The 128,677-nt window shown below is 46.0% G+C and overlaps 2 protein-coding genes across 7 annotated transcripts in view; one reads left to right on the top strand and one right to left on the bottom strand.

Moving 5' to 3' along the window:
- The first annotated feature begins 14,121 nt into the window (after positions 1 to 14,121).
- sv2 (synaptic vesicle glycoprotein 2) lies at positions 14,122 to 98,068 on the top strand. 5 transcript variants are annotated; one of them, XM_078200185.1, is made up of 14 exons: positions 14,122 to 14,215; positions 26,676 to 26,756; positions 31,478 to 31,639; positions 33,970 to 34,132; positions 40,037 to 40,158; positions 50,495 to 50,658; positions 72,866 to 72,946; positions 73,098 to 73,136; positions 76,885 to 76,974; positions 79,681 to 79,769; positions 82,641 to 82,780; positions 88,654 to 88,749; positions 92,190 to 92,349; positions 97,484 to 98,068. In XM_078200185.1, the coding sequence occupies exons 1-14, from the start codon at positions 14,167 to 14,169 to the stop codon at positions 97,665 to 97,667; spliced, it is 1,620 nt and encodes a 539-aa protein (XP_078056311.1). In that variant the 5' UTR covers positions 14,122 to 14,166; the 3' UTR covers positions 97,668 to 98,068. The 5 variants fall into 5 exon arrangements, with proteins under 5 accessions (XP_078056311.1, XP_078056314.1, XP_078056313.1 ...); XM_078200184.1 differs by lacking the exon at positions 14,122 to 14,215 and adding an exon at positions 14,994 to 15,075; XM_078200188.1 differs by lacking the exon at positions 73,098 to 73,136.
- An 8,806-nt stretch (positions 98,069 to 106,874) lies between these two features.
- Positions 106,875 to 128,677, bottom strand: part of cpeb1b (cytoplasmic polyadenylation element binding protein 1b) — an 81,807-nt gene continuing 60,004 nt past the window's right edge. The window contains exons 5-12 of one of the 2 annotated variants that reach the window (XM_078200190.1): positions 124,240 to 124,486; positions 122,592 to 122,705; positions 120,254 to 120,343; positions 119,438 to 119,574; positions 118,732 to 118,930; positions 112,621 to 112,715; positions 112,465 to 112,545; positions 106,875 to 108,525 (exon numbers count right to left, since the gene is read on the bottom strand). In XM_078200190.1, coding sequence (XP_078056316.1) covers positions 108,415 to 108,525; positions 112,465 to 112,545; positions 112,621 to 112,715; positions 118,732 to 118,930; positions 119,438 to 119,574; positions 120,254 to 120,343; positions 122,592 to 122,705; positions 124,240 to 124,486 — 1,074 coding nt within the window. In that variant the 3' untranslated portion in view covers positions 106,875 to 108,414. Of the gene's footprint in view, positions 108,526 to 112,464; positions 112,546 to 112,620; positions 112,716 to 118,731; positions 118,931 to 119,437; positions 119,575 to 120,238; positions 120,344 to 122,591; positions 122,706 to 124,239; positions 124,487 to 128,677 lie in introns of both variants that reach the window. The other variant, XM_078200189.1, reaches the window with a different exon arrangement.

Here is a 128,677-nt window from a genome sequence, read left to right as displayed (position 1 = left end):
TCTGGGGACCCGGGTTCGAATCCCGCCACGGCAGATGGTGGAATTTGAATTCAATAAAAAATATCTGGAATTAAGAATCTACTGATGACCATGAAACCATTGTCGATTGTCGGGAAAACCCATCTGGTTCACTAATGTCCTTTAGGGAAGGGAATCTGCCGTCCTTACCCGGTCTGGCCTACACGTGACTCCAGAGCCACAGCAATGTGGTTGACTCTCAACTGCCTCTGCAATGGCCTAGCGAGCCACTCAGTTCAAGGGCAACTAGGGATGGGCAATAAATGCTGCCCAGCCAGTGTCCCACAGGTGAATAAAAAAAAGAATAATAAAAAAAGTGATGTTGGTTAACCAGACTAGCTTTTCTTCGCATCACGGTTCCTTCCGGCCAACAGGGCAGAAATGGTTTAATGCTTCATCTGAAAGATGTCTCTCTAACAGTGCAGCACACCCTCAGCGCTCTGCCAGAACCTCAGCCTCGTGTTAGTGCTGAAGTCTCTGAAGTTGGGTCTCTACTTATTGGAGTTTAGAAGAACGAGAGATGATCCTATTGAAACATACCAGGGCGGAATTCTCCCGGTTTCACTCTGAGCGCTCCCGCTGGCAGGATAAGGGGAGGGTTCCGTGCTGGTGACGGGAGCGTCTGTCAGATGGGATTCAGCCACCTGATGGACGCCAATTAATGCATCCTGCCATTCACTCCGACAAGCCTGGCTGTTCAGAGGTTGGGGGAACCCTTTTATTCACATTTGCAGACAGGTCCCCTCCATCAAAAATTGAAATTATACTCTCCTTCCCCCCACCCCCCCCATTCTGACTAGGTAGTACCACCAACCCCTTCGCAAAGAGGGGTATTCTCCTCCCCCCCACCACTTAAATAATGGGTCACCCCCCCTCCCCCCCCCACCTCCCACACCATACAGGCCTGGGGGTGACCCCCAACCAACCCCCCTCTCCCCTCCCTCAGACTCCCAATAAATCATAGAATCATAGAAACCCTACAGTGCAGAAGGAGGCCATTCGGCCCATCGAGTCTGCACCAACCACAATCCCACCCAGGCCCTACCCCCATATCCCTCCATATTTACCCGCTAATCCCTCTAACCTACACATCCCAGGACACTAAGGGGCAATTTTAGCATGGCCAATCAACCTAACCTGCACATCTTTGGACTGTGGGAGGAAACCGGAGCACCCGGAGGAAACCCACGCAGACACGAGGAGAATGTGCAAACTCCACACAGACAGTGACCCAAGCCGGGAATCGAACCCAGGTCCCTGGAGCTGTGAAGCAGCAGTGCTAACCACTGTGCTACCGTGCCGCCCCTCCCTCCCTCAGATCCCTACTCAGGACTCCCTTCAGCCTATGCACCTTGGCAGGGCCAATGGTGCACTGCCCCCTGGCATTGACACCCTGGCCTGGCACCTTGGGCCCCAAATGTTTTTACACTGCTGTGAAGTTACTGTGAAAATCTTCCAGTCACCACACTCCGGCGCCTGTTCGGGTACACAGAGGGAGAATTTAGCACGGCCAATGCACCTAACCAGCACATCTTTCGGGCTGTGGGAGGAAATCGGAGCACCAGGAGAAAACCCACGCAGACACGGGGAGAACGTGCAGACAGTGACCCAGGCGGGGAATTGAACCCAGGTCACTGGCGCTGTGAGGCAGTAGTGCTAACCACTGTGCCACGGTGCCACCCAGTGAGGTCAAGGAGGTAGGCCCAGTGGCCATTTGCCCCTCTGCTGCTGCCCAGGCCGCGGATGAAGTGTCCCATAAGGGTCCTGGGGGTTGGGTGGGCTCAGGCTTGGGGCAAGGGGTTGATCTCGGCACTGTCCCCTGGGATGGAGGGGGTCCCATAGCTGGACTGCCCTTTCTAGCCCTGGCAGACCTGAAGATCACCCTGGGCATGGTGATTTCAGGCAGCTCTGTGATCAACATCTTCATTCCTGCCTGTCAGCTGTGAAAATTTGAAATGGCCTGGCCACTTTAATCTCCATGTCCCCTGGTCACCCGCAGGCTTTTAAATCATTGCAGCACTCCATTCTGATACAGGAATTTCCCTTTCTCGCTGTCAGAAGCTGCAGGTGTGAGCAGACACCTTTGAAGTCCTCTGACAGAGAGATGTCAATTTCACTGGGGGATGTTTCCTTCAGCACAGCTGTTCACTCAACCCCAATCTATTCACACAGCTTTTATTTGAAGTCTCTGAGCCTTCCTAGAAAGCTCAAATGCTTTGAAACCATTTCTATTTCAATTTCACAGTGCAGTGCTTTGAAATAGGCTTTGATTGACAGCTTAGTGGTTTTCTACTCAGCCTCCAGTCAGCTGTGTTTATTTACCTTTCCCTTCAAGCTTGAATGCCTCTCAATTGTTCCTAACCACACTGTTTACAAGGTGTTAAGCCTGATGTGACAGCTGTCATTTCTTCAAAGTAAATAAGAGGTCTGCAAAAGAGGAAGTGAAAAGAAAAAGGCAGAGAGGTGTCTGAAATCACCATGCCAGGGGTGATCTTCAGGTCTGCCAGGGCTAGAAGGGACAGTTCAACCATGGGACCGCCAAGCCAAAGGACAGTGCCAAGATCAACCCCTCGCCCCAGTCCAAGCCCATCCCAACTCCCAGGACCCTTAGGTGACCCTGTCTCTGCAGCCTGACCTCAACAGAGGGGCAAATCACCTCTGGACCGAGCTCCTTGACCCCTGTGCCCCCAGGGTCCCGCACACCAGGTCCACATTGGTCATTACCAGCATCAAAGTCCACCCGATGCAGTTCCCGATGGGGAGGAGGATGAATGGCGGGAGGGCATTGGATCATTGAATTCAAGCCCACTTATAAGATTTAAAATAGGGGCTTTGAATAATAATCGGGTTGGCACCTGCTCGAGGTGGGGATCTGATTGGGGCAGGCGGGGTGGGTGAATCCTGGTTGCTTCCAAGGACGTGGGAATCCTGGTTTTTGGCCGATGACCAATTCAGTGGGGCTTCGGGATTCCTGCCAGTGGCGAAGGGGGCTGGTGAATCCCCCCATAATATTCTGAGAGGGGTGGCAGAATGGTTAGCACCACTGCCCCACAACGCCAGGGACCCGGGTTCGATTCCTGGCTTGGGTCACTGTCTGTGTAGAGTTTGCACTTTCTCCCCGTGTCTGCGTGGGTTTCCTCCGGGTGCTCCGGTTTCCTCCCACAGTCCAATGATGTACGGGTTAGGGTGGATTGGCAGTGCTAAATTGCCCCTTAGTGTCAGGGGGATTGGCTAGGGTAAATGTATGGGGTTATGGGGATAGGGCCTGGGTGGGATTGTGGTCGGTGCAGACTCGATGGGCCCAATGGCCTCCTTCTGCACTGTAGGGATTCTATGATCCTATGAGAGGGTTTGGGAGGGTAGCTGCTGAGTTTCTCCTCATGGGGGGAATCTAGAACTGAGAGGCACTGTTTAGAAATAAGGAATCTCCCACCTCCAACGACGGTGTAGAGAAATTCCTTCTCACGGAGGGTTGTTAGTCTTTGGAATTCTCTTCCCAGACAGCAGTGGAGACTGAGGCCAGGAGCTTCCATTCCCATTCCTGTCGGCTGGGTTCAGCGACGGGAGTGGAAAATATTGTGAGAAGTCCAAAGTCGTGTTTTATGTCGACGTAAACACAAGACGGGTCTGTCCCCTCCCCCGCCAGTGACGGACTGCATTTCCCAAAGTTCAACATTGGCAACATCATTATAATAAATTAACATATCATTATCAGGTCCCCATGCTGGAATGAACCCCCCACCCCCATCCAAAAATCCATCCACAGCAGCATGAGGACAGCCCGGTATGAATCACAACTGGTCTCTGAAGGTGTCCTCCCGGTGGAGGGGTGGTGGGGCAGGGGTGGTGGTGGGGGGGGGGGGGGGGGGGGGGGGTGGTTAGGTGAGTGCATCATTTGGGGGGAAAGGGTCATGCCGGGTACTGCTCTGGCACGGCCCGGACACTCCTGACAGTGCCCAAATAGTGCCCAGATATTGCTGGGGACAGTGCCCTTGTAATGCCCAGATAGTGCTAGAGGGCAGTGTCCTGGTAGCACTGGAGCAAGATGCCCGGGAGGTTGCTGAGGGATTCCAGGGTTAACTGGTTTGGTCACTATGCACTTGGACACCCTTTAAAAATGGCACCCAAATCCTCACACCTCTAAATTGCTGGTGGGGTGGGTAAATCAGATGTCCCCATCCCCCTGCCAGTTGTATGTTGTGGGACCTGATCTTTGAGGCTTTTTTCAAATTCCTGCAGTATATGATGAAGAAAGCCACCAATCACCACTGCTTTCCCTGCCCGCCATCGCGCTTTACATAAGAACTAGGAGCAGGAGTAGGCCATCTGGCCCCTCGAGCCTGCTCCGCTATTCACTAAGATCATGGCTGATATTTTCATGGACTCAGCTCCACTTACCCGCCTGCTCACCATAACCCTTAATTCCTTTACTGTTCAAAAATTCATCTATCCTTGCCTGAAAAACATTCAATGAGGTAGCCTCAACTGCTTCACTGGGCAGAGAATCCCACAGGTTCACAACCCTTTGTGTGAAAAGCTCCTCCTCAACTCAGACCTAAATCTGCTCCCCCTTATTTTGAGGTCATGCCGCCTAGTTCTAGTTTCATCCGTGGAAACAACTTCCCTGCTCTATCTTACCTATTCCCTTCATAATCTTATATGTTTCTGTAAGATCTCCCCTCATTCTTCTGAATTCCAATGAGTATAGCCCCAGTCTACTCAGTCTCTCCTCATAAGCCAACCCTCTCAACTCCGGAATCAACCTAGTGAATCTCCTCTGCACCCCCTCTAGTGCCAGTATATCCTTTCTCAAGTAAGGAGACCAAAACTGTACACAGTACTCCAGGTGTGGCCTCACCAGCACCTTATACAGCTGCAACATAACCTCGCTGTTTTTAAACTCCATCCCTCTAGCAACGAAGGACAAAATTCCATTTGCCGCCTTAATTACCTGCTGCACCTGCAAACCAACTCCTTGTGATTCTTGCACAAGGACATCCAGGTCCCTCTGCACAGCAGCATGCTGTAATTTTTTACCATTTAAATAATCGTCCATTTTGCTGTTATTCCTACCAAAATGGCTGACCTCACATTTACCAACATTGTACTCCATCTGCCAGACCCTCGCCCACTCACTTAGACTATCTATATCCCTTTGCAGACTTTCAGCATCCTCTGCACACTTTGCTCTGCCACTCACCTTAGTGTCATCTGCGAATTTTGACACACTACACTTGGTCCCCAACTCCAAATCATCTATGTAAATCGTAAACAATTGCGCTCCCAACACTGATCCCTGAGGCATACTGAGTCACTGATCGCCAGCTAGGAAAACACCCATTTACCCCCACTCTTTGCTTTCTGTTAGTTAACCAATCCTCTATCCATGCTAATACATTACCCGTAACACCTTTATCTTATGCTTTGCCAATTTCCGGGAACATCTCGCCAGGGTCGAGTATATTCTCGGCTGAGTTTGATTCCTGAGTGATGAGAACTGAAGGGGGTGGGTGCAGGCAAGAAAATGGAGTGGAGGCCACAATAAAATCAGCCACGATCCTATTGAGTGGTGGAGCAGGCTCGAGGGGCTGAATGGCCTTCACTCCTATTTCTTATGACCTAATGAGTGGAGATTGAGGGTAAAACTTGCAAAACAGGTAAGAAATTGGTTGAAGAATGAGAGCCAGAAGTTAGTTGTTTGGAAAATGGCGGGAGATGAAGGAAGGTGATGTCACCGAACTTGGTCCGGAGCTCAGAGGCTCTCCTCAAGAGCTGTTCAACTCTTACTTTCCATTGTGCCACTGTCCACCAACCAACTGGACGTCTGTCGGCATGGGTTTTGATTTCCTACAAGAGGGTGCATGTGATTGGACTAATTATTCAGAGACAATCGCGAAGAAAGCTAAGGGGACGGGAGGAGGGGCGTGGTGGGAGGAGGGGGGGGGTGGTTCATGTACCTGTTACTCGAAGGTAGCCAGGATTCGACAAATGAGTTAGATAAAATTTGGGCGGCACGGTGGCACAGCGGTTAGCACTGCTGCCTCACAGTGCCAGGGACCCGGGTTTGATTCCTGGTTTGGGTCACTGCCTGTGTGGAGTTTGCACATTCTCTGCGTGGGTTTCCTCCGGGTGCTCCTGTTTCCTCCCGCAGTCCAAAGATGTGTGGGTTAGGTGCATTGGCCATGCTAAATTGCCCCTTAATGTCAGGGGGATTAGCTAGGATATGGGGGTGGGGTTATGGGGATGAGGCCTGGGTGGGATTGTGGTCTGTGCAGACTCGATGGACCAAATGGCCTCCTTCTGCATTGTATGATTCTATGGTTCTCTGAAAATATGTCAATGGGCCAGACAGTGACAGACTGGATAAATAATGCACTGTTATAAATAGCTGGTAAATGATTCATAGCAATATTTTAGGTCATTTTTAGTTCCGGGAAGATTAAACTTTAACCGTAGGAATTGAGATAAATGCAACCAAGGCAGCTTGAAGACGAGCGCACTTAAAAAGGTTGGGGCAACGTTGAGTTAAGGGGTTAACAGCCAGAGAGATAGGATCATAAAACAGTCCATGAGCTTACTTAGTGGAGAATTGGAGACATCTTGTCTAGTCTGTTGCAAAGAAATGCAACTCAGAGAGTTGTTTTGTTTTGAGGGTTAGCGCTATAATTAATTTAAGAGCATTCAGTTATCCCTGGAAGGCTATGTTGTCATGGAGATGGGTGAAGCTTTAGAAAGTTCTAGGGCAGGCTCGTCCAATCTTTTCATGTAGGGGAGTCCATATTCCAGCTCTTTTCTCCCTCAAGCGGCCGATGAGCAAATTTAGGAAAGATAAGGTTTAGCACAACATTAAACATAAATTTTAACAAAACTGAAACCTAACAATTGAACCAGCATCCACCGCAGTTTGAGGAGGAGAGTTCCAAACCTCCACCACTCCCTGCGTGGAGAAATATTTTCTAACATCTCTCCTGAACGGTTTGGCCCTAACTGTCAGATTATGGCCCCTGGTTCGAGAGCCTTCAACTAGTGGTTCATCCTTATCCACCCTGTCCTTCCCTGTAAATACTTTGTAGACTGCTATCAGAGTAGAAGGCTGAGGGGTGATCTTATAGAGGTCTATTAAATAATGAGGGGCACAGATCAGCTAGATAGTCAATATCTTTTCCTAAAGGTAGGGGAGTCTAAAACTAGAGGGCACAGGTTTAAGGTGAGAGGGGGGAGATACAAAAGTGTCCGGAGGGGCAATTTTTTCACACAGAGGGTGGTGAGTGTCTGGAATGAGCTGTCAGAGGTAGTAGTAGAGGTGGGTACAATTTTGACTTTTAAAAAGCATTTAGACAGTTACATGGGTAAGATGGGTATAGAGGGATGTGGGCCAAACGCGGGCAATTGGGATTAGCTTAGGGGTTTAAAAAAAAGGGCGGCATGGACAAGTTGGGCCGAAGGGCCTGTTTCCATGCTGTAAACCTCTATGACTCTATCAGATCAACCTTCTCAATTCGAGAACTGTGTGCGCAGTCTGCACATTCTCCCCGTGTCTGCATGGATTTCCTCCGGGTGCTCCGGCTTCCTCCCACACTCCAAAGATGTGCGGGTTAGATGGACTGGCCATGCTAAATTGGCCCTCATTGTCCAAAGATGGGTAGGTTAGGTGGATTGGCCATGCTAAATTGGCCCTTAGTGTCCAATGATGTGTAGGTTAGATGTATTAGCTATGTTAAATGTGTGGGGTTACAGGGGTAGGGTGGGGAAAAGGGCCTGGGTAGATACTCTGTCAGAGAGTTGGTGCAGACTCGATGGGCTGAATGGCCTCCTGCACTGCAGGGATTTTATGAGAGAATAAAGGCCTAATGTGTCTAACCTTTCCTTGTAACTTAATCTCTGGAATCCAGGTATCATTCTTGTAAACCGGAGGTTGCACCGCCGCTCTCTATCTCTCAGAGTTACAACCCTCCTCCAGCTCTGCGCTCCTCCAACTCTGGCATTTTGTCCTTCCCCACTTCCTTTGCCCCAGCCGTTTAGCCTTAAGGGCTGGAATTCCCTCTGCAAATCGCTTTGCTTCCCCACTCCCTGCAAAATGCTGCTTCAAACCAACCTCTTTACCCAAGCAAAAAACAAAACCAAATAATGTAGATGCTGGAAATCTGAAATTAAAACAGAAAATCATTAACTCTGTTTCTATCTCCACCGATGCTGCCAGATCCCTGCTGAGATTTTCCTGCATTTTCTGCTTTTATTTTTTTTAACAAAGTGTTTGGATACCTGCCCTGAAGTCTGTTCGCTTGGCTTAATGTCAATTGTTGCCCTGGGATGCTTCATTCAGTCAAAGGTGGAATATAAACGCAAGTTATTGTCTGATTTCCAATGATGGAAATACCCCCTCTCAAGAACGCTGTGTACAGACTCCACCTGACAGCAAGAGTCTAGACGCAGCACACAGCTGGCAGTAGAACACAGAGCAAATCGTCATCTGTCAGCGCTGGAGTTAAGATTGAGCCTTTAGATTAGATCAAATATCTGTTTCTTTGGTATCTTCTGTACTTTTTGCACAGTTCCTGGTCTGTTCAAATATTTCACGGTTTAGAATATCATTATAGTAACCAGGGAGCTCAGAGGGTTTAAAAATCAACAGAGCATTGACCCGAGTCGAAAAGAGCATTGGATTCAATTTTCCTCCTTTGTCCTTTATGACCTGTTTCAGGATCTGAGCGAGATTGGCATTTATTGCCTGGTTCTCACAGGGTCTTTGATAGTGGGTTTCCCGAGTGAACAGTGAATATTTTTCCCCAACTGTGTGATTTGCTGGGCCACTCCAGAGTGTATTAAGAGTCAATCATAACAAAAGAAAGATTTGCAATTATATTGCATCTCATGATCGCAGCCTAAGAAGTATTTGTTGGTGTCACTGTTATAACAAAATGCAGCAACCAAGTACCGTACAGGAAGATCCCACAAGTTAATAATCCGTCTTCTGTGATGTTGGTTGAAGGATTAATGCTGGTCAAGATGCCAAGGGGAATGGATGCCTCTGTGGTATGATTCAATGCTCTGTGAAGCTTTATTTAAGATGTGGAGATGCCGGTGTTGGACTGGGGTAAGCACAGTAAGAAGTCTAACAACACCAGGTTAAAGTCCAACAGGTTTATTTGGTAGCAAAAGCCACTAGCTTTCGGCTGTTCCTTCGTCAGGTGGTTTGTCAAAGCGCTTTAACAACAAGCTTTGACAAAGGGTCATCTGGACTTGAAACGTCAGCTCTTTTCTCTCCCAGACCTGCTGAGATTTTCCAGCATTTTCTCTTTTGGTTTCAGATTCCAGCATCCGCAGTGATTTACTTTTATATGGGAAGTCATATCACTTCTTAGAATAGAACAGAATCCCTCCAGTGCAGAAGGAGGCCATTTGGCCCATTTAGTCTGCACCAACTCTATTACAGAGCATCTTACCCAGGCCCTATCCTCGTAACCGCACATATTTACCCTAACCCACACATCTTGGGATACTAAGGGGCAATTTAGCATGGTCAATCGTCCTAACCTGCCCATCTATGGGCTGTGGGAGGAATGCAGTAAGAGTTTTGACAACACCAGATTAAAGTCCATCTATGGACTGTGGGAGGAAACCAGAACACCTGGACGAAACCCATGCAGACACGGGGAGAACGCGCAGACACCACACAGACAGTCATCCAAGGCTGGAATCGAATCCGGGTCCCTTGTGTTGTGAGACAGCAGTGCTAATCACTGTGTCACCGTGCCATGCCCTAACTTTTACCCTGCCCTAACCACATATCACTGCAGCAACATCAGAAATGAGGCGCACCGCACCAAGAGCACATTGTTAGCCACACTCGCTGCCTATCTGGCAGCTCCACAAAGTGATGATATTGCAGAATAAAGGACAACCTTGTGCTGCTGCCTCACGCTCATGAGACTGAAACTGGCCAAAATGTTTATGTTAACAACATGAGTTTGTTTAACAGCTTTAGTATCATCAATTGTTACAAGACACTTCACAGGAGCACGATACGACAAGTAATAGGCCTACACTGGCTCCTAGAATCATAGAATCCCTACAGTGCAGAAGGAGGCCATTCAGCCCATTGAGTCTGCACCGACCACAATCCCACCCAGGCCCCATTCCCACAACACCATGTACCCTCGCTAGTCCCCATGACACTAGGGTCAATTTAGCATGGCCAATCCACTGAACCTGCACATCTTTGGAGTGTGGGAGGAGACTGGAGCACCCGGAGGAAACTCACGCAGACACGGGGGACAACACAGACAGTGACCCAAGCTGGGAATCGAACCCGGGTCCCTGGCGCTGTGAGGCAGCAGTGCTAACTACTGTGCCACTTGGTTAAGCAATGCCTCTATTTTAACATTCTCAAACCTTTTCTCATGGGCTTGCCCCTCCATATCTTTGAAATCTTCTCCAGCCTAACAACCCTCTGAGATATCTATTGTCCATTAATTCTGGCCTTCCGTGCATTGCAAATCTTAAACGCTCTGCCATTGCTTTCCGTACCTTCAGCTGCCTAGGCCCCATGCTCTGGATGTCTCTCTCTGCTCCTTCAAGACAATGCCATAAAAACTACCTCTTTGACCAAGACTTTGGTCTCTTGACCTAATGGCTGGAATTTTACTGTCCTGCCTGCCACAGGAATCGGAGCGGGCGAGGGGCGGACCATGGAAAAGTCTGCGTAATGACTTCAATCAGGCCATTGAGGTTGGCCTATTGGAGTATGAACTCCCTGATTAAGGATCCATCTACAGGTTCAGGCAGCGGGCAATCGAGGGGGTCGTCCAACCCGACCGTCTGCCCCTCTGCTGTGGCTACATTCGGGCGGGTGTCCCTGGAAAGGGAGCATGTGGTGTCCGAGGGCACAGCTGATGACTTCCATGCCCGCTGGGCACTGCAGGGACTGGGGTATATCATTGAGCCTTTAATCACATTTTAATTTGATGTTTTAAGTTTCCTTTCCGCTTTGTCTTTTGTTTTGAGCGGTTCCCCCCCTTTTAGGGAGCTGCCCTTTTTGAGTTGTCCCTAAGTTAAGTTGATTTTGTTTATTTGGTTTGAACACAAAAAGATGTCCCTGATTAAGGATCCAATTGATGAGCCAATCAGGGAGTCTTTGGCTTGGAACATAGAACATAGAACAGTACAGCACAATACAGGCCCTTCGGCCCACGATGTTGTGCCGAGCTTTGTCCGAAACCAAGATCAAGCTATCCCACTCCCTATCATTCTGGTGTGCTCCATGTGCTGATCCAATAACCGCTTGAAAGTTCCTGAAGTGTCCGACTCCACTATCACAGCAGGCAGTCCATTCCACACCCCAGCCACACTCTGAGGGTAAAGAACCTACCTCGGACATCCCTCCTATATCTCCCACCATGAACCTTATAGTTATGCCCCCTAGTAACAGCTACATTCACCTGAGGAAATAGTCTCTGAATGTCCACTCTATCTATCCCCTTCATTATCTTATAAACCTCTATTAAGTCGCCTCTCATCCTCCTCCGCTCTAAAGAGAAAAGCCCTAGCTCCCTCAACCTTTCCTCATAAGACCTACCCTCCCAACCAGGCAGCATCCCGGTAAATCTCCTCTGCACTCTTTCCAGTGCTTCCACATCCTTCTTATAGTGAGGTGACCAGAACTGCACACAATATTCCAAATGTGGTCTCACCAAGGTCAATGTGGTCTCACCAAGGTCAAATGCCTTGTACTGAACCGGGAGTGTCGGTTCCTCTGACACCCCGGGAGGTAGACTGCTGACGGCTAGCACTCTGTGTACTGCTGTTAGAATTGTAAATAAAGGGATATTGGTGAAGGGACTTCTGCCTCCGCAGACCTATTACAATCAGTTGACCTTGGACGGGATTTTATGGTTTTGGGATGAGCGAGGCCATAAAATCCTGCCCTATACCTCCTTAGGTGGCTCAGTGCCTCATGTTTGTTTGATAATGCTCCTGTGAAATGTCATGTGGTGCTGCATGATATTAAAAGGTGCTAGACAAATTCAAGTTGTTGTTGCTGATGTAAAATATTCCTGTGAAGTTGCACAGGGATTGTCCTTAATTCTGTAATCTTAGAGAGGCTTCAGGATGGGCAGCAAATGTGGAAAACAACTTTTTCCTGATGTGATGGGTTTCATTTTGATGTTGTGGGCGGTGCCAATTAGTTAGGGCAAAGGAGAAGTAACTTTACTTTCCATCTAACTGTGCTAAGACTCCATTTAAAAGTTTGATCTCCTGGCTTCAATAAGGCTTCACAGATCATAGCAATATATTGCACAGAAGGAGGCCATTTGGCCCATTGTGCCTATGTTGCCTCTTTAATAGCTCACCAATGATCTCACTGTTGCTGTTCTTTCACCACAGGCTTGCTTTGTTTTTTGGTTAAATATGAGAACCTGATGAATCTTAAATACAAATTTCTGGCAGTCACATCAAATTGACGATTTCATAAGCAAGTGAAACCTGATTTATGAAATAATTCCTCAGTTAATATAGTGTTGCCTTGGTGCATTTCTGATGTTGCCATGCCCCTGTGGCGGTTTGAATATCTGGTATTTCTGCTTTCGAACTGTTTCTCTGCTCCCATACATTTACCTGGCAATACTCTACTATTGCTTTGTTGTCTCTCCTGTACCCTCTTTTGAACCAGGTATTGGCCTATTACCCATGCACTGCCCCATTTTCCTGCATATTATCCTGTCCCCAAGATAGTATACATAGATATACTCATTGGAATTCAGGAGGATGAGGGAGGATCTTGTTGAAACTTACAGGACACTGCAAGGCCTGGATAGAGTGGACGTTCCACTAGTAGGAAAAACTAGAACAGAGGGCACAATCTCAGGCTAAAGGGATGATCCTTTAAAACAGAGATGAGGAGGAATTTCTTCAGCCAGAGAGTGGTGAATCTGTGGAACTCTTTGCCGCAGAAGGCTGTGGAGGCCAGGTCATTGAGTGTCTTTAAGACAGAGATAGATAGGTTCTTGATTAATAAGGGGATCAGGGGTTATGGGGAAAAGGCAGGAGAATGGGGATGAGGAAAATATCAGCCATGATTGAATGGCGGAGCAGACTCAATGGGCCGAGTGGCCTAATTCTGCTCCTATGTCTTATGGTCTTACAGTGCCCTGCACCTGGGGTGTATCTATCACTGGGCGTATTACTCTCTCCTGAGGGGCGGGGGGTATTGACCTCTCTGGGGATATTACCCTCTGTAAGAAGTCTCACAACAGCTGGTTAAAGTCCAACAGGTTTATTTGGTAGTACAAGCCACAAGCTTTCGGAGCGCTGCCCCTTCATCAGGTGAGTGGGATTTCAGTTCACAAACAGGGCATATAAAGACACAAACTCAATTCATAAAATAATGGTTGGAATGCGAGTCTTTGCAGATAATCAAGTCTTAAAGGTACAGACAATGTGAGTGGAGAGAGGGTTAAGCACAGGTTAAAGAGATGTGTATTGTCTCCAGACAGGACAGTTAGTGGGATTTTGCAAGGCCAGGCAAGTCGTGGGGGTTACAGATAGTGTGACGTGAACCCAAGATCCTGGTTGAGGCCGTCCTCATGCGTGCGGAACTTGGCTATCAGTTTCTGCTCAGCGACTCTGCGCTGTCGTGTGGCGTGAAGGCCGCCTTGGAGAAACGCTTACCCAAAGATCAGAGGCCGAATGCCCGTGACCGCTGAAGTGCTCCCCCACAGGAAGAAAACAGTCTTGCCTGGTGATTGTCGAGCGGTGTTCATTCATCCGTTGTCGTAGCGTCTGCATGGTTTCCCCAATGTACCATGCCTCGGGACATCCTTTCCTGCAGCGTATCAGGTAGACAACGTTGACCGAGTCACAAGAGTATGATATTACCCTGTCTCAGGGGGTATTGCCCTCTCTAGGGGGGGGTATATCCCTTTTTGGGGTAGTGCCCACTCCAGGGTACTGACCCCTCCCAGGGGGTATTGTCCTCTCTAGGGGGTATTAACCTGGTTGCTCTTTTCCTGTTTCCATGGCACCGAGTGACCTCCAACCCCTGACACCTGGGTCAATGACGTCAGACGCAGGGCCGGCCAGCCAATGGGAGCGGGGCTGCCGGCCCCGCCCACCCGATGACGCAGGTGCCGGGCTCGAGCTGCTGGGACGATGTCGCTGAGGGACCGCGAGCCGCTGTTGAGGGCGGAGGAGGCGGAGGGTGAGGGTGAGGCGGAGGGTGAGGAAGGCGGAGGGTGAGGGTGAGGCGGAGGGTGAGGGTGAGGGTGAGGGTAAGGCGGAGGGTGAGGGTAAGGCGGAGAGTGAGGCGGGCGTGAAGCACGGACACGGAACATATATTCTCCCCCCTCATTACCCCCCATTGCCCCCCTGGCTCTCCCCTCCCCCCCCATTGCCCCCCTGGCTCTCCCCTCCCCCCCCCCCAATTGCCCCCCTGACTCTCCCCTCTCCCCTATTGCCCCCCTGGCTCTTCCCCTCCCCCCATTTCCCCCCTGGCTCTTCCTCTCCCCCCCCAATTGCCCCCCTGGCTCTTCCCCTCTCCCCTATTGCCCCTCGGGCTCTTCCCCTCTCCCTCCCCCCCCATTGCCCCCTGGCTCTGCCCCCACTCCCCCATTACCCTCTCATTCCCTCCACTCACTCTGCAGACATCTACATCTACTTTCCCAAGTATTTTTGGTTGAATGAACGAACCCTTATCAAATGGTGACACTCTGCAAAACCCTGAAATTGTATTGCTGATAATATGAAACTGCTTCACCTATAGTGAAGGGGCGGCACGGTAACACCATGGTTAGCACTGCTGCCTCACAGCACCAGGGACCCGGGTTCAATTCCCGGCTTGGGTCAATGTCTGTGTGGAATTTGCACATTCTCCCCGTGTCTGTGTGGGTTTTCTCCGGGTGCTCTGGTTTTCCAAAGATGTGTGGGTTAGGTTGATTGGCCATGCTAAATTGACCCTAATATCTGGGGGATTAATAGGGTAAATACGTGGGGTTATGGGAATAAGGCCTGGGTGGAATTGTGGTCGGTGCCAACTCGATGGGCTGAATGGCCTCCTACAGTGTAAGGATTCTATAGTGTTGTAAAAATGCTTGTAAGAAAACAGGGTGTTTATTTTATGTATGTCAGTGAGATGGTTCTGCTTCTTGCTGCAGAGTTATGTTTATTCTTGGTGTGGTGCTTGATATAAGTGCTGTGTAAATATTTTTAAAGTAATTCTCTGGAACTGACCTGGCACTCTCCTCCAGACTTGTTAATAGTGAGTCTGCCTGTCAATCTTTGCGTTGCTCTCCATGCTCCTCCATGGTGAGACAGTCACCCCACACTGTCAATCGTTTTGGTAAAGCAATTAAATTAAATCATATGGAATCATAGAATAATTATCGCACAAAGGAGGCCATTTGGCCTGTCATGTTCTTGCTGGCCCTCTGCAAAAAAAGTAGCTCGGCGACCCCCACTCCCTCTTCCCCCACCTTTATTCATAGCCCTATAATCTATTTATATTTAGATGCTTACGCAATTAAGTTTTGAAAGCCACAATTGAATCTGCCTCCACCACATTCCCAGGCAGTGCATCCCAGGTCCCAACCATTCACTGTTTAAAAAAGTTTTTTCCTCTTATCACCTTTGCCGTTCATCTTAATGCAGCATCTTCTGCTTCCTGAAACTTCCACCAAAGGTCTGTCTAGACACCTCCTAATTTCCAATCTCTCTGATTAGGGAACTTAAGGTGAAGGAACCCTTAGAGAGCAGTGACCACAATATGATAGAATTTACCCTGCAGCTTGAGAGGGAGAAGCTGGAGTTAGATGTAACAGTATTACAATTAAATAAAGGTAACTACAAAGACATGAGGGAGGAGCTGGCCAGAGTTGTTTGGAAAGGGAGCCTAGCAGGGAAGACAGTGGAACAGCAATGGCAGGAGTTTTTGAGAGTTATTCGGGAGGCACAATAGAAATTCATCCCAAGGAGGAGGAAACATGCTAAGGGGAGGACGAGGCACCATGGCTGACGAGGGAAGTCAAGGACAGCATAAAAGAAAAAGCACACAAGGTGGCAAGGATTAGTGGGAAGCCAGAGGATTGGGAAGCCTTTAAAAGCGAGCAGAGGACAACTAAAAAAGCAGTAAGGGGAGAGGAGATGAAATATGAGTGTAAGCTAGCTAGTATAAAAGAAGATGGGAAGAGTTTTTTTCAACATATAAAAGTAAGAGAGGCAAAAATAGCTAATGGACCACTGGAAAATGAGGCTGGAGAAGTAATAATAGGAAACAAGGAAATGGCAGAGGAACTGAATAGTTACTTTGCATCAGTCTTCATGATGGAAGACACCAGTGGGATGCCAGAGCTCCAGGAGAGTCAGGGGGCATAGGGGATGTAGTGGCCATCACTAAGGAGAAGGTTCTGGGGAAACTGAAAGATCTGAAGTTGGATAAATTACCTGGACCGGATGGACTACATCCCAGGGTTCTAAAAGAGATAGCTGAGGAAATTGTGGAGGCATTGGTGGTGATCTTTCAGGAATCACTGGAGGACTGGAAAGTTGCGAATGTAACACTGCTGTTTAAGAAGGGAGGGAGGCAGCAGACAGGAAATTATAAGTCAGTTAGCCTGACTTTGGTCATTGGCAAGATTTTAGAATCCATTATTAAAGATGAGATCGCAGAGTACTTGGAAGTGCATGATAAAGTAGGACTGAGTCAGCACGGCTTTGTCAAGGGGAGGTCATGTCTGACAAATCTGTTAGAGTTCTTTGAGGAGAGAGCAAGCAAGTTAGATAAAGGGGAGTCAGTGGACATGATTTATTTAGATTTCCAGAAGGCCTTTGACAAGGTGCTGCATAGGAGATTGTTAAATAAGTTAAGAGCCCATGGTGTTAAGGGTAAGATCCTGGCATGGATAGAGGATTGGTTGACTGGCAGAAGGCAGAGAGTAGGGATAAAGGGGTCTTTTTCAGGATGGCGGCTGGTGACTAGTGGTGTGCCTCAGGGGTCAGTGCTGGGGCCACAACTTTTCACAATATACATTAATGATTTGGAGGAAGGAACTGAAGGCACTGTTGCAAAGTTTGCAGATGATACAAAGATATGTAGAGGGATAGGTAGCATTGAGGAAGCAGGGGGGCTGCAGAAGGACTTGGACAGCTTAAGAGAGTGGGCAAAGAAGTGGCAGATGGAATACAATGTGGAAAAGTGTGAGGTTATCCACTTTGGAAGGAGGAATGGAGGCATAGACTTTCTTCTAAATGGGAAAATGCTTAGGAAATTAGAAACACAAAGGGACTTGGAAGTCCTTGTTCAAGATTCTCTTAAGGTTAACGTGCAGATTCAGTCGGCAGTTAGGAAGGCAAATGCAATGTTAGCATTCATGTCGAGAGGGTTAGAATGCAAGAGCAGGGATGTACTTCTGAGGCTGTATAAAGCTCTGGTCAGACCCCATTTGGAGTATTGTGAGCAGTTTTAGGCCCCATAATCTAAGGAAGGATGTGCTGGCCTTGGAAAGGGTCCAGAGGAGGTTCACAAGAAAGGGGCAGCACGGTAGCACAGTGGTTAGCACTGCTGCTTCACAGCTCCAGGGACCTGTGTTCGATTCCCGGCTTGGGTCACTGTCTGTGTGGAGTTTGCACATTCTCCTCGTGTCTGCGCAGGTTTCCTCCGGGTGCTCCGGTTTCCTCCCACAGTCCAAAGATGTGCGGGTTAGGTTGATTGGCCATGGTAAAATTGGCCCTTAGTGTCCTGGGATGCGTAGATTAGAGGGATTAGTGGGTAAAATATGTAGGGATATGGGGGTAGGGCCTGGGTGGGATTGTGGTCGGTGCAGACTCGATGGGCCGAATGGCCTCTTTCTGTACTGTAGGGTTTCTATGATTCTATGAATGATCCCTGGAATGAAGAGCTTGTCGTATGAGGAACGGTTGAGGACTCTGAGTCTGTACTCGTTGGAGTTTAGAAAGATGTGCAGGGATCTTATTGAAACTTACAGGATACTGCGAGGCCTGGATAGAGTGAACGTGGAGAAGATGTTTCCACTAGTAGGAAAAACTAGAACCAGAGGGCACAACCTCAGGCTAAATGGCGGAGCAGACTCGATGGGCCGAGTGGCCTAATTCTGCTCCTGTGTCTTATGGTCTTATGAAATCTCCTTTTTGATGAGAACAACCCAGCGCCCCTAATCTGTTCACATGACTGAAGTCCTTAGCCTTGCCCCGAACTCAAAAACCTTCAGATCCTTCCTGATGTGTGGTGCCCAGAATTGGACACATTTTTCTAAAGCTTGTTCGTAACTTTGTATGACACCTTTTTAAAATTCCATGTAAGTTTTAAAAATCATTTCTCAACCTGCCTTGCCCCCTTCCGTGATTTGTACACAAAGGCCCGCTGGGTCTCTCTGTGCCCACACCCTTTTGGAATTTTACCCTTTTGTTTTATATTACCTTTCCCCGTTCTTTTTACTGAAGTGTTCAACTTCACATTTCAGTGTTAAATTCCATCTACTCACACTTCTGTGTTGAATTGTATCTACGATGTGTTTTGTACATTCATCGAGTCTGTCTACGTGCTCTTAAAGTCCATCATGATCTTGTTCCTAATACTTCCGAGTTTTGTATCATCTGCAAATGTTGAAATTCTGCCCTCCAGTAGCTCATTGATATAGATCGAGAAAAGCCTCGCCCGGGAACCTAGCTGAGTCCAGTCAGTCAGGAACGCAGCCACTTTGTTTCCTCTCACTCAGCCAGCATTATTCCCAGGAGAACATAAGAAATAGGCACGGGAGTAGACCACAAGGCCCATTGAGCCTGCTCCTCCATTCGATACGACCATGGCTGACCTTGGGCTTCAACACGGGGTGACATAACTGAGGGATATGAAACTTTGAGGGATCGGGAGAGAGTGGACAGGAGGAACAGAGTTCAAAAACCAGGGGTCATAAATTCAAACTAAGTGGCAGGGGGATTAGAGGGGACGTAAGGTAAGAACTTCTTATGCTGAGGCTATCTGGAATTCACTGCCTTTGATTTGATTTGGTTTGATTTATTATTGTCACACATGTATTAGTAAGTAGTGAAAAGTGTTGTTTCTTGTGTGCTATACAAAGCATACCGTTCATAGAGAAGGAAAGGAGAGAGTGCAGAATGTAGTGTTACAGTCATAGCTAGGGTGTAGAGAAAGATCAATTTAATATGAGGTAGGTCCATTCAAAAGTCTGGTGGCAGCAGGGAAGAAGCTGTTCTTGAGTTGGTTGGTATGTGACCTCAGACTTTTGTATCTTTTTCCCGATGAAAGAGAGTGTATCCGGGGTGCGTGGGGTCCTTAATTGTGCTGTCTGCTTTTCCAGGCAGCGGGAAGTGTAGACAGAGTCAATGGATGGGAGGCTGGTTTACGTGATGGATTTGTTCATGACCCTTTGTAGTTTCTTGCTGTCTTGGACAGAGCAGGAGCCATACCAAGCTGTGATATAGCCAGAAAGAATGCTTTCTATGGTGCATCCATAAAAGTCAGTGAGAGTCGTAGCTGACATGCCAAATTTCCTTAGTCTTCTGAGAAAGTAGAGGTATTGGTGGGGCTTTCTTAACTATAGTATCGGCATGGAGGGGGGGGAACCAGTACAGGTTGTTGGTGATCTGGACACCTAGAAACTTGAAGCTCTTGATCATTTCTACTTTGTCCCCATTGATGTAGACGGGCATGTCCTCCGCTATGTTCCTGAAGTCGATGACTATCTCCTTTGTTTTGTTGACATTGAGGGAGAGATTATTGTCACCGCACCAGTTCACCAGATTCTCTATCTCTTTCCTGTACTCTGTCTCGTCTTTGAGATCCGACCCACTGCGGTGGTGTGATCAGCAAACTTGGAAATTGAGCTGGAGGGGAATTTGGCCACACAGTCTTAGGTATATAAGGAGTATAGTAAAGGGCTGAGGACACAGTCTTGTGGGGCACCGGTGTTGAGGATGATCATGGAAGAGGTGTTGTTGCCTATCCTTACTGGTTGCGGTCTGTGGGTTATCAGGATCCAGTCGCAGAGGGAGGAGCCGAGATGAGTTTCGTAGGAATGATGGTGTTGAAGGCTGAGCTGTCATCGATAAATACGAATCTGACATAGGTGTCTTTGTTATCTAGGTGTTCCAGGGTTGAGTGCAGGGCCAAGGAGATGGCATCTGTTGTGGACCTGTTGTGGCAATAGGCAAACTGTAGGGGATCCAGGTAGTCCGGGAGGCTGGAATTGATTCGTGCCATGATGAACTTTCGAAGCACTTCATAATGATGGATGACAGAGCCACTGGATGATGGTCATTAAGGCACGCTGCTTGGCTTTTCTTTGGTACCAGGATGTCTCCTTGAAGCAGATAGGGACCTCAGATTGGTGTAAAGAGAGGTTGAAGATGTCTGCGAATACCCTCGCCAGCTGGTCCGCGCAGGATCTCAGTATTCGTCCGGGTATCCTATCCGGGCCAGTCACTTTGAGGGTTGACCTTCGAGAAGGCTGCTCTGATATCTGTAATGGTGATCTCGGATACAGGTTCATCCAAGGCTTCTGGGGTGGGGGGTGTGCTCTCCCTGACTTCTTGCTCAAAACGGGCATAGAATGCATTGAGCTCATCAGGGAGGGGTGCGTTGGTGCTTTTTACCTGCCTTCATCTTGTCATTATGTCTTGGGGGGCTTCTTTGGCACAGTCTTCTGCACACTTACTCATGAAGAGTTACTGTAGTGGCCTACTCATTCAGGCTGGTCGCAGAGTTTTTAAATACCGACCAGTCTACTGACTCTAAGCAATCCGTTAGGAGATCATCCAATTCCTCAGACCAACATTGCACCACTTTCTTAGACGGATTCAACGATTTGACGGCCTGAGTTGGTGGTGGAGGCAGAGACCCTAAACTAATTTGAAAAGTACCTGGATCTCCACCTTAAGTGCTATTAGGCATGTGCAGGAAGGTGGGATTAGGAAGGGCACTTGGGTGTCTTTGGGTCAGCATGGGCAAGATGGACTGAATGGTTACCTTCTATGCTGTATAATTTCTATGGTTCTAACTCCACTTTCCCACCCACTCCCCCAATTTCCTGAGAGCGCAAAACTCTCTATTCCAGTCTTAAATATATTCAATAATATGGGGTAGGGAATTCCAAAGATTCACAACCCTTGGAGTGAAGTAATCTCTCCGCACCTCAGTCCTAAGTGATTAACTCCTTAACCTGAGACCGTGCCCCAAAGTTTTAGATTCCTCAACCAGCTGAATCAGCTCTCAGCGTCCTTCCCATTCTGATTAAGCCTCTGAAATTTTGTATGTTCAATGAGATCGTGTCTCATTGTTCCAAACTCCAGAGAATATAGGCCCAATTTACTCAGCCTCACCCCATCAGGACAAACCCCTCATCCTAGGGACCAATATAGCCAGCCTTCACTGCAAGTATATCCTTTCTTCAATTCTCAATTTCCACACGACTATCCCTTCTATCCCATCATCTTCATCTTCGCTGACAAACTTGCTATGTGGCTCTTTGTGAAATGCCTTATGGAGGTCCGTATGCACCATCAGCATTATCTTCATCAACCATTTCTTTTACCATTGGAGTGCAGGAGTAAAAAAGTCTTGCGAGAATTTTAGAGCTTTGGTGAGACCCTACCTGAATACTGTGTGCAGGAAGGGTATGCTTGCAGCGGAGTCAGCTCAAAAAAGGTTCACTAGGTTGGTCCCTGGGATGAGAAGACTATCATAAAATGAGAGGCTGAGTAAATTGGGTCTGTATTCTCTGGAGTTTCAAATAATGAGAAGTGATGTAGTTGAAAGCTACCGGATTCTTAAAGTTTTTAAAATTTAAACTTTATTTATTAGTGTCACAAGTAGGCTTACATTAACACTGCAATGAAGTTGCTGTGAAAATCCCCTAGTCGCCACACTCCGGCGCCTGTTCAGGTACACTGAGGGAGAATTTAACATGGCCAGTGCACCTAACCAGCACGCCTTTTGGACTGTGGGAGGAAACTGGAGCACCTGGAAGAAACCCACGCAGACACGGGGAGAATGTGCAGACTCCGCATAGACAGTGACCCAAGCCGGGAATTGAACCCGAGTCCCTGACATTGAGGCAGCAGTGCTAACCACTCTGCCACCCCGCCGCCCCTCTGAAAAGGCTTGACAGGGTGGTCACTGATCGGTTGTTCCCCCCCGGCTGGGGAATCTAGAACATGGGGATAGGATTAAGATGAGGACAAATTTCTTCACTCAGGGTTGTGAATCTTTGGAATTCTCTACCCCAGCGGCTGTGGATGCTCCATTGTTGAATAAATTTATCTCTGAGATAGATCTTTGGTCTCTGTGGGAATCAAACGATTTGGAGATTGGGTTAGGAGAGTAACTAACTACCTGACTCCCCAAAGCCTGACCATCTCTTGGGCGGCACGATAGCACAGTGGTTAGCACTGCTGCTTCACAGCTCCAGGGTCCTGGGTTCGATTCCCGGCTCGGGTCACTGTCTGTGTGGAGTTTGCACATTCTCCTCGTGTCTGCGTGGGTTTGCTCCGGTTTCCTCCCACAGTCCAAAGATGTGCGGGTTAAGTTGATTGGCCAGGTTAAAAATTGCCCCTTAGAGTCCTGGGATGTGTAAGTTAGAGGGATTAGCGGGTAAATATGTGGGGGTAGGGCCTGGGTGGGATTGTGGTCGGTGCAGACTCGATGGGCCGAATGGCCTCCTTCTGCACTGTAGGGTTTCTATGATTCTATGATTTCTATCTCCTGCAAGGCACAAGTCGGGACTGTGATGGAATACTCCCCACTTGCCTGGATGAGTGTAGCTCTAACAACACTTAAGAAGTTCAACACCATCCAGGACAAAGCAGTCCACTTGATTGCTACCCCTTCCACAAATGTGCAATCCCTCCACCACTGATGAACAGTGGCAGCCATGTGGACCATCTACAAGATGCACTGCAGGAACTCGCCAACGTTCCTTAGGCAGCACCTTCCAAACCCATGACCGCTACTATCCAGGAGGACAAGGGCAGCTGATACATGGGAACACCGCCATGTGGAGATTCCCCTCCAAGTCACTCAGCATGCTGTCTTGGCAATATATCACTGTTCCTTCACTGTCGCTGGGTCATAATTCTGGAACTCGCTCTCCAACAACACTGTGGGTATACCTTCACCTCAGGGACTGCAGCAATTCAAGAAGGCATTGTCACCACCACCTTCTTGAGGGCAACTAGTGATGGGAAATAAATGCTGGCGTAGTCAGCGTCGCCCATAAATGAATTAAAAAGGAGAGGTTGAAGCTGAAGATAAGCCAATGGGGCAGCACGGTAGCACAGTGATTAGCACTGCTGCCTCACAGCACCAGGGACCCGGGTTTGATTCCCGGCTTGGGTCACTATCTGTGTGGGGTTTGCATGTTCTCCCCATGTCTGCGTGGGTTTCCTCCGGGTGCTCCGGTTTCCTCCCACAGTCCAAAGATGTATGGGTTAGGTGGATTAGCCATGCTAAATTGCCCCTTAGTGTCAGGGGGAATAGTGGGGTAAATGCGTGGGGTTGTGGGGATGAGGTTTGGGTGGGATTGTGGTCAATGCAGATTCAACGGGCCGAATTGCCGCCTCCTGCACTGTAGGATTCTATGATTCTGTGATCAATGGTTCACGAAGCTGGCTCGGAGAACTATGGGCCTACTATTCATTTACATTGACTCAGGAGGGCAGGTGATACTGCGATTTAATGTGTCACCCCAAGTACGGCACCACTGACAGTGCAGCAAACCCTCAGTACTGTACTGGAGGTTTTGTGACAAAGTCTCTGGAGTGAGGCTTAATCCTCTAACCTTGTGGCTTGGGTGTCAGCGTTATTCAGGCCCCATCTGAACTATAAAACGAAAATTCCAGCAAGGTTAAAAGTAGCATCTCAGTCGGGTGCTCAGTGTGACCACAGGCAGAGAGCCCTGTTAACAAAACTTGCTTAAAAAACAGAACCGTTCGGTGTTGTCAGAAAATGTCACATGAGCATCTTTTATACTGCTTTAGTCAGGCTTCTTGAAAATGCAGGGTTGTGGTTTCAAATCATTTCATGTGAATCAGGTTTCGATATGATTTCTCTTTCTGTTCTGATGATCCTCAAATGTGCTGTGGATCCGTAACAAATTCTGTGCCCTCTTCAGCTCGGATCTGTCATGATGCTCACCTGTGTATGATATAGCCCTCCTTCGCCGCCACCCTAACAGTGGATTTTTGAAAGAAAGTACTAAACTTGCTGCAAGAGTCATATGGGTTTTGTCACTGATATTAGCAAGTCGCAGATATCACGGTCTCCAGCATGTCCCCCAGCACTTCCGTCAATGTGTTTTTCAAGTGTGGCTGCAGCTAGGACAAGGGGGCAGCCGATTTGTGTGCAGTCAGCTTCCACTGAGCTATAAATGAGTAGTCTAAAGGTGGCACAGTGATTAGCACTGCTGCCTCACAGCACCAGGGACCTGGGGTCCGATTCCTGGCTTGGGTCACTGTCTGTGCGGAGTCTGCACGTTCTCCCTGTGTCTGTGTGGGTTTCCTCCGGGTGCTCCGGTTTCCTCCCACAGTCTGAAAGACGTACTGGTTAGGGTGCATTGGCCGTGCTAAATTCTCTCTCAGTGAACCTGAACAGGCGCCAGAGTGTGGCGACTAGGGGGATTGTCACAGTAACTTCATTGCAGTGTAAGTCTACTTGTGGCACTAGTAAATAAACTGCAAACTTTGAAAACTTTTAACTAATATATATGCAGATCGGTGATGCTGTCCATGGGACGGTGAAACAAACCTTAGGAGCTAAATGGCTGCCTCCTGTTGCGATTTTTCTGCATCATTTTTCTATTTGCCTCCTCTCTGTGACATAGTTCGAAAGCTCAACGTTAGTTTTCTCATGTATGCTGATGAGACCCAGCTGTACCTCAGCATCACTCCACCTCTCTCAACTGTTGTTAAATTATCAGACTGCTCCTCCAACATCCAGCCAAAACTTACTCCAATTAAAGAAAAAAGAGCAGCACAGCACAGGAACAGTCCCTTTAGCACACCAAGCCTGCACCGACCCTTCTACGCATCCCTCTATTCCTTGCCTATTCATGTATCTGTCAGGATGCCTCTTAAACGTTGCTGTTCTACCTGCTTCTACCGCCTCCTCTGGTAGCGCATTCCAGGCACTTACCACCCTCTGTATAAAATAAAACCTGCCCCTCACATCTCCTTTGAACTTTCCCTCTTTTACCTTAAACCTATGCCCGCATGTGATTGACATTTCTACCCTGGGGAAAAGACTCGTGACTATCTATTCTATCCGTCCCTCTGATAATTTTATAAACTTCTATCAGGTCGCCCCTCAGCCTCCGACGTTCAAGTGAAAATAAACCTTTTTTGTCCAACCTCTCCTCATAGCTAATACCCTCCAAACCAGGCAACATCCTGGCAAATCTTTCCTGTACCCTCTCCAAAGCCTCCACATCCTTCTGGTAGCGTGGCGACCAGAACTGTACGCAATATTCCAAATGTGGCCGAACTAATGTTCTGTACAGCTGCAACACGGCCTGCCAATTGCCCCGAAATCTTGGGGAGACTGCTGTTGTCCCCACTCCCAATCCTATTCCCTGACTATTGACTCCATCCCTCTCCCCGGCAGCCGTCCTGAGGGTTAGGCCAGTCTGTTTGCAACCTGTGGCTTGCTGCAATACGGAGAGGAAACCCACTCTTACTGGGGCGTTAATGTCACATTTCAATTTGTTTTTCCGTTCACTTTCTCAGACACACTGTTCTTACCTCGCTGTCTGACCTGCTGCTTTGGACGTTTCTTTCTGGCAGTCGCGTTGTTGCTGCGTCTCGCTCTGTCTCACTCCCTCTGCTTTGCCTCTCCACCCTGCAGCATGTCACAGACACCGATGGGGCTCAAGACCATTTCTGCCTCTGTACCGAGGCCCAGCAACTCGTTTTAATTTGTTTGCATGCTTGTTTCCAAAGTTAAAGAACGTTATTATTCGCGGTTGAAGAATATACTGTTCTCTGCGTCCCATTCTCTGAAGGCTTGTTGCCAGTTTATTGAGTGGAATGGCTTCCTACTTTGTGATTTGGCCCCTCTCCAGATTGGAAAGAGATCAGGACGGGCATATAATCTCGGTTGCAATGGTGTTGCTGTCCCCAAGTATAACACAATGTATTTGTACGTGTAAAGACACCTTGAATTTGTTATTTAAATACATCTTGTCATCCTGACACCAGTTTAGAGGTAGAGTGCCTTATAAGTGCTTTGGAGCACTGATCTAATTCAATTCTTCTTTTACACCCTATTTGCACAACTGGCGCCTCTGTGTTTATCTCTTAACAGAATCTCTGACTTTTAAAAAAAAAGAACTTTATTTTGCTTGTGTTATTTTGAAAGTCGCCAATTTTGCTTTTTCTCCCGCAAATTGGATTTTCATGTCAGTTGGAAGTTGTGTTGTGGCGATATCAGCCCTCCCTCACAATCCCTCCCTCACAATCTCTCCCTCACCATCTGTGTTGCTTGAGGGCCTTCCCTGTTGCGTTGTGGGTGGAACAGTTTGGTATACTTAAACTGCACTCTCGTGCCAGCTTCCAGTCAGTTCCTCAGTTGATCTTCCCCTTTTTGGTGCTGCTTTACACTGATCTGCTCAGTAACGCAATGACTACTTCTCTTGCAGGCGAGTTTTTTGAGCGGAAGAAAGCCAGACGGGATAGTCGCCAAGCCGCGTTGACCTTTGAAGAAGCTGTGGAAGAAACTGGTATTGTTTTCTGCAACCCTTTTATGCTTTTGTGTCGGTTGGAAAATCATCGTTGGCTCTATTGTAATAATTGTCGCGCTCTCGCTGCGGGTCCAGACCTTCATTTCCGTTTACTGGCCTGAGATGAAGTTCTTGTTCTGTAGGGCAATCATGTGTTGGTGCACCAGCTGAGCTCAGTGGGCAGCACTCTGGCCACTGACTCAGAAGGCTCTGGGTTCAGTCCAAAGGCCTTTTAAGTTTAAGCTTATTTATTAGTGTCACAAGTAGGCTTACATTAACGCTGCAATGAAGGTTTTCAAAGCTTGCAGAGGGACTTGGACCAGCTAGAAAAATGGGCTGAAAAATGGCAGATGGAGTTCAATGCAGACAAGTGTGTGGTATTGCACTTTGGAAGGACAAACCAAGGTAGAACATACAAGGTAAATGGTAGGACACTGAAGAGTGCAGTAGAACAGAGGGATCTGGGAATACAGATACATAATTCCCTAAAAGTGGCGTCACAGGTAGATAGGGTCGTAAAGATCGCTTTTGGTACATTGGCCTTTATAAATCAAAGTATTGAGTATAGGAGTTGGAATGTTATGGTGAGGTTGTATAAGACATTGGTGAGGCTGAATTTAGAGTATTGTGTGCAGTTTTGGTCACCTAATTACAGGAAGGATATTAATAAGGTTGAAAGAGTGCAGAGAAGGTTTACAAGGATGTTGCCAGGACTTGAGAAACTGAGTTACAGAGGAAGGTTGAATAGGTTAGGACTTTATTCCCTGGAGCGTAGAAGAATGAGGGGAGATTTGATAGAGGTGTATAAAATTATGATGGGAAGGTTGTTTGTTTTTCTTCTGTTACACCCCCTTTTTTGTTTTATCTCCCAAAAACTAAAAAGGACATGGCTGGTATGAGTGGGAGGCCAGTATACTGCATTCGATGTGGGAGTTCCTGGAGACAACTTGCCTCCCGGAAGTCCATATCTGTGCCAGATGTGTGGAACTGCAACTCCTGAAGGATTGTGTAAGGGAGCTGGAGCTGAGGCGCGATGAGCTCAGTTTAGTTAGGGAAAATGAGAGATTAATAGATGAAAGTTATAGTCAGGTAGTGACACCAGGGTCTCGGAAGGAAGACACGTGGGTCACAATTAGGAGGGGTAATAGTCAGAAGGGTGATGTGCCAGAAAGTACCCCAGTGGCAGTCTCCCATAAAAGAAAGGGATGGGCAACAGATGGGAGAAGGGAAGGGAGTGAGCAGTCTGTGGAGGGATCCCCTGTGGTTGTCCCCCTCCAAAATAGGTATCTTGTTTTGGATTCTGTGGAGGGGGATGACCCTCCAGGGGTAAGCCACGAGGACCAGATCGCCTCCACGGAGACAGGCTCAGGGGTCCGGAAGGGAAAGAAGGGGTTTAGGAGAGCGATAGTTGTGGGGGACGCAATGGTTAGAGGCACGGACAGGCGGTTCTGTGGGAGTGAACGAGAATCCAGGATGGTAGTCTGCCTCCCTGGTGCCGGGGTACTGGATGTCTCTGAGAGGGTAGGAAGCATATTTAAAAAGGAAGGTAGTCAAACGGATGTGATTATACACATTGGTGAAAATGATGTAGGTAGGAAGAGCAGGGGGGTCATACGAGAGAAATTCAGGGAGTTGGGTGCTAGGCTAAAAAGTAAGGCCTCCAGGGTAGCAATCTCTGGACTGCTCCCGGTATCTAGTGCAAGTGAGGCTCGGAACAGGGAGATTCTACAGTTGAAGGCATGGCTAAAGGACTGGTGCAAGAGGGAGGGTTTTATGGTATGCTTGCCTTTATAGGACGGGGTATAGAGTATAAAAGCTGGAGTCTGATAATGCAGCTGTATAGAACGCTGGTTAGGCCACATTTGGAGTACTGCGTCCAGTCCTGGTCGCCGCACTACCAGAAGGCCGTGGAGGCATTAGAGAGAGTGCAGAGAAGGTTTACCAGGATGTTGCCTGGTATGGAGGGTCTTAGCTATGAGGAAAGATTGGGTAAACTGGGGTTGTTCTCCCTGGAAAGACGGAGAATGAGGGGAGATCTAATAGAGGTGTACAAGATTATGAAGGGGATAGATAGGGTGAACGGTGGGAAGCTTTTTCCCAGATCAGAAGTGACGTTCACGAGGGGTCACGGGCTCAAGGTGAGAGGGGCGAAGTATAACTCAGATATTAGAGGGATGTTTTTTACACAGAGGGTGGTGGGGGCCTGGAATGCGCTGCCAAGTAGGGTGGTGGAGGCAGGCACGCTGACATCGTTTAAGACTTACCTGGATAGTCACGTGAGCAGCCTGGGAATGGAGGGATACAAACGATTGGTCTAGTTGGACCAAGGAGCGGAGTTTTTTGAGGAAGTGACAAAAACGGTTGATGAAGGAAGGGCCGTGGATGTCGTCTATATGGATTTCAGTAAGGCATTTGACAAAGTCCCACATGGCAGGTTGGTTAAGAAGGTTAAGGCTCATGGGATACAAGGAGAAGTGGCTAGATGGGTGGAGAACTGGCTTGGCCATAGGAGACAGAGGGTAGTGGTCGAAGGGTCGAGTGGCACAGGCTTGGAGGGCCGAAGGGCCTGTTTCCTGTGCTGTACTGTTCTTTGTTCTTTGTATAGATAGAGTGAATGCAAGCAGGCTTTTTCCACTGAGGCTAGGGGAGAAAATAACTAGAGGACATGGGTTAAGGGTGAGGGGGGAAAAGTTTAAAGGGAATATTGGGGGGGGGCTTCACACAGAGAGTGGTGGGAGTGTGGAATGAGCTGCCAGATGAGGTGGTGAATGCGGGCTCACTTTTAGCATTTAAGAAAAACTTGGACAGGTACATGGATGAGAGGGGTGTGGAGGGATATGGTCCAGGTGCAGGTCAGTGGGACTAGGCACAAAAATGGTTCGGCACAGGCAAGAAGGGCCAAAAGGCCTGTTTCCGTGCTGTAATGTTCTATGGTTCTAAGTTACTGTGAAAATGCCCTAGTCACCCCACTCCGGCTCCTTTCGAGTACCCTAAGGGAGAATTTATCACGGCCAATGCAACTAACCAGCACGTCTTTTGGGCTGTGGGAGGAAACCGGAGTACCCAGAGGAAACCCATGCAGACACGGGGAGAACGTGATACTACACACAGACAGTGACCCAAGGCCAGGAATTGAACCCAGGTCCCTGGCATTGTGAGGCAGCAGTGCTAACCACTGTGCTACCGTGCCGCTCTGTGGGCACAAAATCTAGATTGTCCCCTCATGGTGCAGTGCTGGTGGAGTGCTGCGCTGTTGGAAGTGCAGTTTTTTTGCCGGGATGTTAAACTGAGGCCGTTTCTGCACTCTTGGGTGCAGATATAAGATCCCATGACTATTCGGAAGAAGATCAGGGCAGTTCTGGTGTCCTGGCCTATGTTTATGCCTGAAGCAAAGTAAGGAATGCTTGAAGGAATCGACAGGGTAGATATAGGTCAGATGTTTCCTTTAGTTGGCGAGTCTAGAACGAGGGGGCACAATTTCAAAATAGGACCAAGATGAGATTTTTTACTGAGAGAGTTGTGAATCTCCCCAGGGGGTTGTGGAAGCGCAGTCATTGAGTATGTTTAAAGCAGAAATTGACAGGTTTCTAAATACCATTGACATAAAAGGATATGGGGACACTATGTAGGGGGGAAAAGATATTGAAGTAGATAATCAGCCATGATCATATTGAATGGTGGAGCAAGCTCGATGGGCTGACTGGCCTACTCTTGTTCCTACGTAATGCTCCTGTGAAAATCCTAAGGGGGCGGCATGGTAGCACAGTGGTTAGCACTGCTGCCACACAGCGTCAGGGACCCGGGTTTGATTCCCAGCTTGGGTCACTGTCTGTGCGGAGTCTTCACGTTCTCCCCCGTGTCAGTGTGGGTTTCCTCCAGGTGCTCCGGTTTCCTCCCACGCTCCAAAGATGTGCGGTTTAGGTGGATTGGCCACGCTGAATTTCCCCTTAGTGTCAGGGGGGGGCTAGCTAGGGTAAATGCATTGAGTTATGGGGATAGGGACTGGATGTGATTGTGGTCGGTGCAGACTCGATGGGCCAAATGGCCGCCTCCTGCACTATATTCCGAAGGAAAAGGAGATTTACCAGGATGCTGCCTGGTTTGGATGGTAGGTCTTATGAGGAAAGGTTGAGGGAACTTGGGCTTTTCTCTTTGGAGCGGAGGAGGTTGAGAGGAGACTTGATAGAGATTTATAAGATGATGAGGGGGATAGATAGAGTGAACGTTCAAAGACTATTTTCTCGGGTGAACGGAGTGGTAACTAGGGGGCATAACTATAGGGTTCATGGTGGGAGATATATGAAGGATGTCCGAGGTAGGTTTTTTACTCAGGTTGGGGTGTGGAATGGACTGCCTGCAGGGATAGTGGAGTCAGAAACTTTAGGAACATTTAAGCAGCTATTGGATAGGCACATGGAGCACTTCGGGATGATAGGGAGGAAATAGCTTGATCTGGGTTTCAGACAAAGCTCGGCACAACATCGTGGGCCGAAGGGCCTATTCTGTGCTGTACTGTTCTATGTTCTAAAACCTTTGGCCATAAAGACAAAAATTGATAACATTGAAGAGTGTTCAGGTACAACTGAGGATCCCACCAGTTTTACTGTAGCGATTTGAATTCTGAGGGCTTGAATAATCATTGTTGTGTTTTTTGTTTTCTCTGTCAGTTTTACTTTATTGTTGTTGGAAAGCCTAACTTTATTTTCTGTGAACTTTTTCAGGTTTTGGCACTTTCCACGCAGCACTGTTGATTATTTGCGGCTGGGCGAATGCCAGCGATGCAGTTGAAATTCTGTGCGTGTCATTCCTGCTTCCCACTGCCCGCTGCGATCTTCACCTTAGCACAGCAGATATGGGTTGGCTGACAGCAAGCATCTTCCTAGGTAGGCCTTTTCACAAACTCTTGACGACTATTCCTGGTACCTGATGTGGAGATGCCAGCGTTGGACTGGGGTAAACACAGTAAGAAGTCTCACAACATCAGGTTAAAGTCCAACCGGTTTATTTGGTAGCACAAGCTACTAGCTTGTGCACTAAGCACTAGCCACCAGCAACTGAGGCAGCCCACTTGGGTCTCAATGCCAGGCAGCTGCAGGCACGGTGGCACAGTGGTTAGCACTGTTGCCTCACAGTGCCAGCGACCTAGATTCGATTCCCAGCTTGGGTCACTGTGCGGAGTCTGCACGTTCTCCCCGTGTCTGTGTGGGTTTCCTCTGGGTGCCCCAGTTTCCTCCCACAGAGCGAAAGACGTGCTGGTTAGGGTGCATTGGCCACGCTAAATTCTCCCTCGGTGTACCTGAACAGGCACCGGAGTGTGGCGACTAGGGGAATTTCACAGTAACTTCATTGCAGTGTTAATGTCAGCCGACTTGTGACACTAATAAATGACCTTAAACTCAGAGGTGACCAAGACAAGCCTGAAAATGAGGAGACTAATGTGGAAGTTTTTCTCTCTGCCGTTTCCACATGTCATGTCTCCTTCATCTGGTCGATAGTGGGGTTTGAAGAGTGGGTGTTTCTTCCGTCCAGGTGATGTGATAGCCTGGTTTGCACAAGCTTCTCTGCAGCAAACCCGATGTTGATTTGTGGATGGTTGATGAGCTTTGATGATGGCACAGGGCTCAGTGGTGAGATGCTGGATGGGTGATACAGAACCTGTTGTGATCAGGCCCCGCCAAATGAAATCAAGAATTAAAATTTAGTGGAATCGAGTCAATTTTGAGTTGCGACTAGATTAAGTAACCCGTAACACTGCCAGATTTCTGTTCTTTCATGGAATGTGAGTGCTGGCAAGTCTAGCATCTGTTGCCCCATCCCTAATTACTCTTGAGAAGGTGGTGGTGAGCTACCTTCTTGAGTCATTGCAGTCTAAGTGGTGTAGGTTACACCCACGGTGTTTTTAGATAGGATGTTCCAGGAATTTGACCCAGCGACAGTGAAAAGTTTAAAAAAGTTTATTTATTAGTGTCACAAGTAGGCTTACATTAACACTGCAATGAAGTTACTGTGAAAATCCCCTAGTCGCCACACGCCGGCACCTGTTCGGGTACACTGAGGGAGAATTTAGCAAGGCCAATGCACCTAACTAGCATGTTTTTCAGACTGTGGTAGGAAGCCGGAGCTCCCGGAGGAAACCCATGCAGACATGGGGAAAACGTGCAGACTCTGCATAGTCACCCCAAGTTGGGAATTGAACCCGGGTCCCTGAGGCTGTGAGGCAGCAGTGCTCACCACTCTGCCACCAAATGATTCATCTAATCCACCCTATCTACAATATTTGCTTCCTTCAATGCTAAAAAAAATAGTTTAATAAATGAGTAATTTGATTCAGTCAAATCATGAATGTGTCATCAGCATAGGTTAACAATTGAATGTATGACATTTATTTAATGGGTTTCAAATGTCGCTGTAATGCACTCTGGGGTCCTGAGCGCATAATTCAAGACACGTACTTGTAGGTTTTATTTTACCTGTTCTTTCCCAGGGTGGAGTGTCATTGGTTAGACCAGCATTTGTTACCCATCCTGAATTGCCCTTGAGAGGGTGGTGTTGAGCTGCCTTCTTGAACCGCTGCAGTCAGTGTGGTGTAGGTACATCCACAGAGCTGTTAGAGAAAGAGTTCCAGGATTTTGACCCAGCGATAAGTGAAGGAACAGTGATATATTTCCAAGTCAGAATGGTGGGTGGCTTGGAGGGGGAACCTCCAGCTGCTGGAGTTCCCGTGCATCTGCTGCCTTTGTCCTTCGAGATGGAAGAGGTCGCTGGTTTGGAAGATGCTGGTCGAAGGAGCCTTGGTGAGTTGCTGCAGCGCATCTTGTAGATGGTATGCGCTGCTGCCACTGTGCACTGGTGGTGGAGGGAGTGAATGTTTGAGATGGTGAGTACTGAGGGAAAGCTGCACTGTTGGAGATGCTTTATTTCATATGAAAAGTTAAACCTAATGAGTGTCAAAGGCCCTGTGGCATTTGGAGGTGGGTGTGGTTATGAGTGGCTGCCTTAAGTTCAAAATTCCTCCTCAGCCTGAGGGGAAAAAACAGATGTCATTCGTCTCTTTGCTGTTTGAATCTAAACTGTCTGCGGCTTTGAACTTTAGAACATTGACTGGATGGCTTTAGGATGACTGGTATGGATGCAGTTCATTTTTTCCAGTGGGTAAGTCTGAGTTACGTATGTGCACCCTTGGATTGACAATGTTTCTCCTTGATTTGTGCAGGTATGATGATTGGGGGATACATGTGGGGCGTTCTCGCAGACTTGAAAGGCCGTCAGCGAATTCTTGTACTTTCGTTGATGGTGAATGGTATCTTTGGAGCTGTGTCCAGTATGGCGTCCGAATTTTGGCAATTCCTACTCTTGCGATTCGGGAGTGGAATCGGGTGAGTATTGAGCCGTGCTGCTAATGCTCCTCCCTTCACCTCCCTTAGTTCCCTGCACTGTTTGTGGCTAAATGGCCAAAGCACAGAACATGGCCTACTGTGATGGGACTTTACTGTATTGTCCCACATCTTTGCTTCTCCTCCTGGTCCCGAACACATTCAGCTGAGTTTGAGAAAGTGGGTGGGATCATTAGAAAGGTTGGGGGGGTGGGGGGTACTAATCTTCTTCCATGTCCCTTCCTTATGTTCTGCCTCCCAAGAGGGGTTCATCTTAGTTGCGGGTTGCTGTTCAGTTTTCTCTGCCTGCTCTGTGCAAGAGCAGAAATTGAGTGGGATGGTGTGGGTTGGAGTGGAGTGGGGAGGCTTTGGCTGTTGGAGCTGGAACTGTGCATTTGAGCTACAAGTGAGAACACTGCTCCCAAGTTGGCGTACAGCTCAACGTAAAGATTGTGCTGGATTTGATCGTAACTCTCAAAAGAGAAACCAATGAATACCTGAAAACGAAATATTTGCAAAGCTATGGGGAAAGATTAGGGGAGTGGGATTAATTGGAAAGCTTTTTCAAAGAGTCAGCATCATAAAGATGGGATGAATGACTTTCTTCTGTGCGGAATCATTCTGTGACTCATTATTCTTGGGTTTTAGGGCATTGTGTAAATCTATTCCCATCGGATGATGTAGAGCCATAGAATCCCTACACTGCAGAAAGAGGTAATTTGGCCCATCAAGTCTGCAGTGACTCTGTCCCACCTGGCCCTCATCTCCCTATCCCTGTAACTCCAAGCATTCACCATGGCTAATCCACCTAACCTACACATCTTTGGACACTTATAGGCAATTTAGCATGGCCCATTCACCTAACTTGCGCATCTTTGGACTGTGCGAGGAAACCAGAGCACCTGGAGGAAACCCACGCAGACACGGGGAGAAAGTGCAAACTCCACAGTCAAGTCAACAAGGCCGGAATTGAACCTGGGTCCCTGGCACTGTGAGGCAACAGTGCTAACCACTGTGCCACCATGCTGTCACCATATGTTTGTGATCATTCTGACCCACCTCATCTCTAGCTAACTCTCTTCCTTTTCCTTTGTTCTGCAGTTTGAGATGAATTTTTTCATAGGCAGGCTCAAATTTGGAGCCTGACTGAGACTTCCATAGAACCATAGAAAATTACAGCTCAGAAACAGGCCTTTTGGCCCTTCTTGTCTGTGCCGAACCATTTTTTGCCTAGTCCCACTGACCTGCACTTGGACCATATCCCTCCACATCCCTCTCATCCATGAACCCGTCCAAGTTTTTTTTAAATGTTAAAAGTGACCCCGCATTTACCATTTTATCCGGCAGCTCATTCCACACTCCCACAACTCTCTGCGTGAAGAAGCCCCCCCTAATATTCCCTTTAAACTTTTCTCCTTTCACCCTTTACCCATGTCCTCTGGTTTTTTTCTCCCCTAGCCTCAGCGGAAAAAGCCTGCTTGCATTCCCTCTATTTATACCCATCAAAATCTTATACACCTCTATCAAATCTCCCCTCAATCTTCTACGCTCCAGGGAATAAAGTCCCAACCTATTCAATCTCTCTCTATAATTCAGCTTCTCAAGTCCCGGCAACATCCTTGTGAACCTTCTCTGCACTCTTTCAACCTTATTTACATCCTTCCTGTAACTAGGTGACCAAAACTGTACACAATACTCCAAATTCGGCCTCACCAATGCCTTATATAACCTTACCATAACATTCCAACTTTTATACTCGATACTCCGATTTATAAAGGCCAATGTACCAAAGGCACTCTTTACGACCCTATCCACCTGTGACGTCACTTTTAGGGAATTCTGTACATGTATTCCCAGATCCCTCTGTTCAACTGCACTCTTCAGAGTCCTACCATTTACCCTGTACGTTCTACTTTGGTTTGTCTTTCCAATGTGCAATATCTCGCACTTGTCTGCGTTAAATTCCATTTGCCATTTTTCAGCCCATTTTTCTAGTTGGTCCAAATCCCTCTGCAAGCTTTGAAAACCTTCCTCACTGTCCACTACACCTCCAATCTTTGTATCATCAGCAAACTTGCTGATCCAATTTACCACATTATCATCCAGATCATTGATATAGATGACAAACAACAATGGACCCAACACCGATCCCTGCGGCACACCACTAGTCACAGGCTTCCACTCAGAGAAGCAATCCTCCACAACCACTCTCTGGCTTCTTCCATTGAGCCAGTGTCTAATCCAATTTACTACCTCCCCATGTGTACCTAGCGACTGAACGTTCCTAGCTAACCTCCCATGAGGGACCTAGTCAAAGGCCTTGCTGAAATCCAGGTAGACAACGTCCACCGCCTTCCCTTCATCCACTTTCCTGGTAACCTCCTCGAAAAATTCGAATAGATTGGTCAAACATGACCTACCACGCACAAAGCCATGTTGACTCTCCCTAGTAAGTCCCTGTCTGTCCAAATATTTGTAGATCCTATCCCTTATCACACCTTCCAATAACTTGCCCACCATCGACGTCAAACTTACTGGCCTATAATTTCCCGGATTTGTTTTGGAACCTTTTTTAAACAACGGAACAACATGAGTCACTCTCCAATCATCTGGCACCTCCCCCGTGAATACTGACATTTTAAATATGTCTGCCAGGGCCCCTGCAAGTTCAACACTAGCTTCCCTCAAGGTCCGTGGGAATACCCTGTCTGGTCCTGGGGATTTATCCACTCCGATTTGCCTCAAGACAGCGAGCACCTCCTCCCCTTTAATCTGTAAAGGTTTCATGACCTCCCTACCTGTTTGCCCTATTTCCGTAGACTCCATGCCCATTTCCTCAGTAAATACGGATGCAAAAAAACCATTTAGTATCTCCCCCATCTCTTTTGGTTCCATACACAGTCTACCACTCTGGTCTTCAAGAGGACCAATTTTATCCCTCACTATCCTTTTGCTCCTAACATACCTATAGAAGCTCTTTGGATTTTCCTTCACTCTGTCTGCCAAAGCAACCTCATGTCTTCTTTTAGCCCTCCCGATTTCCCTCTTAAGTCGCTTCTTGCACTTTTTATACTCCTCGAGCATCTGATGTGTTCCTTGCTGCCTGTACATTTCATACAACTCTCTCTCCCTCTTAATCAGTGTTACAATCTCCCTCGAGAACCAAGGTTCCTTATTCCGATTTACTTTGCCTTTAATCCTGACAGGAACATACAAACTCTGCACTCTCAAAATTTCTCCTTTGAAGGCCTCCCACTTTCCATTTACATCCTTACCAGAGAACGACCTGTGCCAATCCACACTTCCCAGATCCTTTCTCATATCATCAGATTTGACCTTTTTCCAGTTCAGGACTTCAACCCGAGGACCAGATCTATCCTTATCCACGATCAGGTTGAAACTAATGGTATTATGATCACTGGATCCAAAGTGTTCCCTCACACTCACATCCATCACCTGCCCTAACTCATTTCCCAATAGGAGATCCAATATCGCATCCTCTCTAGTTGGCACCTCTATATACTGATGTAGAAAATCTCCTGAACACATTTTACAAACTCTACCCCGTCTAAACCTTTAACAGTATGCGAGTCCCAATCTATATGTGGAAAATTAAAATCCCCTACTATCACAACTTTGTGTTTCTTGCAGTTGTCAGCTATCTCTCCGCTGATTTGCTCCTCCAATTCTCGCTGACTATTGGGTGGTCTATAATACAACCCCATTAATGTGGTCATACCTTTCTTGTTTCTCAGCTCCACCCATAGAGCCTCTGTAGACAAGCTCCCTAATCTATCCTGCCTGAGTACCGCTGTAGCATTTTCCCTGACCAACAATGCCACCCCCCCACCTTTTATCCCTTCCATGGTGCTCTATATCTGTCTACAGTCTCAGAAGGTGAAACCTCAGATGTTTTGGGGTTAGAGCATGGAGGATAGCTTAATTTGATTTATTATTGTCACATGTATTAGAATCATAGAATACTACAGTGCAGAAAGAGGCCATTCGGCCCATCGAGTCTGCACCAACCACAATCCCACCCAGGCCCGATCCACATATCCACCCACTAACCCCTCTAACCTATGCATCCTGGGACACTAAGGGGCAATTTAGAATGGCCAATCAACCTAACCCGCACATCTTTGGACTGTGGGAGGAAACCCACGCAGACATGGGGAGAATGTGCAAACTCCACACAGACAGTGACTCGAGCTGGGATTCGAACCCAGGTCCCTGGAGCTGTGAAGCAGCAGTGCTAATCACTGTGCTACCATGCCGCCCCACTCATGAATCGCAAGAGTAGGAATTGCCAAAATTAGTACACAGTGAAAAGTATTGTTTCCTGCGAGCTATATAATCCTGGGATCAGCTCGACATGCTATACAGAGAGCTACGAGCTAGACAAAGCATACCGTTCATAGAGAAGAAAAGGAGTGCAGAATGTAATGTTACAGTCATAGCTAGGGCGTAGAGTAAGATCAACTTAATACGAGATAGGTCCGTTCAAACGTCTGTTGGCAGCAGGGAAGAAACTGTTCTTGAGTCGTGTCCTCAGACTTTTGTATCTTTGTCCCGATGGAAGAAGGTGGAAGAGAGAATGTCCGGGGTGCGTGGGGTCTTTGATTATGCTGGCTGCTTTTCCAAGACAGCTGGAAGTGTAGACAGAGTCTATGGGTGGGAGGCTGGTTTTCGTGATGGACTGAACTTGGATCACGACCCTTTTGGTCGGCAGGCTAGAGGCATGCTGCATGCTTAGAAACATAAAAACATGAGGACAAACCAGGCTATCCAAGTCACACTCAACCCCTCTGAAATATACATGATACCTTAGTTATCCAAGGACTACCTTTCAAAGGTGAAGCATTGTAACATTGTGCAACCAGTTAACTTGACAGAACAAACAGAATACGTTTTTAAACAATTAACTTTAGCATTTGCGTTCTCTCTCTGATCTCTTCTAGTCATGCAGACTCTCCCTTCTACCTATTACAATAAAAATACAAAGGGCTAAACTACATTCCTGTATCAAACCATCATTGCAAGGTTGGCTGGTCTCCATTCAGACAGAGACTAGAGACAGAATCAATCACCCTTTCCCACAAACTATTTAACAATCAAGATCTGTACCAGTGGTGTGTAACGTTCACTCTTCTTCAAATGATAATTATCAGAGTTTTTAACTGATTGCAAGGTCTCGTCCAGTGCTTTGCAAACTTTTTTCCCTCCATGTGACCTTAGTGTGTGTTTGGGGGAGTGCCCTAGGGAGCCTATTAGGACAGAAATCCTTTGTATGCATGTCGAGCTGATCCCAGAATTGTTCCATCTTGAGTCACCACTCCACAATCACCATTGCTCCCACGGAGGAGAGGGTGCTTGTGAGCCCAATTGTTCATCCAGCCTGGGAACACCTATTGTTGACAGACACTCGAGGCGAAGTTCTGTGCCTCTGTCAGGTTCTTTCAACCCACATTTAATGCACATTCAGATCTGTATAGCACTCGATTCATGCCAAGTGCTCTACAGACAATGAAGTACCTTTGAAGCATCGTGGTTTGTTGTAATGCAGGTAACGCATCTGCTGTTTTGTGTACAGCAAGATCCCACAAAAAGCAATGGGCTAAAAGACCAGGTGATGTGTTGTTACTGATGTTGGCTGAGGGTTAGATACTGTCCAGGACACTGAGGTGAACTACTCTGCCCTTCTTCGAAATAATGGCCCGTGATATTTTGCATCCATATGCGAGTCCCTTGTGGAAAAGTCAGCATCTCTTGGATCTAAAATGTTCTTGTATATGGATAGATATAGGAGAGGGAGTTGAGGTGGATGTGTTTGATCTTTGATGGTTGGTCTCAGCATGCTGTCCAGTGATGGGTCCTGTGCTAATCTAACTCTGCTTGTTTCCTCAGTGTCGGCGGTTCCATACCAGTCATATTTTCCTATTTTTCGGAATTTCAACCCCGGAACAAAAGAGGCCGCATGGTCAGTGCTTTGGCCACTTTCTGGATGGCAGGCAACATTTTAGCAGCAGGTGGGTGAAGTTGTGTGTGTGTGTGTGAGAATATGGAGGCTTACACTGCCACTGCCTTACCCTGTGCCCCATCCCGTGTCTGCTGGTTTACCTGGTGCTGATAGTGTTGCTCCCTTGACCCTATTTGATGAAAGAGCTGTTTACTGCCAATTCTGTGCCCCAGTCTGGGTAAAGGATTCCAACTTTGTTATTCATTCATGGAACATGGGTGTCGCTTGTTGGCCAGCATTTATTGCCCATCCCCAGTTGCCCTTGAAACTGAGTGGCTTGCTAGGCCATTTCAGAGGGCAGTTGGGAGTGAGTCTGGAGTCACACGTAGGCCAGACCGGGTAAGGACGGCAGATTTCCTTCCCTAAAGGACATCAGTGAACCAGATGGGTTTTTCTGACAATCGACAATGGTTTCATGGTCATCAGTAGATTCTTAATTCCAGATATTTTTGCTTTATGCTTCGGGTCACTGTCTGTGTGGAGTTTGCACGTTCTCCCCGTGCTTGTGTGGGTTTCCTCTGGGTGCTCTGGTTTCCTCCCACAGGTGCAGGTTAGGCGGATTGGCCATGCTAAATTGCACCTTAGTGACCCAAGTTGTGTAGCCATGATGTGGAGATGCTGGCGTTGGACTGAGGTGGGCACAGTAAAAAGTCTCATAACACCAGACTAAAGTCCAACAGGTTTATTTGGAATCACAAGCTTTCGGAGCACTGCTCACCTGATGAAGGAGCAGCGCTCTGAAAGCTCATGATTCCAAATAAACCTATTGGACTTTAACCCGGTGTTACAAGTATATATGTTAGGGGGTTAGCCATGGTAAATGTGTGGGGTTACAGGGATAGAGTGGAAGTGTGGGCCTGGGTAAGGTGCTCTGTCAGAGGGTCGGTGAAGACTCAATGGACCAAATAGCTGCCTTCTGCACTGTAGGGATTCTATTCTATGAACATCAGTGAATGCATCTCTTTCTGAGATGCCTCCAACCTCAACTTGAAGGTGCAGCATCTGTGATTTTTGCCAGTTCTCTAATGTTTTGTATCCGCAGCAAGAACTGCTATGACGACAATATAATTAGTACGAACCATTGCCTCGACACGTGAAACACCCTTTGGTGCTGTGTGGTAGAGCCTGCCATTTTGCCTACTCTCTCTAATGCCATTTTGCTAACACATTGAAGAGTTTCTTCATCTGCTTGCATCAAGATTAAATTTTGATTCGGCAAAGGTATCCTACATCGTAACAGCAGCATCTTTCATTTGTAATGTGGCAAAACCTCCCACAGACCTGCACTGGGGATCAAATGCAATTCCCTCCCAACACCACTCTGCAGTCACGTAAATCTTTCCTTGCCAATTGAAAAGGTCATTGCTGCTGCTGCTGCTTGTGGGGTTGGAGAAGTAGTTTACCGATATCTGGATATCCGCTCGATATCTGTGAGGATGTGATGGTGGCTAACACACGGGTTAGGTTTCCACAGGGCAGTGGTAACTAAACAGGAGGAGTCACGTTGATACAGTTTGCAAAATGTCCGAGAGTTTGTGCAAGAGGTATAGCTAGTTTGGAACCAAGGGGTAGCACAGTGGTTAGCACTGCTGCCTCACAGCGCCAGGGACCTGGGTTCAATTCCTGATTTGGGTCACTGTGCGGAGTCTGCACATTCTCCCCATGTCTGCATGGGTGGAAACCCAGCTCAGGTTTAACCCCACAGTCTGAAAGACGTGCTGGTTAGGTGCGTTGGCCGTGCTAAATTCTCCCTCAGTGTACCCGAACAGGTGCCAGAGTGTGGCGACGAGGGGATTTTCACAGTAACCTTCATTGCAGTGTTAATGTAAGCCTACTTGTGGCACTAATGAATAAACTTTAAAGTGCTTAGGATCCAGCTATTGAGTGATACTTGGGATGATTTAAAGTCGTGTCCACCATCCATACCAACACCAGGTGCAGTGAGAATGAAGCATGTGTGATGTGCCTGTGCCACATGAAGATTGCGTGACCATCTCAGCACCAATAGGCTCACAACACAGTTACAGAATCATGCACCACAGAAGGAGACCCACCGTACCTCTGCTAGCTCTTTGAAAGAACCATCCAATTAGTCTAATTAACTCCAGCTCTTTATCAGGACCCTATTAATTTTTCCTTTTCGATTGTGTTCTATACTAGTTGGAAAGTTACAGTTGCACCTGCTTCTTTTCAGACACTGGATCCCAGATCATTTTAATTTGTTGAGTTTAAAAAAAAGAAATTCTCATTTCTTCTCCCAAGCTTACATTAATACTGCAATGAAGTTATTGTGAAAATCCCCTAGTCACCACACTGTGACGCCTGTTTGGGTACACTGAGGGAGAATTTAGCATGGCCAATGCACCCTAACCAGCACGTCTTCAGACATTGTCCACCTGGGTGTGTGACTAGGCTCATTCTCAGTTGTTCTCTGGTATTCCACACTGAAACTCCAGCCTGGATTGGCTACTAGACCACAGACCCTAAGGAATACCCTAAGTTAAGACAAATGAGGGGGGGATCTCATAGAAACTTTTCAAATTCTAACAGGACTAGACAGGGTAGATGCAGGGAGGATGTTCCTGATGATGGGTGTGTCCAGAACCAGGGGTCACAGTCTGAGGATTTGGGGTAGTCCATTTAGGACAGAGATGAGACATTTCTTCACCCAAAGAGTGGTGAGCCTGTGGAATTCATTACCACAGGAAGTAATTGATGCCAAAACATTGAATGTATTCAAGAGGCGGCTGGATATAGCACTTGGGATGAATGGGATGAAAGGTTATGGGGAGAAAGCAGGATTAGGCTATTGAGTTGGATGATCAGCCATGATCGTGAAGAATGGCAGAGCAGGCTCAAAGGGCCGAATGGCCTCCTCCTGCTCCTATCTTCTATGTTTCTATGTTTAATTTCCTCCGAGTAAGTGGATAGACATATAATTTGCTGGTGCTTCCTGTCAATGTTAATTTTAAACAAATGTTACTTTATTGCTGGTGCCTGACCTTGTCTAATTTGGATTAATCTTCTCTGTTGATCTAACTTTCCTGTTCCCCTGCTTACCTTGTGCTTTCACAGAGGCTACCTCTATTACCGATGCTGCTGTTTTTCTTCAGCTAAGGCTGGCATTCCCTTCATCCCGTGTTGACACTGAGTCGCCTTGTTTTTCCACTGTCCTTACCCTCCTTTTGAAGGTATGGCTTTCCTTTACCACCTTTATTATATATCTGCACCAGATAGACTCGATTTCAGCTCTCGGTCTTTATCTTTCCGAGTTCTTGTATCACTTTCTACTGCTCCTTGGTTCTGGTCAATTACTTTAATCATAGAATCATAGAATCCTGCAGTGCAGAAGGAGGCTATTCAGCCCATCGAGTCTGCGCCGACCACAATCCCACCCAGTCCCTATCCCCATAACCCAATGCATTTACCCTAGCTAGTCTGGTGTCCATGTGCATAGATCCCTGAAAGTTGGCACCCAGGTTGATAGGGTTGTCACAAAGGCGTACAGTGTGTTAGCTTTTATTGGTAGAGGGATTGAGTTTCGGAGCCATGATGTCATGTTGCAGCTGTACAAAAATCTATTGCGGCCACACTTGGAGTATTGCGTACAGTTCTGGTCGCCGCATTATAGGAAGGATGTGGAAGCATTGGAAGGGGGGAAAAGGAGATTTACCAGTATGTTGCCTGGTATGGTGGGAAGGTCTTATGAGGAAAGGCTGAGGGACTTGAGGCTGTTTTCGTTAGAGAGAAGAAGGTTAAGAGGTGACTTAATAGAGGCATGCAAGATGATCAGAGGATTAGATAGGGTGGATAGTGAGAGCCTTTTTCCTCGGATGGTGATAGCTAGCACGAGGGAACATAGCTTTAAATTGAGGGGTGATAGATATAGGACAGATATCAGAGGCAGGTTCTTTACTCAGAGAGTAGTAAGGGCGTGGAATGTCCTGCCTGCAGCAGTAGTGAACTCGCCAACATTAAGGGCATTTAAAGGGTCATTGGATAAACATATGGATGATATTGGAATAGTGTAGGTTAGATGGGTTTTAGATTGGTTTCACAGGTCGGCGCAACCCTGAGGGCCGAAGGGCCTGTACTGCGCTGTAATGTTCTATAGTCCCTAATTAGACCTTTTATGGTCTGTTTTTAATAGTCTGTAGCTACAACTAATTGTTAGAATTCAAACGTTCTCCCAGGGACTTTATTCTCACTTTATTTACGAGGCCCATTTCCACAGGCCAGCATCTATTGAGGCATTGTGTGCAAAGTGATTGAGATCGCACTCCTGTTCATTGTCCGTTCTTGTAGTATACCCAGAATGGGATGACCACTTCATGTGGCTGACTTTTCTGAGAGATGAGAGAATGTCAGGCCGACAGGTCTAGGATCCCAGGCAAAAATGCACCATCTAATTTATTACGCAAAGTAAAGTTATGCAGAGTAAAAATAAATTGAACTAAAGAACAATACAGTGGTTTCACTAATTCATGAAATGTAAATCCTGAGCACAGAATAGCAATGTATTAAAAACATTTTTTAAGCCCTTTAATTTAGTTCACTAGTTTGATGTGGATCACACCTTGGCCTCCAAGTGATTGCGATCCATCTTTGTAGAGATGTGGGAATAAGGTCGAAACAAATGAACTGAGGAAAGATTGCTCCAGTTATACCTGGTCCAAGCAATTTTCAATCCAAACTGACAGTAGGAACATTCCTTGAAGTAAACCCCAAATCCTTTCTAAATAGGGTGATCTCTCTCAACCTTTCCGCATAGGTCAGACTTTCATCTGTTTCTGTAGCTAATTATTCCTGCAACAGGGTTGCTAGTCTGTCATTAGGGGCTTAGAGCTCGAGGGGTATTACACCACACCAAGTATAGCCACATTTCTCTTTGTCTCTCTCTCTCTCTCTCTTGCTGGAAAGTGCATGCACGTGTGCTCATGCACACACACATGCACGCACACGCATGAACACGCACACAAACACACACAGGCAAATTAGCATGGTTAATCCACCTAACCTGCACATCTTTGGACTGTGGGAAGAAACCGGAGCACCCGCAGGAAACCCGTACAGACACTTGCAAACTTCACACAGACAGTGACCCGAGGCTGGAATCGAACCCGGGTCCCTGGAGCTGTGAGGCAGCAGTGCTGACCACTGTGCCACCCACACAGGGTGGTGGACATTAATTATTTCTCTGACCTGAGAAGTTAAGAAGTGGGAAGCAGTACATGTTTCTGTCTTCAGGGATTTGTTTACTAGTTTAGACCTGATGCAGAGCCCCCTGCTGTCTCGCTCTGCAGTCTATGGAAGTTGCCCCCAATTAGCTCGTGTGCCCACATTGTATACTTTATCTGTAACCTTTCTGCAGAAAGATCATAGATAGCCTTGGTTTAAAAATTAAAATCTGTATATCACCCAACCAAAACCTCTTACTGGAAGATATAATACTGAAACACTTTATCTTGACATTGGCGATAACTTGTGTTTCCTGTAACTACTATGGTCACTGCTGATTGAAGTTTTCTCCTCATTCATTTAAGCTCTGCACCTACTGTATCTAATTCAAGGATAAAATGATGACTACCTAAGTCTCTTACTCTTGATGCTTTCTGAGAACTTAGACCTGTTGATTTCCTTGATTTCCTCGTCTTTTAAACCCAATTGTTAATTACAAATTCAAATAGTAAATACATAGGAAAGAGGAACAGGTGTAGACCATATGCTGTAATGTCCCAACTATGGGACGGCACTGTGGTTAGCACTGTTGCCAGGGACCCGGGTTCGATTCCTGGCTTGGGTCCACTGTCTGTGTGGAGTTTGCACTTTCTCCCTGTGTCTGCGTGGGTTTCCTCCGGGTGCACCGGTTTCCTCCCACAGTCTGAAAGACATGCTGGTTAGATGCATCGACCTGTTCGGGTGCCGGAGTGTGGCGACTAGGGGAATTTCACAGTAACTTCACTGCAGTGTTAATGTAAGCCTTACTTGTGACTAATAAATAAACTTTACTGTGTTAGGGGTTGTGGGTTTTAAACAAAAGAAAAAAGACGTGGCTTGCACGTGTAGGTTCAAACTAACAACAATAAATCTATTCTAGGAGTTGTGGCCTGTGAGGCAGCAGTGCCAATCACTGTGCCACCATGCCCCCCCTCATCCCGTGCCCCTTGTTCTCAGTTCCCCAGCAACAATCACTCTGTGTCCTCCACTAACAAGCCCATTCAGAATGGAATCACTCTCAGAGAGTAGGTGCAGACTCAATGGGCTGAACGGCCTCTTCTGCACTGTAGTGGTTCTATGATTTCCTTTAATTCACTCCTTTGAACTTGATTATTGCCGCTTTGTAATATAGAAGGAGCATTTAGAAATTCTTGTTGAAGATTGTTCCTCTTCTTTGCATTTTTGGTTAAGTTTGTAACTTTTAAAAGGTATATTCTTTATAAATCTTACCTAGAGCAGAAAAAAGTGCAAAAATCCATTCTGCTCATCCACCGTCTTTAAGGTTTCCCCATTATCATTTTCCATCGAATCAGATGGGAATATGATTTAGTTTGAATTGTCTACTTTCATTACAGGAATACATGGCATGTTGCATTTTTCAATTTCTTGGCTTTGCTTTGTAGAAGTCTGCATGGATCTGTGAATTCTACTCTGAGCAGCCTGTCTCCCTTTGTGCCGTGATATAATTATCTTTTACCAAGGTTGCTTCAAGGTGGGTGTGAAGAAGTGCTTTCAAATCTCTTCCCTGGGCTCACCAACACTCATGGTAGCACAGCCCATGTGGAGAGCAGTTTAAATTAGATTGTCAGTCAGTCACCAAGTCTGGAGAGGCTTGAGATAAAACTCACAAATCCTTCGAAGTCGCTCTTGAACAAACCTGGTGGGGACTAACTGCATGGTGGAGATGCGTTCACTTTCAAAAAATACACAGTGGGGAAACCAAACTAAATTTGAATGGGGGAGGAACTTTACTGTGGAAGTTTAGTGATAGTAATAGAAGTGCTAGGCCAAACTATATTCCTCGTCAACCTTTTGATGAGAATTCGGAATGAGTCCAGTGACTCTGAACGAACAGTTCACCAAGTGATACCCCGTAGCCTGTACATTAGAATCATAGAATCCCTGCAGCGCAGAAGGAATCCATTTGGCCCATCGAGCCTGCACCAACAGCACCCCAGATCCTGTATTCCCGTAACCCCATGTATTTACCCCCACTAATCCCCTGACACTAAAGGGCAATTTTAGCATGGTCAATCCACCCAACCTGCACACCTTTGGACTGTGGGAGGAAACCCATGCAGACCCGGGGAGAATGTGCAAACTCCACGCAGACAGTCCCGCGGCCGGAATTGAACCCGGGTCCCTGGCGCTGAGAGGCAGTAGTGCTAACCGCTGTGCCACCCCTTTCAGATAACTTTTCTTTCTTTTCAGATAATCATTCTGTTCCCTCTTGAATGCCTCGGTTGGCCCTGCCTCCACCACACTTGCAGTGCATTGCAGAACTTAATCATTCACTTTCCGCATGTCTCCATTGCTTCTTTTGCCAATTATCTGCAATTTGTGCCCCCTGGTGGTTCTTGAACCTTTTACCAATGGGAACAATTTCTGCCTCTACTCTGTCCAGGCCCCTCATGATTTTGAACACCTCTATCCAATCTCCTCTCAACCTTCTCTCCTCCAAGAAAAATAGACCCAACTTCTCTAATCTGTCCACGTAACTGAAGTTCCTTATCCCTGGGGATATTCGCATGAATCTTTTTTACGCACTCTCTTTCATGTCCTTCCTAAAGTGCGGTGCCTAAAACTGGGTACAATACTCCAGCTGAGACCAAACCACTCTTTTATACAAGTTTAACACAACTTATTTGCTTTTGCAATCTATGTCCTTATTAAAAAAAAAAAAGAAGTCTCACAACACCAGGTTAAAGTCCAACAGGTTTATTTGGTAGCAAATACCATCCTTATTAAAAAAAAACAGGATGCCAAATGCTTTATTAACAGTGTCCTCAACCTATCCTACATCTTCAGTGATTTATGCGCATATACACCCAGGACCCTCTGCCCCTGCATCCACTTCAGAGTTGTACCCTTCGTTTTATATTATCTTTCCATGTTCTTCTCACAAAAGTGAATCATAGAATCTCTACAATGCAGAACGAGGCCATTTGGCCCATCGAGCCCTGCACCGACGGCAATCCAACCAGGCCTTAAAACTGTAACTCCACGTATTTACCCTGCTAGTCCTCCTGACATCAATAGTCAATTTAGCCAATCCTCCTAAGCCACACATCTTTGGAGTGTGGGAGGAAACTAGAACACCCGGAGGAAACCCACGCAGACACGGGGAGGATGTGCCAACTCCACACAGACAGTGACCCAAGGCCAGAATTGAACCTGGGCCCCTGGTGCTGGGGCAGCAGTGCTAACCACTGTGTCACCGTGCCGCCCATTTCACACTTCTCTGCAATAAATTTCATCCATTCCACCAACCTGCCTGTCCTTTTGAAGTTCTGCAGTCTAGTCACCCCTAATTCCGCCTGCCACCCCTCCTAAGGGGTTGCACCAATATTAGTGACAGCACCTGAAAGTCCTAAACTGATGAACAGTGTTACGCAGGCACAGGGTGATTTCTCAATATATGTGGTAGAGGTATGCTGCTTAGACATTGCCTCCAGTTTTTCCACAGTGAACAAGTACCCACTGATTAATTCAAAATGGCTCATTACTCTGATGGTGCCTACAACTTGTATAAATGTTGTGTCTTCAATGTTGTGAAGCATCCCAAGGCACTTCACACGAGCGTTATCGAGCAATATTTGACACTGAGTCACATAAGGAGATACTGGAGGCAGCTAGCAGCTTGATCAAAGAAGTACGGTTTTAACCTATATCTTAAAGGAGGAGAGAGTGATAAAGAGACAGAGAGGAACTTGTAGAGCTCGGGGCCCAGGTGGCTGAAGGCGCGACCACCAACGATGCACAGATGTGAATTGTGCATGCACCAGTGGGCAGAACTGGAGGAATACAGAAATCTGAGTTGTAGAGCCAGGGAAGATTAGAAAGATGGGGAGGTTTTTAAAGTTTTAAAAATTGTTAAAGTTTATTTATTGGTGTCGCAAGTAGGCTTACATTAACACTGCAATGGAATTACTATGAAAATCCCCTAGTTGCCACACTCCGGCGCCTGTTCGGATACACTGAGGGAGAATTTAGCATGGCCAATGCACCTCATAGAATTATAGAATCCTACAGTGCAGAAGGAGGCCATTCGGCCCATCAGGTGTGCACTGGCCACAATCCCACCCTGGCCCTATCCCTCTCACCCCATGCATTTACCCTAGCTAGTCCCCCTGACACTAAGGGGCAATTTAACATGGCCAATCCACCCAACTAGCACATCTTTCGGACTGTGGGTTTCCTCCGGGTGCTCCGGTTTCCTCCCACGCAGACACAGGGAGAATGCAGACTCCGCACAGACAGTGACCCAAGCCGGGAATTGAACCCGGGTCACTGGCTCTGAGAGGCAGCAGTGCTAACCACTGCTGCCGGGGTGGAGCTGTGGAGAGCTTTGACAATGATAACTTTAAATTTGGCACGGCTCCATGTGAAAGAAGGAGATGGTTCACCAGGTTTAACTTGTTAAGTGTTGAATTTTGTATGTTGACATAGGATCACAATGTGAAGTATTGTTGATCATTTAACATAAGTTATCATTTAAAACTGAACCACAATATTAAGGGGAGGGAGAAGGGAAGTTATTCCAAACAGGGGAGAGTTGGTAGAAAGCAGAGTTCCATAAATCTGAACAGATTAATTCTGTTTTATAGAAGAGCAAATTGCTTTCCTTCTGATTTCAATGGAAAATTTCATTTATAATCTAAAAAATTCAAAATACAATTCGCTTTTGTTGGGAATGATTTTAGCTCCCCTCTGTGGAAACTGCACTTAAGTGGAACCTAATAGTACGTCTCAAATTGGGTGGCACAGTGACGCAGTAGTTAGCAGTGCTGCCTTACAGCACCAGGGGACTCGGGTTCAATTCCGACCTCGGGTAACTGTGTGGAGTCTGCACGTTCTCCCCGTGTCTGCGTGCGTTTCCTCCGGGTGCCCCGGTTTCCTCCCACAGTCCAAAGATGTGCAGGTTAGGTTTATTGGCCATGCTAAATTGACCCTAGTGTCAGGGAATTGGCAGGGTAAAGGGTTGCAAAGATGGAGCCTGGTTGGGATTGTTGTTGTTGTGGGTCTGATGGGCCGAATGGCCTCAATCTGTGCTGTAGGATTCTATTCTATGATTCTGCCTTCCAGCCCTGCCTAACCGTGACTTACCTTTGTTCTATCTTTGTTCTCAGGCCTAGCTTGGCTGGTTATCCCCAGCACATCACTGAATTTCCAACTGGGTTCTATGCACTTTCAGAGCTGGAGGCTCTTTGTGATGCTCTGCTCAGTACCCAGCCTGTCCTCTGCACTCATCTATGCTTTGGGAATGCCCGAGAGCCCCAAGTATCTGATGGAGGTAAGAATGTGTCACCTTCAAACCGTGTGTAACCAAAATGGGGTGGTGTTTTTTCACTTTATGTATCTGTGCGTGTTTAAAACTCTTAAGTGTAAGATTCCCATATATTTTCCTTTCAGCGTGGCTTTTGATCACCTTTTTATGTCCAAGTGTTAACATTAAAGCTTGTATAAGGTTTTATAGAGTCAGAGGTTTACAGCATGGAAACAGGCCCTTCGGCCCAACTTGTCCATGCTGCCCTTTTTTTAAACCCCGAAGCTAATCCCAATTGCCTGCATTTGGCCCATATCCCTCTACCCATCTTAGCCATGTAACTGTCTAAATACTTTTTAAAAGACAAAATTGTACCCACCTCTACTACTACCTCTGGCAGCTTGTTCCAGACACTCACCACCCTCTGTGTGAAAAAATTGCCCCTCTGGACACTTTTGTATCTCTCCCCTCTCACCTTAAACCTATGCCCTCTAGTTTTAGACTCTCCTACCTTTGGGAAAAGATATTGACTATGTAGCTGATCTGTGCCCCTCATTATTTTATAGACCTCCATAAGGTCACCCCTCAGCCTCCTACGCTCCAGAGAAAGAAGTCCAGTCTATCCAGCCTGTTCCTATAACTCAAACCATCAAGTCCCGGTAGCATCCTAGTAAATCTTTTCTGCACTCTTTCTACTTTAATAATATCCTTTCTATAATAGGGTGACCAGAACTGTACACAGTATTCCAAGTGTGGCCTTACCAATGTCTTGTACAACTTCAACAAGACGTCCCAACTCCTGTATTCTTACAGGAGTTGGGATGGAAATGAAAATCCTTTGTCAGCTGTAATGCTCTGGTCACAGGCTCTGGTCAGTAGGTGATGCTGTGGAGAGTTTCTGTATTCTATCTCCCCACTCTTGTATAAAACAAAGGTAGCTCATTGACTCACCATGGCAACGCCAGAGCATTTGGGCCTAATTTTCAATAGTTAAGATAAGCCTGTGTTAAAAATAGCTGTTGACTGTTCGGTCCAATTCATTCTTCCGACCGATTGTCTGGACGTGGGTGATACTGAGATGGTCTATTGCCCACCCTTGGATGCAGTGAGAAGGTGGGGGCTTTTCCATACAATCCCTACAGTGCAGAAGGAGGCCATTCAGCCTATTGAGTCTGCACCGACTTTTCGACAGAGCATCTTACCAGGCCCACTCCCTGCCCTATCCCCGTAAGCTCGCACATTTGCCATGGCCAATCCACCTAACCTACACACCTTTGTGACACTGAGGGACAATTTAGCTTGGCCAATCCACCCTTCTGCACATCTTTGGACTGTGGGAGGAAACCGGAGCACCCGGAGGAAACCCACGCAGACACGGGGCGAACGTGCAAACTTCACACGGACAGTCACCCGAGGCCAGAATTGAACCCGGGTCCCTGGCGCTGTGAGGCAGCAGTGCTAACCACTGTGCCACCGTTTTCCTTCAGTTGCTGTGGTGAAGCTGGCCCCATGCTGATGTTGGATCATGCACTCACTCACTGATGAACCTCATTAAATATTAGGAAGACTGAAGTCCAAGTTAATGCAACAGGGAATTCATTGCTTTCTTTTGTTATGAACAGAATAAATTTATTCTGTGTGTCTGAGTTTAATATGCATTCATGCTGCACAGAAGGCGGCCATTCGTCCCATTGGACCTGTGCTGTGTCTTTGAAAGACTTATCCAGTTACCCTCACACCCTGCCCCTTTTTCCCATAGATTTGTGAATTTCCTCTTATCAATTATACATTTAATTCTCTTGAAAGTTACAATTAGATTAGCTTCCATCAATGTTTCAGACACTCCATACAGATTTTGACAAATTGGGTAAAGAGAAAATCTCATCTCCCTTCTGAATTCTTTTGCCCATTATCTGATTGTGTTCTCTGATTGCCAGTATCCTGTCAGTGGAAACAGTTCCGCCCTGTCTACTCCTCAAAATCTCTCGTGATTTTGAACGCCCCTAAATAATTGCTCCTTACCTGAAAAGAAGCAGCATTCTGACCTCTAAACCTCTCCACGACTGAAGTCCTTTATCCCTGGTGTTGTTAGAGTGGATCTACTTTGCGCGCTCTTCCAAGACCTTGACAACCTTTGTAAAGTGTGGAATGCGGAATTAGACACAAGCCTCGTGTTGAGGGCTAATCAGTAATTCACCTTCTGGCACGGTGGCACAGTGGTTAGCATTGCTGCCTCACAGCATCAGGGACCTGGGTTCAATTCCGGTCTTGGTCACTGCCTGTATGGAGTCTGCACCTTCTCCCCGTGTCTGCGTGGGTTTCCTCCGGGTGCTCCGGTATCCTCCCACAGTCCAAAGATGTGTGGGTTAGGTTGATTGGCCAAGCTGAGTTGACCCTAGTGTCAGGGGATTAGCAGGGTAAATATGAGAGGTTGCGGGCATTGGGCCTGGGAGGGCTTGTGGTCGGTGCAGACTCGATGGGCCTCCTTCTGTACTGTAGGCATTCTATGATTCTTTTGTACTTTCTCTCTGCAAAGCCAAGGATTCCTGGATTTTTTTGTTTAAACTACCATATCAATTTCTCCTGCCAGTTTCAAAGATTTGTAGGTGAACCCCCCAGAACTCTGTTCCCACACCCATTGTAAAATTGTCCTATTTATACATAGTGCAGTAATGAATTTCCACCAAAGAATGAAGGGGCACAGGGCAGCCTATCTGTTAATCTCCACTGCCTTGTCTCTTAATGTTCAGTGCCTGTGGAGAAGGACTTTATCTGCTTGCACTTGCTGCCCATAATAGGCAATCTGTGAACCAATCTGTAGCTCTTTCTTTCTGTTTGTCTCCCTTTACTCATTGCCATTATTCTGTTGTATTCAGCGTCTTGATTTGCAGTTGGTTTTTGTTTTCAGTTTATTACTCCTGCCAAGAAGGCCTCTGAGAATCGATTACTTTTCTTCTGTTTTTGTACAAGATACAGTACTACAGATTTTGGCACCTGCCTCCCAATTCCCGACTCCTCTCTCCCTAACTGCCAAAGACCCTGCTTTATAGTAGGTTGCCATATCGGTTGTCCTCGAGTAGTTCCTTGCGTGATGATATTGTGTCTTTAAGAAATGCATTCATATCATGGTTCTTCATAGAATGATAGAACCCTACAGTGTAGAAGGAGGCTATTTGGCCCATCAAGTCTGCATTGACCACAATCCCACCCAGGCCCTATCCCCATACATTTACCATAGCTTAATCACCCTGACACGAAGGGGCAATTGAGCCTGGCCAATCCACCTAACCTGCGCATCTTGGGACTGTGGAGGGAAACCGGAGCACCCGGAGGAAACCTACGCACACACGGGGAGAACGTGCAGACTCCACACAGACAGTGACCCAAGCTGGGAATTGAACCGGGTCCCTGGTGCTGTGAGACAGCAGTGTCGTCCCATACTCCTCTTGTGAGGGGTATGTTTAAAATTCAGCTCTGTTTACATGGTGCTGATTTGTCTGCAAACCAGGCAACACATGCTGAGAAGTTTAAGTTTATTTATTAGTGTCATAAATAGGCTTGCATTAACACTGCAATGAAGTTCATAGAATCCATACAGTATAGAAGGAGGCCATTTGGCCCATCAAGTCTGTACCGACCACAATCCCACCCAGATCCTATTCCCACAACCCCACACATTTACCTGCTAATCCCCCTGACACTAGGGTCAATTGTTTTGTTTTAGCATGGCCAATCAGTCTAACTACACGTCTTTTGGGCTGTGGGAGGAAACCAGAGCACTCAGAGGAAACCCATGCAGACATGGGGAGAACATGCAGACTCCGCACAGACAATGACCCAAGCCGGGAAGTGAACCCAGGTCCCTGGTGCTGTGAGGCAGCAGTGCTAACCACTGAACCACAGGTTAATGATTGATTTTAGCTAGGGGTGTGTCTGTTTTAATCTGAGCTGAGTTTATTTGCTGTTTCCCGCTGGGATTTCGGTGTAGGGTTTTGATTGGGTTCATTGACAGTCATGTGCTTTAAGGGACGAGCTAAGCTTGCACGGAAAAGCAGGTACTTACTGCCAGGTCCTGAAAGAAACAAGAGGTCGCGCGCTTGAGAGATTCCCAGTCTTAACAATGTTATTGGAGAAAGTTCTAGATTTTAAAATTTATTCACAGGACCTGGGCATTGCTGCATGATTGGTATTTATTGTTCATCTGTACTTGCCCCTAAGATACAACCAGAGTGTGTTGCTAGGCAATGAAGAGTCCACCATTTTGTTTAGGCTCTGGAATCAAGTATAGGCCCGATTGGGAAGGATAGAAAATTCCCTGCCCTGAAGGACATTGGTGAACCAGATGAAATTTTACAACAATCCAGTAGTTTATGGCCAATGTTATTTGAATTTCAGGTTTATTTAACTTAATTGAATTTGAATTTCCCAGCAGTCATGATGGGATTCAAATTCAGGTGTCTGAATTACTAGTCCAGTATCATTGCCACTATCATGTCCTAATTTCCTGCTATCATCCCTGCACATTTAAGCTTGAATTTTAAGATTAAACTCCCTGTTTTCGAATCCCCCATTAGGGAAACTCATTAGGAAACTCAAATTGACTTCTTTAATCATCTTAAAACACCTCATCCCTATCCCTAATCTTCAAAGTAAAACATGGGGTAGCGAAGAATGTTAGTATTTAAAAAAAGTTCTGTGCACGTTCTCTCAGAGACCATAGAAATCTCTTCTATACAGGAACGTAGAATGTAAAACTCATTTGAAGGAAGTGTGATGGGTACTAAACACGGGGAAAGTGAATCAGAAGCTGAATCATGTGGGCACTCCAAGAATCTGGAGTAAAAGTGAATTGATTTCAGATTGTTCCAAAGTGGAACAATGTATGGTGTGAAAAGTAGGAATTTTGGGGGGTGGGTAGGAGTGAGAGGAAAAAGAGCAAAACCTGGAATCCATGAGTATAGTAACTCCAGCAAGTAATAATCATGTTCTCATTTCCTACTATTTTCCTGTGGTCAAGGTGAAGGGGGTTGGCACCGAAAAACTGGCACCAAAGACTTTCAGTTAAAATAGAACACAGTAGTATGTACAGGAAAGCGACCGTGCCTCTATCCCAACAACACAAGTGCACCCCGGCACCAGTGTGGCGTTTTACCCATCCTGTGGCCTCCCAATGAAGCAGTTGCTGAATTAAGGGCCGTTCTGTGATGTACACCTATCCTTACTAGGAGCTCAAACAGAGGTTTGGCAAATTCATCTTGTTGTAAATGTAGGTCCTTTATAATCATTGAATGGTGAAGATTTTCTCCCTCTCTCTTCCCTGGCCTGCATTCTCTCGCTCACGCTATATGCGGAAAACCAACATTCATATACAAGCTACCAGCCTGCTCCTCATGCACTGTTCTCTGTGAATACAACTGCCAACCCCCGCTGGCCTAGTTCTGCCCTTGCTAATTTTAACCCTTGATCCGCCATAATATATTCCGTTGTCCACGTATATGCAATCTAGTCTTTCCATTGTTGGATAAAACTTGATCTAATCGCATCTGTGTCTACCACGTGTATACAATCCCAACTCTCCGAACCTATCTGGGTAAGTAAGGTGTTAAGCCAGCAATTGACATTGGGTTCCCCATGCTGCAGCTTTTATAAAAGGTCAGTCTCCTCATAACGGGACCAAACGTGACACCTTATCCTCATCAAAGGCTCACAATGGGTTTATGACAGACCCGTGCCATAAGACATGGGAGCAGAATTAGGCCACTTGGCCCATCGGGTCTGCTCCGCCATTCAATCATGGCTGATACTTTTCTCATCCCCAGTCTCCTGCCTTTTCCCCATAACCCCTGATCCCCTTATTAATCGAGAACCTATCTATCTCTGTCTTAAAGACACCCAATGACCTGGCCCCTACAACCTTCTGCGGCAAAGAGTTCCACAGGTTCACCACTCTCTGGCTGAAGAAATTCCTCCTCATCTCTGTTTTAAAGGATCGTCCCTTTAGCCTGAGGTTGTGCCCTCTGGTTCTAGTTTTTCCTACTAGTGGAAACATCCTCTCCATGTCCACTCTGCCCAGGCCTCGCAGTATCCTGTAAGTTTTAATTAGATCCCCCCATATCCTTCTAAACTCCAACAAGTACAGACCCAGAGTCCTCAACCGTTCCTCATACGACAAACTCTTCATTCCAGGGATCATTCTTGTGAACCTCCTCTGGACCCTTTCCAAGGCCAGCACATCCTTCCTTAGATACGGGGCCCAAAACTGCTCACAATACTCCAAATGGGGTCTGACCAGACCCTTATACAGCCTCAGAAGTACATCCCTTCTCTTGTATTCTAGCCCTTTCGACATGAATGCTAACATTACATTTGCCTTCCTAACTGCTGACTGAACCTGCACATTAACCTTGAGAATCTAGAACAATGACTCCCAAGTCCCTTTGTGTTTCTGATTTCCCAAGCATTTTTCCATTTAGAAAATAGCCTATGCCTCCATTCCTCCTTCCAAACCTCATACTTTTCCACATGTATTCTATCTGCCACTTCTTTGCCCACTCTCCTAACCTGTCCAAGTCCTTCTGCAGCCCCCTGCTTCCTCAATACTACCTGTCCCTTGACATATCTTTGTATCATCTGCAAACTTAGCAACAGTGCCTTCAGTTCCTTCCTCCAAATCATTGATGTATATTGTGAAAAGTTGTGGTCCCAGCACTGATCCCTGAGGCACACCACTAGTCGCTGGCTGCCATCCTGAAAAGGACCCCCTTCTCCCTACTCTCTGCCTTCTGCCAGTCAGCCAGTCCTTTATCCATGCCAGCATCTTACCTAAACACCATGGGCTCTTAACTTATTTAACAATCTCCTATGCAGCACCTTGTCAAAAACCTTCTGGAAATCTAAATAAGTCACGTCCACTGGTTCTCCTTTATCTAACTTCCTTGTTACCTCCTCAAAGAACTCTTAACAGATTTGTCAGATGTGACCTCCCCTTGACAAAGCCGTGCTGACTCAGTCCTACTTTATCATGCACTTCAAACACTACGTTGTTTGGCAGTAAATCTTTCCTAAGTAGGTTGTAAAAGGTGGGGCCTTGCCATGACTCCTATTGCACATGTTCCAGGGAACTCAAAGGCCATCACCACTCCCAAATTTTGGAAGAAATTACAGTGGAACCCCGATTTTACGCGCCCTGATTTAGTGCGAAATCGGATATGACACGATCGCGCGACGGACCCTTTTTTTTGCTATTTCCGGTTTAGTGATTTAACGCGACCCCGATAACATTTGCGATAACGTTTTATGGACCCCAACCATCGCGTCAAAACGGGGCTGCATTGTACCATTGGCTTATTTTCAAGAACCAATCGAATGGGGAAAGTATTGAAGTTAACATGGCCGCCATGTCAATCCATGACCCACTTTGCATCAGCAAGTAGCAAGGGGCTGTGGATGAGCGGGCTGTCCAGCCCAACCCCCAGGAAGAATGCCCTCTGAGTGACTGACTACCCCCAACCACCTCAGGAGGAATGCTCTTTGAATGACAAACTTCCCCCAACCCCCCCAGGAGGAATGCCCTTTGAATGAGTAACTGCCCCCAACCACCCCAGGAGGACTGCCCCCTGAATGAGTAACTGCCCCCAACCACCCCAGGAGGACTGCCTTCTGAATGAGGAGCCGCACCAAGAGTTAACTTGGTTTTGAAGTGCTTACCACACTAAATGAAATTAGACCACTGCCAAGGGTCAGGAGGATAGCAAAGATATCTTGTGAAAAATATACTCTTAAGTGTTTTCACTTCCTGTCGAGACTGAAATGCTGAATGGTTAAATGGGCAAGGATTTGCAAATTGCCCACTGTTTTTTAAAAAAGTAATTGATGGAAATCCTGATTTCAAGCACAAATTTCTTGGCCAGGACCCGTTTGCTCATTCACTTCCCTACTGCGGGAATTTGCATTGGTGCAAATTGATATTCCTTGCGTTTTATGTATTCCGTCCAGCTAGAGAGGTGACGGCTGCTGATATTTCTGGGCGTGTAGTCTGTGAGTGGGATGGCAGCGGCGTGGCAGTCAGCAGGACTTTTTCAAGGTGCCTTCGCTGTCTAGTCTGTATGTAAATCTAGCAGCAATTCATCTTCAACGCTCAGCTATTTAAACCAGTCAGCAGATGGTGCTGATCCAGAGCTCCAGCCTCTGCCTCTTTGGCACAACTAAGCAGCAATAAATAGCAACTGATACTCCATGCATTTTATGTTATAATGGGCCAATAGGACCGCCATTATTGGGGCACGGCTAGAGGAAAATCAGGAAACACTTATTCTTAAGAGTCACAGAGGTTTACAGCGTCTACCTTATCTATGCCCCTCATTATTTCATAGATCTCTATAAGATCACCCCTAAGTCTCCTACACTCCAGGGAAAAAGAATTCCCGGTCTATCCAGCCTCTCCTTATAACTCAAACCATCAAGTAGCATCCTAGTAAATCTTTTCTGCACTCTTTCTAGTTTAATAATATCCTTTCTATAATGTGACCAGAACTGGTACACAATATTCCAAATGTGGCCTTGCCAATGTCTTGTACAACTTCAACAAGATGTCCCAACTCCTGTATTCATTGCTCTGACCAATGAAACCAAGCATGCCGAATGGCTTCTTCACCACTCTGTCTACCTGTGACTGCACTTTCAAGGGGCTATGAACCTGTACCCCTAGATCTCTTTTTTTATTTAACTCTCCCAACACATTACCATTAACTGAGTAAGTCCTGCCCTGGTTCGATCTACCAAGATGCATCACCTCGCATTTATCTAAATTAAACTCCATCTGCCATTCATCGGCCCACTGGCCCAACTGATCAAGATCCCATTGCCCTAGCTAACCTTCTTAACACTCAAAAGTTTATAAATCTCCCTAAAAGGCTGTTGGGCAACAATTGGATCAAATTGGTAAATGGATTTGAGGAGCAAGGTCGGCTGTGACACATTGGGATGGCAGCAGCACAAGCTTTGAGGGGCTGAATGGCCCTGGGCAGTTCTTGTTCCCCCAGCTCTCTCACCAGTGAGCCAGATTAAGGTGCGAGAATGTTCACCAAGCGATTGCGCGGGCGATATACCAGAGAGCCCCAGGCAACCTCTGGCCACCAAAACCGCTAATAAGCAAGAGCGAGTTCTGTGGAACGGCAAAATTGGGTAGCGGCGCGCAGCTTGCCTGACCTTTGTCCCAGATTGGATTTTAAATCTTGCATTGAATGATTTAAAGAGCAGCAGGAGGTTTTTTCACTTCATTCATAGGAGGTGAGCATTGCTGGCCAGCTAGCATTTGTTGCCCATCCCTTATTACCCTTGCGGAGGTGGTAGTGAGCCACCGCCTTGAACCGCTGCAGCCCATCTAGGGTAGGTACATCCACAGTGCTGTTACTGAGGGAGTTCCAGGATTTTGGCCAAGCTACAGTGGAGGAACTCGTGCTCTTCCCTATTCCCCAATTGGCCAATGTTTAAAAGCAGAGTGTATTTTGATTTCTCTCCTAAATGCTCAAGCTCCAATTATAATGTTTGCTTCCCTGTTCTTATTCCCGTCCCACACCCCCCATGCAAAACAGTTTCCCGGCATTTACTCATTAGTTTCATAGAACCCCTACAGTGCAGGAGGAGGCCATTCGGCCCATCAGATCTGCACTGATCCTCCGAAAGAGCACTGTAGGCCCACTCCCCCGCGCTATGATGATGATGATCTATCCCTGTAACCCTCCACATTTACCATGGCCAATCCACCTAACCTACAAATCTTTGGACGCCAAGAAGCAATTTAGCTTGGCCAATCAGACTAACCTGCACATCTTTGGACTGAGAGGGGAAACCGGAGCACCTGGAGGAAACCCATGCAGACACGGGGAGAATGTGCACACTCCACACTGACAGTGACTCAAGCCGGGAATCGAATCCAGGCCCCTGGCATGGTGGCACAACCAACATCACTAATAACAGGGCATCTGGTCATCGCCTCTTTGCTGCTTGTAGGAACATGCTGTGTGAAAATTGGCTATTGCATTTCCTACCTTAAAACAGTAACGACTCTCAAAAATAATTCATCGGCTGTTCATCAAAGACAAGTGGAGGTAGTGCATTTTGGTTGGGAGAATAGGGAGGTCATGTATTACTTGGAAAGTGCAAGTTTTGGCAGGGTAGAGCAACAGAAGCACCTCTGAGTACAAACACATCAATCACTGCAAGTTGCACAGCAGGTTAGCAAAGGCCTAAGGAGATCTAACCAAGCACTGGACTTTATTTCTAGAGGGATAAAATTGGGAAGTTACGCTAAGGCTTTATCAGATCCTAGTTTCGAGCACATGAGTACATCGTGCAGTTCCAATTTGCAAAAAGGGAATGAAAAGACAGAGGATAGAGGACACAGGAAGAATGTTTCCCCTTATGGGGAGGAGACTGTCAATATAAGATAGTCACCAAGGAATCCAATAGGGAATTCAGAAGAAATTTCTTTACCCAGAGTGGTGAACATGTGGAACTCGCTACCACATGGAGTGGCTGATGTCAATGGTTTATTCAAGGGGAAACTAGACAAGCATATGAGGGAGAAGGGAATGGAGAGTTCCGATGGTAAATTCAGACGGGAAAAGATTGGAGGAGGCTTGGATGGAGGCTGAATACCAACATAGACTGGTTGGACCAAATGCTGGTTTTCATACCCGTATATGCTATATAAAGCGCTTGGGGACATCCTGAAGTTTTGATATAAATAAGTTCTTTCCTTTTCTTTTTTGCTCATTAATGTACAACGTTAGTGAGAGGACAGTAGGGCAGGCGATCCCACTCCTTTTCTCCCCAATGAGAGGCGACCCTGCTGTTCGACTGGCCTCCAGGTGACTCAGTCAGGGTTCAGGTTGAGGTGCACAGAGCAGCAGCAATCACCATGAATTACCTCACCGTTCCTACCACTGATTGTTCAGGGCACTTTGCAGAGTCGACTCTGAGGGGGAAATTAAGTGGAGGTGACGAGTTTCTCTTTGTGTGCCAATCTTCTGGGACTCGGCTAAAGAGGTGCTGTCTTTAACTGTGTTTTGTCTGTTATAAAAGAAAAGAGGTCTTGCATTTATTTATACAGCCCTTTTAATGACCTCGACCACCCCGAAGTGTTTTACAGCCAGTGAAGACCACTTTTTGAAGAATGGTTGCTGCTGTATTGCAGGAAACACAGCAGCTCGTTAAGAATAGCATGTTCTCACAAATAGCAATGTAATATGAAAAGACAGACCGACATTGAGAGAGCATTTTTCCCAATCAAAATGTCTCCAAGTGCGTTACAGCCAATTAAGTATTTTTGACATGTACCATAGAAAATGTGGCAGCCAGCTCACTCTCAGCAAACTGCCACAAGCAGCAACGTAATGGTCTGTGTGTTGTGATGTTGATTGAGAAATTAATATTGGCCCGGTGGTTCCTGATAATGCCACTTCCCGTTCTTTAAAGTAGACATTTCTTTATGTGCACCTGAGGGGGAAGCTGGAAGCCAGGCTGATCTCAAGAGAGTACAGCACTCCTGTCTTCCTGCACTGCAGTGCCAGCCAACATTTTGCTTTCATCTGATGGGCAGTTCCCGTGGCCGATGGTGTTCAGTGCGGTTGTCCAATGTCTTCAGCACTCTTCCCCCAAATGTGCAATTTTTAAAAACTTCCCAAAGCTCGTGGCTCAAGTTGCTCACGTTACGTAATTTTAGTCTTGCTTTTTTTTTTGGAGTGCTGCTCTCCAGATTTGTGTAACTATAAGAGCATAATTTACCATCTCTGGTAGATCAAAAACCAGGCTTACGCATGAGAGGATCAATGTTTAACATTTGTAAGCTAAAAATATACATTTGAGTGATTGGAATAAATATCATTTAGCTGGCTGCTTTTGCCATGAAATCGGCACTTTTCACATGGAGTGCCATGAGTCATTCCTGACTCATGAATATTTGACAACCCCATGCTAACTTGCCAAATCCTCCCATTGTTCCTTCAAAGTCAACCATTTTCATAAGTCAGTTGTTCTGGTTAACACCTTCGTTCCCTGTCTTCTCCCTCTGAAATCGTCCATTGTTCGCTACGGAATATGGAAGGGATGAGAATTACAACAACTTTCTTTCCAATAAGTACCTTTAGCCCAATAAAATATTCCAGAACACTTACAGGTGTGTTCTCAGGCAGCAGCGTGGCACAATGGTTAGCGCTTCGGGGTTCGATTCCGGCTTGGGTCACGGTCTGTGCGAAGTCTGCACATTCTCCCTGTGTCTACGTGTGTTTTCTCCGGGTGCTCCGGTTTCCCCTCTTAGTCCAAAGATGTGTAGGGGGATTGGTGAAGTTACGGGGATAGGGCAAGGGGGTGTGCCCGAGTAAGATGCTCTTTCTGAGAGTTGGTGCAGGCTCAGTGGGCCAAATGGCCACCTTCTGCACTGTAGGGAGTCTATGGTTCTATGATATGAGGGTAGGCAGTGAAGTGATGTTAAGCCCACTATCTAATTGGCCATGGTCTTATTGAACAGCAGAGCAGACTTGAGGGTCTGAATGGCCTACTCCTGCTTCTAATTTCTGAAAGTATTCATCTCGATAACAAAGCATAGTTGTATTGTCACTGGACTAGTAATCCAGAGACTCGGGTTCAAATCTCACCATGGCAGATGGCGAAATTTGAATTCACTAAAAATCTGGATTTAAAACAAATGATGACCATGACAATCATTGTTAATAATAAAAACCAATCCATTAGGGAAGGAAATCTGCCATCCTTAAATGGCTTGGCCTACGTAGACTCCAGATCCACAGCAATGTGGTTGACTCTTAATTGCACTATAATGGCCCAACAAACCGCTCAGTTCAAGGGCAATTAGGGATGGGCAATAAATGCTGGCCCAGCCAGCGACACCCACGTCACATCAATAAATAAATAGTCACTTGCGCAATGGCTCCTTCTTTGGAATAGCATTTCTTCTGAAGTTTAAGTTTATTTATTAGTGAAACAAGTAGGCTTACATTAACACTGCAATCATAGAATCCCTACAGTGCAGAAGGAGGCTATTCGGCCCATCGAGTCTGCACCAACCACAATGCCACCCAGGCCCTGTTCCCATAACCCCGCACATTTACCCTGCTAATCCTCCTGACACATAGGGTCAATTTAGCACGGCCAACCAGCACATCTTTGGACTGTGGGAGGAAACCGGAGGAAATCCACACAGACATGAGGAGAATGTGCAAATTCCACATACACAGCCACCTGAGGCCGGAAACGAACCCGGGTCCCTGGCGCTGTGAGGCAGCAGCGCTAACCACTGTGTCACCGTGCCGCCCGTCAGCAGAGGTCCTCACTTAGCAGTTAGAACTTCAATGCTTGGAGTGCATGCAAGATGATGCACACTACCTAAACATTTAAAACAACTCCATCTTCCCATTTTTCAAACCCACTTTGACAGCACACTGGAGCTGTAGTCCATGCAGGATTAAATAATTGTGTGCAGCCATCTTGCTAGCTAGAGTGCAGCCAGAACCAGAGTCAGACTTTAAACCATACCTTTAGCATTGGTGCAACGTTAAAGTTGCAGTATAACCAGACACTTAGTAATATTTTCATGTAAAAAATGTATTTTTACACACTAGCAGATCCTCGGTGACGTTGCCCATGGCAGTTGAATTATAGGCTGTTTTCTAGTGGAGCTGTTATCAACAGTGTTTGATTTGGAAAATGTTACAGGAAGTAAGTGTGACATTTTTGGAGGTGCATCGCATATGCAAGAATTTGAATATATTACTCAATGAGCAAGAGCAGGGCCAACAAAATGGGAGTAGGACAAGGACATCTTTAAATAATAGGATGGGGCTGGAAAGTATTTTTTAATTGACAGAGGTATTTTAAAATTAAATGATATGAACAATATTGGTATTTCAGAACATAGATGATCGCAGGTTGGGAAGAAAGACGTAAACAAACTGGCCGGTATAGAACAGGAAGTAGGAGCTTATAAACACCTGGAATCAAATCTGGAGCTATTTTGCCTAAATTACAAAGAGATATCGGGCAGAATAGAAATGGAAGGGGAGTGGGAGCTGTGGGGTGGGGAATCAGAAAGCAGGTCAGAGCAGACGGTAGGTCCAGAGGTAGTTTAATTCTAATACATCCAGTGTAGAAAGAGGAATGAGGCCGAACTGCCTAAATGGCTGGGAGGAGGGAGTGGGGCCTAAACAAACCATGAGAAGCGGTCAAGAATGAAGCCACTGTGAAAATTCCCTAGTCACCACACTCCGGCGCCTGTTCGGGTTACACTGAGGGAGAATTTAGCACGGCCAGTGCACCCTAACCAGCATGTCTTTCGGAGCGTGGAGGGAAGCCGGAGCACCCGGAGGAAACCCAGGGCCTGTTCCTGTGCTTTTTATGATCCTGTGTAATTTTCCTTGTTCTTTCCTTGTTATTTCTTTACATTACAAAATAATGCTCAGCTCACTGAGATCAGTACTTTCTGTCAGAAAATAAGTGTCTCAGTGGAATGAGATTTGAACCCACAACCTTGGAGGATTGCGTGTGTGGTTCCTATATTCAAGAAAGGGAATAGCATAGCCCAGGAAATTACCGACCGGTTGAGTCTAACCTCAGTGGTTGGTAAGTTGATGGAGAAGATCCTGAGGGACAGGATTTATGAACATTTAGAGAAGTTTAGTATGCTCAAAAGTAGTCAGCATGGCTTTGTCAAAGGCAAATCGTGCCTTACGAGCCTGGTGGAGTTCTTTGAAAATGTGACTAAACACATTGACGAAGGAAAAGTGGTAGATGTGGTTTACATGGACTTCAGCAAGGCGTTCGATAAGGCCCCCCATGCAAGACTTCTCGAGAAAGTGAGAGGGCATGGGATCCAAGGGGCTGTTGCCTTGTGGACTCAGAACTGGCTTGCCTGCAGAAGGCAGAGAGTGGTTGTAGATGGGTCTTTTTCTGAATGGAGGTCGGTCACCAGTGGAGTGACCCAGGGTTCTGTTCTGGGACCCTTGCTACTTGTCATTTTCATAAATGACCTGGATGAGGAAGTGGAGGGATGCGTTGGTAAGTTTGCCAACGACACGAAGGTTGGTGGTGTTGTGGATAGGTTGGAGGGATGTCAGAAGCTGCAGCGTGACATAGATAGGATGCAAGACTGGGCGGGGAAGTGGCAGATGGACTTCAACCCGGATAAATGTGTAGTGGTCCATTTTGGCAGGTCAAATGGGATGAAGGAGTATAATATCAAGGGAAAGACTCTTAGCAGTGTAGAGGATCAGAAGGACCTTGCGGTCCGGGTCCATAGGACTCTGAAATCGGCCTTGCAGGTAGAGGAAGGAGGTGGTTAAGAAGGCGTATGGTGTGCTGGCCTTCATCAATCGAGGGATTGAGTTTAGGAGTTGAGAGATAATGATGCAGCTTTATAAGACCCTTGTCAGACCCCACTTGGAGTACTGTGCTCAGTTCTGGTCGCCTCATTACAGGAGGGATGTGGAAATGATTGAAAGGGTGCAGAGAAGATTTACAAGGATGTTGCCTGGATTGGTTGGCATGCCTTATGAGGATAGGTTGAGGGAGTTCGGTCTTTTCTCCTTGGAAAGACGAAGGATGAGAGGTGACCTGATAGAGGTGTACAAGATGTTGAGAGGTATAGATCGGGTGGATTCTCGGAGGCTTTTTCCCAGGGCTGAAATGGCTGCTACGAGAGGACACAGGTTTAAGGTGCTGGGGTATAGGTACAGAGGAGATGTCGGGCAAGTTTTTCACTCAGAGGGTGGTGGGTGAGTGGAATCGGCTGCCGTCAGTGGTGGTGTAGGCAAACTCGATAGGATCTTTTAAGAGACTTCTGGATGAGTACATGGGACTTAATAGGATTGAGGGTTATAGGTAAGCCTAGGTAGGTAGGGACATGACCGGCACAACTTGTGGGCCGAAGAGCCTGTTTGTGCTGTATTTTTTCTATGTTCTAACCTTTTGACTCCGAGGTGAGAGTGTACTGCCGTCTGAGCCACGACTGGGGCTATTCCACCCCCCCCCCCCCCCCCCCCCCCCCACCCCCCCCCCCAATCCAGCAATCAGTGTTTCTGGAATAATTCCAGCGTTTTTGATGTTGTCCCTAATGAATGGAGCATTCTCGATGGGCCAAATGGCCTTGTGTTCTGTAACCATCTATGATTTTTTGAAATCAAACGCCTGACCTCTGGTGAACTGAAAGCAGTTGGGTTGAAGCCAAAAGCATGAATCAGGAACAGTCTAGAAATCTCCGAGACAGTTCGGATCAATTCACTTCCTGTACCATTTTCTGAGCAGCCAACACTGCATGAGTCACAGCAGCGCTGGACTAGATTGGTTTGCTCCACGCTCATGTTCTATTGATGAGTTTCACTGCACATCCACTGGCTCTCGGTAAAGCCCCCTCAAATTGCCAATGGTTATTGATGGTTTCCGTTTCTTCTGCAGCTGTGTGCAGGATGTCATTTCCATACTTGCTTTTCACGTCATTCCTATCTTATTGATCCAGCTCTTTTTGACTTTTGGAGGGAGACCTCTGTGTGTCAGCGTGAACCTCCCAGCCACGTCCATCAGCTGCACTTGTTCAGGGAATGGCTCTCGCAGAGGCTTTGCTTTCAGCAGGCAGGCAATGCCCGAGTTGTATCATATCACAGTGGTTAGCACTGCTGCCTCACAGCGCCAGGGACCTGGGTTCGATTCCTGGCTTGGGTGACTGTGCGGAGTTTGCACATTCTCCCCGTGTCTGCATCAGTTTCCTCCGGGTGCTCCGGTTTCCTCCCACACTCCAAAGATGTGCGGGTTCGGTGGATTGGCCATGCTAAATTGCCCCTTAGTGTCAGGGGGACTAGCAGGGTAAATGTGTGGGATTGTGGGAATAGGGCCTGGGTGGGATTGTGGTCGTCACAGACTCAATGGCCGAATGGCCTCCTGCACTGTAGGGATACTATGACTTGGCCAAACTCCAGTGAAGGCAGCCAGTGATTGTATCTTTACCGTCTCTGGCTCTTTGTCAGCTGGTAGTACAGGGGACTGGTGCTGTCTGCAATGCGGAACGTGCGAGTCATTGGAGAGGGTTGGCTAAATGGTGCAAATGTATCGCAATGGGGAGAGATTTTGCACTACCCCTGCCCCGGGCTCCTGTCACTGGGTCACTGAGCTAAACTAGATGGTTCACGTTCTTGGTGTTATGGTTGACCCCGAAATAAACTACTCACCACATCACTGACCACTAATTTCTACCTCTGAAACATTGCCTGACTTTGCCCCTGTACCAGTTTATCTGCTGCTGTGACCCTCATTCTTGCCTTTGTGATCTCTGGACTAGACTATTTCAACACACTGTTTTTGACTGGTTTCCCCTATTCTACTCTCTGTAAATGTAAGGCTATCCAAGGCACTGCTGGCTGTGTCCTTACTTGCACGAAGTTCCACTCACTCATCATTCCTGTGCTTGACGACCTACACCGTTTCCTGGGTTAAGCTGTCAGTTGGTAGGATTCTTGGCACAGTGGTTAGCAGTGTTGCCTCAGCGCCAGTGACAGTGCCGGGTTTCATTCCAGCCTTGAGTGACCGCCTGTGTGGAGTTTGCACGTTTTCCCGGCGTCTGCGTGGGGTTTCCTCCCATAGCCCAAAGATGTGCGGGTGAGCTGGATGAGCGATGGTAAATATGTGGGGTTACGGGAATCGGGCAGGAGGAGAGGGCCCGGGTAAGATGCTCTGACAGAGAGCCTCCCCAGTTTCAATCGCCACATCATAGAATCCCTACAGTGCAGAAGGAGGGCATTCGGCCCATTGAGTCTGCACCGACCACAATCCCACCCAGGCCCGTTCCCCATAACCCCATGTATTTACCCTGCCAATCCCCCTGACACCAGGATCAATTTTGCATGGCCAATCAATGCATCTCGCACATCATTAGAGTTGTGGAAGGAAACTGGAGCCCCCGGAGGAAACCCATGCAGACATGAGGAGAATGTGCAGCCTCCACACAGACTGACTCGAGGCCAGAATCGAACCCGGGTCTCTGGCGCTGAGATGCAGCAGTGCTAACCACTGTGCCACCGTGCCACATTGGTGGGTGTACCTTCAGCTGCCTCAACCCGAAGGTCTCCCCCTCCTCCCCCCCCCCCCCTCCTCCCCCCCCCCCCCCCCCCCCCCCCCTCATTTTTGTTTTATAATGCTCCTGTCTAGTGCCTTGCTCCATGTTATTACATTAAAGACACTGTATAATTGTGTTACTGGAGTGTGTGTTGCCTCTGGTGTCACTCGTGTTTATTGGCCGTAGCTCAGTTCCCTGGAGAAGGTGCTGGAGAACCACTGCAATCGCTGTGATGCAGGGACTGCCGCAGTGCTGTCATGTAGGGAGATCTTGGCCTTTTGACCCAGCAGTGATGATGGAGCTGTGACTTTGTCAGTCAGACAGTGTGCAGCTTGGGGGAGGAACTTACAGGTGGCACTGATACTCTCATAAACGTAGTGCCTTTGTCCTTTTAGATGGTAGTGGTTGTAGGTTTGGATATTGATGTTGGAGAAGCCTTGGTGAATTGCTGCTGTGTATCTGATGCACATTGCTACCTCTGTGCACTGGTGATGGAGGGCTTAAAGTGGAGGGGGCCAAGTGGGGCTGCTTTGCCCTGGATTGTTGTTGGAGCTGCACTCATCCAGACAAGTTAGGAAATAATCCATACACTCCTGATTTGTGCCTTATCGATAGCAGATAGGCTTTGGGGAGTCACAAGGTGAGTCACTCGCTGCAGAATATCCGTTTGAGGCGAGCTTTTGACGATCTAAGGCCTGTATGGAGGGAGTCTGGGAATTCATTGGAAATGCATGGATTGGTGATAGGGCCTCTGCCAAATGAGTTTTGCCACAGGTGATGGTGGAGTTACCATGTTCTCCAACGTACCTGCAGAACTTCTCAGCTGTGTGTACGTGAAATGTTGAAAATTCTAGAAACACTCGGGTCTCGTAGCATACGGGGAGAGAGAAGCTGTTAAGGTTTCTGGTCGATGCTCTTTCAACAGCAAACACATGATCAAGCACAAGAGTAGAAACAAAGGCACCATCCGTGGAACTGTCGCCCCCTTCACACTCGCTGCCATTTGATAAAAGCTGCCATGATGTTCTCCAATGACATCTCATCCTGACACAGCATCATTATGCGAGTTATGCCAGAGATTAGGATCCTTCCAGGCGGCACGGTGGTTAGCACTGCTTCCTCACGTTACATGAGAACATTACATGTGCAGTGGACAGTGGGGAACCTGTGGATGTGGTGTATCTGGATTTCCAGAAGGCATTTGACAAGGTGCTGCACCAAAGACTGCTACATAAGATAAAGGTGCACGGTGTTACGGGTAATGTATTAGCATGGATAGAGGATTGGTTAACTCACAGACAGCAAAGAGCGGGGATAAATGGGTGTTTTTCTGGTTGGCGATCAGTGACTAGCGGTGTGCCTCAGGGATCAGTGTTGGGACCACAATTGGTTAAGATTTACTTGAATGATTTGGAGTTGGGGACCAAGTGCAGTGTGTCAAAATTTGCAGATAACACTAAGATGAGTGGCAGAGCAAAGTGCGCAGAAAGTCTGAAAAGGGTTATAGATAGTCTAAGTGAGTGGGTGAGGGTCTGGCAGATGGAGTACAATGTTGGTAAATGTGAGGTCATCCATTTTGGTAGGAATAACAGCAAAATGGACTATTATTTAGGAGGTAAAAAATTGCAGCATGCTGCTGTGCAGAGGGACCTGGGTGTCCTTGTGCAAGAATCTCAAGGAGTCGGTTTGCAGGTGCAGCAGGTAATTAAGGCAGCAAATGGAATTTTGTCCTTCATTGCGAGAGGGATGGAGTTCAGAACAGCGAGGTTACGTTGGAGCTGTATAAGGTGCTGGTGAGGCCACACCTGGGGTACTGTGTACAGTTTTGGTCTCCTTACTTGAGAAAGGATATACTGGCACTAGAGGGGGTGCAGAGGAGATTCACTAGGTTGATTCTGGAGCTGAGAGGGTTGGCTTATGAGGAGAAACTGAGTAGACTGGGGATATACTAATTGGAATTCAGAAGAATGAGGGGAGATCTTATAGAAACATATACAATTATGAAGGGAATAGGTAAGATAGAAGCAGGGAAGTTGTTTCCACTGGCAGGTGAAACTAGAACTCGGGGGCATAGCCTCAAAATAAGAGGGAGTAGATTTAGGACTGAGTTGAGGAACTCCTTCACACAAAGGGTTGTGAATCTGTGGAATTCCCTGCCGAGTGAAGCAGTTGAGGTTACCTCATTGAATGTTTTTAAGGCAAGGATAAATACATTTTTGAACAGTAAAGGAATTAAGGGTTATGGTGAGCAGGCAGGTAAGTGGAGCTGAGTCCATGAAAAGATCAGCCATGATCTTATTGAATGGCGGAGCAGGCTTGAGGGGCCAGATGGCCTACTCCTGCTCCTAGTTCTTATGTTCTCACAGTGCCAGGAACCCGGGTTCGATTCCCGGCTCGGGTCACTGTTTGTGTGGAGTCTGCACATTCTCCCCATGTCTGCGTGGGTTTCCTCCGGGTGCTCCGGTTTCCTCCCACGGCCCGAAAGATGTGCTGTCTTGGTGCATTGGTCGTGCTAAATTCTCCCTCAGTGTTACCCGAACAGGCGCCGGAGTGTGGCGACTAGGGGGATTTTCACAGTTGCTTCATTGCAGTGTCAATGTAAGTCTGCTTGTGACACTCATAAATAAACTTTACTTTAAAGTATAGTCACTGTTGTGGGAGGGTTTTCCCCGGAGCCACCCACCCCTGCTCCTGCTCAATTATATTGGATTGCTCCTGGCTCACTTCCCTTAAACCCAACTCGATCGATTCTCGAGGATGCAGCGTAATGAGATCGACTGATGCACTGTTGTCTGAGGTGTGAGATTGCTCCAGATTACTGTCTGCCTGTACAGATTTCCCCTGCCTCACGTCAGAAAGCCTGCCCTCTCTGCATTGCTCCAGTCCTTGTCTCTTGCTCATCCTCAATTTTCATTGCTCCGATATTGCTGGCTGTGCCTATAGCTAGAATCATCTGCCCCCCCCTCCTTTCTCCCTTTCAGACAACTGCTTAAAACTTACCTTCAAACAGGCTTCGGGGAGCACCTGTTCCAATGCCCCCATAATGTCGAGTGAAGAGCCGCTTGGGTGTTCTATCACATTGGAGGTACTTTATGAGCTGAACACACACATATTGACTGAGCTCAAAGAAAATTACTGCGGATGCTCGAATCTGAATCAAAATCTGAAAATGCTGGAAAATCTCAGCAGGCCTGACGGCATCTGTGGAGAAAGTATGGAGCCAACATTTTGATTTGGGTTATCCAAACTCGAAACGTTGGCTCCATTCTCTCTCCACAGATGCTGTCAGACCTCTACGTTTTCCAGCATTTTCTGTTTAGAATCATAGCATCCCTCCAATGCAGAAGGAGGCCATTCGGCCCATCAAGTCTGCACCGGCCACCCAGATCCCATTTCCCGTAACCCCACACATTTACCCTGCTAATCCCCCTGGCACTATGGTCAATTTAGCATGGCCAATCAACCTAACCCCGCACATCTTTGGACTGTGGGAGGAAACCGGAGCACCCGGAGGAAACCCATGTAGACACAGGAAGAACATGCAAACTGCACACACACAGTGACCCGAGGCTGGAATTGAACCCGGGTCCCTGGCGCAGTGAGGCAGCAGTGCTAACCACTGTGCCACCGTGGATTAGTTATTACTGCTCTTGAGTGTCGGGGGTCCGTGCTAGAGGGCAGGGGCTAGAGGTAAAGGAAGGTTATTTGGGAGGATTGATCGCTTGGAAAGGGTAGCACAGTGGTTAGCACTGCTGCTTCACAGCTCCAGGGACCTGGGTTCGATTCCCGGCTTGGGTCACTGCCTGTGTGGAGTTTGCACATTCTCCTCGTGTCTGCGTGGGTTTCCTCCGGGTGCTCCGGTTTCCTCCCACAGTCCAAAGATGTGCGGGTTAGTTTGATTGGCCAGGCTCAAATTGCCCCTTAGTGTCCTGAGATGCGTAGGTTAGAGGGATTAGTAGGTAAATATGTAGGGATATGGGGGTAGGGCTGGGTGGGATTGTGGTCGTTGCAGACTCGATGGGCCGAATGGCCTCTTTCTGTGCTGTAGGGTTTCTATGATTCAATGATTCTATGAAATAATCTAATGAATCACCTGCTTTAATTTACCCCATCCAGGCCGGTCGGGAGGATGACGCACTGAGGGTTTTCCAACGCATGTTTTACTGGAATAACCGCAGGACAGCTCGCTCCTTCCCCGTAAGTGAGCAGCAGCTCCTGTTAACTTCGGACTACTTCCTGCAGCTTAATTCATGGTAACACTGCCCTGTGTAGTGTCCTCTGCATTAATAATGTGTGTCTCTCTCTCTCTCTCTCTCTTTTTCCATTGCTATTTTTATCTTTTGCTTAGATGTTAATGACTCTGCAGGATTCTGATCTCTTGCCGAAGGTAAGCTCTAAAGCTTTCTCCGTTACCGATTACACCAGTGGGTCCGGAAATCTTTTCGTGTGCCAAGTTTTGGTGGCAGCATGTATTCAGAATTGTATGCTCTCTCTCTGCACAGATGGATACCCCTGTTTTGTGAATGAACAGGACAGAGCAAAACTCTTTCATTCGCAGTCAATAATTTGGGCTTACATATAGGTAGAAATTGGGGTCTTGATGTTGCCGTGGGGGCAAGGTTCAATGATGGGACAGTGGCTCAGCTTTGTCTGGAGTTGGCCAAGAAAGTGCCCGAGTCTGGGAGTTTAGATACTGAATTCCCCTACAAGTAAAGCCCAGAATACTATATGCACATTGCTGCAAGTGTTTGATCATTTATTATTACAGCTGGGTTCTCCTCAATATTTAATCAGGTTATTTAACCAGATCACTCATACTTGCTATAATCATATGAATGGACCTGTCCTCTGCAGGCAAAAGGAACATGTCCAATAATACATGTGACAAGCAAAATGGAGGGTGAGTTTTCTTGCACGTCTGCTATGGTTGGAGGCCGGTTACCATCTCTACTGCTTTGGGAAGTCCACCTAAAACCTGCTATAAAATTAAAATTGAGTATTGCTGAAAAAGAGACATGCTGCCGAAGGTTTTCCAGCCTTGCACTCATCAGGACACGCACAAGAACACCAAATTTCAGAGGGAACAACAATTTGTACTGCATGAGAAAAGGGGTTTGGTTAGCAAATCAACTCTTGATTAGTTGAGATGTTGCCCTGGCAAATGCACCAGTAAGATGGAAGAGGCAAATTGGCCCCCATCCTTTTGTTTATTCAAAAAAGGATGCAGTGCCTGGACATGTTCCTTTTGCCTGCAGAGGACAGGTCCATTCATATGATTATAGCAAGTTTGAGTGATCTGGTTAAATAACCTGATTAAATATCGAGGAGAACCTAGCTGTAATAAGAAATGATCAAACACTTGCAGCAATGCGCATACAGTATTCTGGGCTTTATTTGTAGGGGAATAAAGTACAAGAGCAGGAAAGTTATGCTGAACTTATACAAGACATTAGTTAGACTTCAGCTGCAGTATTGTGTACAGTTCCAGATGCCACATGACAGGAAGGATGTGAACGCATTGGAGAGAGTGCAGAAGAGGTTTACAAGACTGGTTCAAGGGATGAGAAACTTCAGCTATGAGTATTGGCAAGGTTGGAACTGTTCTCCATACAGAGAAGAAAACTAAGAGGAGATTTGTTAGAGATGTTCAAAATCACGAGAGGGCTGGACAGAGCAGATAGTTGAAGTTTATTTATTAGTGTCACAAGTAGGCTTACATTAACATTGAAATGAAGTTACTGTGAAAATCCCCTAGTCGCCACTGTTCCCACTCGTAAAAGGAACAGAATGATTTGCAAAAGAAGCAAATGTGATGTGAGGAGAAACTTTTTCACATAGTGAGTGGCTGGGGTCTGGAACGCACTGCCTGGAAGGGTGGTGAAGGCAGGTTTAATAAAAGTACTGAAGAAACAATGTGCAGAGGTACAAGGAAAAGACAGGAAAATGGCACTAAGTCACTTATTTATTAGTGTCACAAGTAGGCTTACATTAACACTGCAATGCAATTACTGTGAAAATCCCCTAGTCGCCACACTCTGGCGCCTGTTCGGGTACACTGAGGGAGAATTTAGCACGGCCAATGCACCTAACCAGTACGTCTTCGGACTGTGGGAGGAAACCGGTGCATCCAGAGGAAACCCACGCAGACCACGGGGAGAACGTGCAAACTCCACACAGACAGTGACCCAAGGTCGGAATTGAGCCCGGGTCCCTGGCGCTGTGAGGCAGCAGTGCTAACCACTGCGCCACCGTGCCTGCAGCGTGGAGAAGCTGGTGCAGACATGATTGGCCAAATGGTCTCCTCCTGACATAGATGAAAATATCGGGATACAAAAGCAGATCCTTGGGATATAAACTCAGCAAGTGTTGCAGACACCAGATGGATCATTAGTGATTCAAACAGTTTCTTGCCCAACTGTGGGATCTACAGTCAGTAAAATCTGAGAGAATTTAGATTAAGAATAGTATTAGCTTAAAAGTAAAGGCTTATAATATTGTCAACAAAAGTAGTAAAGTCTGGGAGAATTTTTAAAAAACCAACAAAAGATGACCAAAAATTGATAGATGGAGTAACTAGAATGAGAGTAAATAAAGCAAGAAAAATAGAAGCCCGTACTATCTGCTTTTGTAAATATGTAAAGAGGAACAGAATAGTGAAAGCAAGCGTGTGTCCATTAGAGACAGAAACAGGAGAAATGATGATGGGGTTTCAGGAAATGGCAGAGATGCTGAACAAATATTTTGTGTTCGCCTTCACAGCCGTCGAGGCAAAACCCACGAGAAATTGTGGGGAATCGCAGGGAGAGTGAGGAACTTTAATTAACATCCAAAGAGAAATTAACGGGACTAAAAGCTGACAGATCGCCTTCCCTGAAGATCCTTGTGTCTTAAAGGAGGTGGCTGCACAAAGATAGTAGATCCACCCAGTTGTGATCTTCCAAAATTCCCTTGGTTTTGGAACAGTCCCAATGGGTTGGAAAGTACCAAATATAACACAGCCGTTCGAGAAAGGAGGAGAGGTCGGCAGGCCTGACGTCAATTGTCGGGAAAATGCCAGAATCTATTGTGAGCTAACAGAACACTGAGAAAATGACAAGATGATTAGGCAGAATCAATATGGTTTAATGAACCAAGTTGTGTTTGACAATTCCATTGGAGGTGTTTGAGGACAGCGGCGTAGATAAAGTGAATGTAGTGCATTTGGATTTTTGAAAGGGTGCCACGTACACAGTTCATAGAATCCCTACAGTACAGAAGCAGGACATTCGGCCCATCAAGTCTGTACCGACCACAATCCCACCCAGGCCCTATTCCCATAACCCCACACATTTACCCTGCTAATCCCCCTGACACTAGGGTCAATTTAGCATGGCCAATCCACCAAACCTGCACATCTTTGGACTGTGGGAGGAAACTGGAGCACCCGGTGGAAACCCACACAGACACGGGAAGAATGTGTAAACTCCACACAGACAGTGACCTGAGGCCGGAATTGAACCCGGCTCCCTGGCGCTGTAAGGCAGCAGTGCTAACCACTGTGCCACCATGCTGAACAAAATGAGGGCTAATGGATTAGAGTAATATTGGCAGAAAGTAGAGTGTAGCAATAAATTGGGCATTTTGTGGTTGATAGACTGATACCAGTGGCTCTCAGCAGCTCGTCACCTTGATGTGATGGAAAGATTAATAATCCCTTGAACAATGCCCCTGGGGCTCCTCGCTTCTGGTACATGGCAGCAAGGTCGGGGGGGGGATTTTACAGAGTGCAAACGCAAATGTCATCGATGGCAGAACTGGTGAAGGTAGACAGTGCGTCTCACCGGCTGCGGAGATGGGAGAAGCAGCAAGGTCATCCAGTCATTGTGGTTTGACACCAGCTGAAAATTTCACCCCAAACACCTAAAGATCGTGTGGACAATGTCGGTGCATCAAGGTCCCTGCATTAAACAAAGTCACACTTGGGCAGTTAAACAGGGTTCATTTGCCAAGTCCTTGCTGCTTTTTCACTTCCTCCTCAGCCTCGCGCCCCGTGTGAGTTAATGTTCTCTCTCTCTCTCTCTCTCTCTCGCGGGTATTTTACATTCTGCCGTTTCCCTGTGTCAAGCATCTGATCCCTGTCTTTTGTTGATTCCCAGGTTGAGCGGCTGCTGATCCCTCCCGCTGAGAAAAGCAGCACCAAGTTTTATGACAGTTGTGTCGATAGGTTCTTGAATCTGATAATGAAGGTACAGTCTCCGGACGTCACCGGTTTATTAAGTACAAACATTGCCGCTTTTCACTTCCCAAAAGAGAGAATGCTGGAAAATCTCAGCAGGTCTGGCAGCATCTGTAAAGAGAGAAAAGAGCTGATGTTTCGAGTCCAGATGACCCTTTGTCAAAGCCGCTTTTCAGTTATTGAATGCTTCTCATGACCTCAGGACACCCCAAAGCATTTAACAGTCAGTGAAGTCCTTTCGAAACATAGTAGTCTCTGTTGTGCTGTAGGAAACTAATTTGTGCACAGCAAGCTTGATTTGATTTATTATTGTCACATGTATTAGTATACAGTGAAAAGTATTGTTTCTTGCGTTCTATACAGACAATGCATACCGTTCATAGAGAAGGAAAGGAGAGGATGCAGAATGTAGTGTTATAGCCATAGCTAGTGTGGAGAGAAAGATCAACTTAATATAAGGTAGGTCCATTCAAAAGTCTAACGGCAGCAGGGAAGAAGCTGTTCTTGAGTCGGTTGATACGTGACCTCAGACTTTTGTATCTTTTTTCCGATGGAAGAAGGTGGAAGAGAGAATGTCCGGGGTACGTGGGGTCCACAAACAGCAATATTTTTGATTTTGATTTATTGCTGTCACATGTATTGTGATACAGTGCAAAATATACGAGTGCTATACAGACAAAGCATACCCCCGTTCACAGAGGACACGGGAGAAGGAAAGGGGAGAGTGCAGAATGTAGTGTTACAGTCATAGCTAGTGTGGAGAGAAAGATCAACTTAATACAAGGTAGGTCCATTCAAAAGTCTGGTAACAGCAGGGAAGAAGCTGTTCTTGAGTCAATTGGTACGCGACCTCAGACTTTTGTATCTTTTTCCCAACAGAAGAAGGTGGAAGAGAGAATGTCCGGGGTGCGTGGGGTCCTTGGTTACGCTGGCTGCTTTTCCGAGGCAGTGGGAAGAGTAGACAGAGTCAATGGATGGGAGGCTGGTTTGCGTGATGGACTGGGCTTTGTTCATGACCCTTTGTAGTTTCTTGCGGTCTTGGGCAGAGCAGGAGCCATACCAAGCTGTGATACAACCAGAAAGAATGCTTTCTGTGATGCTTCTGTAAAAGTTGGTGCAAGTCGTAGAAGATGTGCCAAATTTCGGTAATGACCATATCATTTGTTTTTTCGTAATGCTGGTTGAAGGCTAGGTACTGGACAGAACACCAGGAAGCATACTAGAGTCCCTTGTCAAAGCAAAAAATGAATTCTTACTTGTAGTAAGGTACAGCCAGCACGGATTTGTTAAAGGGAAATTGTCGGACTGACCTGATGGAGTTATTTGAAGTAACAGAGAGAGTTGATGAAGATGTGGATATATCTAGGGGCTTTTAAAAGGCTTTTGATCAATTCTCCCAAATAACCGATTTATTTGTGAAGTAAATAGTGAGCGGATGGTGGGAATTTTGGTGTGTAATTGGTTAAGAGATGGGGGGTGCAGAGTGTGATGATGAGCAGATGTTGTCCTGATTGAAGGGATGTACGTAGTGGGGTCCCCCAGGGAGCAGTATTAAGACCCATTGATTTTTGTATACAAATGTCCTGGGTTTAGGTGTAGGGGATCCAGTTTTGAAGCTTGTGAATGATTTAAAACTTGGCATGTGGTAAATAGTGAGCAGAATAATCACCATACTTCAGGAGCACTTGGACAGCTTGGTGTAGCAGACAACCATGTGGCTTAACGTGGGTAAGTGGGAAGCTAAACACTTTGCGAGAAACCAACTGGAAAGGCAGTAGCATCCAGATGGTCCCATCCTGAGGACTCCGTCTACGCTTCCCACTGTCTCGGAAAAGCAGCCAGCAGCATCAAGGACCCCGCACATCACAGACGTATGTCTGAGATCACGTACCATAAATAGTTTCTTCCCTGCAGTAGCAGAGGGACACGGTGACGAGTTGACAAGGTGGTTAAGAAACTTGGCTTTTGTAAATAGAGGCGTTGAACAGCAAAGCAAGGAACCTTTATAACACGCCTGGCTAGATATCAGCTGGAGTGTTGTGTACCATCCTGGGCACCACACTTTAGGAAGGATGTCCAGGGCATGATGAGATTTAGCAGGCTGATTGATTTCAGATATGTGGAAAGGTTGGAGAAGCTGGGATTGTTCTTGGAGACGGGCAAGTTAAGGAGCGGCCCAATGGAATGGTGAGGGATTTGGATAGAGAAAGCTGACAGAGACTGTATCCTCTGGTAAGTGAGCCAGTAACTGGAGATCATTGATTTGAAATGATTGCAAAGGGCAGGAGGTGAAATAAATTGTAGAACCCCAGTAGTCATCGCTGGGCCTCTCTGCAGTCCAATAGGATCCCAGCATTGACCCCTGAAGCTTTCCAGTCCAATAGGATCCCAGCATTGATCCCTGGATCTGTCCAGCCCAATAGGATCCCGGCAATCATCCCTGCGGCATTCTGCAGTCCAATAGGATCCCAGCATTGATCCCTGGGGCACTCCCCAATCCAGTAGGATCCCAGTAATCATTCCTGGGTCTCCAAAGTGCATCTCCCAGCCAATATCATTCCTGTCACTAATACTTGCTCTTTCCTCTCTCTGTTCATTCCTTCTCGACCTTTTGTTTTAGAAAGATCATCTATTTCCTGAAGTTTGCAGGGTGGACTTCAGCGGACACGTGAGTCCTGATCAAAGGTGTTGTTAACAGTCCTGTTCTTATTTTCAGGGTCTGGATCCCATCAGGAAGATTCTTGCACGTAAATTGCGAGTCACATCGATTATCCTCGCCATTATCTTCTTCAGCATCTCATTTGGGTGAGTCAGTCTGAACTCTGAGCACACTGGCCTGCCAGTTCCCCCCGACCCTTTCCTGTTGATTTGGGGCTGATTTCCTTGGCCTTTCTTGGTCAGTGAGAATACACAGCAAGTGTGGATGAGCTGTTAACTCGTGGAGTCATCAGATCCAAGATTGATCCCCGTCTCTGCCTGCTGTCCATGTGCACACCTAACATCTGGAAGGGGGTAACTAGCTAGTGATGGGGGTGTGGGGAGGTGGAGTCACTGGATGTCCAGTGATCAGGAGGAGAGGGAATCAGTGGACCATCTGTAATCAGGAGAGGGGAGGCTCTGGCCAGAGTCTTAGACCTCTCTAATCAAGTTGCTCTTTTTTATTTGTTCCTGGTATGTGGGCGTCGCTGGCTAGACCAACATTTATTGCCCATCCCTAATTGCCCTTGAGGTGGTTCTGAGCTGCCGCCTTGAACTTGCAGTGGTGTAGGTACACCCACAGTGCTGTTAGGAAGGGAATTCCAGGATTTTGACCCAGCCACAGTGAAGGAATGGCAATATCTTTCTAAGTCAGGATGGTGAGTGACTTGGAGGGGAACTTGCAAGTGGTGGTGTTCCCATGTGGTTCTACCCTTGTCCTTCTAGATGATAGGGGTGATAGGTTTGCTATGTGAAAGATCTGCAGAGTCTTCACACCACAAGTCAAATCTAGGGATCTGACTGTTAGCTGTATAGAAGCATTTACTCTCTCCCATATAATGGTTTAACCCTCCTATAGCAGTTTATCTCTGTTACACTCCAGCCTACCAAAGATGGGAGATCAAAGGGGAAAGAGTGATGTTAAGGCCCAGGCTGGAAACTTCAAGGTATTTATGAAGTTATCCTAGACCCAAAGTTTTACATTTGATTTTAGCAGTAGGATGAACATAAGGTGTTTCACTCCAGGTATGATTCAAGTGAGCCACTAGGAAGCTTCTATCAAACAAAGTTTATTGAAGAACAGTTAGAATATAACAAAAAGAATTAGTATAAATTTTATCAATTATAAGACTTAAACATGACTCAGTACAACTCCTAACAGCTAGCTACCTCTGTTGTTCCAATTTAAAAGCAATACCTCGTAGACATATACCCTTCTTCAGAATTAGTTAGCATTAAAATAAGTATGCTCACGTGAGACTCGATTTCTAGCTTTTAACACCTGTGGGCAGAAATACAAACAGCCATTTTCAGAGATATATCCTCAAAACAGCAAACGTAGTCTCTGGCAGCTTCCAGTCTTCAGACTTCAGAGACAGGAAAGGATAAGTCTCTCTGCAGCTCCCAAAACAGCATCTGAAAAACTAAGCTAGAATTCTCTGAGAAAACATGGCTGTCCCCAGTCATATGACCTGACCTGTCAATTAGCCCAATCAAACTGTACTCTGCAATCTCTGGGGAACGTTAAAACAACAGAACATTGCATTAGTTCAGATTAACATATTGTCAATTATACTGCTTCAGTAACAATAGAAGATACTGGCTGCAGACAAAGTGGCTCTGACAAAATGCCAGGGACTGCCCGAAGCATCTTGCAGAGAAACATGATTAAACTACTTTTCTTAATGGCACAGTATCGTCACAATGATAGGGACAGCGCTGGACTCGGCAGGGTAGGGTTTTGGGGTGCTGAGATTGATGGAATGGAAGGAGGGTTGACCTGTAGGGAAGAAGTCTGGTTAAATAAAGTCTGTGAGAGGTTGGTGTACATCCTGATGATTCTAATCTGCCACAATCTCCATGGTGACCATGCGGAGAAGACAATCCATTTCTGATGCACAGAATCTTTCACACGATTCATTCCATGGGGAAAAGCTGCTTGTTTGCAAATTCTCCATGGCAATGTCATCATTAATTAAAATAGAACATAGAATTGGCACAATGGTTAGTACTACATCCTCACAGCATCAGGGACTCGGGTTCGATTCCCGGCTTGGGTCACTGTGTGGAGTTTGCACGTTCTCCTCGTGTCTGCGTGGGTTTCCTCCGAGTGCTCCGGTTTCCTCCCACAGTCCAAAGATGTGCGGGTTAGGTGGATTGGCCATGCTAAATTGCCCCTTCGTGTCAGGGGGGCTAGCAGGGTAAATTCACGGGGTTGTGGGGATAGGGATTGTGGTGGGTGCAGACCTGATGGGCCGAGTGGCCTCCTTCTGTACTGTAGGATTCCATGAATCCCTACTGTGCAGATGGAGGCCATTTGGCCTGTCGAGTCTGCACCAACCCTTATCCAGGCCCACACCTCCCCCACCTGCCCAATCCCCGTAACCCTTAGCGCACCTTATCTACACAGCTTGGGACACTAAAGTCCAATTTAGCATGGAAACCCACGCAGACACAGGGAGAATGTGCAAACTCCACACAGACAATGACCCAAGCTGGGAATCGAACCCTGGCGCTGTGAGGCAGCAGCGCTAACCATGCTGTGGTAGAGTTTTGGCTCTGACAACTAATATTGACCAAAAGCAGGATATTATCTGGTATGTGAGAGGCTTAAGCACATAATCGAGGCAAGTATTCCAACAGCGTGCTGAGGGAATGCTGCACTCTGAGGTACCTGAAGAGATGTTACACCTGATGCTCAGATCCTGTGACACTGATTTGAAGAAGATTACTGGAATGGTCCCAGGGGATTTTATTGACGAGGTTAGGGTTGGAGAAGCTGTCCAGAGCAAAGGAGAGTGAGATGAGATTTGATAGAGGTACATTCCATGGAGCTCTGATCAAGTTTGTCATGTGCAGTTTGAGTGCTCTTTCCTACAATGGCTACACTGTAAAGTCAGATCATAAAAGGAACCATATCAATGCAAGTCTCTTTTATGTTGGGTAACTAATCCGCTGTTTTCCCCCGCCTCCTCGCAGGTACTATGGCCTCTGGATGTGGTTTCCGGAGCTGCTGAAACGGATGGAGACGGGAGGGGGTTCCGCCTGCTCGAGTATTCGAAACGGCTCCAGTGAAGAAGATGCAAAAAACATTACCTGCTATCCAGTGAAGACAGTGGGTGGGTGCCTACTTTAATTTGTTGGGGTTCCTCGTTCTGACGTGCAGTGATTGGGGGGGAAGAATTTGACCCCTTTCCAATCATTGACAACCTAAAAAAAAAAAGTTTTATTCTTTTCTCCAGCCTTCTCCATCTGGGAAAGTCTGTGTTTCATGAGTTTTCATTCCTGTGAAGTTATTGGCGCCGGTCTATCAGAGATTATTCAAACTCCAGTGTCTAGGAAAGAGTTTGAATAAACGAGTGGTCTGACTTACAATAAAAACATGGAGAACTAGTTGGCCAAGGAATTCTGTTGGAATTTCCAGCCAGTCTTGACATGGAGTGCAGACCAGGCGTTGTGCATGTTCGTCAGTCAAGAGTTAGAAATGAAACAGTCTGATAGAGGGAGTGCATTCCCAGTAAACTCCCCATGCATTCCCAGTAAACTCCCCTGTGCATTCCCAGTAAACTCCCCTGTGCATTCCCAGTAAACTCCCTTGTGCATTGTACTCTGCTATCCTTGAATGTCTGTGAACATCCTGGGGATTCCCATTGACCAGAAACTGAACTGGACGGGCCATATAAATAGTGTAGCTACAGGAGCAGGTCAGAGGCTAGGAATCCTGCAGTGAGTAACTCACCACCTATTCCCCAGATCCTATCCACTATCTACAAGGCACAAGTCAGTAGTGTGATGGAATACTCTCCACTTGCCTAGATGAGTGCAGCTCCAACAACACTTAAGCTTAACGCCATCCAAGTCAAAGCAGCCCACTAGATTGCTACCCCATCCACAAAACATTCAGTCCTTCCACTCAGTAGCAGCAGTGTGTACCATCTACAAGATGCACTGCAGCACCTCCCCAAATCTCCTTCCAAACCCACAACTGCTTCCATCTAGAAGGACAAGGGCAGCAGATATCTGGGAACACCATCACTTTGAAGTTCCCCTCCGAGCCACTCACCAGCCTGACTTGGAAATATATCGCCATTCCTTCACTGTCGCTGGGTCAAAATCCTGGAATTCCCTCCCTAACAGCACTGTGGATGTATCTACCATTTGGGCTGCAGGAGTTCTGCTCCTCCACCACCTTCTCAAGGGTAATTAGGATAAGTAGTGAATGCTGGTCAGCCAGCGACGCCCACATCTGATAAATGAATAAAAAAATCCAGCCTCTCCCTTATCAGGACCAGTTAACCTTTCCCTTCACCGTAAGGTTCAGAGTTAGTAAGAGGACATTGAAGGTCATTCAAGTATCTCGATGTATTCTAGTCTGCACTGTTGTATCCTCTGTATCTTGGGAAAGTAACACTTTGGGATGCAGTATATTTGAGACATGAGGTGCTAAGTGAAGTGAGCCTGAGAGCCATAGGAGACTTTGTACCCTACGATTCCCAAAGCTGTCCATTTGGCTTTTCCTCCTTCCTTTCCTGGGTGTGTTATCGACTCTCTGATAGAGCAGGATTGTCTAACCATCAATCTCTATCATGTGGATTCTAGGATGGTGGACGGTTATGGGAGTTGGACCTATCCAGTAATTCTATATCAGGAATGAGCTGCAGTGTGGAGCTGAAACAGCCACTTCATTCCTGACTCTCAATGACCGTCCAAACTTCTCTGTCCTGATCACTCGCAGTATTTTCACACCCTCCTTGCTTCAGATAGTTTGCTGGGTATTTGTCTTGTGAGGTGTGGTCAGGTTCAGGGATCCGGGATTAGGGGTCAGGATCTGGGGCTTAATGAGGGGGGGAGGGCGGGGGGGGGTGGGGGGGGGGGGGGGGTGCAGGACCTGGGGAGTTGGGAGCCATGGTCAGGGATCAGGACCTGGGGGCTGAGGCCAGGGGTCAGGCTGGGATCAGGGGTCAGGAGTTGGGAGCCACGGTCAGGGGCTGCAGTTGGTGGAGAGGCTAGGGTCAAGGGTCAGGACCTGGGGGCTGCATTCGGGGACCAGGGCTGGGGTCAGCGATCAGGACCTGGGGAATTGGGGGCCACGGTCAGGGGCTGGGATCAGAGGTCAGGACCTGCAGATCTTGCTGAAAGGGCTGCTGTTTATTTGTGAGCTTGCAGATGGATCTCGCTGCTGAGTCAGATCTTGGCTTTTCACCGTGAGTCACTGAATGATCGATCAGAGCTGGAATCTTTGTGACTTTCCTCTCTGCTCCTGCCCAATTCAATGCTGGATGATCCAATGTAACGTTCCCGTTCACACTCTTTATTTGATTTAAGACAGTAAGTTGCAATGAGGAAATAGGAACCTTACAAATGGATATGGATAGGTTAGGAGTTTAGGCCAAAATGTGGCAGATGGAGTTTAACATGGATAAGTGTGAGGTCATGCATTTTGGTTGGAAAAATGGGAAGGTGACTTATTATCTAAATGGGGAGAGACTTCGGGGTGCTCCGGTGCAGAGGGATCTGGGTGTCCTTGTTCATGAGTCACAGAAAACCAGCATGCAGGTACAGCAGATAATAAAGAAAGCAAATGGAATGTTAGCATTGATAGCTAAAGGAATAGAATATAAAGGTTAGGAAGTATTGTTGCAACTATACAAGGCATTAGTGAGGCTGCACCTGGAGTATTGTGCACAGTTTTGGTCCCCTTATTTGAGGAAAGATGTAGTGACATTGGAGGCAGTTCAGAGGAGGTTCACTGGATTGATTCCAGAGATGAGGGGTTTGTCGTATGAAGAGAGATTGAACAGTTTAGGCCGACACTCTCTGGAATTTAGAAGAATGAGAGGAGATCAAATTGAGGTACACAAGATAATAAAAGGTGTGGATAAAGTAGACGTGGAGCGGATGCTTCCTCTTGTGGGACATTCTGGGACGAGAGGTCATAGTCTTAGGATAAGGGGCAGCAAATTTAAAACAGAGTTGAGGAGAAACTACTCCCAAAGGGTTGTGAATCTGTGGAATTCACGACCACAAAGTGCGGTAGGTGCTGGGACAGTGAGTAAATTTAAGGAGGAGTTAGACAGATTTTTAATTGGTAATGGGGTTGAAGGGTGACGGGGAGAAGGCAGGAAAATGGGGATGAGGAGCATATCAGCCATGATCGAATGGCGGAGCGGACTCGATGGGCTGAATGGCCTAATTCTGTTCCTATATTTTATGAATTTATGAACAACTTCTTATCACATGTATTGGTATACAGTGAAAAGTATTGTTTCTTGCGCGCTATACAGACAAAGCATACCATTCATAGAGAAGGAAAGGAGAGGGTGCAGAATGTAGTGTTACAGTCATAGCTAGGGTGTAGAGAAAGATCAACTTAATGTGAGGTAGGTCCATTCAAAAGTCTGACAGCAGCAGGGAAGAAGCTGTTCTTGAGTCGGTTGGTACGTGATCTCAGACTTTTGTATCTTTTACCCGACAGAAGAAGGTGGAAGAGTATGGGGTTCTTGATCATGCTGGCTGCTTTTCCAAGGCAGCGGGAAGTGTAGACAGAGTCAGTGGATGGGAGGCTGGTTTGCGTGATGGACTGGGCTTCATTAGAACATAGAACATAGAACAGTACAGCACAGAACAGGCCCTTTGGACCACGATGTTGTGCCGAGCTTTATCTGAAACCAAGATCAAGCTATCCCACTCCCTATCATCCTGGTGTGCTCCATGTGCCTATCCAATAACCGCTTAAATGTTCCTAAAGTGTCTGACTCCACTATCACTGCAGGCAGTCCATTCCACACCCCAACCACTCTCTGCGTAAAGAACCTACTTCTGATATCCTTCCTGTATCTCCCACCACGAACCCTATAGTTATGCCCCCTTGTAATAGCTCCATCCACCCGAGGAAATAGTCTTTGAACGTTCACTCTATCTATCCCCTTCTTCATTTTATAAACCTCTATTAAGTCTCCCCTCAGCCTCCTCCGCTCCAGAGAGAACAGCCCTAGCTCCCTCAACCTTTCCTCATAAGACCTACCCACCAAACCAGGCAGCATCCTGGTAAATCTCCTCTGCACTCTTTCCAGCGCTTCCACATCCTTCTTATAGTGAGGTGACCAGAACTGCACACAATATTCCAAATGTGGTCTCACCAAGGTCCTGTACAGTTGCAGCATAACCCCACGGCTCTTAAACTCCAACCCCCTGTTAATAAAAGCTAACACGCTATAGGCCTTCTTCACAGCTCTATCCACTTGAGTGGCAACCTTTAGAGATCTGTGGATATGAACCCCAAGATCTCTCTGTTCCTCCAGTCTTCAGAACCCTACCTTTGGCCCTGTAATCCACATTTAAATTAGTCCTACCAAAATGAATCACCTCACATTTATCAGGGTTAAACTCCATTTGCCATTTTTCCGCCCAGCTTTGCATCCTATCTATGTCTCATTCTTGACCTTCCTTACTGATTGTGGTCTGTGGGTTAGGAAGTCTAGGATACAGTTGCAGAGGGAGGAGCCAAGGCCCAGGCCACGGAATTTGGAGAAGAGTTTCGTAGGAATAATGGTGTTGAAGGTTAAGCTGTAGTCAATAAAAAGGAGTCTGATATATAGGTGTCTTTGTCATCTTGGTGTTCCAGGGTTGAGTGTAGGGCCAGGGAGATGGTGATCTGTTGCGGCCGTAGGCGAGCTGTAGTGGATCCAGGCAATCTGGGAGGCCGGAATTTATTCGTGCCATGACTAACCTTTCGAAGCACTTCATACTGATGGATGTCAGAGCCACAGACAATAGTCATTAAGGCACCCTGCCTGGCTTTTCTTTGGTACCAGAATGATCGTCGTCTCCTTGAAGCAGGCAGGGACCTTAGATTGTTGTAAAGAGAGGTTGAAAATGTCTGCAAATAGCCCCGCCAGCTGACCCGCGCAGGATCTGAGTGCTCGTCTGGGTTCCCCAAAGCCACTCGACCCAACATCTTTCCTCAAATAGGGGGGACCAAAATGTGGCAGGTGGAGTTTAATGTGGATAAGTGTGAAGTCGTGCATTTTGGTCGGAAAAATGGGAAGGCGATTTGTTATCTAAATGGGGAGAGACTTCAGGGTGCTTCGGTGCAGAGGGATCTGGGTGTCCTCGTTCATGAGTCACAGAAAACCAGCATGCAGGTACAGCAGAGAATAAAGAAAGCGAATGGAATGGTGGCATTGATAGCTAAAGGAATAGAATATAAAGGTAAGGAAGTATTGTCGCTTTCCATGGTTTGGCTTTTGAGGAGGCTGCTCTGATATCGGCAATGGCGACCTCGGATACAGGTTCGTCCAAGGCTTCCGCGGTGGAGGGCATGTTCTCGCTGACCTCATGCTCAAAACAGAATGCGTTGAGCTCATCGGGGAGAGGTGCATTGGAGCCGACGGTTTTACATGCCTTCATCTTTGTAGTCTGTTATGTCATTTAGACTTGCCATAGTTGGCGGGGGTCCGTGTGGCTAGCCCGGGACTCTAGCTTGGACCCTGGCTTCAGTCACGTCGATATTTACCTCAAATTCTGGAAATGTCTCCCTCAAAAACTTGTGGCTGCTGAGGCACTCCAAGCTTTCGAGGGTCAAAGATTTCTGCTGGGGAAAGGGGAGTAACGAGGGGTAGGAGGTGGGATAATGGAATCAGAATTACAGCACAGAAGCAGGCCATTCGGCCCACCTGGTGTAGGCTCCTCACAAGCCTCCTCCCTCTTTCCCCTTCTCACCCCGTTGACATACATTACCGATCCGCCGTGATTGAATAGTGGGTATGGTTTGAGGGGTTGACTGATCTCCTGGTGAATCAGGGCCACAGAATATGATGCACTTACACACTCAACCAGTCAGACATTTGACAAAAATGCCATCCACGGGATCTCATTGAAATCATCTGAGCTGCAATTAATTTTCATCCCTATCTCTCTCTCTCACTCCCTTTTTCCTTTCTTGGTTATTCTTTTTTTGTTATAAATGTTTTTTTTTTCTTGTGTTTTACAGTTTACAAAGAAGGATTTATAATCGCTGCTGCCAATCTTCCTGGAAATATCTTCACGATCTTACTGATGGACCTTTTGGGAGGCAAACTGCTACTGTGTGAGTAACAAAATGGGAGAGAGAGCGTGGTGTGAGGGACTGTTTGCAATTCGCAGCAGTGTTAAATGTCCATTAACAAAACCTGCTCTTATATAACACTTTCCATATTCTCCGCATTATTTCCGCAGCCCTGTACAGCCAGTGAATCACTGTTGTTTTGCAATAGCTACCCGCAGCAAATGATAAACATAAAATGTGAGCTGTGGATCTGTTTCGTCGACTGGGGGACAAATCCACAGACCGATGGGTCCTTTCTTTGAAAGCACCTCCAACAATGTTGCGCTCCCTCAGTATCGCACTGAAGTATTAACCTCAATAATGTCCTCGAGTCTCCTGGGGGTGGGAAAAATAGCAACCTTTTTTTAAAAAAGTGGCAGCGTACATCGGAGGTGGGGTGGCACGGTGGTTAGCACTGCTGCCTCACAGGGACCCAGGTTCAATTCCGGCCTCAGGTCACTGTCTGTGTGGAATCTGCACGTTCTTCCCGTGTCTGCGTGGGTTTCCTTCGGGTGCTCCGGTTTCCTTCCACAGTCCAGCGATGTGCGGGTTAGGTAGATTGGCCAAGCTAAATTGCTCTTTAGTGTCAGGGGGACTAGCAGGGTAAATACATGGGGATAAAGCATGGGTGGGATTGTGGTCGGTGCAGACTCGATGGGCCAAATGGCCGCCTCCTGCACTGTAGGGGTTCTATGATTCTAGAACCATCGCATTGCCTCTTTCGTTGTTTTTTCCAAATGTTTGCCACCAACAAGGAACGAACGGATGCTCCCATCCGAGAACCTTGGGCGCCTCAACCACTCTTCTCCCACCCACCCTGCTCGCACAGGGTGAAGACTATGCGACAACAGTCTGTGCTGCCCAATGTCTTCCTGACATCAGACTCAGAACTGTAGCAGTTCACCTTGCTGTGAGGATCAGGGAATGGGGCTAGTTACAGACTTGGAAAGAGCAACACTGAGATTTAGGCTCAGTCTAACTCAGTGTGGAGTGGGGAATATTTCCAACACTGATCCTGACCCATTGTGGAGTGGAGAATTCTCACTCGCCCTGGGTAATTTAAAAAAAAAAAGTTACAAACGTCATCAAGTGGAAGGCCCGACAAAGCAGAAAGTGTTTGAAACAATGCAGAAAATTGCCCTTTCTGTTCGCCTTTTAAAATACTGTTTGGGTGGTGAAGTTCGAGATGAACTATTTAACCTGATGTTATCGATGGTACCTGATGTGACGAGGCTGTGGGTTTTATGTGGTTGTGGATAGCAGACCCTGGAGAAAAGGACACCAATTTATAGAGCACTTTTCACAACCACCGGGCGTTTCAAAGTGTTTTTCAGCCAACAAAGTGTAGTCACTGTTGTAATGTAGGAAACATGGTGGACAACCTGTGCAAGTTCCCATCATAATGGCCAGATTGTGGGCCTTCATCTTGTCTGAAGGACAGCACCTCCGACGATGCAGCACTCCCTCGGTCCTGCACTCCAGTGTTGGTCTGGATTTTTGTGCTCAAGGCCTGGAGTGGGGTTTGAATCCAGAACCTTGTGAGTCAGAGGAAAGAGTAGTCCCAACTGAGTAAGAGAGAGAATCCCTTCACAATCGGGGCGTGCACCCTGCTTTTAAAATGGTTCCGTTAAATATCCACAATATTGAGGTACAAATGTAAATACTGGGGGCAGTATAGTCTTCTACTGTTCCTCCTCCCTGGCACAAGCTCAGTCTTGGTTAGCTTTGTGTACAGTGAGAGCTGGAGATGACGGAGTTGGATCTGTTGTCTGTATAGTTGAGCTGGGCATCACTTAGGAAATCAACAATTGAGCTGGCTTTGAGATTGACAGAAAGCAGCTTTGCCTCCAGCATCTTCTGAGCTGCTTTTTATTGGAATCATCCAGAGCAGTGGTTCCCAGTGTGCTGTGAAGAACGCCACCCCCCCCCTTCAAAATTCATGTCATTAAACCAAAACTAACCTTTGTTTTCAGTTTTGTGGTTGTCATCTCCAAGACCCGGTGAACCTTGGGCCTCCCGCGCGTGCGTGGGAACAAGCCATACGTGCGCGGTTTAGACATGTTGTGTTGGTCAGGCCCATGCACACGACCAATGGGATTTGGAGCTGAAGACAAAGGGCCCCCATGCGCTCGCGCAAAATGCGAAACTCAAAAAGGGTGCAAAAACCCCCGGGAGAAACGAGAGAGACAGGGAGAGGTTAAAAACAAAGTTCCCAGTAAGGGAAGAAGACACAAAGTAGGTGGTGTGCCTCAGAATTGTTTATAGTACAGAGGTACGCCATGGCATATGAAAGGTTGGGAACCACTGATTTGGCGTGTAGATTCTAGGCTAAGGTATATTTTTGTGGAGAGAAAATGTTGGCATCCCAGTGGGTTTCAAAATCCCACAGCCCATGTGAAACAGAAATTGTTCCCTTGCAATTTGCAGTCATAGACCAACACAGCACGGAAACAGGCCCTTTGGCCCAACCCATGTTGACCATGGTGCCCTCCCAGCTAGTCCCAATTGCCCGCATTTGGCCCATATCCCTCTAATCCTTTCCCATCCATGTACTTATCCAAATGCTTTTTAAATGTTGCTGTTGAACCTGGCTCAGCCTCTTTCGCTGGCAGCTCATTCCATATCCACACCACCCTCTGTGTGAAGAAGTTGCCCCTCAGGTCCCTTTTAAATCTTTCCCCTCTCACCTTTAACCTCTGCCCTCTAGTTTTCAATTCCCCTTCCCTGGGAAAAAGACTGTGTGCGTTCATCCTATCGATGCCCCTCATGTTTTTATACACCTCAATAAGGTCACCCCTCATTCTCCTATGTTCCAAGGAATAAAGTCCTAGCCTGGCCAACCGCTCCCTATAACTCAGGCCCACTAGTTCTGGCAACATCCTCGTGAATCTTCTCTGCACTCTTTCCAGTTTATCCATGTCTTTCCTATAACAGGGTGACCAAAACTGTGCACACTACTCCAAGTGCAGCCTCACCTACAACTGTAGCATAGTCAAGGAATGATTGGCTGCTTTAATAAGATTGGGTGGAGTTATCCAGATCTCTCCCTCAACTGCTTTTCCCTTGGCCAGGCTGAAGTACTAGCGCTGGGCAGCTAACTGAGGAACAGACTGAAGCAAAGCTTAAATATGAGCAACTCGATCAGAACTAGCAACTTGCTAACTTCCATTTTAAGTATTGGTAGAGAGACCAACCAGAGGCTGATGGCTGACACTCTTACTAATGATCTTGTGCACTCTTAGAATTTAAATCGAGGGAGACATTGAATAACACTGTCCTTGGAAGGTCAGAACCTGCTGAACACCACAGCTCAATCTGTGCAGGCAATTAGTAATAGTTAACAACCAAAGTGCTGTCAATTACTGTAATCTGAAGGATAATGACTAATTCAATAGACAAGTTGGGTGGTGATTTCCTTTTTTTTTTCATGCTTTGCCTCCTAGGTGCCAGTCTGTTTCTTTCGGGCATCAGCGTGTTCTTCATCTGGGAAGTAACAACCAAAACCCAGAGCTTGATCGTGTCTTGTGTGTTCAGTGCCATCTCGGTCATTGCCTGGAATTCACTCGATGTCATCGGGCTGGAATTGTACCCCACTCACCTGCGGTAGGTCACACTCCAGGATGGAGGAGGTTTCTACCTGAATATTGGACCCTCTGAAACATTAGTCTGTTGTTCGCTGTGGGAGTGCGGTGGAATCACTTCCCGAGTGTATAAAGAACCAACTCTGCAGGGACTGAGTTCTACAAACATAGAAACTAGAAGCAGGAGGAGGCCATTCAGCCCTTCGAGCCTGCTCTGCCATTCATTTTGATCATGGCTGATCATCGAATTCAATATCCTGATCACCGTTCCTCCCCATATCCCTTGATCGCTTTAGCCCCAAGAGCGATATCTAATTTCTTCTTGAAATCAGACAACGTTTTGGCCTCAGCTACATTCTGCGGTCGTGAATTCCATACATTCACCACCCTCTGGGTGAAGAAATTTCTCCGCACCTCAGTTCTAAAAGATTTACCCCTTATCCTCAAACTATGACCCCCTAGTTCTAGACTCCCCCACCATTGGGAACATTCTTTCTGAATCTACCTTGTCTAATCCTGTTAGAATTTTATAAGTTTCTATGAGATCCCCTCTCACTCTTCTAAACTCCAGTGAATATAATCCTAACCCACTTGGTCTCTCCTCATATGACAGACCTGCCATCCCAGGAATCAGCCTGGTAAACCTTCGCTGGACTCCCTCCGTAGCAAGGACATCCTTCCTCAGATAAGGACACCAATTATTATGGGAAGAGTGAGATTGGTCAGCACCTACTTGCATTACAGTCATTGACGTTTTGAAATGAGCCACACATGGAAACTAAAATAACTGTGTCTCTGACCAGCTTTCTACTCTGCAATATTTGATCCACTTGGTGTAATAAGTGGCGACCATTCCGTTTCTCAAATCTGTTTGGCCTTTCAATTAAATGATGAGTAACCTGGGACTTATCTCCACATACCCACCTTGCCCCCATATCCCTTTGTGTTGGAAGATAAGAAGAAAAATCCATCAATCTCAGATTTTAAATTTGCAACGGATCTGACATTGGTTGTTAGAGAGTTCCAAACTTCTCCCATTCTCTCTCTGTGTTTTCTCATTTCATTCCTGAAAGGTTTCCAAAGCTGTCCGTTCCCCGTAATATCTCGAGAGCTTTGATCGAATCACCCCTTTTAAACAAGGGTTGCAGTCCCCGGAATTTAACAGGTTGTGTAACCTACCCATGACGTATCACTGCACAAAAGCACGGGTCAAAGTCTATACAGAGTTTTTAAAAAATCTCTTGTTACCGCAGAGGCCCTGCTGTTGTAACTGGAATTGTTTAACATTCAGATTTTTATCCATTCGTCACAACAGCTCCAAAGCGCAGCCTTGGTCTTCCGGCTCTGCTGGATTCATTCCCACACGGTTGAATTTTAAAGTCTCAGACCTGGCCAGTCCTCTTCAGTAACCAAGAGAGAAAATGCTGGAAAATCTCAGCAGGTCTGGCAGCATCTGTGAGGAGAGAAAAGAGCTGACGTTTCGAGTCCAGGTGACCCTTTGCTCTGCTGAGATTTTCCAGCATTTTCTCCTTTGGTTTCAGCTTCCAGCACCCGCAGTGATTTGCTCTTATCCAGTCCTCTTCAGTTTCTGATTTAAAAGCCGTCAGGGGGAGCATAAGGATATGTTCACATCTTTCACCCAGAAACTCCAGCCTTTCCTTAACAAAAGAGTTGAATTCCCCAGAGGTGAGCTGAAAATGGCTATCCTTAAATGGGGTGGCACGTTGGTTAGCACTGCTGCCTCACAGCGCCAGGGACCCGGGTTCCATTCCCAGCTTGGGTCACTGTTTGTGCGGAGTCTGCACGTTCTCCCCGTGTCTGCACACAGCTCACTCATCATGTACACTGTTAATGAGGTAGATGCCATACAGTGCTGAAAAGGTCCATCGAATCTCCGGATGCTCCGGTTTCCTCCCACACTCCAAAGATGTGTGGGTTAGCTGGATTGGCCGTGCTAAATTGACCCTTAGTATCAGGGGGACTAGCTGGAGTAAATGCATGGGGTTATGGGGATAGGGCCTGGGTGGGATTGTTGTCAGTGTAGACTCGATGGGCCGAATGGCCTCTTTCTGCACTGTAGGGATTCTGTGATCAGAATCTGAGAGATTTCTCTGCCTCCTTCAACTCAGTTTGGAAGGGGCTGGGGCAGGTTGCCACAACATTTATTTTAAACCCCACCTTCCCTGAATGTTGTCCTGTTTAAGCCCGAGTGCTGGACGTCTCCGTTATGGGGGACAAGCCTGTCAGTCTGGAGATGTTACCCCAATATCATGTAAAAAACTTGGGGGCACAATTCCAATGGTTTTAGAGATGAGGAAGGTTGGCCTTACCTGGTGATTCTCTCTCACTCCCACCCCAATCTAGGACTCTACTGTCCGAGAACTACTGGTGGAGTGTAATATCATGTAGACTTGGGGGAAGATTTCAACTGATGGGAGAGTGTACTAATCCTGGGGGAATTCTCTATTTCCCTTTGGTGGTTCAGATCTGCCTTTAAATATGTGACGTACAACCTAACCAGAGAAGGATGGAATGGTCATTTTAGTTGAGCAAAGTTGACAGTGATTGTTCCGACCTAGCCCATACACCCCTTGGAATAACATTTCACCAGCCTTTCCGGAATGAAATTCTTCCTAAGGTTTCCATTTTATTCTTCATTACTTATTTTTTCAGTATTAGCCTGGGTTAACAAGTGTTTGTACCTCCCATGAAAGCCCTCCATTACCCTCCTTTCTAGCTTGTAGTATGTAACCCTTTTTAGTAGCTGCTATTCTTGATGTTGATTCAGTTCCCTTACCTCTGCTCCAGAGGAGGTTCACCAGGATGGAGCATTGGAACTATAAGGAGAGGCTGGATTGTTTTCTCTAGAGCAGAGAAGGCTGAGGGGGGACATGATTGAGGTGTATAAGATTATGAGGGATATGGAGAGGGTGAGTAGGGAGCAGCTGTTCCCCTTGGTTGAGGGGTCAATCATGATGGGGCAGGGTTTTAGGGTGAGGGGCAGGAGATTCAGAGGGAATTTGAGAAAAAACATTTTCCCACATTGGTGGGAATCTGGAATGCGTTGCCTGGGAAGGAGACCGGAAACCTTACAACCTTTAAAAAAATATTTGGATGAGCACCTGAAATATTATAACCTTCAGGGATATGGGACAAGTGCAGGAAAATGGGATTAGCGCGACTTGAGATATTTATTGTCAGCGCAGACTCGATGGGCCGAAGGGTCTTTTCTGCGCCCTGACTTTCTGGCACTCCTTATTGATAGTGTACATGAGGAGTATGGTGAGATGTGTGCAGTATTAACCTTTGGCATGGTTTCTAGGTGTATACCAGTCTGGTGTGACTTCCAGATTTTGATTTGATTTATTATTGTCACATGTATTAGTATACAGTGAAAAGTATTGTTTCTTGCGCACTATACAGACAAAGCATACTGTTCATAGAGTATATAGGTGAGAAGGAAAGTAGAGGACGCAAAATGTAGTGTTACAGTCATAGCTAGGGTGTAGAGAAAGATCAGCTTAATGCTAGATAAATCCATTCAAAAGTCTAATGGCAGCAGGGAAGAAGCTGTTCTTGAGTCAGTTGGTACCTGACCTCAGACTTTTGTATCTTTTTCCCGATGGTGGAAGAGAGGATGTCTGGGCTGTGTGGGGTCCTTGATTATGCTGGCTGTTTTTCCGAGGCAGCGGGAAGTGTAGACGGAGTCAATGGATGGGAGACTGGTTTGAGTGATGGACTGGGCTTCATTCACAACCCTATGTAATCTCTTGCGGATGTGGACAGAGCAGGAGCCATATCACACTGTGATACATCCGGAAAGGATGCTTTCTATGGTGCATCTGTAAAAGTTGGAGAGAGTCGTTGCGGACATGCCGAATTTAGATGTGCACCAGTCTGGCTGCGTAAAGAGAAATTTCACACTAAAGACAATATTTGTTTGTGATCCAGTGAAGAGTATTTTTGTATCCTTTATCTAAGCGCTGCAGCCTGAGAATAGAAACATAGAAAAACTACAGCACAAACAGGCCCTTCGGCCCACAAGTTGTGCCGAACACATCCCTACCTTCTAGACCTACCTATAACCCTCCATCCTATTACGCTCCATGTACTCATCCAGGAGTCTCTCAAAAGACCCTATTGAGTTTGCCTCCACCACCACTGACGGCAGCCGAATCCACTCGCCCATCACCCTCTGTGTGAAAAACTTATACCTAACATCTCCCCTGTACCTGAATGAGAAAGATTATTCCAGTTTGCAGCTGGGATTAATGTCTTCTTACTGTCGGTTATTGCTCTCGACTAGAAACAAAATGGGGACTGGATTTGAGCCAATAAACTGCTGCCATTATCTTCATCCTCCACCCAACCTCACCTGGCCTTTGCTGACCCGTGATCAGCCCAACAAGGGACTGACCGGTAATGACAACTTTGTCTTTCACAACTGGAGCGCTTAGGCCTTTTCTGCGCCCTGACTTTCTGGCACTCCTTATTGATAGTGTACATGAGGAGTATGGTGAGATGTGTGCAGTGTTAACCTTTGGCATGGTTTCTAGGTGTATACCAGTCTGGTGTGATTTCCAGATTTTGATTTGATTTATTATTGTCACATGTAATAGCATACAGTGAAAAGTATTGTTTCTTGCGCGCTATACAGATAAAGCATACTGTTCATAGAGTACATAGGGGAGACTTGGAATTGTGAACAGGCGCATCTCAAGTTAGTCATACATTTGGTCCCTAGTACACAGTAGCTAATAGGAATTTAATAACAAACTTGGTTGACAGAAACTTCTTAGAACTGTAGACATCTATTTCCAGTCCAGATTTATAATGGAAAGTGTGTGTGTGTGCGGAAATTTGCTTCTAGTGGTGGAGTGGTGTCTCCACTGGCAGCCGGGTATAACTGCAGCAAATCTTTACATCGACCATTAGAAAGGCAGACGCAGGATTTTACAGTGGAATGGAACGGGCTGACAAACTATGTGTGTCAACGTTGCAATATTACATGGGAAATATTGGGCCAATGTTTCCAAAATGGTTCACCATCAAAATACTAGCATAGTTCTAATGAATGGGGTGGGGAGGGTGGGGGTGGGGGGGTTTGCTTATTGGCTTTGTAACATTGAGGATTTTAACAGTTTATTCCTTGACAGGTCATCTGCCCTGGGAGTGTTCACCGGCATCAGCCGAATTGCCTCCATTTTGGGAAACATTGTGTTTGGGCAGCTGGTCGACGTGAACTGCGGCGTGATCATCCTCTTGGTGGCAGTAATATTCTTCGTTGGAGGCCTGGCTGGCCTCAAACTGCCCAACACCAAGCACATAGAACTGAGTTGAGAAGAGCCTCGAAAGCAAAGTTACTGGACCACGTTACAATCCGCGCGCCTTTACCCTGTGACCTCAGGCTCCCGTTAGCCCTTCCAGCAGCACAGTCCCAGGATTGAGAGGTAGTGGGACCAGACATGGCGGAGTGAACACTGCCCATGTTCTTCGGGGCTAACCGAGAAGTGTGCATATGCAAGGACCAGTGATGATATTTTAATGGGAAACTAACTACAGACTATAGCAAGATGAAGCATTGGGTTGGACTTCAACAACACAAGTGCCTCTATCTCAACCTCTGGCCAGACAGAGAGCTCTTTCGGACGCGAGATCATACAGATTGTGTTTACATCAAATTAACTTTGTCTTTTTTGGGAGAATCTCCTGCCTGGGTTTCTACTCTGTTCATGTTGGGCAGTGGAAAGGTCTGTACTAATTCCCTCCATCCATCCAATGTCTTTGCACCACCAGAATTTCCCCAAAACAATTACCCTTAACACCTTGGTGTACCACAACAATCAATAGAAAAGCCAGTTGAACTCTGAATCAGAGGTACCAGTTTCAAAATTAGCAGGCACCGAATTGGCAATATATAGTTAGAGGATTGCAATAAAAGGACTATGCACCATTCTGCAAAGGTTTGAATGTATAGACGGGATAGCGAAACAGAAATGATTAAAAGTAGTGACACAAGGCTTAAAAATGGCAGCTCAAAGTCTTTGGGTTTTCAGGCAGCATCAAGAGAAGCTTAAAAAAGGTAGGGATGTAGCTGCATTATTGGTTAAGGAGTCAACTGCAGCTGAGGGGGGGAAATGAAGCATTAAATGAGGACATGTGGATTAAGCTCGGAAACAAGGGGCAGCTACACTGCTAGGAATGTGCTACAGATTGTAACCCAGGCTGTTAAAGGAAGCCATGGAGCAAATAGTGGATAGACCGAGGATCATTTTCCAATCGTCACTAGATACAGGTGAGGTACCAGCGGATTGGGGGTCGGTGAACAGTGTACCATTAAGAAAAAGTTTATTTATTAGTGTCACAAGTAGGCTTACATTAACATTACAATGAAGTTACTGTGAAAATCCCCCAGTCGCCACACTCCGGCGCCTGTTCGGGTTACACTGAGGGAGAATTTAGCACAGCCAATGCACCCTAACCAGCACGTCTTTCAGACTGTGGGAGGAAACCCACGGAGAGAACGTGCAGACTCCGCACAGACAGTGACCCAAGCCGGGAATTGAATCCGGGTCCCTGGTGCTGTGAGGCAGCAGTGCTAACCACTGTACTGCCCTAAGGTACAAGAGATAGGCCAAATAATTATGGACTGATCAGTCTAACTTTGGTGGTGGGCAAATTAGCATCAATTTTGTGGGCCAGCATTAATTATCACTTAGAAAGAAAGGTGCAGATTATCAGGGATAGTTAGCATGGCTTTGTTAGGCCTTACTTCCTCCAAACAATTTGATTAAATTTGTAATGCGGATTGATGGGGATAGTGCAGACAATATTGTCAACATGGATTTTAGTAAGGCCTTTGACAAGGTCCCGTATGATCGATTTGTAAAAGTCCATGCGATCAAGGGGGAGGTGGCAGATTGGATCTAAAAATTGGCTGAGTGACAGGAAGCAAAAGGTTCCTTGTTGTTTGTGGTATCAATGATTTGGACTTAAATGTGGGAGGCAAGTGTTAGAATCAAGTATCAAGGAAGCAATATCAGGACATTTGGAAAGTTAAAACGCTATCCCTCAGAAGCAGCATGGTTTTATGAAGGGCAAATCATGTTTGACTAATCGGCTGGAGTTCTTTGAGGATGTAACAAGCAAAATGGATAACAGGGATCCTGTAGATGTTGTATATCTGGACTTCCAGAAGGTATTTGATAAGATGCTGCACAAAAGGTTAATTCACAAGGTTAGATCACATGGGGTTAGGGGTAATTTATTAACTTGGATAGGTGACTGGCTGGTGGACAGAAGACGTAGATGGGCTTTTTTCTGGATGGCAAGACGTAACTAGTGGGGTTCGGTCCTTGGGCCTGAGCTATTTACAATCTATATTAAAGAGTTGGATACAGGGATGATAGAAGGCTGTATAGCCAGATTTGCAGATGACACAAAAATAGGCAGGACAGTAAGTTGCAGTGAGGAAATAGGAACCTTACAAATGGATATCGATAGGTTAGGAAAGTGGGCCATAATGTGGCAGATGGGAGTTTAACGTGGATAAGTGTGAGGTCATGCATTTTAGTCGGAAAAATGAGAAGGCGACTTATTATCTAAATGGGGAGAGACTTCGGGGTGCTCCGGTGCAGAGGGATCTGGGTGTCCTCGTTCATGAGTCACAGAAAACTAGCATGCAGGTACAGCAGATAATAAAGAAAGCGAATGGAATGTTAGCATTTATAGCTAAAGGAATAGAATATAAAGGTAAGGAAGTATTGTTGCGACTATACAAGGCATTAGTGAAGCCACACCTGGAGTATTGTGCACAGTTTTGGTCCCCTTATTTGAGGAAAGATGTTGTGGCATTGGAGGCAGTTCAGAGGAGGTTCACTAGATTGATTCCGGAGATGAGGGGTTTTTCGAATGACGAGAGATTGAACAGTTTAGGCCGACACTCTCTGGAATTTAGAAGAATGAGGGGAGATCAAATTGAGGTACACAAGATGATAAAAGGTATGGATAAAGTAGACATGGAGCATTCTAGGATGAGAGGTCATAGTCTTAGGATAATTTAAAACAGAGTTGAGGAGAAACTACTTCTCCCAAAGGGTTGTGAATCTGTGGAATTCGCCACCCCAAAGTGCAGTAGATGCTGGGACAGTGAGTAAATATGAGGAGTTAGACAGATTTTTAATTGGGAATGGGTTGCAGGGTTAAGGCAGGAAATGGGTAAAAGGCAGGAGTGGACGCAATGGGCCGAATGGCCTAATTCTGCTCCTATATCTTATAAACTTCTGAAGATTGTGAAATTTGCAGATGGTGGGAGGATATTGAAGTGAATCCTTGGGGAGTGCATGTCCATACTTCCTTGAATGTAGTCAGGATGAAGGTGAGGGAGAAAGTACTTGGAATGCTTTCCTTTATCAGAATACCAGAGCAGGGAACTGTATACAGTGCTGGTTAGGCCACAATTCTGTGTACAGTTCTGGTCACCACATTAATTGCTCTGGCCAGAGTGCAGAGGAGATTTACAAGAATTTTGCCAGGGCTTGAAAATTGCAGTATGAGGAGAGGATTGATTTTCCTTAGAACAAAAGGAGGATAAGTTAAGTCAGATGTAAAGGAGATAAGACAGACCCTTTTGTCTGGAGGAGGTGGGATGGGGGGGCATATATTTAAGATTATTGGGAGAAGGGAAAGGATGTGTCTGGAATTTGCTGTTTGGAGGAGTCCTTCTGCACCTGAAGCACTGTAATCTGCAAGGCCACAGAGCACGTGGGATTGGAAGAGCTGGCTAGTTTTCATTTTTCTGCCTTAGGGCAACATAAGCAAGATGGGCTGAATGGCCTTTTTGTGCAGTTCTAGATAGAATTAAAAAACACACTGCCCCCGAAAACAGTCATTCAAAATCTGTGACCGTTGTCTATTGTAACTTATGTCACCTCTCAATTCCCCAATCACTGAGCTTCCTAACCAGGTGGTGTGGGGGAAGCGTTCAGATCCCCCCCCCACCTCCAACTCTACAGGACTGCACAGTGCGGGTCACCATTGCCAGGTGCCGAGGCTCTCATCATTCCCTTCAGGAGCTCAGTAAGAACTTGCCCCTTCTGTCCTAACATCTCATGGCCATCATTTTGTTTGTTATCTCCCTAACAAAATATTTCAAGTTCCAAGATCAATTGTGATAACTGTGCTGCAGGGTTCATCTGTCAACAGGACAGGAGACGCCTTGCATGTTAAAATATCCACTGATACTTAAGATGCAATGGAGACTCCATACTGGAAGACAGGAATTGCCCAACCGACAAATAGCTGAGTTGTGGGGGTGGAATTTATCAGAACCAAAAGAAATCTAGCAAGAGATATTTGATTAAAATGAACATGAAGTGTAAAAGATATTTGATTTGTCACATGTATTAACATTGTGAAAAGTATTGTTTCTTGCACGCTATACAGAAAGCATACCGTCCATAGAGGAGGCTGCAGAATGTGTTACAGTCATGGTTTATAGACCTGGATGAAGATTACAGTAGCTCAAACTGCAACTTCCATTCAATGGTCTGTTTATACTGTAGATTCTACAGCTTGGAGGAATTCAGGAATCCTTAACCATCTGGAATTCATTTATTGGGTAGGAATTTATAGTATGATCATTGCTACCTCTAGCTTATCCCATTTCCTGTCTGGGCCTGAGTTCAATAGTTGCCACAGAATCAGAAGAGCATCGATAGGAACAGGAGCAGAAAGGATTTGAGTCAAATTGGATGTAGCTATCAAATTAAAATGGGAGCCTGGACCAGTTTACAGATTCTGTAAGATTGCAGCATCATTGAGAGAGTGTAATGGTAGCTGGACCAGCAGCCCCAATCTAACTGCATGGCTGAATAGGATTGGACTAGCTTCAGCACAGAAGCAACTACACCGATGCAATGTGGACACCAAAACTTTGGGGAAAAGTGCTTTAAAAAATACATTGAATGCTTGCTGGAATAACCTTGCCTCCACTTCACTCTGCTGCTGTTGGAGAAGTTTCTGCAATGATTTTGATTACATGTCTTTGTTTTTTCCTTTAACCAAATGCTTGACTATGAACATGTCCAAGCAGCCAATTGTGTCCCCACTCTCCTGCTCAGGCAGACAAAAACATAAACAAACTCAACCTCCAATGTTGCAGCACAGCTAACAAGCAGCCTGGTTAAGAGTGGGGTTGTATGGGTGATGGACTGTGACTGAACTTACACAGCCAGGGGAACACTGCTACTCTGCATCAGAATCAATTCTTTTGTTGCGTATTAACAAAAATATTTTACATCTCTCCTGAAGAGACTTCAAACAATCGGGTCTGGCAGTGAAACAGATTTTCTTGGATTCTGCTTTGGAGCAGCAGAGAATCCAAATGCCTTTACTGCAATAATCAACTGTACCTTCCCCTATCAGAATTCAACTATTGTATGCTCCTACTGATCAATTTTTCACTATAATCTGCAATATGCCAAGAATAAATTACGTGGCTTGTTTCCTCACCCCCATTTGCAGGATGAAAGAATTCATTATTCATCTCATTCATTTATATACTCATTGGAATGCAGAAGAATGAGGGGAGATCTTATGGAAACATTACGAAGGGAATAGATAAGATAGCAAGGAGGTTGTTTCCACTGGTGGGTGAAACTAAAACTAGGGGGCATAGCCTCAAAACAAGGGGGAGCAGATTTAGGACTGAGTTGAGGAGGAGCTTCTTCACCCAAAGGATTGTGAATCTGTGGAATTCCCTGTCCAGTGAAGCAGTTGAGGCTACCTCATTGAATGTTTAAGGCAGGGATAGATAGATTTTTGAACAGTAAAGGCATTTAGTTATGGTGAGTGGGTACGTAAGTGGAGCCGAGTCCATGAAAAGATCAGCCATGATCTTATTGAATGGTGGAACAGGTTCAAGGGGCCAAATGGCCTACTCCTTATCCCTCATTGGTCAATGGGAGCACCTTCAGAGACTGCAGTGCAAAGGGTCAAGTGGTTTGATACTATGGAGTAGCTGAACTTGCTCACTCGCTTCAGAGGGCAGTCTATAGTCAGTCATGTTGCTCTGGGTCTAAATCACATCAGACAAAAGGAAATCCTTAGTGAACTGGATAGGATTCAGCTAACTTTTGAAACAAGGTGTGCTTGTAAATACCGAGAGTGCCAATCCACAAATAATACTTCAATGCTCTGAGGCCAGATTGCCTGGGACCAAGTCAATTCTTGATTATGAAATGCTCAACCACAAGTATGCAGATCAGAAAACACACTAGATAAATATTTGTTAAACAAAGTGGTATGGTTTTACTTATCCAAATATCCTTCCATTTTCCACTCCCCAAATGTGTTTTCAAACTGGAATTACTAGACTGCAGAAGTCAGTGTAAAAACTTGAGCTGTCCGAGTAATCAATGGCAGGGGAGAACCAGACTAACATCTCAAACCATGCTTCACTGTGGTGGGCAAGGTGTCAGGTGGGAACCAAGTGACTGGACACTTACCCGATTATTAAAGGCCAAAATCAGAGCTAGCACCAAGTGAGCATGTAGGTAGTCACTGCCAATTCTGGTGTTTGGTTCTCTTCACCTGTACAGCCCCAGGCTGTTTTAATCTACATCAGTCCCAAGCATTTGGCATGTACTTAAGCAGCAATTTAAGGTTTAAAAGCTCAATTTCACCCGAGTAGCTCACGTAACCAGCACTTCCCTCCACTGGTGCAGACTGTACTCAACACCAGCCACAACATTCTAAACAAGCCACCAGTCCCAGTATTGTGGCAGTGCTATCTTTTGGCACTTACTTCACAGAACTCTGCTCATTTAACACTCCAGGTCCACTCAGCTCCTGACCCCATTGCAATCTTGGTTCAAACATGGACAAATGTGCCGACTGCCTGAGGGGAGAAGACTACCCTTGACATCAGGACAGCATTTGACCTAGTGTAGCATCAAGGAGTTCCAAGCAAAATGAGTCAATGGGAATTGGGGGGAAAAAAAAACCTGCCGATTGGAGTCATACCCAGCTCAGCGAAACACCATTGTGGTTGAGGTCAGTTACCTCAATTCCAGGAGTTCCTCAGGGTAGCACCTTAGGCCCAGCCATCTTCAGCTGCTTCAATATTGAAACTACCTTCCGTCACAAGGTCAGAAGGGAGATGTTCATTGCACAATATTCAGCACAATTCATGACTCTACAGATACTGAGAGTGTCCAAACGCAGCAAGATCTGGACAATATCCAAGCTTGGGCTGACAAGGACCATCCATCATACCCAAGTGTCAGATAATGACCATCTCTCAGAATCTAACCATCAGCCCAATGTTCAATAACATCACCACTGCCAAATCCCCCATGTCACCAGAGGTCAGGATCTAGGAACCCTGCAAAAGAGCAACTCAGCTTCCACATCCCCAAAGCCTATCCACCATCTGCAAGGCACAAGTCAGGAATGTGATGGAATGCACACACCCAGGCAAGTAGAGAGCAACACCAATACTTGAAGCTCAGGACAAACATTCACTTGTGCCACCTTTCAAGTCCACGACTGTTACACCATCTAGAAGGTGAAGGGCAGCACATGTACAGGTTGGGTGGATTGGTTATGCTTATTTGCCCCTTAGCATCCAAAGATGTGTGGGCGAGGTGGATTAACCATGGTAAAATGCATAGGGTATGGGGAATGGCAAAGAGGTGGGCTTGGGCAAGATGCTCTTTCAAACACTTGATTGGCCAAATGGCCACCTCCTGCACTGACAGGATTCTATACCTGGAAACACCATCTCCTGAAGTTCCCTTCAAGCCACTCCTTATCCCCATTTGGAAATATTGCCATTCCTTCAGTCACTGGGTCAAAATCCTGGAACTCCCCCAACAGCATTGTGTCCCTAACCCACATGGACTGCAACAATGTTTGTTTTAATCTGGACGAATGAAGTGTGATTTTGAATTGAATCCCTTCTAGAGAGTTTATAAACTTTTCCAGGATTATGGATTCCAGTTGATACTCATTGGCAAGTTGTGCAAATTTGCCTTTGCTCAGTTAGTAAAAAACCACATGTTCAAGAGGCAATGAAGCTAATTATCTGTAGTGCAGCCAGAGTGAGGGAAGAGGGAATTTTTGGGCTGAGATTCAATTCACTCCCACCATTGTGGGTACTGCTGTATATCTCCCAAGATATTTCAGAGTGGGGCTTGATTAGGTTGATTGACAGGCAAGGTCATATGACTGGATGAAGCTAGGCTTGGAGACGTCAAGTCAGTCTTCTGTTGGGATCTTTAGAGGGGTCGCTTTCTTTGTCTGGAGTGGAGACTAGAATCTGCCAAGAAATAAGTCTTTGAGATTGGATCTCTGGAGGTTGTTTGAGAACTAGACAACAGGTGTCTGTCTGGAGGTATTAAAAGGCTGGAAACATAGCTCCATGCAAGGATATTTGGTGAGCATTTGTTTTATGTGCCAACTAATTCTGAATAAGGGTGCATGTCTATGGGGATATTGCTTTAAAGTGAACTATAGAGATGGTTAGTGGTTAACTTCGTCATGTTTAAATATTTTAATTGTTATAAACAATTAGCATAACTTTTACCAATGTTGTTAAATAAAAATTTGTTTTGATAAAAGCTTCCTAGTGGGTCAATTGAATCATACCTGGAGTGAAACACCTTGCGTTCACAGGTTGGGGTCTGGGCTAACTTCATAACATCTCTTGGATTTTCCAATCTGGCCCCAACACCAGCTATGCCCACATCTCAAATTAAACATCAGTAAAGCTTGGTTGCTGCAACAATGCTCAGTTTGCCTGCATTTCCCAATCCTACAGCAATCAACAGATACTCTAAGGGAAACAGTATTCCCAAGTCACACAGCATCCTGACTTGACCGGACAGGCAGTTGTCCAAGTAGTGACCACACAATCCAAGCACAATTTCAAGTACTGCAGCAACTCACCATCAGATTAAGCTCAACTATTAAACACAACCCAAAAATGACTCCCCACCCCCGGATCCAGCTGCACTACAAACTATCGGCTTCATTGCCTTTGAACATTCCATACTTGCATGTGGTTATTTTACTAACCCAGCAAGACCAAGGCAGATTTGTACAACTTGCAAATTCTACACTCAAAAATGCACATCACTGAATGAGTATCCATGGTCACACGGGAATACAGTCCTGCAAATTTAAAACTCCAGGATGGGATTAAATTCAGTCCCACCATTGTGGATCATAGAATCCTACAGTGCAGAAGGCAGCCATTCGGCCCATCGAGTCTGCACCAACCACAAACCCACCCAGGCCCTATCCCCATAATCCCATACATTTACCCTAGCTAGTCCCCCTGACACTAAAGGGGCAATTTGGAATGGCCAATGCACCTAACCTGCACATCTTTCGGATAGTGTAGAATCATGTGCAGAGGCCAGTTTCTACTGGATAACCTGTTAGGAAGCTCTTTCCAGCATTTCTCTATGCAGCCCACAGCACCCAATATCCAAGAACTTCCCCAGTAGAGAAAGAATATTTTGAGCAGAAGGACTACTTGATCATTTAGAAACCACTCAATTTATTTAGTTTTATTGGTAATACACTAATAGCAATTTTAATCACAGGATATGAACAAAATAAAAATCACTCCACAACATATTATACTGTGAACATCATGGGTTTTATTCCATTTGGGTCTTTACTTACAGCAAGTTTGGATATCAATGGCCAGAATACTCCATTCATTGGTCACGACCACACTGAAGGATTGCTACAATTTAGTCACTGCAAGTTTAGCAATACATCAGCTGATGGATTTCTGGGATGTTTTGACCATTATGTACAATATAGGCTCTTGTGCCTCTAAGTGGAAGCAGTTGAGAAACTTTTGCACTATACTGGTACATATTAGACATGTTTAACGCTTATAGTTTCTGCTTCAACACGGCTTTATTTTTGTGCCCAACATTTAACAGCTTACTCCACAACTTCAGGTAACTGCAGTCACATCTGCGTACCACAACAGTGAGGTAGAGACCTTACTAATGCTCAACAGCAGCTGGGCGGGTGACAAGGCAACAGCTCAGCAAAAAAAAAGTTAAGGACACTGGTTCTTTGGCACACAGCTTCAGATCAAAAACCACAAGAGTGAAAATCTCAACTCCCCCAAGACCCAAGCAGTTGCTCAGATGGCCTCGAGCAATAGTTTCTCATCCTTTCCAACAGTAAATGAGCAACAGCCCAAAAGGGGCCTAAACCGGATTCTCTGCCTGCCCTGGCCACGAAACCCCTTCTGCTCAAGTACAAAAAAGAAAAACCACGTCATCAGTGAGAATGGTGATTTAAAAACCTCTACCTACCCATAGTGCAAATTAAAAAGTGCAAAGAACATCTTAAAACTATGTACAGCAGCTCGAATGTCGTTTATTCAGTCCAGTTTCTAATCCATAAATCCACACCAATGGTTGCAAACATCTTGATTTACAACAACGACCCAGGGTCCATAATAGCAGCCCCAGACACAAAAATGTTAAAAGCCGCCAGGAGAAGTCACTGTTGTGTTTGACTAAAACTTTTTTTTTTTAAACAGTGTAAAAAAAACTGGTCAAAAAAATGAAGCCTTAAAAAGGCAGCTGCATCTGTAAAAACTGAGCGTAAAATATTGAATTTGATTGCTAAATAAAGCACTCCTCTGCCTTGTAGTTTAAGTAAAAAACCGGCTGAATATTCACCAGTATCTGCGGTCCTGATGGGGAAAAAAAATTTAAAGGCACTGTATGGCAACGGCTAGTGGAAAGGTAATGAACTTGCAACATTGTCAAGGAATGTAAAAAAGCCTAAAAATCCAAATGTGAAGCCATTTGCTTCAACACCTTCAAGACCTGGCTATCACCTCGATGCAGAACGTTTGTCTGGGAACTGCTGTGGTGGGCCCCAATACCCCATGGAATGCACTGTGCATAGTGCGATTGTGAATATTAAACAGCAAATAGCAAGTGCAGGAGTGAACTTCAGTCCGTAAATCGCTGTTCCCAGTCTGAGCCTATTCCTGGCTTCACTCACTCGACTGAAATCGAAATCTCACATTTGCTCTGTGCTTTTAGCTGGAATCGCGGTTCTTTTGATTGCGCATCAATGGACGGTGGTGACGAAGAACCTCGAGGGAGTGCTGCCACTGCCAGCATGAACGACAGAAATATTTGAAGCAAACCTGTGGAAACCAAGACAAGACAAGCTTTAGTCACAGCTAATCAAGCGGAGTGAGCCAAGACTTGATTTTCAATTATTTCAGTATTAAATTCAAAAGCCATTTCAAATTCAACATGACCGAACTCAATAGTGATGAAATTTACACTCCTTGTTTAGCTAAAAACAACCTGGGGTTATTAGTCAGTCTTACAGAACAAACATGCCCTTACATCTATCCATTTAATCCCATTTTTTCAGCACTTGGTCCATGGCCTTGTATGCTTTGCTTCAAGTGTTCATCCAAATGCTTAAACGTTGAGGGTTCCTGCCCCTAACACCCCGTCAGGCAGAGCTCCAGATTCCCACCACTCGGAGATTTGAGGAAAAGCTCTCAGCCAATCTCCTGCTCCCAACTTTAAATCTACAGGGAAAAAAGGTTCCTTCCCAGCTCCCTGCCTAACCAGGCACATTCCAGCCCAACATCCTGATCAATCTCCTCTGCACCCTCTAGTGCAATCACATCCTTCTTATAGTGTGGCAACCAGAACTGCGCACAGTACTCTAGCTTTTATACAGCTCCATCATAACCGCCCTGCTCTTATATTCTATGCTTCAGTTAATAAAGGCAAGTATCCCATATGCATTACCACCTTATCTACCTGTCCTGCTACCTGGAGTGATTGACGGACATGCACCCCAAGGTCCCTCTGGTCCTCTGTACTTGCTATCATTCAGTATTCCCTTGCCAATCCTCCCAAAAATGCATCACCCCTCACTTTTCAGGATTAAATGCCATTTGTCACTGTTCTGCCAATCTGTCCAGCCCGTTTATATCCTCTTGTAATCCAAGGCTCTCTCCTCTCTATTTGCCACACCATCAATTTCTGTCATCTGCAAATTTCCACCCCTAGATCACTATTGTACACTGCAAAACAGCAAGGGATCCAGCAGCAATGCTGCAGTACACCACTAGACAGTTTCAGTCACAAAATCAACCATCACTGCCCTCGGCCAAATTTGGATTAAATCTGGCCCAAATTCCAGGGGCTCTAAAGCCTCACTGAAGTCCACGTAGAACAACCGCACATCACTTATCGATGCATTTAGTTACTTTGAAAAACACCTCACACTGAAAGCTATGCTGACTATGTATTGATAATCATGTTTCTTCTGAAGAGAATGTTTTAAACTTCAGCTCTGATTATGGTGTCAATTTGTCTGCTCCAGGCAGTCCACATGTTAAGAATGTAGAAGTATAAATTGATCGCAGTTCTTGGGAGCAAGTTTTAATCTGAGCTAATGCAGTTTTGCTTTTTTGGGGTTGTCCCCTGGGGTTTAATTAGGTTGATTGACAAGAGCGCGTTATGCTAATGGGAGGAGCTAGCTTTAGAGGGAAAAGAAGCAGGAAGTTTGTTTGGATTTGCAAGGAGCAGCAGCTCCGAGAGATTGAAGTCTGGAACCTGCTAGGAAATGGGTATCTCTCTCCAGGAGTGTTAAAGGCTCCAGGGCTGGCAAGCCGCACAAGCTGGTGTTTTTGCCAACTGATCCTGAAGATTAAAACTATGAAGGATATTGCTTAAATTGGAACAAATTGTCATGTTTAACTACTGTAATTGATAAAGTTGTGCTAATTTTAAAAAAACTGTTCAACTGTAAACAAAGTTTGTTTTGATAAAGGCTTCCTAGTGGGTTAATAGAATCACACCTGGAGTGAGACACATTATACTCATTACTGCCAAATCAAAATAGGGGTTAGGCTAACTTCGCATCATACCTTGGAGTTGGCCCCCTCTCCAAATGGAGATGAATACTGCCCCTCAATTTTTGCCAATAAATTTCCCAACAGTGATGTTAGACTCACTGGCCTGTCAATACCTTCACTTCTTGAATAACGGTACCACATTCTGTCCTCTGGCACCTCTATGGCAGAGAGGATTTGAAAATTAGAGTCTGGGTCTCTAATCTCCTCCCTTGCCTCCCATAGCAGCCTGGGATACATCTCATCTGGGTCTGGGGTTGGGGATTTATCCACTTCTAAACCCACTAACACCTCCTACCTCAAGGCTAATTTGTTCACAGTCCCTCTTCCCTGATTTCTATACCTCGTGGTCCAAACCTCACCTACATCTTGCAGCTCCATACAGTAGGGCCCAAAGTGGCAAACTCTCTACCTGGTTATCCTCACTACACTTATAAAACACCTTGGCATTTTCTTTTGATTTGCTCAGTGTTTGTTCACTGCCCCCTTGCTCTTTAAAAAATTCCCCCCCCCACCACCGTCTATATTCCTCTAGGGGTTCCACTATTTGAGCCTTGTGTATCTGCCAGAAGCCTCCCCTTTCCTCCTCCCATTCACTCCTGCATATCCTTTGAGTCTGGATTTGCTGGACTTGTTGGTCCCACCCTTTATGGGGGGACGCACACAAGCCCTGTACTCCTTGCTTTTGAATGACTCCCACTGTTCTGATGTGGATTTTCCTACAAGCAGTCCACTTTGGCCCTGCCTTACCCTATTTGAAATCAGCCTTGCCCCCAGTTCCGAACCTTAATTTCTAGTCCATCTTTATCCTTTTCCGTAAGGATCAAGAGTAACAAACAGCAAAATGCTCCCCCACTGATACCTCTACCAGCTGCCTGGCTTCATTCCCTGCACTGTAGGACTACCTACAGGCTGGCTCAGAAAGCTCTCCGGGATGCACTTGCAATTACTGAGAAAGGTGAAATCCTCCATCACCACATTTTACAGATTTCTCTACATACCTGCTCTTCAAATGTTTGGGGGCCCACATTACACTCAGCAACACGATTGCCTGTCTTTTTGTTCTACCCATTATGACCTCAAATCGAGGAGTCTGCCACCCTCACTACAGCAATTGACTCAATATTTTGGCACCACCTTCCCTAAAGATTCAACACCCTCAGCCTTACTTGTATTAAAATGTCATCCATATTTCCTTTGGATTCAGCTCCAACCTGGCCGGCACGGTAGCACAGTGGTTAGCACTGCTGCTTCACAGCTCCAGGGACCTGGGTTCAATTCCCGGCTTGGGTCACTGTGTGGAGTTTGCACATTCTCCTCATGTCTGCGTGGGTTTCCTCTGGGTGCTCTGGTTTCCTCCCACAGTCCAAAGATGTGCGGGTTAGGTTGATTGGCCATGCTAAAATTGCCCCTTAGTGTCCTGAGATGTGTAGGTTAGAGGGATTAGCGGGTAAAATGTGTAGGGATATGGGGGCAGGGCCTGGGTGGGATTGTGGTCGGTGCAGACTTGATGGGCCGAATGGCCTGTTTCTGCACTGTAGGGTTTCTGTGATTTCTGTCCGCCTTGTACAGGTCCCACCTGCCCCAGAAATGGATCCAGGAAACTAAAGCCTCCCCCTCTTGCAGCATCCCTTCAGCCACACATTCATCTGCTCAATCCTCCGATTCCTATACTCACCAACACATGGCACCAGGAGTAAAATCGAGAGAGAGATTACAACTCCTGCTTTTAAATTTATCTAGCTCCCCAAACTGTTGCTACAGGACCTCATCCCTCCTCTCCCTTTGTCATTGGTACCAATGTGAAGCACAACCCGAGGCTTTCCTGCCTGTACCCTGCTGCGTCGTTCCCCCCACCCCCCCAAATCTATCCTTCTGACTGGCAGTCACCCATTCCCTCAGACATCACTTCCTTTAACAGCAGGTGACTACATCCAGATGTGCCAGCTGTGAACACAGCTTCGGCTGATGCACTGCAATGCCAAACTGCACCTGGGCTAAGTTAACACCCTCACGCTGAAGCAAAGAGCTTTAAGCAGCATGCAGGGCAACAATTTAAACCCATTTCGAAAAACCAAACTCCACAGACAGATTACAAACCCAGAGCAAGTTCAACTACCATTGAGGTTGGGTAGTTAGATTAAAGACTGGAAATTAGCTGGGGGTGAATTAACCATCCTGTTCCCAAGCCCAAGAACTCACGGGATCTCTGCAGAAGAATGGTCCGGGCTGGGCACTGCATGCCTGACACATGGAATCCTCCAAGTAGGGATCAATCTGAACCTTTAACAAAAGAAAAGATTTCAGTAAGTCAAACATTTGCTTCCTTGTTCTACTGGTTCCGACTTGAAGATTTACCTTTTTAGTGAACTTTGGAGTCTTGATCTCTACAAAGGCTGCTCCCACTGCATTTAGGTAGCTGCGCTGGTTATTAAAAGTGACTCGACCGGAACCTAAATACAAAGCAAGCTAAAGATTCAATTAGCCACGACACCATCTACATTGTAGAAATACAAGACTCTCCAACACACATTCAAGCAAAACGTGCAGCGTCCCGAACATTTACAGATTGCTCAAAGGGCTGCCTACACAAAAATCAATCTCCAGTACATCTTTTCCGGATGCCATTACTTATAGCTCCATCCCATTATGGGCTTACATTATAGACTCCAGTCTTTGGTCTGGAGTTTCAAATACTGCAACAAATGTATTAGCTGCTAAAAGAGAAAGTCTTCAACTCAGTTCCGGAGGTTGAATTGTTCTTTTATCTTCTGGTACCAAATCAAAGTTTAGTTAATAACGAATTCTATATACACAGCTTTTTACAGCCAACACACCCAATCTGGAAGACTTTCAAAGAAGCACCAGGCAAAAACCAACATTTGAGATATTCTCCTTAATTTGACATTGTAAGCACTACATCAACTTAGGATTCCAAAAACTATTCTTCTGACCACCACATGGCTAATGTTTGAGGGAAAATATGCAGACGTGCCTAGACACTAGATGGCTCCATAATGCCACAAGGTGGACACATTCCCAGGACAGTAGGAATAAGATGGCTATTGCTTGCAGTGGCACAAACACAGCTGACAGGTGCCATCTGGCTCATAAAGGAACCATGTATACTGAACTGAGAGCTAAACTCTGGTTGCTAAACAGACAGTGCAACCCGTGAGCAACAGCAAGCCAGGCATTCCACCTCAATGCGATAGTGAAACAGGTGGCTCTAAATATTTGTGGGAGGAGTGACAGCGTTAGCGTGAAGGGAGTGGGCATGAAGGCAAGAGCCAAGGATTCATCTCAGTAACAGCAAAATCAAAGTCTTGCTGACATGGCTAAAGAACCTAGCTCCCAATTTAGTGCAAGAATCAGGCCATGTGCTGGCATCCTGCAGCATAGTCTTCAGGAATTGGTCTTTCTGCAATAGGTATGAAAAAAAAAAATGGGACGGACCTGCCTGAAGGAATGGGTTAGATCATTAGTTTAACTCCTATTCAGGCTGGAGTTGCAAAAAGGTAGTCCACTCCTCTTCAAGTCTATACAGAACCAATGAGCCTTGGAGACAAGGTCAGTAAAAAGGACCAATATCTAGAAATCACTTCACTAGAATCTCATCTGAAATGAGAGAGTCAGCAACTCGAGGCTGACGTATACCTTCCCCCTCCAAAGCTACTTCTAACTGCAACCCCTGTATGTACCTCCAGCAAGATTCATGTCAGCCATGGAGGGTTCAGGATCCATGTTCAGTTGGTGCAGCAGTTCATTGTAGTCTATGTTCTTTCATTATTACACCTTTTGAATTACATTCAGGAAAACAGACGCAAAGCAGCATTAGACACCATCGTCTCCATCACAATCCTTAGGCTCAGACAGATCAGGATTTCTTCCCAGGAGAGAGAGAGAGAGAGAGAGAGAGAAGGGGGGGGGGGGGGTGTTGCAAATTCCCATAACCAAGGTGTGGGTGAGCAATACACTCTAAGCAGCCAAGTCAAACTTTCCCGAGTGCTGCTGCCATCAAAATTCACTGGACTTGGTTAGACCTACCAACAGCATGCAAAGATACCAGAACCTTCTCCAGGTTTATACACAACTTCACTCAAACTGCAACTCTTTTCAATGAATTTATCGATGTTACATCCTCAACTGACCATAAAGATCAAAAACAACTTGATTTGTGCCAAAGTCATGTAATACAACCACACATTGAATCAAAACCATGAAGGCTGAAGCTTCTTCAACCGTGTTTACTTCCCTACTCAATCCAACAGAAAATAAAACTAGAATGACTCAACTCAACCTCCGGCTGGAGGTCTGTGACCAGTGGTGTTCTACGTTGTCTACCTGATACGCTGCAAGAAAGGATGTCCCGAGGCATGGTACATTGGGGAAACTATGCAGACGCTGCGACAACGGATGAATGAACACCGCTCGACAATCACCAGGCAAGACTGTTCTCTTCCTGTTGGGGAGCACTTCAGCGGTCACGGGCATTCGGCCTCTGATATTCGGGTAAGCGTTCTCCAAGGCGGCCTTCGCGACACACGACAGCGCAGAGTCGCTGAGCAGAAACTGATAGCCAAGTTCCGCACACACAAGGACGGCCTCAACCGGGATATTGGGTTCATGTCACACTATTTGTAACTCCCACAGTTGCGTGGACCTGCAGAGTTTCACTGGCTGTCTTGTCTGGAGACAATACACATCTTTTTAGCCTGTCTTGATGCTCTCTCCACTCCCATTGTTTTGTTTCTTAAAGACTGGATTAGTTGTAAGTATTCGCATTCCAACCATTATTCATGTAAATTGAGTCTGTGTCTTTATAAGCTCTGTTTGTGAACAGAATTCCCACTCACCTGAAGAAGGGGCTTAGAGCTTCGAAAGCTTGTGTGGCTTTTGCTACCAAATAAACCTGTTGGACTTTAACCTGGTGTTGTTAAACTTCTTACTGTGTTTACCCCAGTCCAACGCCGGCATCTCCACATCATGACCAGTGGTGTTCCGCAGGGGTCTGTACTGGGACCTCTGCTATTTGTGATATATATAAATAAAAAAGGATTTGGAAGAAGGTGTAACTGGTGTTATCAGCAAGTTTGCGGGTGACACGAAGTTGGCTGGACTTGCAGATAGCGATGAACATTGTCAGACAATACAGCAGGATATAGATAGGCTGGAAAATTGGGCGGAGAAATGGCAGATGGAATTTAATCCAGATAAATGCGAAGTGATGCATTTTGGAAGAACTAATGTAGGGGGGAGTTATACAATAAATGGCAGAGCCATCAAGAGTATAGAAACACAGAGGGACCTAGGTGTGCAAGTCCACCAATCCTTGAAGGTGGCAGCACAGGTGGAGGTGAAGGCAGCATACAGTAAGCTTGCCTTTATAGGATGGGGTATAGAGTATAAAAGCTGGAGTTTGATGATGCAGCTGTATAGAACGCTGGTTAGGCCACATTTGGAGTACTGCATCCAGTTCTGGTCACCGCACTGCCAGAAGGATGTGGAGGCTTTAGAGAGGGTGCAGAGAAGGTTTACCAGGATGTTGCCTGGTATGGAGGGTCTTAGCTATGAGGAGAGATTGGGTAAACTGGGCTTGTTCTCCCTGGAAAGATGGAGAATGAGGGGAGACCTAGAGGTGTACAAAATTATGAAGGGTATAGATAGGGTGAACAGTGGAAGCTTTTTCCCAGGTCGGAGGTGCCGATCACGAGGGGTCATGGGCTCAAGGAGAGAGGGGTGAGGTATAACTCAGATATCAGAGGGACGTTTTTTTTAAGCAGTGGTGGGGGCCTGGAATGCGCTGCCAAGTAGGGTGGTGGAGGCAGACACACTGACATCGTTTAAGAGTTACCTGGATAATCACATGAGCATTCTGGGAATGGAGGGATACAAACGATTGGTCTAGTTGGACCAATGAGCGGCACAGGCTTGGAGGGCCGAAGGGCCTGTTTCCTGTGCTGTACTGTTTTGTTTTCAGGCAATTTTTTATTTGTTTGTGAGACATGGGCGTCACTGGCTGGCCCAGCATTTATTGCCCATCCCTAGTTGCCCCTTGGAGGGCAGTTGAGTGTCAACCACATTGCTGTGGCTCTGGAATCACATGTAGGCCAGACCAGGTAAGGACGGCAGATTTCCTTCCCTAAAGTGAACCAGATGGACTTTTCCCAACAATGGTTTCATGATCAGTCGATTCTTAATTCCAGACTTTATTACTGAATTTAAATTTCACCATCTGCCATGGTGGGATTCGAACCCGGGTCCCCAGAACATTAGCCGAGTTTCTGGATTAATAGTCTAGTGTTAATACCACTAGGCCACCGCCTCCCCAAATGAGAAAGTTGATTATGCAGAGCAGACAGCTCAGACCCTTTCACTGCCAGAACTATTAGAATGCGGTGACATACCCATTACTGAAAATCCAGGACCTGTTCACGGTTCTGAAGAGGTGCAATATTCAAAGCTCAACTGATCAAAAGCATTTTTATAATGCAGCTAAATATACAACTGTCAGCACACTGAAGTCTGAATCAACACACGGGAATCACCAGCCTTGTTCCAGCAGGCCATGGGCATTACACTGCAGAGCCACCCAGCTGTAATCTGCTTCCAAGACTACATGCTCATCACTGGCATAAACCTCCCAACCCCAAGAACCCAGGCGGGATCCTGCATAGGCTGGAAAAATCCAACAGTTCATTTCCAAATACCTCAGCGCAGTGCCCGGGACATGCAATTGTCAAAACTGACCATTCAACTTCACCCTGAAAGGAGGAGAGAGTGTGGTAAGCACCACAGTCCAAAATGTTTAGCTTTGCAACTTGTGAATTACTGCAGAAAGTTCATTTCCAGTTTGGCAGCAGCACTGAATAATCTGATGTAAAATGGGACTGATCAGCACACCCATCAGGAAAGCTTCAAGGAAAGCTCCAAGCCCGCGCCGCTCCCTGGTCCAAACTAGACCATTCTTTTGTATCCCTCCATTCCCACTCCGTTCATATGGCTGTCTAGATAAGTCTTAAACGTTCCCAGTGTGTCCGCCTCCACCACCTTGCCTGGCAGCGCATTCCAGGCCCCCACCACCCTCTGTGTAAAATATGTCTGTCTGATATCTGTGTTAAACCTCCCCCCCCCCCCCCCTCACCTTGAACCTATGACCCCTCGTGAACGTCACCACCGACCTGGGGAACAAGCTAGAGTTCACTTCTGCTAATGTCCTGGAACATGTCAATGAAAAGCCTCGTTCATGATGCAGGAACTATTTCCCACATTTCCTGATGAAAGGCCCATTACACGCACCTCATACATTGTCCAACACAGAACTAAACTACACCCAAATTGAGAAGGCCACCAGTATTTGTAGGAGTGTAAATTCAGATTACAGACCCACTTTGACCTGGTTGCTTAGCCTGAAGTCACAAACCCTGACATGGGATCGATCATTTCACCGTTGAATATCACAGAAATGCAGACGGACTTCCATTACACCATAGCTGCAAAACGCAAAGTGAAGTCAAGGCTTTCAATGTAAATCAGGAGAGACTGTTACTTGTTAAAATGAATCAAATTCAACTGAAGGGTGCTGTGTTCTCCAAAGTTTACACAGGTGTGCACCCCAACAAAACAAAACTGAACTTAGGCCTTACTACTTGCATAGATTTGAACAAGATAGGCTGGTCATTCTGGGGAATCAGTTATATTCCTCCAAAATCCTGAACACAAGTTACAAGGATGTCACCAGAGTCACGTGGGAATCGTCAAAGTGAAAGGCTTGTCTACATGTTCCGTGGCCACACTTGCCGATAAAGCTATCAGCAAGGCAGTCGCTGACCCATGAAATGAAGTCCTCTCCTGCACTGCATCCGTGCACTTTACCCGACTGCCCATAATTGAATAACACAACCTTCCATTTCCAAGCAAACTAATGGAGAAACCCAAGACAACACACCTCTAGACCAATGCAAATTCGCAAACCACCCGACCGATTTATCCCTGGCTAAAAAGGGAAGGTGCAATGATGGCGTTACGCTTTTGTGAAAAAAAAAAGCACATTAATTGCAAAGCATTACAAGTCCTGGATCCTATCCTTATTTTGCAGGGAAGGGAATAAAGGAAAACAGGTTTTTCCATGGGGAACTCTGTTCAGAAGCGGATGCGTGTGTAGTGTTAAGTGACAAAACAGTCAAAACCTGAAACATCAGCTTCTTACTGCAGTGGTTGCCTGACCTGACCATTTCTAGAGTAAATTAGTGCACTGTGCGGTTTTGTTTGTTGAAAGCTGTTGCAGTGCAAAGACAGACCAAGAAACCATAAACTCACATGCATCACAAGTCAAGTTGTGCCATCAGCTTGACTAGATTAATACACAGTATTTCTAAAATTTACAAGCACTTATTTGGAATGTCAGGTTAAAGAAGGAACACCAGAGCCATAAACTTACTAGGAATACTCAGTACAGATGTAACATACCAATTGGATACTTGTGCTTGTCAGTATCGATACCAGCATATACTACTCCACCAAATAAATCATTCATGATTGCTGCCAAGGCTTCTGCATTCAACATTCCATGCAGTGCTCCAACAAACACCGTTTTACTTGGGTCCAGACGCTGGGATGGGCTGCGGACAAAGTTACTGTCAGAAAGGACCCAAGGTATAACCTGAACCTGAAAAAGAGCAAAGATTTACAAGCATGGCTTACTTAATTATACATTAGAACAGGTATTTGAGCATTTAAAGATGAGAGACTAGCTAAAAAAAAAGACCGACTATAATGAATTACTGAGTAGATGACTCCATCTACCACTGCTTTCCTCCCCGTCAGAGCTGCTAATAGGATGCATTTCAAGTTCAACAAGAACTGAAAGCCTGACAAGTGAGGACAAACGGCACTACAGTTTAATACCTGGACGTTTGATTAATCTTGATTTGTACAGATACAAAGTTTGTGCTCACAGCAAAACACAACGTATAGAGTTAGTCAATATCGAATTAGTTTATACTAAAACACTACAGGTTAGAAACCACAACTTAGGAATTAAGAGCTCATTCAATACACAAACTGGTTTCATGCTAAACATCAGGATTCATTTACAGGATAGGAGTGAAAGTTGGCAAAAAAAAAAGTGTACGGACAAACTTCACTTAAAAAAAGGGCTCAAACGGAACATTACCTCTTTGCAGCGCATCCTGCGGCTCGACATCTTGAAATAATATTCACTCGCACCATCAGTGCTCATAAGGTCGTGTGTGCAGGATTGCAGTAATGCACGCACAGACTTCTCAGATTCAAAAACCAAGTAGACGTAACCTGGCAATAAAACATTAAACGTCAGGTAGAGAAATCCCTGCAATTCTTGCACTCCGTGGTAACGCAAACAAAATGCACCTTTCCAAAATTAGTTTCAAAAGAAAAGAACGAACCAAAAACCAAGAGGCAGATCAGGCACCAAATGTCTAGGAAGTTGGATTCCTACTAAATCCCAGTTGTGCTACTTGAACAGAGATTTTGCACTTGTTTGAAGTAATCCTGTTCCATTAAAAGATTAGGAGTTCCCCTATTAGCCAAGTATTTAGAATGAAATGCAATTCTACAAGTTGGACTGCTATTTTTTAACAAATAGCCCATTGAATTCGTGCAAACTAGAAAATATTTTTCAATAGGAAGCAGAACTTAAAACTCTTGTTATTTGATCAGTAGGGATCCAAACTGCCAAAGGTAGACATTTCACCCTGGTACGTGGATGACAGGTTTTGTAAATGTCTTGCTAAGTGTACTAGTACAATGGAAATCTCCATTTAAAATAAAATGCACCAGCCTTCACCATTAGAACCTGCCTTAAAACACCCTTATCCACTATCCAAGTGGCTTGGTATCAGTTGTAGCTGCATGCATACCAGTGCTCGGACCCTCAACCTTAGTGACTGACTGTCAGAACAGGTAAAGTGTCCTACCATGTCTCAGCTCTCATTACCTTTCGGCATATTACCTTTGGGTGGGCATCGAGGGTGCTTGCCATCCTTACCCGGCCATTCCACACTCAATGAGCCAAATACCCTGAAAGTATTGATCAGTCCAACTAGGAAAGAAAAACAAGGGAAAAGAAGATTGTAAAACATTAAACTCAGTGCCATCTGTCAAAATACCCCCAAAATCATATGACACCAGACCATAAAGGTCACCTCTTCATTGTCCAAATTGTTCTGCTTTTTTTTTTGTCTTTTAGGGCAAACCAAATAAATCAACTCAAAATGAACTCAGGGAAGCACCCTTAGTCATAGTGCAGCCAACTTCCAATTTAAGATTTAGTCATAAGTAGGCTTACATCAACACTGCAATGAAGTTACTGTGAAAACCCCCTAGTTACCACGCTCAAGCACCTGTTTGGGTGCACTGAGGGAGAATTCACCCAACTTGCACATTTTTGGACTGTGGGAGGAAACCCATGCAGACATAGGGAGAATGTGCCAACACAAGCCAGGAATTGAACCAGGTCCCTGGCCCTGTGAGGCAGCAGTGCTGATCATTGCCACCCCATCAGCTGCCCAATTTGAAATTCATGAAGGAGCCCCAATTGACAGTCAGGAACTTTCCGAATTAGCCAATTCTCAAAATCCTTTGTTGGATTCCTAGAATGTTATACGAGTGGCTCTTTCCCTCAGCACGCTATTCTCTGCTGTTTTCAGATCACTAGATGTTTTGAGCTGAGAGTTTGTATTTTAAATTTACAGCATGTCTAAGACATCTGCCTCTGACAGAATCTTGGTACAGCTAGCTGCTCAGAGCTTAGTAACATAACCCTTCATGACAAAGTTAAATCAGCACCATTCATGTATTATGAAGGATGGTCGAGGAGTGAACAGATTAACAAGGGGAGGATATTAGCCTCACTGAATAATCCAGTGAATTGGGTAGAGACCTTGAGGCAGAAAGCCAATTCTTCATTAAATCTTGGCTAAATCTTCAAAATGGATGCCAGTGTCCAAAATATTTAACCGTCGACTGTCCCTTCGCAGAGTCCAAATATTTATCCAAGGGAACAGACCATTTCACTGCTACTGTGTTAATCTATTAGGGAGCAAACAGTTGCTTCTCTTCCTGTCCCCCATCCTCCACGAGTACCTTGCACAGTTCTAGGCTGGACCAGCCATGGGATATCAACCTCAAATGTGGCAAGCAGGTAAAGCTGATTTCAAAACAAGTATTTGTGGGGGAAGTTTACAAAACAGGGAGGGAAGGAAGAGACTTGGACTTAGAGAGAAGCTACAAAACTAGACAGCTTATTCTGATGCCAATAATCTCAATTGCCCAATGTTGGGCCAACTTTATAAGCCTTGAATGATACAAGATACAAATTCAGTTCAAAACAGAAAAGCAGTATTTAATGGAGTTGAGACTGTTGGATTTTATTCCCCCCCCCCCGCCAAATCTAATCAAACCGATCGAATGGGGATTACAAAAAGCTCAGCCAAAGCTAGCAATCCAGTGCTGCAAGTAGCCATCCACTTCAGCAGATCATACCAACGGTAGGCAGCTTGGTTCCTCAAACCTGCTCAATAAAGCCTGGCTGATTGAATTGTGACCTCAAACACCATTACCCTGCCCAGCTACCTCAAAAACAATGACCTTACTCCTACCATGTTGGGGAAGAAAATTCCAGACTCACAACCCTCAAATTTGCATCTCAAATTTAAATGCGAAACATCCTCCCAAACATCCAGCATACCAATTCCCTTCAATCGTGTATATTTCAAAAAGATCACCTGTTTTTCTAAACACCAACAGATTCAGGCCCAACCTGTCATTACGAGATAACCCCCTCATCCCAGGAATCAGTCGAGTAAACATTCTCAGACTTATTTCTAATGCAATTTAGAAATTCAACAAAGTTGTACCAAGTTCTGGCTGTGTTCTCACCAATTCCCTATACAACTGCAGCAAACTTTATTCACCTTTGTAATCACTTGCTGTCCCTGCATACCAACATGTGATCAACATGCCAGGATACCCAGATCCCTCTCCATTTCTAGAACATGCCACTTCAGTACAGAAAACAACCTGTACAATCAGTGCACTGGGTTGAAGAAAAATTACCTTGATTTAAATAACCGAAAAGTGATCACTTGCAAATACAAGCAGGGTTGTTTGCGTTGTAATCTTTGGATTGATGTACAAATTTGAATTTTGTTCTAAAACGTGCTCACTGTTCTAGGTATTTAAATGAAATAATGGCTTGTAATTTAGTTATCAATCCAAAGATTACAACGCAAACAACCCTGCAATACAACAGCGCTTCTCCCGAATTCAGCAACCCAAGTAACATTTACCTTCAGTGATATCCCAGGGTACGCCACCCAGGAACACTTTGCAGGAATAGATTGGGTTCTTGTAATTCCTGGGTGGGAGCTGGCCCCGCCAAGTAAATGTGGCTTCACTCATCGCTTTTCAGGAAAGAGGAAGAAAAAATATTCACAAGCATTAGATTTCAAGTCTTCCACACGGTTTTACTAGGACACATCATGCACTTTGCAAGTACTTGGTCTTGCTGACTGGGCCATGCATTCCAGCTGGTTTGGTGTTTGAATCCATACATAAAATATTGCATCATCTGTCTTCACTCCCTCCAAGGATTTGTTACAAGTTAAGAATCAAGTTTGCATTTTGCTTGCCTCTGGACATGCTAAGTAGAATGAATGAGTGTGCCTGCCACTTGGAATGTCAACTGCATTTAAAAAACAGTAAAAGAGGCAAGAAACCAAGAAGTCTACACCAAGAAATAGCGGGAGTTATTGAGTACACAATTATTAGGAGGCAGCCACGAGTGATGTAAAAAAATGAACTCTTCCAAATTGGTGATTAATTTGGATTAATGAAGGAATTTAGTCAACATGTATTCATGTTTTATTGGGTAGCATCTTTGAGGCCATTAGAAATAGAATTTTAAACCTTGGATCTTGGACAAGAAATACATTAGTTTAATTTGCACTCAGGAAATTAAAAAGCTGAATTTATACACCAAAGTACTTGTGCAGCAATCACAAGTGCTCAAGGAAAGCCAATCTTAATTTTGGTTCAAGGGAAGTCATTGGCATTCCCATGATGAATTAAGCAGTCCGTTAATGGCATACGCCTATCTAAAGATGGACACAGCAAGCAATTGGGGAGGGGGGATCTTCATCTTTGAAGGCCAGTCTTTCATTCTGCAAAGTCACTGCGGGTGGGGCATTGGCACCTGTTGCCACTGGGCATTGTGTAGTGAATGCTAGCCCACAAGATATGTTGCCATTTCCCCCTTTTGCCAGCTGGTGACTCAAGTGTGATAGTCAATGTTTAGGGCCTTCATGCCATGGTCATGCAAGCATCCTGGAAGCAGAAGCTTGGATGTCCTACTCATTGCCAGCTATAAGAAACAATTCAAGCAGGATGAAAATTTTATTTTCAAAAGTGCTTCATCAGGTGCATTTTCTTATACATTTAGAAGTGCCCATCTCTGTAAACTACTCTAAAGAGACACCCTACCAGTGGTTCCCAAAGGTGCGGCGCGCCACACTGGTGCAGCAAAAGAGGATGGCGGGAAGATTCAAGGACAATCAAAGAAACATTTAAACATTCATGTATAGAAACCCATAGAAGTTTCCAGATTTCATGCCATCTCTTTGTGTTAAGACTTAACACCAGTGTGGCACGTCACACCCTTTGGGAACCACTTAATATTTTTCCATTAATCCAATCTTAATTTGTAATACTGGGAAGTCATTTAAAAGTATAAATTGATTAAAAAGTCAGAAGTGCAAGACTGGAGGGTTAGCTTCCAGGTGCTGTCCAACTGGTTTGGATTCATGCTGTGAACTGGAGATTTGCAAGGTAAGCAGTCCCAGGAAACCAGCAACAGGCCAATTTAGAGACACAGGCGAGACAGGACATGAAGTTAACTAGATAGTTGATCTTTGAAGCAGAAGAAATTTGCCAGCTTACCTGCAGCTTGCCTGTGCAGCCGAGCCTCTTTTTCCATACTGAAAGGATCTTCCGGACTCTCCAAAAGATCCCAGTTTGCCCACCCAGAATTTGCTGACCATCGCTTGAAGGGATTAGGGCTCACAGGATTGGCCACTGAAGCCTGGTCTTGATCCAGTCGAGGGCTCATGCCCATTCGCTTCATTGGATCCCTGCCTACTCCACCCATGGGCAAGAAGGAAATCGGAGGAGAGATGCGAAGGCTTGACTAAAAGAAAAACATTACCAGATACAGATAGCAGAAATTCTACACAGGGTTTAAAATTCTCGTGCTCACTTCCTCCACTAACCTCACTATATTGCCAAAAATCCTCATTTAGCAGCTGAAGGGAAGAACAGTGCAAAGGATCTTTTGAATGAAACAAGCAAATGTGATCACTATTGCCACCCTCAAGGCAAATTGCCTTGACCCACGAGAGACAGCAAGTGGCAAAGGTTTAAAATGATAATATAGCAAGTCTAAACAACGAAATAGTAAATTAACACTTTACCCAAAATGTACAGAGCTTCTTCAAAAAGATTGATGAACAAACTCAGTGGTTACCATCTCTGTACGGGCCTCAAAAATTCTAGTTAATAACTGAAAGGATTAAAGATTTGACATCAAGAAGTTTCATTTAACAGCTCTAGTGACCCAACTTAAAAACTTGCACTCGATACCACATTTCACAGGTATACCTTACAACCATCCTTTTTAGTAGACATTTAATTCTTCCTCAATCTGTTCAAAATTTTTGTTCGAGGTAACGTCTGACCCCAGAACTGTCCTTCCAAGTATTACTGAGAAAGATCTTCCCTTTAACACAAGCTCGGCAAATCTTCCAACTTTTGTTTCAACGTCTTACAAAATCTTCAATTAGAGTGCGAGTTCCCACCTGCCTTCTGACACAATGAACTAGAGACACTTCCAACAGCTCCTTCCCCCCAGTTCCGCCAGATTGCCTTTGGCCGTTCAAGGAGATGTTAGAAATCATTCCCACCTCAAAGCTCATTTTCACAGCAATGTGAATCACATGGGCCTTGTATCCAAGTAGAGACACTGATTAGCCCATTCTCAAGAACCAAATTCTTTCACCTTGGAATTAAACAGACAGCTCAAACACTCACCTGGACTCAAGTCAATCCATTTTAGCACACAGGCTCCTCCCATTGTCTCAAGTGTAAACAACTCATACCTTCTTCCTAAAATAATCTGGGCCCCCTTTAATCTAAATATTAAATCACCCATGCTGGTAGTCAGGCAAACGGACAGGTCACATGATCCCCTTCATATTACAAAACCATCCTAGAATAATCTTAACTTCATTATAACATGAGAGTTTAGATTCTAGCACCAGAGATTTGGTTAAAAATGACCAGGTTTCACATTTCAAAAGGCAGGGACATTAGTGAGAAAGGATTTTAGCTCACAAAAGAGTGGAGGTTAGAAATACCAAGGATCGGAAAACACTGATGGGAATAGTTTAATAGCACCCCCCTCCCCCTAATCAGCCATCATAGTGCTGTGACGTTAGCACACTGCAAGTTTATGTTCTTGTACGTTAATTGTGCATGTGTAGAGATTGAATAATTGACAATGACAGCCTTGCAGAACTCATGTGAAATGCAATTGTTCACCTTCTAGCCTTATGTTTGCTATTTGGTCCCAACATAGGAGACTTAATCAGAGCCTATTACAGTCATAGAATACCTACACAGTGCAGGAGGTCATTCAGCCCATTGAATCTGCACCGACTCCCCCACCCAGGCACAACCCTATAATCCCACATATTCACCCTGCCAATTCCCCTAACTTGCATATTGTTGGACACCAAGGGACAATTTAGCACAGCCAATCAATCCAACAGCAAATCTTTGGATTTGTGGGAGGAAACCAGAGCACCTGGAGGAAACCCATGCAGACAAGGGGAGAACATGCAAACTCCACACCAGACAGTCACCCAAGGCCAGGATCAAACTTGGGTCCCTGGCATTGAGGCTGCTGTGCTAACCATTGTGCCCCTCAGTCATACTATAGCAATGTACCATTTGCTTAAACAGGACTGAATGTTTATCCAAGTATCTCATCTTGTTCCGACCACATTATACCAATTTCTGCTCCAATGTGTTCTTTCTATCAGGATTTGCAAGATCAATTTTTTAATGAGATGATACATTAAGCTTTCACACACCATTGTATTGTCTCTCTTGGGTAACTTTAACATACATTTGATGAAATTCCTGCCATCACTTATAATTCTGTTTTGTCAAAGGGCTTTTAGATGTTCTGTTGTCACTATGCCTGGAGCTTTTCCTGTACTCTGCTTCAGATATTAATGTTTGGTCATTAATAGATGACTCTTTCAATTTAGAACATTGTATAATTCTATCCATCTTTGTGCTTCTGCATTTATTTCAAACAATACTTTAGTGGGTGTGGCATTTGTCAAAGATTTCACATTCTGGTGCATAACACATCTCATTATGCCATCTTTCTAAAGAGTGCATGTAGACAGGCTAGAAGCTGTAGTAATCTCATCTGAGAGAAGGGCTCAGAATTGTATGGTCGGGAAGAATATTCTCAGGGGACTCTTAACAGGGCACAAAGAGAGCGGGGATAAACAGGGCATTTAGTTGGCAGGCTGTAGCTAGTGCTGCAATCAGTACTTGGGCTTCAGCTATTTAACAATCTATGCAATGACTTGTATTTCTATCTCTTCAAATGAAGAGAAGTGGGAATGCAAGCTGAAGACAGAATAGGCTGCAAAGGGATAGAGACTGGGTAAGTGAGTGGGCAACATAGGGGGCAGGAGTACAAAGCAGAAGGTACTTAACTTGCAAATATTGATAGACAAAGGGATTTCAGTGTATTCAAAGATTACAGTTAGTCTGCAGGGAGACCAAGCAAATAAGTAGTCTCCTTGCAGTACAGATTTACCTAGAGTACAAGATCAAATTTCTCACTTGCTATAATTGTCCAGGGTTTTAATCAACACCACAACTGGAATACTGTGTGCAGGTTTGGTCTCTGTATTTAAGGCTCTGCTTTCATTGGAGGCAGCAGAGGAAGTTCACTATTATAGGGCAAGCCCCTTGTCCCACATTAATCTAAAGTAAATTGGACCTTTACAAAATTCTGAAGCAGCTCGACAAGATAGACAGGAGATGGCTTCCCCCTGGATGGGGAAATCTTTAGGACCTGGTGAGAAATTTCTTCAAACAATTGTGAACCTATGGAATTCTCTACCCCAGAGAGGTGTGGATGCTTCATGGTTGAATATATTAAAGGCAGAGACAGTTTTGTTTTTGCTCTCAGGGAATCCAGGTCAAAATCAGCTAGAATTGCACAATGGGGGAGTCAGTTCAACAGGCTCCTATATCCAGTCAACATAAACCAAAGATTAATTTGGACTTGTGGGTAACAGCATTTCCCAATAGATACAAATGGCACTAGGATCACCAGATTTCCATCCTAGACCTTAAAGTTGTGGGAGAAAACTCTCATGTCTGCAGGAGATTTAGATGCCCTTTTAAAAGTCAACCCAAAATGAATAGTTAGTAACCCAATGAAGTCGAGAACTGACCCATGTATTCCAGTTGGCACACTAGCTCCAAAGAGTCTTCATGCTAGTTAAATTGACACAGCTTTTGCCACCAACTAACTAGCCTCCGAATCACTCGACCCGATTTCTGTGTTTAATAAAAGTCTAGCCAAGAATCACAAAACTAGATTACACACGAGGATCCACTTTATCCAAAAGAAAAATGCTGCAATTGGGAAGCGATCCTTCAGTTCAACGGATGGCTTTGGAGAGCAAAGGAAACTGGAAAGCAAGTTGGTTACATCTTGTTAATCAAGAACAAACAGAATCAGTAGACCAGACCACAATGGCCCATTCTGATTCTATGTGGCTCACCAAGCCAAACACTCCCAATGGCTGCCTTACCCTATTTCCCCCAATTCTCTTGGTTACATACTCAAGATGAAGGCTAATAATTTGACAGCAAGAACAGTTCTCTGGAATAGACAAGTCCAAGACTTCTAGATACTCTAGCTGGGGAAAACATCCTTCCAGCACCTATCCCATCAAGCCCTTCAGGATCTCTGGTGTCTCAATTCCTAATTTCAGGGAATAAAGGCCCAGCCTGCTCAGTTACCAGTTGTCATCTCACTGAAGCCCTAGATTTGCAGCAAGACTTTGAATCCTTTGCAATAAAAGCCAACATGCTCGTCTTCCAAATGGCTTATTGTACTTTGCACCTGCCAGAGCTCTGCATGTTAACTATGTACAAGGATCCCCAAATGCTGATTAACACCAATTACCCCCCATTCTGATTTTCTATTCCTCCGACCAGTGTTTAATTTCACTGTCCATCTATCACCATTTGCCCACTCACTTAACCAATCTATATCTTGATA

The sequence above is a fragment of the Mustelus asterias genome, chromosome 29, assembly GCF_964213995.1.
Source record: "Mustelus asterias chromosome 29, sMusAst1.hap1.1, whole genome shotgun sequence".
NCBI classification, from domain to species: domain Eukaryota; kingdom Metazoa; phylum Chordata; class Chondrichthyes; order Carcharhiniformes; family Triakidae; genus Mustelus; species Mustelus asterias.
The sequence above is the reverse complement of the archived record's forward strand: the minus strand, read 5'-3'. Positions and strand labels throughout refer to the sequence as shown.

Coding starts and splice junctions, on each gene's coding strand:
- sv2 (XM_078200184.1), top strand. CDS start 15,009: ATGGGAATAAGGCCTGGGTGGAATTGTGGTCGGTGCCAACTCGATGGG. Junction 31,640..33,969: donor GACAGCAAGCATCTTCCTAG/GTAGGCCTTTTC, acceptor TGATTTGTGCAG/GTATGATGATTGGGGGATAC. Junction 76,975..79,680: donor TCTTGAATCTGATAATGAAG/GTACAGTCTCCG, acceptor TCTTATTTTCAG/GGTCTGGATCCCATCAGGAA.